This window comes from Myxocyprinus asiaticus, chromosome 48 (assembly GCF_019703515.2).
Source record: "Myxocyprinus asiaticus isolate MX2 ecotype Aquarium Trade chromosome 48, UBuf_Myxa_2, whole genome shotgun sequence".
Taxonomy (NCBI): Eukaryota; Metazoa; Chordata; class Actinopteri; order Cypriniformes; family Catostomidae; genus Myxocyprinus; species Myxocyprinus asiaticus.
In genome coordinates, this window is record NC_059391.1 from 18,186,376 (window position 1) to 18,330,554 (window position 144,179).

The window sequence follows — 144,179 nt, forward strand, 5'->3', positions numbered from 1 at the left end:
CCCCCAGGAATAAGGTGGATAAAATTTAATTTCAGCCATGTTTTTTAACATTTAAAAGTGTCTAAAGCAATAGGCGATGATTGTAAACTTTTTATCTTTCACTCATGTCCTCCTCGGTAGTGTTGAACCCTGAATGAAATGTTTGAGACCCACTTTTCTAGCTAGTATATAAGCATGAACACTTGAACAAGGAATATTTATGTCTTTGTACTAATTTACTGTGTAGATAATACAGTGAACTATAATGTATACAGTGTAATCAGGCTTTGTACAAAGTATTTTGTCCAGGAGGGTCAAGGATTGTCATGACATCTAAAGACACACACACACACACACACACACAAACACAAATAGAGAGTAAGATCTAATTAAACAAAATTTATTCTAAGAAATGTACAGTATAGAAAATACTTCTATTTCCAAAATAATTTGTCAGTCAGGTAAGAACGGTATATAAAAATGAACATTAATGAACAATTGGGGGGGGGGGGGGGTCACGACAACAACACAGGTTTATATTAGAAATTTACAAAATGAAAGAGCAAATAAATATGTTTCACATTTAACCAACTAGTTGCTTAACTAGTGCAGACAGAATAGTTGACAGCAGAGATGTTTGAAGAGTGGATTTCAAGAGGTACATTTTACCCACCAATGACTACATGAAAACAGAGAAAATAAGAATAGAAAATAAAAACACATCTCCACACAATCTTGCAGTCCATTACAACTAAATGATCTCTTTACATTTGAACAGCTGAAAATGACAATATTTACAAGACCATTACTAAAATTATAGAAATTCACTGGTGAGCAAAGACAGATTTACACAAAAAAGGTGGACAGCATTCATGATTCATACATATGTAACATTAAATGTGTACATGAAAAACTATTTACTGTTAAAATATCACAGCCAGACATGATACACTATCACAGGTTTCTGGGACAATGCATCACAAATATCAGACAAATCCTTTGTACAAGATGTACAACCTGTTTTCCGCTGACTTCAGTTTGGATCCTACGCAACTCTAAATGAGAGCAACAACGTGAACATCAATTGTCACATATTTCAAACTAGGACACTGCTTTAATTTCAGTGATGGTGGTGAAACGCCCAAACATTCAAAATGTGGAATGCAGATGTTTTATGTTCAAACTTGGCACTGAAAAATTAATGACCGTTTGTTTGGTTTAACAAGTGGACATATTAAGGCTTCAGAGTACAAACACATAAGCAAGTGACAAAATGAGACTGGTGTCTCAGCAGAATAGAAATGGCCGTTTCCCAAACCAGGATGTGCGTTTTTAAACTATCCAATGAAAGTAGGGAATCTGTGTGTAGTAATCAGTGGGCATTTCCAAACCAGGATGGGTTTTTTCCACTGTCCAATGAACGTAGGGAATCTCTATGTAGTAGGCGCAATGAGTAAAGTAGTTGTAAAATGCCCATCCCGGTTTGAAAATGCCCACTGATTGGGATACGCCCATTTCTGTTCCACAGAGACCTACACTTCGAAAACAATTCTTCGTGTGTGTCCAAGAAGGGAATGGAGAATGTGCCGAATTCTGGCTTTATGAGGTAGATTTTCTTGCTGCCATTTGAATAGCTTGGTTTTTTTTATGGTTTGTTGAGATGAGCCAAGAGTGTAATCCACATTACATATTCAAAATAATAACATTTTAGTGCAGGACAACAGTAATAGGACCTATGAAAATTAATTAAAAACTCAATTTTCAAGTCAGCTCTCCTCATATAAAATGCATTTAAAAAAAATAACCAGATGAATTTAAAGAACAGTGTGACAAATGCTATTAACCACAACAACAGCTTGCTATGTTCCTGTTACTTGCATTTGTTAAAAAAAAACAAAAAAAAAAAAACACTCATCTGTGTACAGTTAAGATCATTCACTGGCTTAAGATGAATTGAGGTTATCACAGTTCCAGTGACATTTAATTCATATTTTTCACTGAATATTCATTTTACAATACCCGTATTAAAACCACTGCACCCTGAGGACATATTCAGTACACTGAATTAAAAGAGGAAGTATTCATGTAAAATATGAGCACACTGACATTTTTACCATTTGATAAAAGGAGCTACAGTGGTGCTTTTACAAGAGAACATCTAGTCAGTTTATGGCTAATTTGTGCTCTCTCATCATTATTAGTATTGCAACTCTAGTTGGTTGTCTTTTGTGACAGTATCTATTTCAATTCCAGTATGTGAAAACAAAACATTTTAAGATGACCAATAAAGAATGGCATCAGATGACAAACAATAAACCGGCTTTCAAGGAAACCATGTTAAGGAATGCCAAAAAATGCCAAAGATTGACCAGTTGCCTGTGTAGAGGTGAAAAATTACCACCCCAGTGTTTAAAACCTGATTCATTTTCATTCTGTGCATATATAAACTAGCAGGACACATCAATAAGAGACAACCAGACACACATTAGATAAAGAGACAACTTAAGAAAACATTGTAGAATTTAGTCTCGCACAAAGAAGCACACATCTATTTTTAGTCCAAGGCCACTAATTCCAGTATGAAAGACTATTCCTAGTGCATAACAAATAGAGCAGCCAGGTTCTCTGCCAGTCTATGTAAATCAAAGACAATCTTCAAGTTGGTGCGTCGTTAAAAGGATACATAACACCAGAACTTAAGTGGATAATGTGTTTTAGTTGACGTGAACACCACCTCATAAAAACACTCCAGGTGTGGTGTTTCCCAGTGGAGCAGAATATCCATCTTTTATTCCTTGTGTTGCATTACCTAAAATCATTCACAGAACATTCAACATGTACATAAAGGCAACTGAGCCTAGTTTGTCCATGGAGCTTGGAAAGAGGTCCAGAAGTATCAGTACCTTTTTTATTACACCTGAGTTTAACTTTGAGAAGGAACACCAACTGCTAAATGCCATCACTCTTCTCGTTAGCAACATCCAGTTTCTTTACTCCTTTAACTACCCATGCGAAGAAGCCTCTGAGATGTTATTCCTACAGAGAATGAGGTGAAAAACACATTCCAAAAGAAAAATGCAAGCTGCAGACCAGTATTTGTGTGTATAAACAGTATTTCAGCACTAAAGAGAGGACACAATTCACATTCACAGCTTTTCCTTTATCAATGGTCCAGCTCGTTGAGCATATCTCCTGGCACTGGGAGATGTTCCTTTCCCTTCTCATTGTAAATGACTGCCTAATGCAGGTTGGGTTACCAGTGTCCCAAAAAAATGTATCTCATTTGAAGGTAACACTATAACAGAAGGCTGTCTGAGGAGTGAGACACCAATTGGTGTTACAAGTTGCATTTTCAACAATCTTCCTAATTTCTGTCATTGTGTTCTCCATCTCCATGTATATTCCAGGTTGTAAAAGTGTTGTAGAAGGTATTCATTTTTCATGAGTTGCCACTGCAATCTCACCTTTCATACTCCTTGTTTATTGCCTGGGCCATTGGGAGATGCTGTTCCCAATATCTGCTGCCTATCAGACAAGAACAAAGTTACTACAGGTGAGAAATATTGATGTGAAAGCATTAGTCATATGTAAATAAATCTGTAAGTGAAGTCGATTTTTTTGATCAATTATTTGATCATTTGGTATTTGCATACTTCTATTGGAATTGTATATTGATAAGATATTTGTTCAACTCTATCTGTCAGCTCCTTATCATGAGGACTGAGAGGTAAATGACCTCTTACCCAGTGCAAAGTAACTGTTCTCCAACCACTGCTCTTTGTGGAACGAACATTCCCTGGAAGTGTCCTGCAACATTTGAATGCCTGTATATAGCCATGCGAGTTTGGCTTGGGGAGAAAGGTAGGTGTTGGGGCCTCTGTAAGGCTTCCATCAAATGTGGATGAGGATGCTGTTGGGCAAATTGTCTGCTGGGAAATTGGTGGCTGGAATATGACCCACCTGCCATCATATGGGATGTAGGTGAACCACCTTGCTGCATGCTGTAATGCATGGCACGAGGGCCATAAGAGAAATTGGGGTGTGGCTGAGCTGAAATACGATGTCGGGCTGCAGCATTGTGGCTGTCCAGGTCCAAGATCTCTTTCGGGCTGTCGGAGTGTTCAGAAGGTTCTTCAGTTCTTGCCTGCTTGGCAGGGCTGCCATCCTCCCTGCTTTCCAAAGCACTGCTATGAGACCCATCAGGTAAAGAACTCGGTGACATTAAGCTCCCACTAGATCCATCCGAGCCCTTAGGAGACATGGTGTTTTTCTTCTGCCGGCCATTAAAACTGCCAACTAATGGTGATGGGTAAGAATTGGGCATCATTGGGTGTTGAGGCTGGTATGGATGTCTAGGCCACTCCTCAGTGGGAAATCCAGGTCTGCCGTGTCTGTGCGGCTGATAGAACTGCTGCTGCTGGTACTGAGGATACATGCTCGGGTGGCTCTGAGGATGCTGTGTTGTCATGCGATACTGGTATGGAACAGCTTGCTGCTGATAAGCAGGACAATGTGCAGGATTATGATGAGGGCTATTTGTCTTTGATGGAGGTCCCTGGTTTGGGTAAGGTTGGTGGTTTGAGGGGTGTAATTGTCTACCTATATGTGGGCCAAAGTGTTGATGTGTTGGCTGATTTACATTGTATTGAGCCATGGTGGTGCTCTCTGGACCCTGAGAGTGTGTTGGACATGCCTGATTGTGAAGTGGTGCTGGACCCTGCCTTCCCAGCTGGGTTTGTTTTTCTGGACTGAAGGGCTGTTGCTTGTAAAGTCCATTGGCACAGTCAGTCCTCAGTTTAGGATTGCTGGCATCTTGGGAAACTGTGCTCCCATCTGATACTATCCTACTGGTAGGCTCACAAGGCCTTTGGTCTGCCTGATCAGCCGGAGAGGGCTGAGCGAGTGGATGAGATACAGGATGGCTGGGAGGTAGAGAGCTGAGGGTTGCAGGCTGATGAACACCATGCTGTCCCCCCTGAAGTGCAATCTGTGGCATTCCATGGAGAGCTCCTGGCTGTGGGCCTTTGACAGATCCATTGTGTGGTATTTGCTGTGAGCCATTTTGAGGGTATTGATGAGATACATTTTGTGACATTTGTTGAGGAAGATTCTGCAGCATGTGTGGAGGAACATTCTGGGATTGCCTTTGAGAGCCATTCCCAGTAAATTGTGGTGGAACATTTTGATGGATTTGTTGAGAGGAATGCTGAGGCATTGCATATGGAGTTTTCTGGGGCATCTGCTGAGGACCATTTGGGGAAAATTTTGAAGAATCCTCCACAGACATATGCTGCTGGGGTACTAGTTGGGTAGCATTTTGTAAATTGGGTTGGTCACTGTTGTGAGGTGTTTCTAGATTTAGTCGATCGTGTATGTCTTCATTCTGATTTGAACATTCTTTGCTTGTAGTAGAAACTGATGCTGGAGATTTCCCCAGTGACGTTTGTCTCTGTGTTGAGCTACGCCAGTCTGGCACAGTTGGGTTTTGCAGAGAGTTATCAGGCTGCTCTGATTTTTCTGTTTGATTAGGACAAAAGTGACTGTCTGCCTCAGTCAGATTAGAATTCTCTCCAGGCAACTGATTTTCACCAGATTTTGTACTTGAACCTGTCAGGATATAAAATGGTGTTAAAATGTGCTTAAATCATTCAGGAGACACCCATCAAACATTCAATCTCTCATAGAAAGCAATTAGTGAAATCACAAAAATATGGCATGGATAGCCACTCCTACCTTTGGGGGATAAGAGTGTGTGCTGGCTGTCTGCTCCACCATCTCTAGAAGGTCCGACACCATCTCTAGAAGGTCTGAAGAGGTGGTTTCCAGAAGACAGTGCCATTGTACCTCCACTTTGTAGAGTGGGCTGGAAGTTGCCAACGCTTTGGTATGATGAGGCAGAGAGTTGCTGGAGGGCAATCATCTCGGGACTATCAATCATAGATGCCAAAATTGGCCTGGAGTCCTGAGGGGCCCCTGGTGGTCTTTGACCAATGAGACCGTGAGAGTTAATAGAGGGCATTCTATATGGACCATTTGCTATTGCATAACCACCACTGTGTGGAGGACAGATCATGCTGTGATTGTATGGATGCTGGCTTGTCGTACTCTGTTCTTGTATCATTGGTCCACCAGGTGTCTGCTGTCCTTGATGGTTCATGGGTGGCCAAATACTGGGCATGTTCATGCCATGGGGGCCATAAGGAGGGTAGGAACTATGCACTGGGACACCTGGCCTAGGGTACCTGTTCCCCACAGTTTGCATGGGCTGTCCTTCTGAATGCTGGTGTGAAGGGTACATATTGCCCTCAGGTGGAGGGGCACAGAGACCTCCAGGCTGAAAGGCCACTGGCCTTGGGCCCAGGGAAGGGCCATGAGTGGGTCCAGGATAGGAAGGTTGGTGATGTGGAGGTTGAAGTGGCCTTACATCAGTTCCTACTGGGTATCTGGGACTAAGATGTGGACCACTTAAATGGGAATTCTTATGAAGACAAAAGATATATAAAACATTATGAATAAACTTCAAGGTGAATGAATGGACAGTATTTTCAAAACTAATACTGCTGGATAAAGGAAAACATACCTGCATGCTGTAGTGAGGCATGTGCTGAGGTCCATGGTCCTCTGATGGCCTGGACATGAGGGGTCGCAGTCCAGGGTATGGATACTGAGGGTCAATCATCATATGTTGGGCATACATTCCTGGTCCCGGAGGACCTGCAGGCCGATGAAACTATGGGAAAAAAAGAGTACATTTCTTTTGGAGTAATGGCAATAACACGTGCACAGGGAGAATACTATAATAATAGTTATCAAAACTACTATTTTCTGCTGTAAACAATAAACAAGTTTACAGTGTGGTCTAACCTGTTGAGCAGGATGTAACGTGCCAGGCTGTTGCTGTACTGGATGGATATTATGGAGATGTGAGGGACCACTGATGTAGTTGAAGGGAGGGGGTTGTTGAGGGAAATTGGGTTTGTCTTGCTGCTGACTGTTTCCCTTACCACTGTTGGAAGATTTGCGTTTTTGAACCTGCTCTGTGGCTTTGATCAAGCTCTCAGGTCCAGACTGTCTGTGACTCTTACTCTTTTTCTTTTCCTTGCGATCACGGTCCTCACTGCTCACATGAAACTCCTCATCTGTATCACCATCCTCAGAGGGGAAGTGCTTCAGTAAGGCTCGGCCAAAGCAGCGTTCCAAGGACTCAGCCATTATTGTGTATTCTGAGGAGACAAACTGACAGGTATGAGAGAAACACACACACACACACACACACACACACACACAACTCCCCATGCAGAGCAAGCACAACGACCAGGTCACAGAACCACAGTTGACCTCTGACCCAGCCACCCCCAGGGGAGTGCATTCTGATGGATGGATGGTTCCAGAGAGGGGACCTATGGGGCAGGAATGTCTCTGTGGCACTGCAGGACCTGGTGCACTGGAGGACAGCTCAATCACTCTATTAATCAATGTCAGAGCCCCTCCACATACCTCCATTACTAAACATGTCTTGCTTTGCTTATCACACACAAACTTTTAACATTACTACACATTCCTTCATTTTGATGAATACATAATTTTTTTTTTTTTTTTTTTTAAAGAAGTTCACTTCTGCTTAAAAGCCAATAATTTGGGTATAAATGGATTGATGTCATATTTACCACTCTCTTCTCCATTGTATTCCAGACAATTCTCAAACATTAGCTTTACATCAGCCACAAATTCCTCCTTGGCAACATACTCTCCATCATTCAGCTTTCTCTCAATCGTGGACAGGTCCATTGGAGTCTGACAAAACATTTTACAAATCTTATTGAAATATTCTTAAATGGGCCAACACATTTCTTTAAAACAGCTTTAATGCCAACCTGTATGATTTCGTGATAGTTGGGTGCATAAGACTCATCAACAGGCTCCATGAAGGGCCAGGCATCTTTGTGAGCTTTGAGAGCCTCCAACACTGAAGACAAATTAATTTTACATTAACTTAGTGAAACTGCTACAGATGTTTAATGAGGAAACACACCCTGTAGTTTGACCACAACACAACCAACACTGTCCAAACTTACCTTTGTAGAGAGCAGTGTAATCGTCATCCATGTCATAGCTACAATGGGAAAGAAAAATTAGTATACAGCATACAGAATATTCATAAGTAAGAGTAATTAGCAAGTAAAATTAGTTATTTAAAAGTTAGTTCTTTATTTTAAATTAGTTATTAGTAATTTAAAGTGATGTAATTGTTTTAACAAAGACATACTGTATATCTAATCAGGGTATCTAATACTGAGATTGTAGGTTAAAACAAAGTCCTTACAACTCCTTAGTACGGCGTGCTCGGCGAATGGGTGAGTGGGTCTCCAGATTCAGCAGCTCGGTGGGAAGCTCTTTTCCTTGGGAGAGCAACCAGGCCTTCTCCTCTCGCTGCTTCCTTCTACGTGCACGTTCTGAACATATAAACACAACATTCACAACACAAAGCTATGCTCACTTTGCACTTCTTTTTACCATTAATAGGACACCTGTTACTTAGTTGGCAAACAATATATAGTAGTAAAGGGAACGATTCATCCCTCAACTTGAGACGGTACATTTGATCAAAGGGCACAGCCAAGATAAAGGGGAGAAGGGTTTTATGTTCTAACATTAAAAGCCCTGAGTGGCACACCTGCTGGGAGGATTAAAGGGGTTGGAAGGAAGAAACCACTGGAGAGAACTGCAGGCTCGATCTTCATCCATAATACATTAATGTGGATAGGCGCATCAGCAGCAGCACAATCAACAGTTAATTAACATTCTGACAGAGGATATCAGAGTTGGGAGTGAGGCTGATAGTTTCCTCTAGCTAAATTCTTTGGGTGATTAAAGCAGCCTTAGGTTTAAATCATGCTGACTTCAAAACTGCCATGTTGAGATAAGACCACAGAATGTGCTCTAGCGTCAGTATGTTTTATCACGCTTGTGGGGAAACTTTGAGCTTACGAGTCTGAGACAGTACTAAGGTAGTCTTGTGCAAAAGTGAGTGAGTGAAGAGTGCCTCACCCTCTACAGCTTTGACTTTCTCTTGTTCCTCTCTCTCCTGTTCTTCCTGAAGCAGTCTCTCTTCTTCTCTCCATTGTTCAGCGAGCAAGGCTTCCCTTTCCAGGTCCTCCTCTGTCTGCTTCTGCTCCATCTTGCTTGTGGCCCAAGTCTGCTGACATATATACAGGTTGCGTTAACGGAAAATTTTTAGAATTAAAAACAAATTATTTCCATAATTTTAACATATACAAAAATAAGGTATCTGGTCTATTGCATTCATTATGGTATAGTTCACCCAAAAATTTAATTGAGCACAACCTCTGTAGATATTTTAAACTATGGCATTACATTATACAGTAAATACAAACAAAAAACGAAATACTTTGGCACATTTAAAAACCTCACCCCATCCTCTTTGCTGCTGTGTTGTTCAGTATGGTTGTAGTTGCTGCATTCTGCAGACGGATTCAGTAGCTTCTGCATCATTTCTTTCTCCTGGGGAAAAATAATCATGTCACTTGTGGTTACATACATATGTGGGTGTTAGGTCGGTCACTCGGGGGACATCTGCCCCTCCCCTGTATGCCCTTTGTTTAGCAGGAGGCTAAAAGGGTCATCGCAAATACAAACAGCCAAAGGGAGCCCTATGGTGCCCATGGTGACCGAGGCTCATCAAAATCAAACCATTTGAATGAACAGCAACCCCCTTCCCCCTTATCTCAGTATATGCAGGACTTTATGCTTTCTGCATTACACCACAACACTTAATCCCATGGCAGAAGATGGATTGCCGCTAGTATCACCAAATAAGAGGTCAAAAAACCTGCAAAGCTGCAGACCGTCAATCAACATGCTCCAGCTCGCCTCAAGGTGAGAGTCTGGCACATGTCGACGGCTAGATGGATTGTCTCTGACAGGGCTGTGAGAGTGTGCATGTGTGAGTGAGAGAGTGGGGGTTTGATATGAGGCGGCAATTGTCAACGTTAAAACCTGCAGCATCAAGGTTATGAAAGACTAAGTATTTGGGTGCAATGAATCACTTCCAACATCATGCAACTTCACATATTTTCCTAAGCTGTAGTTAGAAGAACTGATGCCAGACATACATTTTTACAGTGAGGGTATGTAATGGTGATTGTTGGTAGCAGGGTAGCTATGGCAACGAGACACTCTAATAGGTCTTGATTAGCCACAGAAATGGCATGTCAGCACTGCAGCAAACTGCGCATTCCAGCATGCATCATGACACAACAGGTTTTTCACTGAGACAAAAGATCAGGTATCGAATTCCTCAATAACTCAAAAATCAAAATAACCTTAAACACTTCTTAAAACATCTTTATGCATTAGAAATCCAATGCAAAATATTCTAAAGCAGCTGCCATTGCCCCCAAGAACACTGGACCCTGCAGGGTTTTCGAAAATAAAAATAAAAAAATAAATAAAAATAACTTAAGTACCAACCAGTCATGAATTGTGCTCAAGCAGTGGTATTGCATTACACAAAAATTATCTACTGTAAGAATGAAGGGAAAGTTCAAATCTTTACAAAATTTGATTACTAAGTAAAACTGTACTGGTAATTTGAAAACATCCTAATTACTGACAAGTTTCAAACAAATGTTTATCTGAAACAAGTCTTTGTTTTGTAATCATTTTGCCGGAGATGGCTACTGAGATAATAATCTCCAATCACATGCAAATTCAGATAAGACCGAGTGAAGAGTCTCACCTTGTATTCAATCATGTTACTGATCTCAGGCAGGAAGTTTTGAGTGATGATGCGGTGTAGGTGCCGGTCACGAGGGGATATTTTGTCCTTAATACTCTCTGCAAGACTGGTCCATTGCTCCTCGGTGTTACACAACAGAGACCAGGCCCCACGCTTCCGCTCTGGCAATACATAAACCAAATAGTTTACTAACAGATCAATGGTATGACATTCACAGCTGTTGTTGAGAATTTACGTTCTAAAATCTGCTAAAGGATGGAAAAGTGCCACGAAAATTAAAATACAAATTGTAACAACACACAAAGTATCCAGCTAACACTACATTTATTGGTTGGATTAAGTTACTATATAGACACCCTGTATCAGCAGTACAAACAAACTGATTAATTTCAGATTATTTTACTCTGAATAGGGGCACCCGGCAGGGTTGCTCTCTTTCCCATTATTGTTTTGTCTTGTCCTGGAAGCATTAGCAGCCGCGATAAGAAAAGAGGATGATTTTCCAGGGGTGACTGCAGGAGGTGTGGCACATAAGTGGCACTTCTAGATCTATGCCTTGCCTCCACAGAATTATTAATTCCTTCTCCAAGTTCTCAGGATACAAAGTCAATTGGTCTAAATCCAAAGCTTTGGCTCTGACAGCATACTGTCCAGTAGTGGCTTTCCAGTCGGGTGCTTTCCAGTGGCCCAAACAGGGCATTAAATATTTAGGTATTTTATTTCCACCAAATTTGTCTGACTTAAGAGTTAATTTTGACCCTCTAATAAAAAGATTTTCGAGCGATGTGGACAGGTGGCCGTCACTACATTTATCGATGACTGGGAAGGTCAATGTAATTAAAATGAATTGTATTCCAAAATTCAACTACCTGCTACAGTCACTCCCTATAGATATCCCCCTCTCTTATTTTAAGCAATTTGAAAGTATAGCGAAGTCCTACATTTGGAATGGTAAGCGTTCCAGATTACACTTCAACAAATTACATAGGCCGATTGACAAAGGTGGACTAGGCCTACCCAAGATTTTGTTTTATTATTATGCTTTTGGTCTCAGACATTTGGCTCATTGGTCACTTCCACCTGAAAGGGCCCCTCCTTGGTTTTGTATTGAACAAGAAGTTCTTGCCCCTATTTCGCCATTGCAAGGCCTGTCTATCAAATTAACCGGTGAAATTAAGTTACACCCAGTCATCTCGCATTTGAACTCAGTATGGACAAAAAGTGTCCAGAATGTTTAATTCGGACATTTATTTGAATGCTGCTTCGAGCATATGGTTGAACCCAAAATTATGTATTGATAAGTCCCCTTTCTGCTGGTCAGAGTGGATTGTCAGGGGGGTTGCTGCACTCGGTGATCTATACGAGAACGGAGTGTTGAGATCCTATGATAATTTGACTCAACATTTGGGGATTCCCAGATCTCAGTTTTTTAGGTATTTACAGTTGCGCCACCTGCTCTGTACAATTTAAGATTTTGCATCGATTTTATTGGACCCCCTCTAGAATGTATAGGCTTGGTCTTAAAGACACACCCACCGGCTGGAGATGCCAATCGGAAGACGGGGACACATCCCATGTTTTCTGGGGATGTGTTAGGATACAAGAGTTTTGGTTGAAAGTACAGAGATTCGAATGCGAAGTGGTCAACACACAGTTTTCGTTTTGCCCCAGACTGTGTGTTTTGGGGGATGTAGCGGTCCTGCATGTGGGTGATAAATACGTGGAGAGTTGGGTCCTGACAGGCGTGATAATTGGCAGGCGGTTAATTCTCAAGGGATGAAGTCGTCTGATGTGCCCTCGTTTCGTGAGTGGTGCGTTGAGCTGGGTAGGGTGGCGGCGGTTGAGGAGATGGTGTACAGAAGGCTGGATATTTTCATTAGGAAGTGGGGTGGTTATCTAGCCTTTTTGGAGGGTTCTCGGGGAGGGGAAGTGGAGAGGAATTAGAGTTTTTAAAAAAAAAATATATATATTTTTTTTTTCTATGTCTAAATATTTCCTGTTTTATTGTCTATTGTGTGCCTTTGTCAGCTGACTCCCGATTACTAGAATGCTTGTTTGTGTCGGGTGGGGTGGAGGGATTATTGCTCGGGGAGGAAAAAAAAAAGTTTTGATTTCATGTGGTTTGAGGTTGTATTTTCTATTATGTCTGTGTGATTTGCTGCATAAATCAATAAAAATTTATAAAATAAATAAATAAAAAAGTATCCAGCTAACACTGTGTCAAATGCTAACCTGTAGCTCCAGCTTATGTTTCCAGGCATGGAAGCTAGCATTTCATGTCCAGTTATGCCATGAAAGCTCTGCTTTTCATGCTTTTGCTTAAAGAGTGTTTTATGCACATTGCAGCTGATGTGCATTACAGTCGCCTCAGGCACAGTAGGTCACATATGATGCAGAATGAAATGAAGGAAAAATGGTTCTGTGGCAGCTTTACATCTTTACACCCAAAAAATATAATAGAATTGTCTCAGCAAAGCTTACCATGTGACTCTTCCAGAACAGGTTTAGATTCTTCAATTCTTTCCTCCTCTGCCTTCATGCTCTCCTCCTCCATCTCCTCCTCCCTAAAACAAACAAGATCAATGAAGCAAACAAATTAAACCCTTGCCTTTTTAAATAAATCATCTGCACAGTGCCAAACTATCGCTATTAAATTTGTGTATTTTGTAATCTAGTTCCAAATTTGTAAAACAGTATTATGTACAATTCAATTAATGGATGTTTGAAGAGCTCTTACATTGGAAGTGTATCCTCAAGCTTCTTCTTTGGTGGCCTCCCTCTTCTTTTCTTCTCAGGCACTTTGTCATGAGTCTCACTGTGAAAATGGTATGCATGAATTGAGATACACTAGTTACTCACAATTTCTGTCATACATTTAAGTTTTTCTAACCATGTGGCATTGCAGCCTCTTGTGACTATCTATACCTGTATTGGGGAGACACTGGTTTGACTGGCTCCTCTTTGTACAGCCGCGTACCATAAAAGTACCAGTAGAGGGCTCCAGCCCCATCTTGGCCCAGAGGCTCAACACGCAAACTGTCTGCATCCAGGCCCTGCAAACCCAGGATCTCTTTTAGACCAAAACCCTTTTGATCACTTCTATGAAACAGATTTTGCAAGCATTTGTTTAGGCTCACCGCATGGTGAGCCTAAAACAAATGTTTGCAAAATCTGTTTCTTAAATGATGCTCATAAACAAGGTTGCTACCTTGAGTCGGTCAAAGACATCAGCAGCATCAAGACGATAGTCACAGAGTCTGTGTAAGAGCTCCACCTGTGTGCGGGGCGGTAGCTCCTCAAATGTGTGCTCATTCAGTGGGTTGGGCTTGCCTTCCTCCAGTACCCAACGGTAATTGATAATATCTTCCAGGTAACTGCTAAAGGACTGAATCCTGAAAGGATAAAAAAAAAATACTTTAACTGAACTTTGTGTGCATGCCACTGCGTGTTATTTTGCTTTAGTTATTTCCATTCAAAACCACACGTAACCAGCAAAATGTAAAACTCCAGTTTTTAGCACTGAGTTTGATTGATGGACAAGTACACGTCCAATGTGGTTACATGCATTTTCTACCATATTCGAGGTGGATCTCAAAATGTTTTGGACCCCATTTACTCTGGTCTTTGGTGTCATCCTGTTTCAAACAGAATGCCCAATGCAAATTTTAATACCAGACATAAATGGGGCCCATGAAATAATGCAATACTGAATGTAAAGCAGCACTGATTTGGAACTTAAAGACTTAGTTCACCCAAAATTGAAAATTCTCTCATCATTTACTCACCCTCTTGCCATCTCAAACTCATGACTTTCTTCTGGGGATTACAAATTAAGATATTTTATAATCCAGTACGACCCGATTTGGGTGAGTAACAGAGCAAAATTTAAGTCAGGTGCTTGGAAGTGTGAACAAGCTTCTCTCATGAATGTTGAGAGAACCGCCGACATCAAGATTTATAGTGAATAGAACTTCAATTTTGGTCCATTTTCACACAAAGCGATTGTATTGGATTAACTTTTTGCTTCTTCTTTTTTGAGATTAAAACTTTTGGGACCCAATTGAAAAAACACCTCTTACATCCTTCAAAATATCTTTGCTTGTGTTTGTGTTCCACAGAAGAATGTAATTCATAAAAGTTTGAGACAGCATGTGGATGAGTAAATAAGATGAGAATTAATTTATGGTAAACTTTTTCTCTAAAATTGTTTGTCAAGACCTGTGACAGCAGGAAGTGATTCTACAAAATCTTACACTAGTCAAATATGAGAGGTCAAGAACCATTAAGTATACTGCAATCTGTATTATATAATTCAGTTTATTTGTCAAAAAGCAGACAAGTTAGGGCCTTACAGGAACACCCTCATCCTTTTAATTTATTATAATTCACTAATCAATTATTCATATGATTTAAATTCTGCTTAGAAAGCGCTGTGTGTTTTTGTGATGATAGTGCCTAAACAAATATTAGTTCCGGGTGGGGTCAATTTGATCAACCCAAAACCCAGTTCCTGTATCAAGGTACAGGGCAAGGGTGAGCCTTGGGACAACAACAGTGAAGATAGAGTAGAAAGGAGGCTTATCTTAAGAAAGCAGAATGATTTCTCTCTCACAGCTGCAGCCCCCCTGCCATTCCATCCTTCTCTTTCTCCCCCCCCCCCCCCCTCTCTCTCTCTCTCTCTCTCTCATCCGTAACACTCCCTCCCCCATTCTGCTGGGGTGTTTAGCACATGTAGAATGAAAAGGGCACTTCTGTGAAAGGCCAGTGCCATGTGGCCTCCCCCTGGATGCCAGTTGCTGTCGAATTCAATAAAACCCAGTGTCCAGTTAACAGGCAGCCTGAGTGCACAAATGGAATCATTCCTGCCTATCTAGTCATCGACATGGCTCCTTTTTGCTGCTGATGAGGCACTGCTACTGGACTGAGCTCCCTTTAGGGCCCAGTCATTCATCATAGCACTGACTCACACAATAACTCGCACACTTTACTGGAAAGGGGGCCAATGGTTCCTTGACCCACTACTGCTGCAGGTAACTTAGCTCCATAACTATAGCGCTACTATTGGCAACTGGTCACATAATGTTGAATAAACGGAATCTGAGTCAGACACAGGATGTGGGTTGGGCAATAGCATGTACACACTTTAACACAATGGTTCTCAACCAATCAATCAAAGATTTTTGTGCAAATGTATCCATCACTTGGTAGAAGCAAAACTAGGCAATGCCAACAAAGACATCCCCTCGAAAATCTTGTACAAAATCTCTGTAAAATTAAATACTACCCAGATTACACTGAAGCTGTCATGTTTTTATGTTAAATTTATTTCTGGTATCCCAGCTTAATATGCAGAGTCAACTGCAAGTAAGGCATTAGTAGGTTGATTTCACTAATAAGTATAACATTGGCTCTGCAGTACTATCAGAACATTCCTCCGTTTCCCACAGCAACTTTGATGTGAGTTTAGGTGAGACTATCTGTTGGTAAATCCAATGGAAGACGGAGTGAGTTTTCTGGAATTTGTTTGAACAATGTTTATTTTTGCGATTCCATTTAGTGATGCTAGTGGTACAGAAATTACACACAAGCAGAAGCAAAACCAGTTGAGAACCACAGTTCGAACATTGTTCAAGATTCTTCAAGAGCACAGATGAGGGCTGTGAAAACACCCAAAGCATCCCCAAAAACATTCACAGTTGGAACGGCTTGAAAACAAAAAACAATGAAAGATGATTATGAGCAGGGTAACTTACGTGATGTCGCTGCGTTGGTAACATCCTTGCAGCAGCAAGCAGAGGAGGTCTGAGAGGAAGTCTTGGTCTTGTTTCAGTAGTGCTTGCTCAAGTTCCTAAAAAACAGTGAACAGCAGGGAAAAAAGGTTAGCCATTAAATCAGTGTTGAGTTTAACTAGCGGCTGCTTTTATGAACTTCCAATTTAATGTCCTAGCGTGACATATTTACACAGTTCTCTCACTCATGAGAAAACATCCTGGCTAACAAACGGCACATTGCATGTGGCTCTCGTGGTAGTAACATAGATTTATGAATTTCACATGTTAGTTTGACATTTCAGTGAAACGATATAACCTTCTGTTTCAGAACTTTTTAGGTAACTAGAGCTAAACGTATTGGACAGGAGTGCAATAACAAAGTGTTTGACTAACTTATAAGGTTGGCATTAGGCATTATGACAGAAACCAGAGACAGACAAATTGTTGTCATAAGGAACTGCCTGTAGAGCAGTGGTACTCAACCTTAGCCAGTTCAGGAGCCAAACTGACAAACTTTGTTTGCAAGAACAAACAAGCTTTGAATAAGCGCTAAATGTTCGGTGCTTGGCTTCTTGGGGTCATTGTAAATTTGATCTTTTAAACTAAGATTGCACCGCTACAAAGCACACATTTGCACTTTAACACACCATTTGACAAGGATATCCTCATATCTCTGTTTTATTTCCTCACTTGCATGCTAATGAAAATTAGCCTAAGGTCAATTATGATTGGTTGGTTTGTCAGAAGCTCTAAGAGGCACGTCACAGTGACTTGCAATCAGGGGTTAACTTTGGGTGGAATGGCTCGGAACGGTGTTCTGGCACCTCCGATTCAGACTCCGATTTTGTGATCAATTCCGCACAGCATGATATGCAAATATTCTGTGATCTGTGCTGTGTTGTAGGCTGTCGGCTCAATACCCACATGGGACAATCCATGAATGAACACCACTATGCACTTGGACAAAACCCTAGGTTTCACCAAGAGGATTTTCCCCTGTATTGTGTGTACTGTAAGTTGCTTTGGATACAAGTGTCAAAAAATCTTAATGACAATTCAGTAAATTTGCAGTTAGACAGCTAAATGGACATTAAAAACATTAGGTAAACCCTGACCAATACAGTAAGCAATAAATAACTGTCAAGATGGATTAACATGGGCATACTAAAGACCCGAGTATACTTCGGTTGTCCGTGTTACTGATCGCTCCGCACACAGTATGTGTGACATAAATTTTTTATTAGCCAGTCCATGTGTCTTAACGACGCACCGGCCAGATTTTCTCGACTCACGGACGTGGTCATCGTCTGTGCACATCATCGGCACATGCGCTGGCTATTGACTCTACTAAAAGAGTATCACAAAGAAATTGTAGTGGGCATGTGTCAAACACGTTCATATTGGTTTGCGGTCAGAAGAGTATACTCACAAAGGCAACGTGGTCTACCAGGTGCGAGCCAATCCAGAACACGCAAAAACAAAGTATACCTGAGCCTTGAGAGTACAAAACCAAGATTTTGGAAACGTTTAGCATTATAAGAACAATTGCCTTACTGGGCAGTTGGTTGTGGAGTAAAATCCTTGGTAGCGACACTCAAGAGCAAACAAAGTAGGGCTGCACCTAACAATTATTTTTTTAATCAATTAATCTAACGATTCTTTTTCCGGTTAGTCGATTAATCTTACGACTAATTTGCCGATTATTCTAAAGATTTTTTATAATTATTACTTGATTAATATAACAATTAACCCAAAATAAATATAAAAACTTGTCTCATTAATATTTCAATATTTTATTAAATCATCTTCTCTTAAACACAAACAAATGTACAAGAAAGTGTGCACTGCAGGGCATTATTCTGCAACAAAAAACAGTGTTACTATGAATGCAAACTTTAATACAGTGAAAAAGACACAATTAGCATAACATAAAAATATATATAAATAAATAAAAATTTCCAACATTCTTTTGAATGTCAATGTACTAAAATAAAATATTTGATGCCATGAGTGTACCTTCATTTACTATTACTATTATTTTGGATGGCCATGGAAAATGAAGCAATGTGATAATTTTACCTGCTCGCAAAAAGTAGTCCATTAATTTAGCTGATGAACTTTTACCTTTTGCTGACCCTTTATGCTTCGCAGAGCTAATGTGTGCTTCTAAATCACTTGCACCTTTATTAGCAACTGACACATAAGTGCCAGCTTTACATGTCATACATTCTGCTTCCCACGGATCTCGACCTGGACGAAAACATGGGAATTTTTTTGCAAATCTTCTGTAAATTTGCACTTTCGTTTGGACATTGTTTCCACTCAGCTGTCATTTGCTGCTGCTGTCAAGCAACTGTTTGATGCCGAACACAACAGCACTTCGCATGTTCGCGGAGAGATTGACAGGCAGGAACTTGGCCAATAACTGCTGCAAGCCTCTTATAATTGACCAATTGGTGTGCGAGAAGGCGGGACTTACAAAGAAGGGTTAAAGCAATGCAAATACGCGTGCACACACAATGAAGTAATAGACCAGATGCACATCATAATGCAACTAAAGCCGCAAGCCGTTTCTAAATTTAGAAATCCCGCCCGTACGCTTTTTTTAAGGTCCGAAAAAGAGGACACGTATGGTCACCCTACGTTAGCAGTGGTGCAGAAATTACTTTTAACATGGGGGCGATGAGGAAACATTTAGAAAATCAATTTAAAGTGACTACTACTAACAGAAACACGTGTTGTAATACTAATATGTCATGCTTGGGTGGGGACAAAAAGTAAACAGGACTTACGGTGCTGCCTTGCTGCCGTCTTGACGAAGCGTTCTGGGATGCTTTCGCTTCAAGTGTTCGTTCATGGCGGTTGTACTGCTGTGATAAGCCTTTTTCAATTTGCATAGCTTACTCAGCACCACATTGTTGGGTCTCTGGCTAAAATACTCCCACGCTTTAGATGACCGTGGGTGAGTTTTTTTTTAGCTGCAGCTTGTTCTTCGGGGGAATCCATACTTAAACCGGGCACTGCTATTTTAATTACTCCACTGCAACGCGCCGACGCATGTTATGCAAATCGACGTATTTCCGTAATCGATGACGTCGATTACGTCGATGAATCGTCCCAGCCCTAAAACAAAGACATTCTCCGTGTTCTCAGTTAAGCTTCTATCAACAAGATGGAACTGAGGTCCAAGTTTAACCTTGACCCCCTTATTCCCCAATTGTATAGGAGCTATTGGGGGTTTATCAAGCGGCAGTAAGTGGGACTGCAAACTCCAGCATACTGAAAGGACCTAAAAGAAGCTAAGTGACAGCATGAGCCCAAAGTTACAGCTAGCAAAAGCCTACTTCCTTCACTGACCCAGCACAACCCAACCCAGCATGCACTACTCTCTCCTCAGAATGCCAATGCCATTCGAACAAAGACGGAAGGCGAGACCAAGAGAGCAGATGTGTAAATGACCAGTGCTCCATCACCCGTCCATTTTCCTTGATGCCTCATCACAAGAGCTTAGCGACTTAGCACCCTAGTTGCTTTCTTTTGCAAGGCCTCAGCTAGCGGCTCAGTCCCTCAGGCAACAGGGAACACTTTTCAGTTCGAGTATAAAACATCCTCCCCCTTTCCCCATCCAGAGCAGAGTGACACTACAAAATGAACTCAAGGGCAATAGAGGCAGCCCAGTCATTCATTGTGAGATTCACTCAAGCTACAGATTGCTGCTTCTCTCTAGAGAAATGGTGGAGAGAACAGGGTCACAAAGGGTCAGCTCACACACCTCCTGGCTGTGGAGAGGCACGGAAACCAGGAGCCTAGTGTCAGCAGGAGGAAAAGTGAGAGCTTGAAAAACAGGATGAGACACGTTTGTGTTTAAGGTGAAAAAAACAAAAAAAAATATCCTTATTTGGTTTTCTTACTGAGAAAAGTTGGTGGTTATGCTTAACATGCTGAATTCATTATGTATTTGGGCTGACTGAAATTAACAATCTAAAAGCTATTGATTTACCCATCCCGATACTCAATAGTCTAAGGAATCTGTGAAACACCTTAATGAAGATGACAGTTGGTACTGGCCAGGAAGTCCAGAGATGACTGGTCAGGTTATGAAATGAATCCACTGTAACAAAATGGGTTATGGTCTGGACAAATTTGGTAACTCTTAAAGGGATAGTTCACCCAAAAATTAAAATTCTCTCATCATTTACTCACCTTCATGATATCCCAGGTGTGTATGACTTTCTTTCTACAGCAGAACACATTTGAAGAAAAACAGAAAAATATCTTAGCTCAGTAGTTCCTTAAAATGCAAGTGGATGATGATCCGACATTTGAAGCTCAGTCAGCATAAACGTCATCCATACGACTCCAGCGGTTAAAGCGTTACGATCACTTTTGGTGTGAAAAAGATCAATATTTAAGTACTTTTTAACTATAAACCATCACTTTCAATGTGTGTGTATATATATATATATATATATATATATATATATATATACATACACATCCATATACACACACACACACACACAGTTGTGCTCAAAAGTTTGCATACCCTGGCAGAAACTGTGAAAATTTGGCATTAATTTTGAAAATATGAATGATCATGCAAAAAAAACATTTGTATTTAAGCATAGTGATCATATGAAGCCATATATTATCACATAGTTGTTTGGCTCCTTTTTAAATCATAATGGTAACAGAAATCACCCAAATGGCCCTGATCAAAAGTTTACATACCCTTGAATGTTTGGCCTTGTTACAGGCTGCTCTGGAAAAAGACGGTGTGGTTGTTTCAAGGAGCACAATATGACAATACTTGAACAAAAATGAGCTGCATGGTCGAGTTGCCAGAAAGAAGCCAATGCCACAAAAAAGCCTGGTTACAATATGCCCGACAACACCTTGACACGCCTCACAGCTTCTGGCACACTGTAATTTGGAGTGACATGACCAAAATAGAGCTTTATGGTCACAACCATAAGCGCTATGTTTGGAGAGGGGTCAACAAGTATTGTGCTCTTTGAAACAACCACACCGTCTTTTTCCACAGCAGCCTGTATTTCTCTTGAGGTTACCTGTGGGTTTTTCTTTGTATCCCGAACAATTCTTCTGGCAGTTGTGGCTGAAATCTTTCTTGGTCTACCTGACCTTGGCTTGGTATCAAGAGATCCCTGAATTTTCCACTTCTTAAGTGATCAAACAGTACTGACTGGCATTTTGAAGGCTTTGGATATCTTTTTATATCCTTTTCCATCTTTATAAACTTCCATTACCTTGTTACGCAAGTCTTTTGACAGTTCTTTTCTGCTCCCCATGGCTCATTATCTAGCCAGTTCAGTGCATCCACGTGAGAGCTAACAAACTCATTGACTATTTATACACAGGCACTAACTGCATTTTAAAAAGCCACAGGTGTGGGAAATTAACCTTTAATTGCCATTTAAACCTGTGTGTGTCTGTAACAAGGCCAAACATTCAAGGGTATGTAAACTTTTGATCAGGGCCATTTGGGTGATTTCTGTTATCATTATGATTTAAAAAGGAGCCAAACAACTATGTGATGATAAATAGCTTCATATGATCATTATCCTTTCTACTCCTTAATTATTTTTTTTTGCATGAACAGTCATATTTTCAAAATCAATGCCAAAATGTCTCAATTTCTGCCAAGGTATGCAAACTTTTGAGCACAACTGTGTGTGTGTGTGTGTGTGTGTGTGTGTGTGTATATATATACACTATATTGCCAAAAGTATTCGCTCACCCATCCAAATAATTGAATTCAGGTGTTCCAATCACTTTCATGGGCACAGGTGTATAAAATGAAGCACCTAGGCATGCAGACTGCTTCTACAAACATTTGTAAAAGAATGGGCCGCTCTCAGGAGCTCAGTGAATTCCAGCGTGGTACTGTGATAGGATGCCACCTGTGCAACAAGTCCAGTCGTGAAATTTCCTCGCTACTAAATATTCCACAGTCAACTGTCAGTGGTATTATAACAAAGTGGAAGCGATTGGGAATGACAGCAACTCAGCCACGAAGTGGTAGGCCACGTAAAATGACAGAGCGGGGTCAGCGGATGCTGAGGCGCATAGTGCACAGAGGTCGCCAACTTTCTGCAGAGTCAATCGCTACAGACCTCCAAAGTTCATGTGGCCTTCAGATTAGCTCAAGAACAGTGTGTAGAGAGCTTCATGGAATGGGTTTCCATGGCCGAGCAGCTGCATCCAAGCCATACATCACCAAGTGCAATGCAAAGCGTCGGATGCAGTGGTGTAAAGCACGCCGCCACTGCACTCTAGAGCAGTGGAGACGTGTTCTCTGGAGTGACGAATCACGCTTCTCCATCTGGCAATCTGATGGACGAGTCTGGGTTTGGCGGTTGCCAGGAGAACAGTACTTGTCTGACTGCATTGTGCCAACTGTGAAGTTTGGTGGAGGGGGGATTATGGTGTGGGGTTGTTTTTCAGGAGCTGGGCTTGGCCCCTTAGTTCCAATGAAAGGAACTCTGAATGCTTCAGCATACCAAGAGATTTTGGACAATTCCATGCTCCCAACTTTGTGGAAACAGTTTGGGGATGGCCCCTTCCTGTTCCAACATGACTGCACACCAGTGCACGAAGCAAGGTCCATAAAGACATGGATGAGTGAGTTTGGTGTGGAAGAACTTGACTGGCCTGCACAGAGTCCTGACCTCAACCCGACAGAGCACCTTTGGGTTGAATTAGAGCGAAGACTGCGAACCAGGCCTTCTCGTCCAACATTAGTGTCTGACCTCACAAATGCGCTTCTGGAAGAATGGTCAAAAATTCCCATAAACACACTCCTAAACCTTGTGGAAAGCCTTCCCAGAAGAGTTGAAGCTGTTATAGCTGCAAAGGGTGGGCCGACATCATATTAAACCCTATGGATTAAGAATGGGATGTCACTTAAGTTCATATGCGTCTAAAGGCAGATGAGCGAATACTTTTGGCAATATAGTGTATATATATACACACAGGTGCATCTCAATAAATTAGAATGTCGTGGAAAAGTTCATTTATTTCAGTAATTAAACTCAAATTGTGAAACTCGTGTATTAAATAAATTCAGTGCACACAGACTGAAGTAGTTTAAGTCTTTGGTTCTTTTAATTGTGATGATTTTGGCTCACATTTAACAAAAACCCACCAATTCACTATCTCAAAAAATTAGAATATGGTGACATGCCAATCAGCTAATCAACTCAAAACACCTGCAAAGGTTTCCTGAGCCTTCAAAATGGTCTCTCAGTTTGGTTCACTAGGCTACACAATCTGCTGATCTGACAGTTGTCCAGAAGACAATCATTGACACCCTTCACAAGGAGGGTAAGCCACAAACATTCATTGCCAAAGAAGCTGGCTGTTCACAGAGTGCTGTATCCAAGCATGTTAACAGAAAGTTGAGTGGAAGGAAAAAGTGTGGAAGAAAAAGATGCACAACCAACCGAGAGAACCGCAGCCTTATGAGGATTGTCAAGCAAAATCGATTCAAGAATTTGGGTGAACTTCGCAAGGAATGGACTGAGGCTGGGGTCAAGGCATCAAGAGCCACCACACATGGACGTGTCAAAGAATTTGGCTACAGTTGTCGTATTCCTCTTGTTAAGCCACTCCTGAACCACAGACAACGTCAGAGGCGTCTTACCTGGGCTAAGGAGAAGAAGAACTGGACTGTTGCCCAGTGGTCCAAAGTCCTCTTTTCAGATGAGGGCAAGTTTTGTATTTCATTTGGAAACCAAGGTCCTAGAGTCTGGAGGAAGGGTGGAGAAGCTCATAGCCCAAGTTGCTTGAAGTCCAGTGTTAAGTTTCCACAGTCTGTGATGATTTGGGGTGCAATGTCAACTGCTGGTGTTGGTCCATTGTGTTTTTTGAAAACCAAAGTCACTGCACCCTTTTACCAAGATATTTTGGAGCACTTCATGCTTCCTTCTGCTGACCAGCTTTTTAAAGATGCTGATTTCATTTTCCAGCAGGATTTGGCACCTGCCCACACTGCCAAAAGCACCAAAAGTTGGTTAAATTACCATGGTGTTGGTGTGCTTGACTGGCCAGCAAACTCACCAGACCTGAACCCCATAGAGAATCTATGGGGTTTTGTCAAGAGGAAAATGAGAAACAAGAGACCAAAAAATGCAGATGAGCTGAAGGCCACTGTCAAAGAAACCTGGGCTTCCATACCACCTCAGCAGTGCCACAAACTGATCACCTCCATGCCATGCCGAATTGAGGCATTAATTAAAGCAAAAAGGAGCCCCTACCAAGTATTGAGTACATATACAGTAAATGAACATACTTTCCAGAAGGCCAACAATTCACTAAAAAATTTTTTTTATTGGTCTTATGATGTATTCTAATTTTTTGAGATAGTGAATTGGTGGGTTTTTGTTAAATGTGAGCCAAAATCATCACAATTAAAAGAACCAAAGCCTTAAACTACTTCAGTCTGTGTACACTGAATTTAATACACGAGTTTCACAATTTGAGTTGAATTACTGAAATAAATGAACTTTTCCATGACATTCTAATTTATTGAGATGCACCTGTGTATATATATATATATATATATATATGTATATACACACACACACACGGAGGTGGAAAGTAACAAATTACAACTACTCTCATTACAGTACTTGAGTACATTTTTAATTTTTAATTTAATTCTAATTTTTCTACTTTAAGCATAAATAATAGTACTTTTACTTGAGTTGATTGAAAATGAAGTAATCAACTTCGCTACAGTTATTTTTCACCACAATTACAAAGTACAAAAAAAAATACAAAATATTTCAGAATTTTTGGGAAGAAGAAAGTTAAGCGCTAAATCTATTTATAAACTAAAACATTATGTGTGCAACATGATGGAAGCCCGCAGGGCACAGCATCATCAGAATCAGAATGAGCTTTATGCCAAGTGTTCTCACATATACAAGGAATTTGTTTTGGTGATAGGAGAAACAAGTGCACACAGAACATTACAGTGAGACACAGAATATAAAACAAGGTAAGAGTATAAATAATAGCACATGTAACAGAATGGTGTATATCCATGTGCAAGTGATAATATATGTGCAAGGTAGGGGTATGTTCAGTATTGAATTAAATATGTGAATTTACATATCTACATGAGATATGCATTTACATTATTGCATATGGGGGAGTCCTGAGGCAGTTAAATTGTTCATGAGGAAAATGGCCCGAGGGTAAAAACTGTTCTTGTGCCTGGATGTTCTGGTGCTCAGTGCTCTGTAGCGCCGGCCAGAGAGCAACAGTTCAAACAGGGAGTGGGCAGGGTGTGTGGGGTCCAGAGTGATTCTACCTGTACGTTTCCTCACTCTGGAGATGTACAGGTCTTGGAGGGTGGGCAGGGGGGGCACCAATAATCCTTTCAGCAGTCCTGACTGTCTGTTGTAGTTTCCTTCTGTCTGTTTTGGTGGCTGAACCAAACCAGACAGTTACAGATGTACACAGGACAGACTCAATGACAGCCGAGTAGAACTGTGTCAGCAGCTCCTGTGGCAGGTTGAACTTCCTCAACTGGCGAAGGAAGTAAAACCTCTGCCAAGCCTTCTTCACAATGGAGTCTATGTCGGTGTCCCACTTCAGGTCCTGAGAGATGGTAGAGCCTCCATTGCTGCCACAGTACTCTTCAGGAGGATGGTGGTGGGACAGGGCAAACAAATCTCCACTGTTATGAGTGTATTCAGCTCAAGGTTGTTGTGACCTCACCAGACAGCCAGCTGATTAACCTCCCGTCTATATGCAGACTCATCACCATCGCGGACGAGGCAGATGAATGTGGTGTCATCTGCTAACTTCAGGAGCTTGACAGTGGGGTCTTTTGCAGTGCAGTCATTCATGTATAGGGAGAAGAGCAGTGGAGAGAGAACACATCCCTGAGGAGCACCAGTGCTAATAGTGAGGGTCACAGATGTGAGTTTCCCCAGTCTAACTAGCTGCTGCCAATCTGTCAGAAAGCTGGCGATCCATCGACAGATTGGGGTGAGCACGGAGAGCTGGGTCAGTTTGGTTGAGAGAAGATCAGGCATGATGGTATTGAAGGCTGAACTGAAGTCCACAAATAAGATCCTTGCATAAGTCCCAGGTCTGTCGAGGTGTTGCAGGATATAATGCAGTCCCATATAAAAAAAATAAAATTCTGTTGCACTTTATTCTGTTTTGAATACTATTATGATGCTAGTGATACTTTGTAATACAGCACTTTTCATACCACTGTCTCCCAAGATGATTCGCTTATGTTCTCCTCTTTTGTAAGTCGCTTTGGATAAAAGCGTCTGCCAAATGAATAAATGTAAATGTAAATATTGACAGCATCATCCACAGACCTGTTTGCTTGGTAAGCAAACTGAAGGGGGTCCAGCAGGGGTCCAGTAATGTCCTTCAGGTAAGCCAAAACCAGTCTCTCAAACGACTTCATGACCACAGACTTGAGAGCGACAGGTCTGTAGTCATTAAGTCCTGTGATTTTGTTTTTTTTTGGGGACCGAAATGATGGTGAAGCGTTTGAAGCAGCAGGGAACTTCACACTGCTTCAGTGATCTATTGAAGATCTGTCTGAAGATGGGGGACAGTTGGTCAGTGCAGACTTTCAGACAGGCAGGTGAAACACTGTCTGGTCCTGAAGCTTTCCTAGTCTTTTGTTTCCAAAAGACCTGGCACACATCCTCCTCACAGGTCATAAGTGCAGGTTGAGTATCAGGCGGGGGGAGGAGGGGGGTTCAAGGAGGTGTTGGTGTGTGTGTGAAGTGAAGATCAGAGCGGGGTGGGTTGTGAGACTGGGCTTTTCAAACCTGCAGTAAAACACATTCAGTTCATCAGCCATTAATTGACTCGCTACAGAGCGAGGGGAGTTGACTTGTATTTGACTTGTATTTGGTGATGCTTTTTAGGCCTTTCCACACAGATGCAGGATCTTTGGCTGAAAACTGTTTTTTCAGCTTTTCAGAGTAGCTTCTTTTAGCTACTCTGATTTCCTTAGTAAGTGTGTTCCCGGCCTGGTTGTACAATGTTTCATCCCCACTTCTGTAAGCATCCTCTTTGGCATGACTAAGCTGTCTGAGTTTTCCTGTAAACCATGGTTTATCGTTATTGAATGATAAAAATGTCCCAGTAGGGATGCACATATCCTCACAGAAACTGATATATGACATCACAGAAACTGATATATGACATCACAGTATCTGTGAGCTCGTCCAGGTCTGTGGCTGCAGCCTCAAAAACACTCCAATCAGTGCAGTCAAAACAGGCTTGTAGTTCCAGCTCTGCTTCATTGGTCCATCTTTTTACAGTCCTTACTACAGGCTTAGCTGATTTTAATTTCTGCTTGTAGATCGGGAGAAGATTAATCAGACAATGATCAGAGAGTCCTTTGTTAACAATTTTAATTGATTCCATTCACAAGACAGATAAACAACAAAATCGGAATCAGTTATATAAATTAAACCCCTCCCCCCGAACATCCCCCCCAACCGACACAAACACGCACTACAATGGTCACTTAGAATTCTAACTTTTTTTTTTTTTTTTTACAAAAAAAAAAATTACAAATACTTTCAAAAAACAAGAATGCACATCCACAAACTAAAAATCCCTCTCCACTGTGCCTCACCGAGAACCCTCCAAAAAAGCCAAATATCCACAATGATCAGAGAGTCCTAAAGCTGCACATGGGACAGAGCGATATGCATCCTTTACAGTGGTGTAGCATTAGTCCAATATATTTCTTTCTCTGGTGGGGCATGTGATGTGTTGTTTGTATTTTGGCAGTTCACGGGTGAGGTTAGATTTATTAAAATCTCCCAGAATAATGATAAGAGAGTCCAGGTGTTGTTGCTCCGTGTCTTTGATGTGATCAGCCAGCTGTTGCAACACTGCGTTCATGCATGCTTGTGGCGGGATATAAACACTCACCAGAATAAACTAGGAAAACTCGCATGGTGAGTAGAAAGGCATACAGTTGATGAAGAGCGCTTCTAAATTAGGACAGCACATTTTCTTCAATGCTGTTACATTTGTACACCAACTTTCGTTGATGTAAAAGCATGTTCCACCACCTCTCGTTTTCCCCGATAACTCCACGATGCGATCCGCTCTGAACATCCAGCAGATGTAACGCGCTGTCTGGGATGGCTTCACTCAGCCAGGTTTCCATGAAGCACAGAGCAGCGGAGTTAGAAAAGTCCTTATTTGTTTGAGTGAGCAGAATCAGTTCGTCTGTTTTGTTGGTGAGGGAGCGGACATTCGCCAGATGAATACTCAGCAGCAGAGTCCTAAAGCCGTGTTGACGAAGCTTCACAAGCGCACCAGCTTGCTTCCCTCGCATGCGTCTTTTGGATCGCTTGTAGACTAAGATGTCTAATAAAACGTCTGAATAATTAAACACCGGCAAAAAATTATCAGGTATGCTCTGCTAAATATTCAGCAGATCATCCCTGGTGAAACTGATCAGGAAAGAGTGACAAAAAACATGACAAACAAACAAAAGTAACAAAAACACTAGAGAGCTCCACACCGAAGCAGCCATCTGCGGCGCCATCTTTTTTTCATGAGCACAGCAGCTTGCATAAACTGCCGCCGGTGTCCTCTCTTCTCTAGCTTCAAGACTTTCTCCCGTCACGATAAAAGAACTGTAATACTGTGATTTTCTGCTTATTTCATTTTATTCTGGAAAGGATCCATACATTTAGGTACAAGGGAACCATCTGAACACGTTTAACCACTGATCAAACTTCACTTGTTTTTAAGGTACGCAATTTTTTTTAACTGTGTCAAACATTAAAACAATGTAGTTTGACATGTATATATATATATATATATATATATATATATATATATATATATATATATATATATATATACACACACACACACATACATACATACACATATGCACACACAGTATTTTTTATACATTTACAGTACAGTGTGTGTGTGTGTGATATATATATATATATATATATATATATATATATATATATATCTATCACACACACTCACACACACACTCACACACACACTCACACACACACTCACACACACACTCACACACACACTCACACACACACTCACACACACTCGCGCGCGAGAGGATATTCACGAGAGGATGGAGTTCAAGCGGTCTCTTGTGTGACGTAATCTCACATTCTCCACTCGGTTGAGACATCCAGGATAAGCACACAAATGCACCATTGTGAGTAAAGAAACAGATAAATACAGATCTAAACCAAAACAAACCAAGCTACTGTACAGTGTTCCTCCTCCTCACTTGTAAACAGCGATGCTCTTCCAGCTGTGATGCAAGTGCATCTGTTCTCGCTTGTTTCAAATGCCAATGCGATTACACGTCACATGCACGTACCGCTGCTGCTGATGATAAATGATTTAGAGTTTACAAAAGTACTTAAATATTTATCTTTTTTGCACCAAAAGCAACCGTGCCGCTTTAAAAGACATTAAATTAACAGCTAGACTCATATGGATGACGTTTATGCTGACTGTCTGTGATTGTTGGAGCATTTCACTTGCATTTTCAGGACCTACTGAACGAAGATATTTTTCAGTTTTTCTTCAAATGTGTTCTGGTGAAGAAAGAAAGTCATACACACCTGGGATATCATGAGGAGAGTAAATAGAGAATTTTCATTTTTGGGTGAACTATCCCTTTAAAAATTCATTAGGAAAGTAATTTCACGCTGCTGCTCAAAAGCTGTTGCACTCGCTTCCTGCTTGACCGACACTCACGCGAGTTGCGCCACAGCTGGACCTTCTTTCTGAGCTTACCAACATGATGTAAACATGCAAGGACGAATGTTTTATGTCTGTGATTTCGCACTAAATCCGTCCTGACAGCTCTAAATAAAAATCATTATTGTAGGCTTACCTTAGTGAATCAGAGTAAGACAAGGACAGGGTTTTGCACATGGATTTATGTACTCACTCAATTATAAACTTTTGTTAATTGTAACCAAAGAAATCTTATGTGGTGCAGCTTTAATGTCACATCTACTTGCATCCATCTTTTCACAACTCACACAGAGTGTTTGGGGTCGTCAGAAATGTCCAGGATCGGCTACGAGTGATGGGCCCTTCCACACGTCCCTTAGATCCTGTGTTAACCTCACAAAACCTCCTGCTCTCTTGACAGTTAGTGGGCCAGAATGGGCACATCTATCCGTGCAGCCTCAACTTTGATCACACTTCAAACCTGAGGCCGGCTGTGGGGGATTAACACAAGCCCACTCCGCTTTTGAAGATACATTCAGCAGCTCAGATGCCAGAGAGGGGGATTTAATGTAATGTATGTCCTTTCCTTCACAGAACCAAAGTCTGGCTAAACAGATCCCCAAAGATCTCGGATCTCAATCTTCTTTTCTAACCAGCCAGCCAAACAGGTATGGTAGTTGTACAGTTGCTATAAAAAGATGATAGACAGATGGGCAAGAATCCAAAATGATAGCATGTGATGTCATTTTCAGGCAAGTCAATGGGCAAGACTTTAATGAAAGACTGGCAGTAATGCTGGCATCCTTATTCAGAGGTCTCGATTAGGGTGATTTGTTTTGATTTTATTCATCAATTCGAATTAACGTTTTGACAAATTTATTTTAAAAACGAGAAATTAAGATTTTGTATAAAAATATTAGCAAACGGTATATGTTGTCAATCCACAAAGGCTGAATAAGAAAGAGAAATGTCATAGTGCTTGGCTTGTACTCAGCTACACATGGGTGCACTCCAAATCAAAGTAACATAGGTTCACAACATGGAGACTGATATAAAAGCCTGTGCTGTGTTGAATGCTATAGACCTTTTTCACACGGGTTTTGTAACGCGGAAGTAAATGATTGCAGGGTAAACTTTGACAGCGGTGAATAGGAGTGAATGGGAAACCACAGCAAAATAAAATAGCTGCAAGCAGCGATGACGGGCCCAAGCACCATGGGTCCATTTCCAACCTGTGGCTTTTGGAAAACAATGCAAGGTGGACACATACATTTGGCATTTGACATTATTCAAAATAATTTTGAAGCAATTTGGGTAAATATAAGAGGACTATGTTAATGCCTGTTGTAAGAGCCACACTTCCTGCTGCCATGTGGTGGCGCTTTCACCATTAATGCCTCGCCATGGCAACACCGTTCGATATATCAAAAATATGTTCACAGTTTAGCATCTTCAATGTCTTGGCATAATGTTGTCTAAATGTGGTGACAGTCTCATGAAACCCCTAGGAGGAGTATTTAAAAGTTCAGAGACTGCAATATTAAAAAAATCCAAAATGGATGACTTCCTGTTGGAAGGAGCTAATAACTATAATTATGAAAGTTGTCTGGCTTGATGAGAACTACACATGTACCAAAATGTGTAATGTGAATGTGAAAATGGGGGTGCTACAGAGGCCCCCCTACACACCCATGCATGAACTTTTGCCCAGCCCTAATGGCCAACAACTTTGATGTGTGTGCAAATTTTCATGAAATTTTAAGCATGCCAAGTGCCTCAAAAACACCCAAATATAGGAAGAAAGTAATAATAACAATTAATGTGTTGCCATTGTCTAATAGTCGTTTGATCTAATTTAACGTAACATGAGATCATATGAAACGCTAATGATGATGCGTGAGAGCAGCACTGCAGTTCACACCTGACTGAGGAGAGGAAGAAAGAACAGCTCACAGTCCAGATGCACTCTAAACTTTCCAAACAGCTTCAGGTGATGTAGATCACAAAGTATGAGGGAATAATACAAAAATACAAAACTAAATACAGAAGCACTCCCGTTGTGAAATACATCGGAGCCAGAGCTGCCGTTCTACTGAAGCAAAACTTGCGTGTTAGAGCGTCTTTAAAGGAAACCTCTCACTGTTATATCTTTAATGCATCCTTTATTAAAGTTCAAATAATAAGGAAGCAGTTCATGTAAATAACTACTAACTCTGAAACTCGCATTTCTCTATGTGGTCAGCACCTCTTCTATGAGTTGCGCGAAGTGTCCCGATCTAAAGGGGAGACAGATTGAAACTGCACCCGGCTGAGGAGAATTCCAATCGAAAGTGATCATCCCTATGCCCTACTCACTACGAAAGACAGAGCTCTTGATGTGGGCACTCTGAAGGGAGTGCCCACACCAAGTGCCCCCCCCCCCCCATTACAAGCAGTGTTGGGTAACATTACATTTAAGGAGGCCCTATTATGCTTTTTGGGATTTTACCTTTCCTTTAGTGTGTAACATAGCTCTTTGTGCATGTAAATAGTCTGCAAAGTTACAAAGCACAAAGTCCATGCAAAAGGGAGTTATATTTTCTCCCACAGACAAGGGCTACTTAGGCCTGCCCTCAAACAAACGTAGTTATAGCCGAGGCCATGATGAGTTTGGTTAGTGTTGTCGCCATGTGGAGAAGATGCTGTTTTCTTCACTGCAAAAGCAAAACCTCTTTGTTTGGACTTCCAAAAGGCAGACGAATTGAAGTATCAGTGGTTAAAATGTATTTTTACCAATATTCCTCAGCAGTACAACTAGGGCTGCCCCGGACCAAAGATTTTCCCAGACGACTAGTAGACGTTAGTTTAAGCCATTAGTTGACTAGTTTACTTAAATATATATGTTGGGGGGGCATCAGAAAATGGTTTCAGGGCTGAGAACGGCACCGTTCGAAAGTTTGGGGTCACTTGCCTGAAAAGTTTCTCATGATCTTAAAAACCTTTTGATCTGAAGGTGTATGCTCAAATGTTTGAAATTAGTTTTGTAGACAAAAATATAATTGTGATAAATTGCGCCAGAGCATGTCAGGGGAGGTACGGAGATTAAAGATAATTTCACCGAGTAAATTCAAAAGATACATAAATACAGTAAAAATGTATCGTGAAGATAAATTAAATTATTGGCATAATGGACCATAGTCCAACTTAATAGACTGTAGCTCTATGGTGTCATAATATTGTTAATGTTGAGAGCACAACATGCATATACTGCGAAAGAGCATCCATGTACCGGTTGCGCCAGAGTGAACAACTCTCACTCAAAACGGAACGTGTGCTCTCAAATAAACTATGCTGCTCTATGACATTCATAAATCTATTATAAATCATGAATCTGCCTCTGTTCATTCATATTCTGCTTCTGCAGACATGTTATATCAAGGGAGAAATGATACCGGAGTTTGATTAATCAATTTTTTTTTTAGGAAATGCAGCATAATACATGGTTAAATTCGTATTCGTAAATTCGTAGAATGATAGGCTATTATGCTTGCTGACGATGTAAGTGATGTGAGCAAATAAAACAGTCAATAAAACATCTGTTGCGACTGACATCTTCCATCAACTCTGCACAAGTTTATCTAGGGTACAGAAAATCTGAAAATATGCGGAATATAATCACTTGTCCATTATTATGAGTTTAACATATCGGGTTGACGTGACAAACTGCAGTTTCACACAGAGATTGAGATTGGCTCATGTGCTGCGAGTTTATCACAGATATAGGCTAAAAACAGTTAGGCTAAGTATAATCCCATTGTCATGAGGACAAACAGGTATTTTTAATTAAAAGAAATAATGCAGAATATGGTTTCATATTATTAATAGAAACATTTATAGCTGTTAAGCAAACATCAGTGTATAACGCATTGCCAAATGAGTGTGTCAGACTGAATTAAAGGTTATTGATCATCATTGGTGAATTACAAGGGGGGCGTGGTCTTACTGTCCAAGACTATGAAAACCCATGTTTTAGGCCAAGTTTAAAATTGATCTCTATCAATTAATGCATGTGCACCCATGCACTCGCATTCTCCATGAGATGGCACTCACACAAAAGGAAAAGATATTCATCAGTGTTTCCCGTTAATTACCTAGACTGTGTTGTCCCGCCACAGTTTCATAATGAACCAGAAATATTTTTATACTTCTCATAATAACATAAAAGATCTCTAATGTTGTGTTTTGCACTGTTGCTTCGGCAAAGCATCTCTCACTCCCAGTCATTCAGCACCCCCCGTATACACACATGCTCACACACACACACACACGCACTGGAACCAATTATCTAATGTTAACGTTATTACCAGCAGTTCTGACAATGTAACCATTAGGGCTGTCAATTGGGCAAAGAAACTAAATTCAAATTTTTATCTTAATTTTTCTAAATTCAAATTAAATTCAAATTTTAAAGTCAGCTGATTTTTTTAAATTGACGTTATTTCCTTAGTCCACAAAAGGGTGCACTGAATACATATAACCATACAGCACCGTGTTATATTACTGCAAAGAACATTCCTGGCTGTTAAACATTCCATTTTAAACTAAAGTGCATAAAATAAAAAAATAAAAAAAGTTTTAGTCGGTTCATATTCTTAAATTTTAAGTCAAAAGTAAAATGAGGGGGGAAACGCTTCAATAGGCAGTTCTGTGTTGTTACCATGGTGTTACACTTGCACTGGAGCCACAGTATATACTACCACAGACTAGTTGAACTTCATAATAACAGTGATATACCACAGTGTATTTCATTAATTACAGCTGTATGTAGGGTAAAATTATTCCAAGATAGCAGTGGTATTTGGCTGAACTCGGTGGTAAAGCGGCTCATGATCCCTGGTCAGGGGCTTTTCAAACAGATGGAACACAACAGAAAGGAACAGAACGCGAGGATCTCGAGACACACATTTCCAACTTGAACTCCTTTACAGACAAACCCATTGCTTAATTGAAATGCTGAAAAGAGAGCAAGACGCAAAAACCAAAGACCTCCACCTACTGTTAGGGGCTGTTCACACTGAACGCTTTTGCAACCATCAAGTTTACCATTGTTTTTGTATCTAAACGCGCTAGACGAACGTCTTTGTTTCGCTTTGTTTTTGTTTATTCAGCATCTCATGCAGGAGCACTGTTTTTTAGATGGCGTGTCAAGTTGAAAAGAACTTTAAAATGTGTCTCAAGACACCTGGTTTCTGTTAAACTGTATTTTGTTGCACTTCATCTAGCCTTTTTTAGCGCAAGAATGCAATCGGTCTGAAGTCATCGCCAGTGCTTGGCACACATCCAAAATTTGAATGCACAGTTTTAGCATTCGAATGTGCGTATTTTTTATTAAATTCGATGAATATTTGAATTTTGAATTTTAATTTGACAGCCCTAGTAACTATTTTCAGCATCTGAGGAGCAAGTTCAACACAAGTAACCACTTTTGCTTCATTTCTTTAATGACTCACAGGGCTCGATATTAATGCTTGTCCGCTTGTCTGGGACAAGTAGGATTTTTGAAGGGGCAAGTGAAAGAGTTTTACTTGCCGGACCGGACAAGCAGACTGATTAAAACGTCAATAACGAAAAAATAAACCAGCTATATTTGTGATAGCCTAGGCCTGGGTCACTTATTAGAAAGTTCATTTTCTTATTCTGCTGTTGAAAGTAATCAAGAGCACATCATTTTATAATTCGCTAGTGATCTAGTAACAGCTGCGCCCTGTTTGATTGACAGGTGGCATGTTTGTGTGTGCTGAACATGCGTGTGTTCAGAAAATGCTTGCACTAATGCGCACCTTAATGGTCAAATACATTTCAAAATTCTGCCAAAATGCCCGTCTTGGTGAGGTATTCATGTAAACACAATGAGTTATGTCTAAAGTGAATGGAGAAAAAAAGCAGATTTGTATTAAAATATCGGACTTGTAAGTATAAATGTAAGCTAATAGACCTGCTGCTGTCTAGTGTGTCATAATAATCAAACAACCATAACAAGAAAACGAGAAAACACTCAACTGCTCTTGACTGAGTAACTTTAGTAGCTTTAAAAAGTATTAATGTATTATAATTATACAGTAAAGACCAGTAGTAGTTTGTTGCATTTCATTCTGAATGTTTCCTTGAATACTTGATAGCCTACTGCTGTTAAAAACTTTTAAATCTGTTAAAAAAAAGCACTGAATTTTCTTAATTTGTATTTTTTGTTCTATTATTTTTAATCTATTTCTATTCATTGCTGTTTTTTATTGTTATTTTATTACTGACTGTTTACTAGTCTTAATTAATAACTTGAAACCATTCTTCCATAATTAACATATTTGTTAGTGTTATTATTTGTTGTGGTATTGAAGCTGGTATTGAGAATTGTCAGATTTCACTACCGACTGCTGAAATTTTGGTATTGTGATCATGTATAGACTTTATTGTACATGGTAGATCTTGCTGCAATAACATGATGAAAAAGTGTATCTCTTTCCATAGAATTATAAGCATCCCTGCTGTTAATGGTGGCGATGGATGTTTTTCCTTTATTTGACTATTATTTGTAATATAATTATATGACAATAGCCCTACCCAGTGCAGTTTACATTTCTGTCACAGAGAATTGAGTTGATTGCATAGGTACACTATTAGGTTGGGCATCGGTCATAATTTTAGAAAAATATACAACAAACTTTGACATGTTACTTGAACTTGTAACTTAAATGTCCTTTTTTCTCTCTGGACAAGTAACGTTTTTACTCGGACAAGTGAATGACCAATTTACTTGTCGGAGGACAAGCACATGGCAATGCTTAATGTCGAACCTTGGCTCCAACGTATGCTCTAGTCGATTTTGTGTTTTCACCATTGTGAACTGCGTTAATCTCTGTCTCATTTACCATGCTTTTGTTTGTGTGACTTTTTTGCCATGTCATAACCATTTATATCTATACAACCAATGTGTTTATAATTAAATTACTACTAGAGCACAAAATTGTTTACAAGAGCAAAGTTCTTCATAGATCTAGCCTCTAAATTTTGCTCTCAAAATGCACAAGACTGATGCATTTAACTTTAAAATGTACAACATTTTAGTGGTCGACTGATATATTGCAGAGGCCGGTAAATCGGACGATATTCTGACTTTTTTAATTATCGCATCAGCTATTACATTTTCCCGTTTGGCCGATTTGTTTCTTGAGGGTGCCGAAAATCGCCTGCTTGCATATGAAGTGACTGAGACATGTAAACAACCAGTCACGGTTATTTTTATTGTTACGTGCCATCGCGTTACTAGAATAATAGACCGGTGTGCAACACGGTCCGCAAATCAGAGTCAGACGCGTTTGAGCTCATAATGTTAAAGTGCTCACCTGTTTCATTCTCCCTCTCTCTCCTCAACAATTGAACTTGTAACTTTTAACTATCTTGTCTAATGATAAAAAGGCAAATATCAATAAAACTAATATCATGTAATTCACAAACCTCATAAAAAAAGTGTTTTCTTCCCGTTGAGCACTCATCTAATATATTCCTCTGAAGCGTGGAATAAAATCAGCCAGAATCAAAACTTCAGGATCAGAATCAAAAGTTCATTCACAAATTCACAAATCATGACAGTCAGTCCATGACAATCCAAGCAGGCGATCCAGGCCGTTTAAACTGTCAGGTGATTGCGGACCGTGCTGGATCCGCACAAGCCCGTGAGTGCAACTTCCAAGTAAATGTCTTGTACAAATGGTTTGATTCTGTATTTTTTGAGAAATTGCGATTGCTAATGTGGACATGCCATCCATGGTTGCTGGACTACTGTGTGTACTTACTAAATTTTGATGAATAAACAGAAATCAGAAGAAACTACTATCTACCATTTAAAATACAATATTATTTTTTAGATTCTTTTTTACCAAGTTAAAGTTTTGTGTGAAACTGAGTAAATATAGTGCTAAATAATTCCAATTTTATGCTTATGTTATTTACTATATTAAATTGCGTGATTTATAAGCATTATATCGGCCATACTGCTCTCTGGATATTAGCAATTAAAAAACCCAAATCTGTCAACCACTAGTTGATATCTGACACACTGAAGAAGATCCGTGAAGTTCTCTGGCTTGTGTATGTATCCACTTTTTTATTTTCAGACTGGACGGTTATTTCCTTTTAAAGCCGCTTGTAACCGGCACAGTTTAAACACTTGTTTTAGAGCAGTGGTTGACTGACAGGTGAGGGATGGTGCTTGACTGATGTCCTGGATGTATTCAGGATGGATTAGCGTTTACACCTCAAATGCGATGCGTTTTTTGTGATCCAAACCCAAAACGTTTTAGACCCCGTTTAGACCTGTATTTAGCGCTGACCACGTGATCGGATCATGAGATGCATCTTAATACCAGGTGTAAACAGGGTCTATGATTCAGTTAGCTAGCTGTGTGTATAACTTTTCTGAACTATGATCCGATCGTCTAGCTGTAGAACATAAGCTAAATATTGAAAATGACTCAAATGTTCTGGCTCTGTTGTTGTTTGTAGTATGTATATTGTGTTTGTTATATTGTTTGATTTGCTTGTTTTGTTTGCATGCACATATGTTTGTGTAAATCATTTTAGACATTTCTCAAAAGTACTATTCATGTTTTTTGTGTAAAACTTTAATTAGCTAAAACTGACTGAGCGCATCTTTAAGTCCTCTGACAACACTTTCACACTTCAAATCAAATCACACTTAGAACAGAATGTAACATTCTAGAAAAGTACAGTTAGTTGCACAGGAGTATCAACTGTTTAGTTGCATGATCACCAGTCGAATTTTGGATGGGGTCAAAAGGGGGGGAAGCTTAAAAAGACTAAAACTGGGCCACCTGTTTCAATGTCAGGGTTATGTGCAACAGGTGGCCATGGATGGGTGGCCAGACACATCCTGAGTTTTGGATCACTGCATAGGTCATTGAGCAGTTATCATTAACTCCCGGAAACCAAGTTTCCTCACAACGGCCTCCTCAACAACCTTACATGTGTCTTACATAGCTTCCAGCTTGGTGTTCTTGTTGCCATCTTGAAAAGGATGTTGGCCAGTACCATTGGGTGCAACAATGTGCATATGCATGGACCATTAACAAAGGACTGGTTTGCCAGGGAAAGTCAAGCAAAACTGAAGATAGTGGCTTGCTACAAGAAAGTTCAGACATTATGTTTAGAGATGCCCCGACACAATTTTTTTGAGAACGAGTACCGATACTCCATTTTTGGTACTCGTTGATACCAAGTCCGATACATGTTTTTTTTTTTTTTTACTCAATATCAACAGTTTATTTCAATTTTATCATCAAAATGTTGTTTAAATAAATGAATTAATTGAAACTTTAATCAAATGAAAATGTAATTTATTGTCAACATATTTTATTATTTTTTATCAAATGAAGTGATTATACACAGAACTTCACAGCACAGTCCAAAATGCACAATCCAAAATACAATATTAGTTATATTTTGTCAAATAAAGTGCTGCATAACAGAGCATCAAAATGTTAGATACTGCTCAAGCATAATACAATTACTACTGATTTACTTTCATTATTAGTAGTAGTAGTATTACAGTAAATATTACATAACTTTACAGTAGTGATATTTTTGTCCTAATTTTTTTGCTATAAATTTAGCTTTTATTTTGACAGAGCTTTTATTTTTAAGTGTTTCTGAGTTGTTTTGACCAAGGAGCTCTAATGTTATGATGGCAGCTTCCCAATCTGGAAAAGCTGGTTGCTATGTGACTCAAAGCGATTACTAAACTGCAACAGGCTGCTATTTAATTAAATAAGTATGTACTTTGTATGCTACAACATGAATTTGCATTCTGATTACTGTCATCTGCTACAAATTGAGCACGTGATGCCCATGATGGTGTTTTCCCTGTATGAGCCACGGAGGAGCTTTAAAAGATATGAACAGCCGGCGTCAGCACAACAGTCTCCACACATTCACAAGCGCTCTCATTTGAATTACATGCAAACTATATATTTTTATATTACCAGTATCGGTACATCTCTAATTATAATATACAAAACTGAGAGCAGCCCAAAAACAAATACATAAATAAGTAAATAAATTCACACTAAAAATCAAATCCTCATTGACTCAACTGAAAGTTAACCAATGGATGCTTGTACAACTAAGTTTACAGCTTTCATCAACAACTACAAACCTAACTGCACCACAATACTGCTCAGTACTTGACTGGCAACATGAGGTTGACTGAATATTGCACAGCATTATTTGCTGGTTATGAAAGTGTGCCTTGGGAAAATAAAGTCAGTTAGGTGAAACTCTCATATCTGAGACTTATTTATAAACTCATATTTAAAAAAAAGGATCAGGTAGTTTACAAACAAATATGTACTTTCAGTATGTAGAAAAGCCTTCAGCAAGTTAAAATAGCACATTTTAAAGAGCACCTATTATGGTTTTTCAAATATTACCTTTCATGTAGTGTGTTATATAGCTGTTTGTGAAATGTAAAAAAGTCTGCAAAGTTTCAAAAATGAAAGTGCATGAAATATGGTGTTATTGACACCCCCAAAAAAAAAGAACAGATTCTGAACACCTGTAACGAGTTGTAATAATTCCAGACTTACTTCCTGTACTACTCTACGTAATTTGGTAACAAAAAACCCGCCTCTGGTCTTCATTGGCTGCTCGCGAACAGCTTTGACCTGCCCTCAAATACTACACTAAGCAGTAGACCAATCACAACAGACTGGGACATCTGACCAATCAGAGCAGAGTAGGCTCTCTGAAACGAGGAGTTTAGAATGAATCCTTTAGAACGGATTATTGAACGAGTCGCTTTTGACACTGAGGAAAAAAAGGTAATGCTGCAATTTAAATTATGAGCAAATTAAAGTGTTTTTTGACCTTGGATGCATGTAACTCTATTGTATGAGACCTTTAAAACAAAATTAAGCATGTTTAAAAACCATAATAGGTGCTCTTTAAACATGCATGCACACAAGAACCTGGAAACATTACAATTAGCATAACAGACAAAACAACCATGGCTTTTCTCCAAACAACTGTTCTAAAGAGTGGATGAGTGGGTCTAGCTGGGTCATTGTTTCAAACTGCTCTGCTAGCCTCTCAAAGCAGACCAACACCCCCCACCACCACCACTCCATTTTAAAATACACACACTCCAACACGTACACACACTCTCGCCGCCGCCGCTGTAGGATGAGATCCCGTATGTCTCTTGCACAGACTGCATACAGCCTCCCCCCACTCTTCTGCAAGGCTGTGGGGTGACAGTTCCCCTGGAGCCCCCATCAATGCCACCCCCACCTACTCAGCTGTCTGCTGGGAGAGAGTTGCAATCCCTGATGATACACTAAACAGCAGATTTTCCATCATGCTTTTACAAACTCCCAGCAGGTTCTTGCATCATGATAACAGGAGCAAACAACCTCATCTCGCTCAGAGGAACACCTGGCAGTCACACTCTAAACTAAACAGGTTAACATTATCACGACAAAGTAGGATCACAATGGAGCTTGAGCAAAATTCAGCTTCAATTTCATTCCAGACAACCCACAAACAAGCAACTCCCTTCAGAGAGTCGTGTGTGGAAAGGCAGCCCCACACTGGAGACAGACACTGGGAGCCATAGGGCACTGCAACAATGGAGCTGGCTGAAACAAACACCACAGGGCACAAGCCCTACAAACCCCCCTTTCCCCATGTGGAACCATCTGATACTTTTCCTTCTGCCCTCACCTGTCAATCCAGAGCTGGGGGAGGGGAGTTAGTTGTCACAATTTGTATGGATATGGTGGTTAAGAAAGACATGGGAAGTATCAAGTGTGCAATTACAGTTGAAGTCAGAAGTTTACCTTAGCCAAATACATTAAAACTAAGTTTTTCACAATTCCTGACATTTAATCGTAGAAAACAATCCCCGTCTTAGTTCAGTTAGGATCACTATTTTATTTTAAAAATGAGAAATGTCAGAATAATAGTAGAGAGAATGATTTATTTCAGCTTTTATTTCTTTCATCACATTTCCAGTGGGTCAGAAGTTTACATACACATTGTTAATATTTGGTAGCATTGCCTTTAAATTGTTTAACTTGGGTCAAACATTTTGGGTAGCCTTCCAAAAGCTTCTCACAATAAGTTGCTGGAATTTCAGCCCATTCTTCCAGACAGAACTGGTGTAACGGAGTCAGGTTTGTAGGCCTTATTGCTCGCACACACCTTTTCAGTTCTGCCCACAAATGTTCTATCGGACTGAGGTCAGGGCTTTGTGATGGTCACTCCAATACTCCAAGCCATTTTGCCACAACTTTGGAAGTATGATTGGGGTCATTGCCCATTTGGAAGACCCATTCCAGCTTTAACTTCCTGGTTTATGTCTTGAGATGTTACTTCAATATATCCACATAATTTTCCTTCTTCATAATGCCATCTATTTTGTGAAGTGCACCAGTCCCTCCTGCAGCACAGCACCCCCACAACATGATGCTGCCACCCCCATGCTTCAGGGTTGGGATGGTGTGCTTCGGCTTGCAAGACTCACCCTTTTTCCTCCAAACATAACGATGGGCTTTTTCATGGCAGTTTTGTAGCAGTGGCTTCTTCGTTGCTGAGCAGCCTTTCAGATTATGTCGATATAGAACTCGTTTTACTGTGGATATAGATACTCATCTACCCATTTCTTTTGGTCCTTTGCTGTTGTTCTGGGATTGATTTGCACTTTTCACACCAAACTACGTTCATCTCTAGGACACAGAATGCGTCTCCTTCCTGAGCGATATGATGGCTGCGTGGTCACATGGTGTTTATACTTGCATACTATTGTTTGTACAGATGAACGTTGTACCTTCAGGCGTTTGGAAATTGCTCCCAATGATAAACCAGACTTGTGGAGGTCTTGGATTATTTCTTTTGATTTTCCCACGATGTCAAGCAAAGAGGCGCTGAGTTTGAAGGTAGGCCTTAAAATACATCCACAGGTACACCTCCTATCAGAAGCTAATTGTCTAAAGGTTTGACATAATTTTCTGGAATTCTCCAAGCTGCTTAAAGGCACAGTTAACTTAGTGTATGTAAACTTCTGGCCCACTGGAATTGTGATAGTCAATTAAAAGTGAAACAATCTGTCTGTTAACAATTGTTGGAAAAATTAAACAACTGGCCAAAACTATAGTTTGCTAATATTAAATCTGTGAAGTGGTTAAAAAATTAGTTTTAATGACTTCAACCTAATTGTATGTAAACTTCTGACTTCAACTATATTCATGTGATATAAGACTGGTTTATGCATCGCGGAGAAAGTAATGTCATCACGGGTTTTGACATGCCCCCACAAGGCTCCGTATCGTGCAGTGGTGTACATGCCGATTTTTGTAACCTTGCACATAGCACAAGCACAGTAGTGAGCAATAGCTTTTATTTGAATCAAAAAAGTCTCAGAAAACTGGACAAAAAGATAAAGGTACAAGACTGTACTTAATGTCTTGAGGGACTGAACTACAGTCCTATTAACCCTCTGTGGTCTGAGGGTGTTTGGGCCCTGGAGAAGTTTTGACATGCCTTGACATTTGTGCTTTTTTCAGTTGCTTAAAAAATATTAATGGCTAAAATCTGATAACACTGTATTCAGCACAAACTGGGCTACAATAATATGTGAGCAACATGTATGTACATGTTTGTATTTTTGAGAAAATAACGTTTATGCTGAAATAAGGCCATATAACACATACTAAACATTTGTTCACAAGACTTTTGATAACTGGATCTTGTAGCCTAGAGTTTTTGCTATAAAATGATGTAAAAACCATCCTGATCACTCATTCATACAAAACAATATAGTCATTTAACTTTTGTAAGACACTTTTAGTGTTAGAAAGGCCATATGCGAGGAGGCGTGGATGATCATGAATATTGATGTGATTCACACCTGAGGAGACAAAGACCCCTCCCCTGAGAATGAATGTTTGTAGCTTATTCACAAAATCAAGTTCAAGTTAAAAGTAATCTGACTATACATTTTCTTTACATAAAGACTTTACTTAAAAACTTTAGACCTACACTAACATTTAAAAGTTTTAGATCTGTAAGATTTTTTTTGATGTTTTTAAAATATGTCTCTTCTGCTCACCAAGGCTGCATTTATCTGATCCAAAACACAACAAAAATAGTGATATTGTGAAATATTTTTACAATTTAAAATAACTTTTCTATTTGAATATATTGTAAAATGCAATTTATTCCTGTGATCAAAGCTGAATTTTCAGTATCATTGCTGCAGTCTTCAGTGTCACATGATCCTTCAGAAATCATTCTAATATGCTGATTTTCTAATATGGGCATATTTACAGCACATTTTACACATTTACACCCGAACAGATATTTGCAAGCACAAGCTTCGTTGATCATAATGAGGCAATATAAACACTACTTAAAATATAATCTAAACATTCATACTATTTTTATATCATATATCATATTTATATCATAAAGCATACAATTTAAATACCTTCTTTAGCCGAAACAACATTTAAATGTAACTACAACTTGCCTATTAGGACATATTTCAATACTTTGAATACTGGCTGGCAAGTCTGGAAATAGTCCAACTAGTAAAATATGTACATGTTTATATAAATAGCATGTCAACTAATGTAAGTAAAGACTTACTCATCTGAAATTGTAACCTCGGCTGGATCAAGACGCTCTTCAAAATGCAAACGTTCACTGGAGTCCCGCTCTTCTGAGGAAAATGTAAACTCTTCTTCACTATCCAGGAGCTTCCTCACCTGTGTAGCGTGCCATCTTCCAAATGCGCAGGAAAGTGAATGAATCAGATGATGTACTTCATGTTTTTTAAGGCATTGTTGGGGGCGTTTACCATTTGCACAGATCGTCTCAGTACATTAACGTATGAATAGCACGCTCTGCTGGTGGGTGTGATCACATTAGCAATAATTAGCTGAGCCAGGAGAAACTGTACATCACTTTATTTCATACAGATTCCATTGCAGGAGAATATTTGTTTTAAATTTGAATTGTTTTATTTAAAAGTAGACATTTTAAGCTTTAAGTTTCACGTTTGTCTGATAAGAATTTGTGGAGTTTCAGTTCATTTTTGTGACGTGTTTCAGAAAGATGCTCAAGGAGACAGATGGCTGAAAGCGCACCCTGTTTATTTTCTTTATTTTACAAAAGCACAAGGTTTTGTTATTGTGAGTGTACACAAAAGTAGACCCTTTATAGTCTCTAATTATGTCTTACACTTATCTGTATGCCCAAATATTATAATAAACAATATATTCGAATTTAATATCAAAATATTCAAATTTATACAAATAAATAGATAGCTTCAGGACTACATTGTGTCATTTCGCAGCACATCATAGGAGTGGGCGGACTCTGCAGAGGTTGTTTGCTGTGACTCTCTGATTGGTGGATAATTTCCCTTCAGGACTATTCACCAGGAATTCCACTATTAAACATGATTTTTTTTTAAACATGAAGTTGCGTAAAAAAAAAAAAAAAAAAAAAAAAAAACAACACACACTTATGGCTTCAACAGAACCACATGCCATTGATTAACCACCTCTGAGCTCACAGTAGGTCTGTCTTTAAAGGTTTATAAATTATCATTAAAAATCAATCTATCGACAAAATGAATTTTACTTACTTCCAGAACCTGACAGTGGTGCTCTTAGCAAGCAACACTCATCAATGAAAAGGGATACTGTTTTTCAATGTGTGAAAGTCTTTTCCCGTCTGGTTGGCTAGAGTTGATCAGGCATGGGTTAAAGAGTAAATATCTTTGGTATGAAGGTGGGTGAGAGGGATTCTTTGAGGCACAGCATCTGGGGTCTGAAACAAGGCCTGCTTACCCATCAAAAATCCATTTTCCACATCTTAATCTGATTTTCACAACAAGAGTCTGTCCTCGGCTCCCACTCCAACAGGCCCCATTGAGTTTAAATCTCCTTTTGCAATCATGTGGCGCAAGTCCCTGAAGAAAAGGACCCCTAGACGAACTGCAGCACCCAGTTACGACCATTTCTGGGGGAGACGCAAAGTAAGAGGCACCATCTGTGATTTAGTCATGCTCATGCCAGGGGCCAATGATGGAGCAGCGGTGTACAAGTATGAATGTGAATGAGGTTCTATTTAATGTTGGCAGAACACACAACCTTTGGCTGGGTGGAGGGGACAGTGGAGGACAGAGAGTAATGGACACTTGTACCCCAATGAAAGGTTAGACAAGAAAGGTGAAAGGGAGGAGTTTGGCATGAGACACTGGGAGAAGATTGAGGAAATTTGCAGCCATGTAAACTATTATGGATAAGTCAAACAGCTGTCAGGGGAACATGTGAACATACTACACCAGACCTTCACAGCCTGACAAAAGCTTAACGAGCTCTCTCACAATGGTCACAATGATCTCTGATAGAGATATGTGTTAATTAGGAGTGCATCAGTAGTCAGAATTATAAACTTGTTCAGGCAAGATTGTCATTAGAAAAGGAATAGAAAAGCAACAAGCAAAGTCATTAAAGGAATCAGGTTGTGAGATGATCTAATGAAGAGTCAAGTAGACAGACAGACAAGCTAAGCCACTTTTCCACAATCGGGCCAAACGGTTCTGAGCATGGTGAGGAACGGTACTAGTAGCATTTCCACTTGAGCAGCTCAGTACTGCACGATTACAAACCATTTTCCACCCAGATTTTTCAGAATGGCTTTAGTACGTGGTGACTCACAATTGTCAATTTGCCAACAGCAAGGTAACTAATTTGTTTCTAGGTAGCTGGCAAAGTTCACTATGGTGAGGTTAATAAAATTTAATCAAAAATAGTGTATGTTTGGTGTATCTTCATAATTTTAAGATGATGGCTTATTAGTATAGTACACAATTTTTCTACATGCCTTTTTCTTCAAGAAGACAGCTTAGATTAAGCTAGATGGCTAATTAAATCTCATATTATATAACTCATAATATTTTGTCAATTAATGTCCTTCTTAGCTAGTCTGGGAAGTTTTACCCTTCTATGTGATCATGTACGTTGGCATGCACAACCCCACAGCAAATGATAGTAAACCTCTCACCATCTTTTTGCAACATGGGACTGTCTTACCTGTGCTTTAGAAAAAAGCATCCTAAAAACTGGAATATGTCATCATTCTCCATAGCGCACTCACTCCAATGTTTACCATTCTACGCCATCGCCAACTGATGTATTTGTTATGTACATTCAAGCACCACAGTGGAAAAAGAAACCTTAACTGTGCCAACTGGCCTGGTCGGCATGGTTTCGAAATGAGAACAGTTCCGCCTGATGGTGGAAAACCGGCGACAGACAAACAGATAGATGGACAGACAGACAGATATGATTTTAAAATTATTTATCAAAAGAGTTAATCTCATGTAATTCAGAGGGAATTGGGCCCAAAGAAGGTTGAGCTTTTAACTAAATTAAAGAGTACTTGTGATAGCCTTTTCTTTAAAAAGACATGATTAAATTAAGAGTAATCCATAATGAGGTTGTCTTTCTGCCCACATTGCTGACTTTGCCTAATAAACCTAATCAATTCAGACTTCAAAAAAACTAAATTAGGTTCCACTCTCATCTTCTGCTGAGGCAAAGGCTTGGACATCAAAAGACCACAGATCAATTCTCAACCCACTCTCAAGAAACCATCAAACAGATAATGAAGACATAAAAACAGACAAGCAACAAAACACCAGCTTTCATCCTCTGTGTGGAGTCAGCAGGCTTAGCCCTCTGGCTGTGTTTGTGTATGGGAGTTGGGAGGGGGACATCCTGAAGGACTCTCTCGTCAGCTCTCTTATCTCCTGGAGGCTGTGGGATTTCAGGGCTTGTTTCAAAGCCATACTACCAGGAAATTAAGCGTGCTTCACACAAAGAGCAGGGAGAGAGCCCAAGCAAGTTAGGACTCTTCCTGTCAAGCCCCTCTATCATCTAGGGCAAGGATACAGAGAGCAACTGTTAAGCGTAACCAATGAACAATGTGCAAGGAGCCGTTTTGTCAGCTTGCCAAGAAGAACCTCCATTGTCAGTACCCAGAACGGATCCTAGAAAGAAAAGGAGTTGGCCAACACCTTAAACTTCATACTGGATCATTGCATTTGTAATATCCACTGTGTTCCATGAACAAAGCTTGTGCTCCGAGTGCGACAATCATGAGCAAATTTAATTCTACTTTTACATTTCTTTTCAGTCCTGAACATTTTATGACAAAACAACAAGATTCTTACATTCTTTACTTTTTTCCACACCTAGTTTTTAAATTGTATTAAAAAAAATTATCTTAGTTCAGGGCACAATCCCAGTTCATAGAAAATGTAACTTCTGAACACTCTCTAACGATGACTTTAACAGGTGAAACTGGATGTCTTCCTGACAAAAATCGGGTGTACTAGAATGTCAAAGCTGTAGAAGCAAGTTAAGCTACTGAATTAGACAAATGACCATACGGTCACCTTACGGGGTAAACTTTCTCATTCGCAAAAGACATTGTATCCTCTTACTGCAGGATTTGTGTGCTATTTACTGAACAGCTATTTACCTGCTTTTAGGCACAGCCCTGAATGAAGCCCACATAACACATAAGACCTGAAAACTGGTTAATTAAAAGAAAATGTCAGCTTTAAGCTGATGCGTCACTAAAATTAGGTTCTTCTGTTAGCTAAATAGCTGCTAAATCTGCTTTGCCGACATTTCCATCTATTTGTGTAGTTTATCTTTTACGTTGATGAAAATTTCTGATTACAAGAAATACAAAAGAACCTTTATTTTGGACGCAAGTAAGAAAACATGCTCAGGAAAACGTATACTTTTGTGTAAGGTAGGTAGGTAATTAAAAGTTTAATGCCATGTCAGCAACTAAAGGCCTGTTCACACCAAATCTGTGACTTTGTGAGACAAACCTCCAACAGAAGGTCTAGTCACACAGAGTCCGTAAAAAAATTAAACTACAATTATTTCAACCCCGTCCAGTAGGCGGTGCTGTAGCAGTTCTACTGCCAATGCCAGATGCATATACTTAATGCTGTTAAAGCATTTATTTACCTAATTCAGCATAATGGTTTCATTATGTTCTTTCGATGGTGTTGATGCACTATGACTGATGATGTTTGAGGAGTATATAATCTGTTTTTTTTATGCGAGTGAGTATGAATAAAGAGCACTGTTGGATATTTATTTGCACATGTATTTTGCTATGAGTATATTACAGACAGACACCTCAAACCAGCTTCTCTTTTTATAATGACTGGATTAATGCTTGGATAACAGAACACAAGGTATAGTGATATAAATACACATGGAATAATGTACATTAAGAAAAACAGGTATATTATAAAATATGATGCATAATATAAAAACAATATTAAAGAACACCCTGGCTCTTTGTCTTTTCTTTAAAATTATTGCAATACTTTGTTATATTACACTTGCAATAAAAACAGCATTGTGGTTCTGCAATTCATTTGTCTACAGTAAAAATAGAATGCAAAGAGTCTTTTTCTGGGATTATATTTTGATCTTAATGCAAACGAATTGCCGAAGCCATGAGAATATAACAGGCACAGTGTACATATTAAATAAATGTACATTAAAAGAACAAAAACATTAGCAGAATTTCAAAAACAGAACAGGTTTATGTTCAGTACAAAGGGCTCATGAACTGCAACTATTTATTTTAAAATAGGCCTATATACTTTTCGGGGTGTGTATCAGCTGCACATCCAATGCCGGTGTTTGCCATTTAATTAGCGCCACCAACGTGCTGGATTGAGCAGCTGCAGCGACTGACAAAAAGCTCTTATCTCATTGGTCAGTCAGTTTCTTTGCAGTCTGAAAAGAAAATAAAATCTTACATTGTGTAAAAAAAAAAAATAATAAAACCTTCCGATTATTGGCAGATGATTTGTCAGCCCCAATGTGAATAGCACCATAGGAATGCATTGTTACTAGGGCTGGTCGATACATCGAATACCCACGATATAATCGTGATGATTTTGCTGATGTAAAATTTAACAATATTGTGAATATCAAATTGATTTTAATGAGCCTTTTATTTTGCCATTAAGTTTCATAAAGTATGAAAGCCTGGAAGTGCCATTTACAAAAGAATGAAGAAATAAATTATCAATCTATTAAATTGAAAATAAAAATGTGAATAAACCAATTTATAAATGGACAAATATACACATTTAAATGTGAATAAACCAACTTAAAAATGGAAATATATACACATTTAAATGTTTAATTAATTCATGTTTTAAAATGTACTTATATTTAGCAATAAAGCAGCACATTAATAAGCCATTTTTAAATGCACCTTTTAAATGGCGTTTTAAAAATAATTTGCCAATTGCTTTTTATTATTTGACTTTTCTTTTTCTTTTATCATTTGTAAATCCATACCAGTTGAAGCCCAGGAGTGCCAATTAAAAAAGAATGAAGAAATATATTACCACTGTTTCGTTTCACGCAAATCTAGCAGTGAAGGGGTAAAACACTTGATGGTTATAGTTTTCTTCTCTCAGAAAATGTCTGGCCTATATCTTGGACATTTTACCTCAAACATCTTTGACATGTTAATTGCCATTATCTGTGTCAATTAAATAATTAAATAATCGATTAAGGTACAATTAAAATGTAAATTCATTCAAAATTCTAATTGTTAAATCCATAAGACCCAGCCTACAATTGTAAAAGAGCAATGTGATAAAAGAATGTGTACATTGTGTATTTACTGTGTATATAGCTCCTGTCAGTCAATAAACATCTTTCTGAAGATGAGCACGACAAAAGTTTAAGCACAAACTTTATTTGTGACATTATAAACAAATATACACAGCAGGTTGGTGTGGAGAAAATTATATACACATATATATTTACTTTCATTTGAAAGAGACAGTTTCATAATACACAACATTAGTTTAAACACTACCATTTGTTCCACAAAAGTGTGCTCGCTTTCCTTCTCTGCATCATCAGCTGACCGTCATTCCGACAGTCCGCCTTTTCCCTATCATACACAGGCAATTAATTTATCAAAAAGAAAATATTTAAAGATGATCATAGTGTTTATGAATGTGATATAACTGAAAAGGGATGTGTGTTTTCTTCAGTATAAGTTCTGGAAAGTCCATCGGCTTTCTCCAGCTACTTGAGCCATTGCCCTTGCTCACCTCTGTCACGTGTTTCAGTTCGGGGCACAGGTCGGGAGGCTGGTTCTGTTCACAGCATCACGATTACCAGCTCCGATCTGGACACATATCACTGCGCACACTCAAGCAGGGCCGCGTTCAGCATTTCACAACAACACTGAACGAGCCACCATTAACTTCTGATATGTTTCGCATCCGTTTCTTATATGCAGATCCAATAATATCACATAAACTGCTTGTACCGTCGTCCAATGACAGGCCATCTTACATCCTCTTCGAGTGGCACGTTTGTTACTCGATTCTCAATTGGTTAAAGAAAAGGAAAAGCAAAATGAAAAAGAAAAGCCACTGGCAAATGGATGAGGAAAACCAGTTGGCAAATGACTTATGAAAAGCAATTGCCAAATGCTTTTTAAAATGCCATTTAAAAGGTGCATTTAAAAATGGCTTATTAATGTGCTGTTTTATTGCTAAATATAAGTACATTTTAAAACATGAATTTAAATGTGTCTATTTATTTGTCCATTTATAAATTGGTTTATTTACATTTTTATTTTCAAATTAATAGATTGACCATTTAATTCTTCATTCTTTTGTAAATGGCACTTCTGGGCTTCCATAATAAAGTGCATCAGTAGACTAATTTCACAATCCTTCAGGGCTATATAATTAATCAAAATAACATCAAAATGAAGATATGATCATATGTGATTAACTGCCAAAGGCTGCGATTAAAGACAGATAAACATGGTCTGTGTGCGCTTTCAGAATGAAATGCGCTGATCAGTGCACACGCGGGTGCGGCGGGGCTCATGGGCTAGTGCTTTTAGCGCAGTTCACCTGCATTGTGAAATATTGCAGGTCACAGCATTCGTGCAATTCCAAACATTAGTGACCGCTATTAAGTTATTATTATTACAAATCTACAAACGCGGAACAGTAAATGAGAGTTTGACACCGGTTCATAAGATTAAAAAACGAACGAACATTCGAACCGACTTGGTGTGAACAGGCCTTTCGTCTTGGTGAAAGCACATCAAACTAAATGTAAACTCCTCAAAGTCTATGCCAAAAGCTGCAACAATTCCTAATGAACATAATGAACATCTTTGAGTTCACACAACAAATTAATTTATAATTAACGTAAAATTGCTAATTTCTTAAGGGGATGAAAATTCAGTCATCGTTTAGGCCAGATCCACACCAATCCGTTTTCGTTTGAAACCTCAGTTTTCAGTTTCCAAACATCATTGTTTTTAAAAGTATGCGGTAATGGAGAGTGCATTCAACCGCTCTGTTTTCAGGGGTGGAAAAAGCCGTTCCAGTGTGGATGAGAGGCGTAAACGTAGCTAAATCAATGCATTTTCAAATGAAAATGTATTAGTGTGGATATGGCCTTACTCACCCTCATGCTGTTCCAAACCCATACGACTTTCTTCAGGGGAAAACAAAAGGAGAGTTTAAGCACAATGTTAGAGACCTTGTGTTAGTCCCTATTCACTTTATGCAAAAAGACATCATCAACATTTTTCAAAATATCTCCTGTTGAGTTCCATGGAAGAATGTCAAGAGTTTGGAAAAACCATAGGACTTTTCACACTGCGCTTAACCCTGGGTTATCTTCATTCTAAACCCCACTATTAACCCTGGGTAAAGTGTTGTTTCACACTTGTAATTTCTAAAGGGGTTTAGAAAGCAAGGTTAGCACCGCATTTGCAGGGTTAACCCCCTATTGTGGTGCCAGAGGTATACAGTGTGAAACGAAGCAGTGTTTGAATGTTTTAGAAAGATGTTTAGCAACCTTCAGTGCTTACCTCATTAAATATTCATACACTGTATAATCGTGGAAACTTTCATGCGCTGTTTACGTTCTCGTAAAGTTCTTGTTCCTTAGACTTAGAACTTAAGTCCTAATGTAATGCTCAAGATTGCTCAAAGTTCCACTTTTAGGGTCAATTTATAATGGGAAGGGTTCAAGTCACAGTCTTAATTTTTTTAGGGGGTACCTAGGTAAGAACAGTGTGCATGCAGAACATTTCAGATTTGAGACTTCTCTTATTTATTTCAATTTTTTATGGGGGCGAGAAAGTGTTTTTTTTTTATTTTTTTTAATTCCCCTCACTTTTGGGTTGAATATCTCTGGTGGGGACCAGACAGGAACCTGAAATTTTCACAGAAAAGTCCTCTATAAAAGCATTCTGCTGTAAAAATTTTTGAGTCTGAGATTCCACTGGTTACAGAGCTAGGGCTAGTAGAAATCCAGGGAAAAGCCTACTTTATTAATGCATTTTGAGAAATGAACAGTTTTACATGTTTTATTAGAAGCTGTGAGATTTCCTCACTCAGTCTCTCTGAAATTTTGTGGGAGCGTCCTGTGACGGTAGTCAATTCGGCAGGTGTCAGTTTTCTGAAAACATTATTCATGGGAACCAACACTTTGCCCTCAGTAGACATTTTAAATGATGTTCTTGGTCCAGGTAGATGGAAGAATTTAACAAAAACATCAGTTTCCATGCTGATGTCCTCAAACAATGGTGTGTCTTTAACAGCCAGAGAAACAGAGAATTCATCCCTATAGGGAGAACAACAGTGATCATATCTGCTCTGTCAGTCATAACCCACAGCTTAAAGGTGATGTTATCAGGAAATGTGTCATCATTGTCTGACTCTTCAAGCATCTGCAGTAAGGCCTCTATACCTGGACACTGGTCACACTTGTTGAGCATGCAGTCATAACCATTTATGTCACAGACTAGAAGTTCCAGCAGGTCCTTTTAGTCTACTTTTAGCTTTGCCGACTCAACCATCAGCTTGATGTTCTGATGTTGTGTGCACACACAGACAGTGTGAGTTCCAGGTGCTCCTGCCAGCACACACCATTTTGGCCTCAGTTCACAAAATGTTTTTAACTCTGGGTGCTGCTTTTTAAACTCCACATACAGTTCGTTAAGGTTACATAAAACAAAATACTTTTGTTTATGAACTTTTTGAAGAACTCTGTGATAGATCATGCTTCACTGTCACCAATATCAATAGTAGTAACATTTTAGGCCTCATTGAAAAGCATAAGCTATTGTATGTCAATCATAAACATAATTACTGTAAAATACTGTTCATTCTTATTATTTGTTATGCTTATATTACATCTGTTCATTTCTCAAAATGCATGAATAAAGTAGGCTTTTTTCCCAGATTTCTACTAGCCCTAGATCTGCAACCAGTAGAATCTCAAACTCAATACTCAGAATTCTAAAATAGAGAATTTCTGTGAAAATTTCAGGTTCCTATCTTGTCCCCCTCCAGAGATTTTCAACCCGAAAGTGAGGGGAATTTTTATTGCACTCTCACCCCCACGGAAAAAATAAATAAATAAAGAGAAGTCTCAAACCTGAAATGTTCTGCATGCACACTATTCTTACCTAGGTACCCCTAAAAAAATTAATACTGAAACTCGAACCCTTCCCATTATAAATTGACCCTAAAAATGGAAATTTGAGCAATCTTGAGCATTACATTAGGACTTAAGTTCTACGTCTAAGGAACAAAAATGTGCAACATGTTTATATATACCTTATAATGTGCTCTAGAGATCAGTTTTTGTTCCAAGGAGCTAGGACCATCCTGAGCCGAGCTATTGAGGTTTCCGTAAATGGCTGTCTTGCCAAAATTCATTGTGTGCCATGACACAAAGAAGACCGTCATGGTGAAACCAAGTAAAATAAAAATCTGGTGGTTTTACAAATACCAATACATAGAGGTAATCACTCAAAACAAAATGTAAAAATTAAAAATGGTCAAGCAACCTGTACAGGGCTCGACATTAAGCATTGTCATGTGCTTGTCCTCCGGAGAAGTAAATTGGTCATTCACTTATCCGAGTAAAAAAAAAAAGACATTTAAGTTACAAGCTCAAGTAATATGTCAAATTTTGTTGTATATTTTTCTAAAATTATGACCGATGCCCAACCTAATAGTGTACCTATGCAATCAACTCAATTCTCTGTGACAGAAATGTAAACTGCACTGGGTAGGGCTATTGTCATATAATTATATTACAAATAATAGTCAAATAAAGGAAAAACCTCCATCGCCACCATTAACAGCAGGGATGCTTATAATTCTATGGAAAGAGATACACTTTTTCATCATGTTATTGCAGCAAGATCTACCATGTACAATAAAGTCTATACATGATCACAATACCAAAATTTCAGCAGTCGGTAGTGAAATCTGACAATTCTCAATACCAGCTTCAATACCACAACAAATAATAACACTAACAAATATGTTAATTATGGAAGAATGGTTTCAAGTTATTAATCAAGACTAGTAAACAGTCAGTAATAAAATAACAATAAAAAACAGCAATGAATAGAAATAGATTAAAAATTCAGTGCTTTTTTAACAGCTTTAAAAGTTTTTAACAGCAGTAGGCTATCAAGTATTCAAGGAAACATTCAGAATGAAATGCAACAAACTACTACTGGTCTTTACTGTATAATTATAATACATTAATACTTTTTAAAGCTACTAAAGTTACTCAGTCAAGAGCAGTTGAGTGTTTTCTCATTTTCTTGTTATGGTTGTTTGATTATTTTTTATTTTTTTAGGATTTTTCCCCTTTTTCTCCCAATTTGTAATGCCCAGTTCCCAATGCGCTCTAAGTCCTCGAGGTTGCATAGTGATTTGCCTCAGTCCGGGTGGCGGAGAGCAAATCCCAGTTGCCTCCGCGTCTGAGACAGTCAACCCGCGCATCTTATCACGTGGCTTGTTGAGCGCGTTGCCACGGAGACATAGCGCGTGTAGAGGCTTCACGCCATCCACCGCAGCATCCGCGCTTAATTCACCATGCACCCCACCGAGAACAAACCACATTATAGCGACCACGAGGAGGTTACCCCATGTGACTCTACCCTCCCTAGCAACCGGGCCAATTTGGTTGCTTAGGAGACCTGGCTGGAGTCACTCAGCACGCCCTGGGATTCGAACTAGCGAACTCCAGGGTTGGTAGCCAGCGTATTTTACCACTGAGCTACCCAGGCCCCTATGGTTGTTTGATTATTATAATGACACACTAGACAGCAGCAGGTCTATTAGCTTACATTTATACTGATAAGTCCGACATTTTAATACAGATCCACTTTTTATGTTCACTTTAGACACAACTCATTGTGTTTACATGAATATCTCACTAAGACGGGCATTTTGGTGGAATTTTTACATTTATTAGGATCATTCATCTGCGCATTATCGCAAGCATTTTCGGAACACACGCATGTTCAGCACAAACACATGTGCCACCTGTCAATCAAACAGGGTGCAGCTGTTACTAGATCACTAGCAAATTATAAAATGATGTACTCTGGATCACTTTCAACAGCAGAATAAGAATATGAACTTTCAAATAAGTGACCCAGGCCTAGGCTATCACAAATAAAGCTGGTTATTTTTTTGTTACTGATGTTTTAATCAGTCTGCTTGTCCAGTCAGGCAAGAAAAAATTATCTTTCACTTGCCCCTTCAAAAATTCCACTTGTCGTGGAAAAGCATTAATGTCGATCCCTGCTGTATTGAACCACTTGAGATGGACTGACCCAGGAGTCCATTTACCCAGGGTTTAGAATAACCCAGGGTTTACGATTTCAAGTGTGAAAAGCCCTAATGAGGGTGAGTAAATTATGAAAAATTTTCATTTTAGGCATTCACTTTCATTGTATGGAAAAAAAAAAAAAAAAAGATAATTATCAACAACCTTTAAAATATCTTCTCATGTTCAGAGGCTGTCACACTAGACTTAGTTTGCACACGCAAAATTACTTTGGAAAGCGCAACGGACAGGCTATGATGTTATGTTTGAAGGCTTCTAGTAATAAATGCCAAATAACAAATAACTTTATATTTAAAATGTTAAAATATACCATCTACTCACGTTCCTGCAACAAAAACACATAGCTTTAAAAGTTGTATTCTTTGTATTGAGACAAGAGGTCAGCGTGCTTACGTCCCATTTATGCGTAGCTGCAAAGTTACCAGGGTACTCTCAGTGGAGCTGAGAGCTTTTGTGTTGAATGACCTTGGATATCTACACAGAATGCAATTAGGATGCAAGGGTGTATCGTGAAACACTCTATGACTTGTTCCTGACAAAGACTGCCATCCTCTCAATGTAAATCCATTGACACTGCATTGACACATGCCACCTGTAATCTGCGATTGCCGCATTAAAAAAGATTACCAAACTGCACACATACGAAACGTCTGAAGGGTGCTTGGTTTGAAAGAGCATTGCGACACCAACGAAAAACAATGTGACAGAAAAACATATTTTTGCCAACTTGCATCCCTAAGGTCATAACAATCTGTCTTTTCGTCTAACTGACCCAATCTTCTTATTGATCACGCGAGTTATAACTTTTTTGGAAGGCAGCACGAGGCGACCATCACTTCAAACTCCTCCTGCAATAACAAAGCCACTAGCCGGCACGTTTCACACACGTGGGGGTCGAGATGAACCGAGGCTACTGATGCTGCCTTGTGTTTCTCTCTCTCTCTATTGAAGAACAACATGTATTTGAAGCCAAATCCAAACAACTTTACACAACATGTGTTTTTTTCCTAATGTAATTTGGGAGATTTAAATATATGTTTAGTAAAACCTCACAATGAAAGAGGGCGCTCAATTAGTACTCAATTATTTGTTTAACATGTTCTGGGCAAGGACGATGTCAAAGAGAAATTATTTATTTGATGAATCAAAGCCACCATCATTGTAAATGGGCTTCATCAACTACATAAACAAGGCAAACAACAGGGAACAATGACCAACTTGGAGCCACCCTGTGATCCAACAATAAACTTGGAACTCCACAATCATGCATTTGGGTTATCGTGTTCATAACAAAGACTGCAAAACAAGTCCAGCTGATCTAGTCTATCAAAGAACTGGGAACGTTTATGAGTAAATCTCATTCGCCGTTTTAAAGTCTAAAAATTAAAGCATGAGACCAGGTCTTACGAGAATGAATAAGTGACTCTAAATTCATAACAACGAAAGGCAAAATATTGTTCAGTAAAGATCAATGCAGCGGACATTAGATTTACTTCAGCAGTTTCAGTTTCTTTTATTGTAACAATGTGCTGAACTTAACCCTCAGAGACTCAGTCATTGACATTGCTGATGTATTTTCTTTTTTCCTGCTTGAAAGGTATTTTAGGAAGCCACTGGATATTAAAAATGTTGATTTTTGTAAGCGCATGTTGTTTTAGGGGTGAATTTCGTGCGACTTCAGCAAACAATGGCAGTCAGTGGGGAAATCCTTTTTCTTGGGAGTAAATTGTTTGCGACTTAAGCAAGCTGTGACATTCGACATGCCATTTCCCCCAACAAAATGGTTGTTGTGATACAGTTCAGAGTGTCAGCTACTATAATGAGAAGGTTTTTTTATGTTCTCCCCAGTTTGGAATGCCCAATTCCCAATGCGCTCTAAGTCCTCATGGTGGCATAGTGACTCGCCTCAATCCGGGTGGCAGAGGACGAATCTCAGTTGCCTCCGCGTCTGAGACCGTCAATCCGCGCATTTTATCACATGGCTTGTTGAGCGTTACCGCAGAGACATACCCGCTTGGAGTGTGGAGGCTTCACCTTATTCTCTGCAGCATCCACGCACAACTCACCACGCGCCCCACCAAGAGCGAGAACCACAAGGAGGTTACCCCATGTGACTCTACCCTACCTAGCAACCGGGCCAATTGGTTGCTTAGGAAGCCTGACTGGAGTCACTCAGCAGGCCCTGAATTCAAACTCGTGACTCCAGGGGTGGTAGTCAGTTTCTTTACTCGCTGAGCTACCCAGGCCCCCTAATGATAAGTTTTTTTTAACCGTTTTAATAAAACAAACGTTTCAACTTTACTACGCAGGATCTCTGAGGCGATTCAGACATGGTGAAACAAAGTTGCCAGATGCAATAAATTTGTTCCCAATGGTCTATCATTGAACTCACCAGCCAGCCAGGCAATTTTAAACAAATATAAAAATAATAAAAAAATAAAATAAAAAAAGACTAAAACATTTCTTTTTCCTCAGATAAACGCAATTTTAAAAGTAAATATCACAGACACAGCAGTCCATAAGTTCAGTGTTTTGGTTAGCCGTCTGGTTGAGCGGTCACTCGTAAGCCGTTTAGTTCTGCTATTACACAAAGACCAAACCTAAATAGCCAACTTTACCCCATTAATATCATGATCAGAGATTCAGTGGCTCGGACTTACGTCCCATTAACTCACAAATAGAGACTGAATGGTTGAAGTGAGCGACTATCTGGCGAACATGGAAGTTAAATGACTGAAACAGGAACATGGTCAACTTGAGTTTGTTTGTTTGTTTTCAGGCGTTGAATTGACTTGGAAGGGGAAATCACCAATGAACGCGACGGAAAAGGAAACTGAGGTGTAAGTTCATTCATGGAGGATAAATTACCTCTATTTCAAAGTCTGGCAAATTGAACGCCGTCCTGAAGAGAGAGCAGAAGTGCGCTATGGCGGGGACTTCCCACCAAGACTGGATCTCCTCCACAGAAGTTATATATCCCTGGGACATGTTTATGTCATCCAACGAGCGTCTCACATAAGAAAGTGTGGTTTAGACGAAGCCATTCGGAATTTTCCTCACATGGGACTTGTTTAACTGAACAACAAAACTTGTTGTCCTCGCGACGCAGTAGCCATTGCGACCCGTAGAGTTCTTCAGTCTGTTTCAATCCGCATTTCACTGGAGGAGAACAGATGGGCTGGACGCTACCATCTCGAGCGGGGGAGGGATTTACGCACCCCAAAACAAACTAAAATCACAATCGTGCCTCTCGTAAAATCGTCTCAGTCAATATTATTTGCAAGATAAATAATGTTAATAACTTGTTGACCTGTACTGCTCCCCGAGAGTAAAGAATATAGAAGTTTCTCAGTCTCTGTTGTCAACTGTCGTACCTCCACTCAGAGTGGTATCTTCATTTAAAGGGAACGCTCACACATTTGAATATTCGTTGAAATGGAAGTAGCTCTGTTGTGTTTGCATACAGGAGAATCCCTTGATCTGGTTATGCACGACAGATAGGATCCCCTGGATACTAATACATTACATTAGCATTCTTTGGTTAAAGTGTAACTTACTGAGTATTTTTTCTAACTTTAATTACTTTTTATTATTTTGATTACTTCATTGCAGCAGTAGGTATTTCAACTCGTCATATGCGATGATGCTATAAAGTCGATGTTTATTAGTTCTTTGACAGTTATCAGTTGTTTTTTGCCCCCAAAAGTTGCCTGGAACTGTAATTTTAATTAGCTAAAATGTATTTGTTTCTAAAATGTGTTGTTGGTAGTCAGCCTTATCAACGCAATGATTTAAACCCTCAGAATAAATGTGCATATATAATATTTAAATTCTAATAGTAGGGCGATATGAGGTTTTAAGACCTTTTTGACCTTTTTTGTGGTTTGAATAACAAATTGGGCTCCAATCTAAGTATCTTGCTCCCCCTATTGACATGTAGGGATAAAGCACACTGTATGTGATGCTTCATGAGGCATGTGGTTCCCCTATAATCACAGTTGACATTTAAAGGGGAAACATCCCTTCAGTTATTTAGAAAAGTGGTCTATCAGTAATACAGGCTTCATCCGAAAACAGGAAAATGCTGCCTTCGGAGGCAGTATAAGGAGGTAGGATGAAAATAAGGTGCTTTTGAAAATGTTCGGAGACCAGTTTCCCTAAGAGTTCAATTCATTTAAAATCTTGAATGTTTGGTTACATACTTGTTGCAGGTCATGTTGTCAAACTCGCAGGCCTTCTCTGTGAGAATTAGGACTTAAAATTTGAGCAGAAAATTTGGCAAATACATAGATAAGTATTTTTCTTTTTTTGGTAAATTAAAACAAGTTTTCATAAATGTGTAAAGCAAGAGAAGCTGTAAGTTACTTTTATTTACATACTGTGCATAGTTCACATACTTTAAGTAAATTATGTGTTTTGGTTATGAGTTATCAATATGTGTTGTTTTGCCCCATTATGACCAATAATCATCATCAGTAATCATTTATCTAATTGCCTTAAAGGAATAGTTCACTCAAACATGAAAATTCTCTCATCATTTATTTACTCACCCTCATGCCTCAGATTATGACTTTCTTTCTTCTGCTGAACGCAAACAAAGAGTTTTTGAAGAATACTTCAGCTCTGTAGGTCCATACAATGCAAGTAAATGGTGACCAAAACTTTGAAGCTCAAAAATCAAATAAAGGCAGCATAAAAGTAACAGAAAAGACTCCAGTGGTTTAATTCATGTCTTCAGAAGCGATATGATAGGTGTGGGTGAGAAACGGATCAATATTTAAGTCCTTTTTTATTATCAAATCTCCACCTTCACATTCTTCTTCTTGTGTTTTGGCAGTTCACATTCTTCATGCATATCGCCACCTACTGGGCAGGGAGGAGAATTTATATTTTAAAAAGGACTTAAATGTTGATGTTTTTTACCCACACTAATCATATCGCTTCTGAAGATTTGGATTTAACCACTGGAGTCGTATGGATTACTTCTGTGCTGCTTTTATGTGCATTTTTGAGCTTCAAAATTTTGGTACCCGAATGGTACAACTTGCATTGTGAGGACCTACATAGCTGAAATATTCTTCTAAAAATCTTTGTTTGTGTTCAGCAGAAGAAAGTAATACATATTTGGGGTAGCATGAGGGCGAGTAAATGGGTGAACTATCCCATTAATAGCTATGTAATTTACTAGTTTTAGAAATGTCCTTGTGGATGTATCATAAGTAATTTGATTTAAGTTAATATGGGTCGATTTGTCTTACCTTTCTCAGTTTGTTATTAACACTGTTATATAACAATGTTAATAACATCATCTAAAATGTTGTGATTTGGGAATTGTGTAATGCTATGGACATGTTTGTGCTGTGTGTATATGTGTGAATGTGTGCTGAGTTTCATTAGTGGAAAGTTGTGCCTTCACTTTCTATGTCACTGGGAGTCGCCACAAAGGGGAGGGACTTAGGAACCAAGGAACAATGCTTGTGTTTGTGCAACGGCCCCTGAGTGGCTAAGCGACTGGCTCTGTCGGATCTCTTGACTATAGCTGCACACATTGTCAGCATGCATAGGGGGAAGTGGACAGCTCGATCCGACTGGTTAATGCACTGACAGAGGTAAGAATATCATAATCGTTCTTTCAAATAGAGTTCCAAAATTGTGTAATGGTCAAATGTGCGGGGTTGTGTGAGGGGGGGATCTGTTTGGGGTGGTTGTGGAAAGTCTTAGTCAGGATAGGAAGTGCTTTTGGATGGGGAGGAAGGGGGCACATCTCACTTGTCTGTGTTTTTGCAGTGGAGGGGTATGAATAGAGCAGGACTGAAAGAAAGCAGGCATGCTCAGAATGCCAGTGGGCTCCAGAAAAGACAGAGAGAGAGGAAGAAAAAGCGACAAAGAAAAGAGAGGATGTGATTATGCTGGATGAAAAGATATAGAAGGGTAAAAGGGAGAATAGTTAATGGAAACATAAATGACAGAAAGGAAAAGTAACTAATTTTACCCAAAAGTGAGGTTTACAAAAGGTGAAGGAGAAGAGAACAAGAAAACAAGAAAAGAAGTGACAAAAATGAAAAATACTATCGAAATGAGTTTTGAAAACCTGCCATTTTACCTGCAACCTGCAATAATAGGTAGGTGAAGTATAACTTCAAGCTGTGTGATGCAGTGTGACATGCTATAAATCATCTAAAATTATTCCAAACTAATTTTCCTCTTCTTCTGTAATGATTATACATGCAGTTTTATGTTCTCATATTAATTGAGAGACAACATGGAATATTTGTGCTTTTAAAAATTCATTTGTCACAATGCAGGACCATTTCAAACAAACTATTGAAGGCCAAAAGTTTATTTAAAATTGTGGGAAAATGTAAAAGAAATGCTGACCATTTACAGGACATAAGATATACACTTTCCTTTATACTTGTGTACATTTTAACCTCAGATCTTGATGTTAACTAAAATACTTTTAAAAATAGTACAGTAAATGAACATGTCATTGTCTATCAACCAAAGAAAGTTTATTCTGCTTTACTCTAGTCTACTGTAGTCTACTCTGCTCTTGAAAACCAAAAGTGCAGCACTGATATATACAGAAAAAAAAACAAAAAAAAAAAACAGCAAGTTTTGAAGGAAGTGTGAGAGATTTGGTCAAGCTGTAAATGTTCATGTTTAATTCTTTTTAACAAGTGAGTTTGTTGATACCCTGTTGAAACACAGGAGATCATGCTGATAAGCCCTTCGCCTGTTAGCATTCATCTTTAGGTTAATTCATGATGTCACAACCTCATTAGCTGCAAGATTAGAGAGACTTTAGGGAAGATGTTCTCTGTATGTTTGTGCACTCTAGAAATGCGCTATTCAGAAATGAAAACCATTCATTTCTGTTAATTGTGGAGAATGTGACGTAAAGATATGTTGCACAATATTTTGGAAAGTGATCATTCTGTAACCATAGATAGAATTGTCTTAAATGTCATGCCCTTACTTTAAAAATATATTTTGTCTTTCTTGTTTCTTGCTTAATAGCAAGTTACAGGGTGATTCATTTTTACCAAAGAGTGGCTGTTCTCACAGAAAGCAATTGTGTAAAGGCTGGCACACTGTGCCAGGAGGCTGGCCGAGTGGGCCCTCAAAGGTTTGTGTTGAAACCTTTGCAGCTTAGAGAAAAGAATTGGAGAAAATCAGTTAAAGTGTGGCCAAGATGGCCGAGCAGAAAGTCAGGTAAATCTACAACTTCTCTCATATTTCATTTGGTAAATAATAACTTAATCTTAGTTTAATGAGCAGATGTAGGATCCATCTAAGCGATTATTTTGACATATGAGCCTGCATGTGGTTTTGTCTGGTTTTGATTTGTCTGTTTGTGTGGATGGGTGGATTTGCTTGTGCTTGCATGTTTGTTTCCTGGTGTTCACAGCCTCCCTGCTAAGCTGATTAACGGGGGTGTGGCTGGACTAGTGGGCGTGACCTGCGTCTTTCCCATTGATCTCGCCAAGACCCGCCTCCAGAATCAGCAGGGTTCCCGTGTCTATATTGGAATGTAAGTACAACGTCTTCATGAAGTCCTGTACATTACAATGACGCTTATCTCTCATACCCTGAACTTTGTTTTGGTGTCTACTACTGGTGTTATGGAATCAGATAGTTTGAAAATATGGCAAAATTTGTCTTTCAATTTTAGGAGGCCTGTTTGCATACTGTCATTTTATAGTCTTTGATTAGCTGTTAGAGTCACAGTTGTCACACAACAGTACTCAACATGTAGTGCTTTATATTGCATGTGTGAGAGAAGAAAAATTACACCTGGTATGCAAGCATGGACATCTTTTATTTTAATGAATCTGTGTACTTGGTTTTGTGCCTCTGATTGTTCAGTGCACAAGTTTAGGGAGACAACAGAACACGGTAACCCATACAGAAATTGTATATATGGACATATGAATAAAGATATACAATTATAGTTGTGAAATAATACTGTACATTATGGTGCTGTATATGATTATTATTATAATATATATATATTTTTTTTATTTTTTTTTGGAATGGTATGGAGAAAATATTCCTACTCCCTGAAAGATATTAATAAGTGTTCTTAAATCAAATCTCTGTGACAGCACTAGACTGTGCAAACAGAAGACAAAAATGTGTCCGTGAGCAGTGGACAGTCATCAGTTGAGGGTGCTATTTTGTTACTGTTGTGTTTGACGGCCCTGAGAAGATGCACAGCTGCTCGGTGGCAGTCTCAATAATAGTACAACCATATCTTTGGTTTTGGAAAGAGGGGCATGTCTATTTCAACAGGACAGTTTGGTGGATGTTCCAGAATGGCTAAAATAACTTATAGCACCTTTAAAGGAATATTCCGGGTTCAGTACAAGTTAAGCTCAATTGACATAATTTGTGGCATAATGTTGATTGGCACAACAATAAATTTTGACTTGCCCCTCGTTTTCTTTAAAAAAGCAAAAATCTTGGTCACAGTGAGGCACTAACAATGGAAGTTAATGGGGGCCAATTTTTTTAACTTTAAAATACTTACTGTTACAAAAGAAAAGCCAGAAGTGGTAAACAATATGCGTGTCAACATGATTTTTGAGTGATCAAATTGCTTAACCTTTTTTGTGTAAAGTTATAGCCAAGTTATATACGATGAAATGTCAAAAAACCCTTAACTCCAAAAATGACTGTAAAATTATGATTAAAACAAATTTACAGCTCAAATAATAAATTTTACTGAAGAATTCATGTAAGCGTTTTTATAAAATTATAAGATTCACATTTCTGCCTTTAAACCCTCCAAAAATTGGCCACATTCACTTCCACTGTAAGTGCCTCACTGTAACCTAGTTTTTTTCTTTTCTTTTCTTTTTTTAATGAAAATGGGGGGCAAGTCGAAATACATTTTTGTGGTAATCAACATTATGCCACAAATGCTGTTGTTTGAGCTTAACTTGGATTGAACCCGGAATATTCCTTTAAGACATTCAGTATATGTACATATTCAAATTTCACTATTATTTGGGATAATATATGTTGCATATGTAGTATTTTGCAAAATATTTTGCATATACTGTATGTATATTATTTTTTTAATGTTTTATATGGGTGAAAACCATATATGAACATACATACTGTATTATATACTGTATGTGTTTACATACATTCCCATATATCAGATTTCTGTATGGGGAAATAACAATGTGTTATAATTTCAGCATCTTAAAAAAAACAACTGCATATAAAATTTCACTAGAAGCAGGGGATTTATGAGGAAGACATGTGTAAGTGTTTTACTCTGGGCGGAGGACTTTGTCTGGTGAAAATTATTGCCTTGGATTTTCCTGCATGACTCAGATGATGCAAAACAACTCGAGTCACGTGCCACTCCATGTTTGATCTGGAAAAAAAGATTATTTACACTCCCAAATGTTTTTCAAGAACCCCTTTTTAAGTAGTTAGCTCGGATAACTTAATGCATGGGTAGAGGACGTCGTTACGACCAGAACAATACGGATCGACCTGAACCAGAAACCTTGGATTAACAGCGATGTTCGCGCGGCACTTGATGTGCGGACCTCCGCTTTTAATTCCGGGAATGCGGAGGAGCATAAACAAGCCAGTTATGCCCTCCGAAAAACTATCAGAGCAGCAAAACGCCATTACAGGAACGAGATTGAAGGACAGTTTAACACCACCAACTCTAGAAGCATGTGGCAGGGAATTAACATTATCACGGACTTTAAAGGGTATAAAAACTTCGCCGTGAACACCGCTGCCTCTCTCCCGGATGAGCTAAATACTTTTTATGCTCGTTTTGAGGGAATTAACACCGCCCTCGTGGAGAGAGCTCTCGCAGCCGAAGCTACAGAGGTTAGTTCACTCTCCGTCTCTGTAGCGGATGTAACCCGATCCTTCCGACGGGTGAATATCCGCAAAGCCGCGGGTCCAGACGGCATTCTGGGCCAAGTCATCAGAGAGTGTGCAAACCAACTGGCTGGTGTTTTTACGGACATTTTCAACCTTTCCCGCTCTTTGTCTGTAGTCCCCACATGCTTTATAACGTCCACCATTGTGCCTGTTCCAAAGCAATCCAAAATAACTTGCTTAAATGACTGGCATCCTGTTGCTCTGACCCCCATCATCAGCAAATGCTTTGCGAGACTAATCAGAGATTACATCTGCTCTGCCTCCCTCACTAGGCCCATTGCAGTTTGCTTACAACCGCTCCACTGATGATGCCATTGCATCTACACTACACACTGCTCTCTCCCACCTGGAAAAAAGAACACTTATGTGAGAATGTTGTTTGTAGACTACAGCTCAGCATTCAACACCATAGTGCCCTCCAAGCTTGATGAGAAACTCCGGGCTCTGGGCTTAAACAGCTCGCTGTGTAGCTGGATCCTGGACTTCCTGTCAAGCAGATGCCAGGTGGTTAGAATGGGCAGCAACATCTCCTCATCACTGACACTCAACACTGGAGCCCCGCAGGGCTGTGTTCTCAGCTCACTCTTGTATTCCCTGTACACACATGACTGTGTGGCAACACACAGCTCCAATGCCATCATTAAGTTTGCTGATGATACGACGGTGGTAGGTCTGATCACTGACAATGATGAAACAGCCTACAGAGAGGAGGTGCACAATCTGACATACTGGTGTCAGGAGCACAACCTCTCCCTCAACGTCAGTAAGACAAAGGAGCTTGTGGTGGACTTCAGGAGAAGAGACAGAGAACACAGTCCCATCACCATCAATGGAGCATCAGTGGAGAGAGTCAGCAGCTTCAAGTTCCTGGGTATCCACATCACTGAGGAACTAACATTGTCCATCCACACTGAAGCCGTTGTGAAGAAGGCTCATCAGCACCTCTTCTTCCTGAGACGGCTGAGGAAGTTTGGAATGAACCGCCACATCCTCACACGGTTCTACACCTGCACTGTAGAGAGCATCCTGACTGGCTGCATCTCCGCCTGGTCCGGCAATAGCACCGCCCACAACCGCAAAGCACTGCAAAGGGTGGTGTGAACTGCCAGACACATCATCGGAGGTGAGCTTCCCTCCCTCCAGGACATATATACCAGTCGGTGTGTGAAAAAAGCTCGGAGGATCATCAGAGACTCCAGCCACCCGAGCCATGGGCTGTTCTCACTGCTACCATCAGGCAGGCGGTATCGCAGCATCAGGACCAGCACCAGCCAATTTCATGATAGCTTCTTCCCCCAAGCAATCAGACTTTTGAGCTCTTGATCTCCCACGATCAAAATACATCAGCACTGCACTTTATTACTCTTATATCTCACACCAGACTGTCATAAATTATATTATTATTATACTATATTCTCTCTTAACAACACACTGGCAACTTACTATCAACCGACAGCCTGAATATCAATACAGTACAATACAACCTACTGTACATTCTATATATACTACATATACTTTTTTATTGTATAATGTGTATTCTATATTGTGTGTATTGTATACTGTACATTGTATGTTATTATTTGTATATTGTGTTTTGTATAATTATGTGTATATTAAATTTTAAATTGTGTTTAAATCTGATGTTCATAGTAAATTGGTATATGTCTCATCACCGTCACGACTACTCTGTTGCTCGGAACTGCACCCAGGAATTTCACACACTATTGCACTTGTGTATATGGTTGTGTGACAATAAAAGTGATTTGATTTTGATTTTTGATGTGTGATATATTGATGTGAGGAGAAGTATACTTTTTATTTGTTATGTGTTTTTGTTATGTGTGTGCAACTGATTTATTTCTTTGTACACTTATACAAAGAAACACTTTATACATATATGTAACAGGCACAGCAAATACCCAAGTGCTTTGTGGGAAAGAGTCCTACATTTTTTCAACCATACTCACTTATCCAAGAATTCTTTGTAAAAGTCTGCTTAGGGGTTTGGGAAACACAGTCATCTGAGAATAGAAAGCAGTAAAACACAGTTTATATCTGTTTTTTTTTTTTTTTTTTTTTAAGAGATTTTCCACTTTTTATTTTGGTTGGTTTATTCCAGTTACAAAGAATAATATTAAAGGGATAGTTCATGCAAATACAAAGCCTGTCATCATTTACTCACCCTCATGTCATTCCAAACCTTAACGACATTCTTTATTCAATGGAACACGAGGAGATTATTATTATTATTATGCTCTTTTTTCATACAATGAAATTGGATGGGAACTAGGACCCTAACATTCTGCCTAAACTCTCCTTTTGTGTTCCACAGAAGAAAGAAAGTCATAGGGGTTTGGAACACATGAGGATGAATAAATGATGACAGAATTTTCATTTTTGTGTGAGAAATGCCTTGAAAGCAAGAAATAACTTTAAAACTACCTTGCTTGAAGGATGTGTTTTTATTGAGATGAGAACATTCCATTGACAGTTGCATACAACAGACTCAGATCATTGTGTTCAGTTAATGATATTGGACATGTCTGTTTTTTATTTATTTATTTTTATTCTTTATTTTTTTGAAGGCTTGATTGTTTGGCAAAGACAATAAAAATGGAGGGCTACTTTGGGATGTATCGAGGTATGATGTTTCCTTTCCTTTTAGCTATTAGAAACTTGTTGTGACATAAACTAATAATTTTGTGTAATTAAAGGAACAGTTCACCCAAAAATAAATCTTCTCTCATCATTTACTCACACTCATGCCATCCCAGATGTCTATTACTTTCTTTCTTCTACTGAACACAAAGATTTTTTAGAAGATCTCAGCTCTACAATACAAGTGAATGGTGGCCAGATCTTTGAAGCTCCAAAAGCACATAAAGTCAGCATAAAAATAATCCATACGACTCCAGTTGTTAAATCTATATCTTCAGAAATTATATGATAGGTGTGGGTGAGAAACAGATCAATGTTTAAGTCCTTTTTTTACTATCAGTCTCCACATTCACTTTCACATTCTTTTTGTGTTTTTGTCGATTCACATTATTTGTGCATATCGCCACCTACTGGGTAGGGAGGATAATTTATTGTAAAAAAAGGACTTAAATATTGATCTGTTTCTCACACACCCCTATCATATAGTTTTTGAAGATATAGATTTAACCACTGGAGTCAAATGGATTACTTTTATGTGGCCTTTTATGTTCTTTTTGGAGCTTCAATATTTTGGTACCCATTCACATGCATTGTGTGGTCCTACAAAGCTGAAATATTCTTCTAAAAATCATACTTTGTGTTTAGCAAAAGAAAGAAAGTCATACACCTCTGGGATGGCATGAGGGTGAGTAAATGATTAGAGATTTTTCATTTTTGGGTGAACTATCCCTTTAATTAGAATTCTAAATTTAAGTTCAAGAAGAGCACATTCATCTAATCTCATAATCACCACTAGAGTATATAAAGCCTTGCTTACCTCTCTCCAGCCGGCATCCCTCCTACACCCCATCTAAAACTTTATTTTAAATTGTCTTAAAATACATTAATGTCCATTAATCCATTAACTTGTATTATCTCTCTTCATGTAGTCCAGGGGTGAACGAGTTAAGTCTCGTGCTCGAGACCCTCTATTGCGGACAGCTATTCAAACCAGTTTAACCATTTTCCGTTATCTCTAGATTATATGAAAACACAAACTATTAAATTGTTCATGTCAACAAACCTATTTATACTATATTACTTCATATTTTCTTACTCATTTTGTTTTAATTATTTCTGATGAGTTCAATGTTAGCCTTAATTTTCAAATATTTTTAAGTGTTTTATGTTTGTAAGATTGGTTGTGCTCGTGTTTGCATGGTCAGAATTTCATGACTGACCTTTTATTGATCATGTACTTACTGATCATATCTTTTTACAGGTGCTGCCGTGAATCTTACACTCGTCACTCCAGAGAAAGCAATCAAACTGGCTGCCAACGACGTCTTCAGGCAGAAGCTCTCCAAAGATGGGTAACCAACATTTTTACCATTTATACAAGCAACTTCTATACTGTTTAAAGAGATAGTTCACCCAAAAATGAAACTTATGTCAACATTTACTCACCCTCACGTTGTTCCAAGTCCCTATGATTTTCTTTCTTCCATGGAACACAAAAGAAGATGTTAGACAGAATGTTATGGACTGACAGCATCAGTCAGAGTTCACTTATTGAAAAAATATGCAATGAAAGTAAATGGCGACTGAGACGGTCATTCTGCCTTGCATCTCCATGGAAGAAAGATAGTCAGACAGTTTTGGAAGAACATGAGGGTGAGTAAATGATGACAGTATTTGACTATCCCTTTAAATGCTGTATTTACCAGCAAGAAAACCTTTTCTGTAAACTTCTCCTCCACAAAGGCATTTAGGACGCCAGCGACTTTTTCGACTAAATATTTCCTTGATTAATCAATTCAATAATGCCCTTCAATAGACCAATAACTGGTGTTTCTTGATTTTATTCCACATGATCTTATCTACCCCAACTGCGCATAGAAAATTAGCTCTGTGGGGAGAAATCCTTGCGGGCTGTGGGGCTGGAACCTGTCAGGTGGTAGTCACCACCCCCATGGAAATGCTAAAAATACAACTTCAGGATGCTGGCAGGTTGGGTAAGTGTGTTTATTATGCTGCCCTGAGTGTCATCCAGGGTATGTAGGTCTTAATTGGGAAGCCTAAATAAGTACAAAGGTTAGCCAGATGTAATAGAGGCTGTTTTGGTATAAGAAACAAACAATGATGTGTCACTAATGCCGTGCCTTCAGTTTTTGTTTAACAATGTGCGACAGAACATGGTCCATGTTGTTCCAAACCCTTATGACTTTTTTCTTCCATGGAACACGAAAGGAGATGTCAGGCAGAACGTCTGCATCAGTCACTGTTCACTTTGACTGTATTAAAAAAAAAAAAAAAGATGCAATGGAAGTGAATGGTGACTGAGGCTAACTTTCTACCTATTAATGTCTCCTTTTGTGTTCCACAGAAAAAAAGAAAGTCAAACAGGTTTGGAAAAACATGAGGGTGAGTAAATGATGACAGAATTTTCATTTTTGGGTAAACTATCCTTGTAAAACATTCACGCTTACTGAATGGGTGGCATGTTCTCCAATACCAGTTCATGGAACCAGTCTTTATATGCTTTCTTACTAAATTCACTAGTTCACTACAAGATGAAATAAAAGCTAATAATGACTGAATATTGCCCAAATGATTTGAAAATGGTCTGTTTTTGTCTTTACAAGCTGCTCAGCGGACTGTCACTGCCTCTGCCTCTGCCTCTGCCACTTGTCCGACCGCCTCACTAGTTGCCTCTCAGGCAGCCCAACCAGGCACCAATTCCCCACCTCGACCATCAGCGACCCGTATCACTCTGGATCTTCTTAAATCCCAAGGCCTCAGAGGTCTTTATAAGGGGGCGGGAGCTACACTGATGAGGTACAACACAATTGCCCTTATAACTCATGCAGATCAGGAGTGTAATGGAATATTTTAGAACTTTAATATTTAATTAAGTTATTTTAAGTTTTTTGATGGAAAAGGATAATCCAAAAAGAATAAAAGGATAGTCCAAAAATGTAAAGATTGTGTCACCATTTAATCACCCACATTAATAACATTTTGAAAAACATTGACACTGCTCTTTTTTTCCATAAAATGACAGCTTATTCCCACACTTTATTACCAATAAATTTCTAAGACTTTTCCATGACCTTTCCAAGCGTTTGTGATTGCTGGATACAGATTTTTAAAAATCATTTTGATTCAGACCAATTTGCTAACAAATCATTTAGTCCTATTTGTGACTGATTAATTGCACAGAACTGACTCAAAAAGTAAAAAACAATTCACTGACCAATCGAATATCACTATGGCTTGAGATAAAGTTTTACACTACAGAAGATCAATATATAGCTCATGAAATATTTTAGAGCAGAATATATATATATATATATATACAGGTGCATCTCAATAAATTAGAATGTCGTGGAAAAGTTCATTTATTTCAGTAATTCAACTCAAATTGTGAAACTCGTGTATTAAATAAATTCAATGCACACAGACTGAAGTAGTTTAAGTCTTTGGTTCTTTTAATTGTGATGATTTTGGCTCACATTTAACAAAAACCCACCAATTCACTATCTCTAAAAATTAGAATACATCATAAGACCAATAAAAATAACATTTTTAGTGAATTGTTGGCCTTCTGGAAAGTATGTTCATTTACTGTATATGTACTCAATACTTGGTAGGGGCTCATTTTGCTTTAATTACTGCCTCAATTCGGCGTGGCTTGGAGGTGATCAGTTTGTGGCACTGCTGAGGTGGTATGGAAGCCCAGGTTTCTTTGACAGTGGCCTTCAGCTCATCTGCATTTTTTGGTCTCTTGTTTCTCATTTTCCTCTTGACAATACCCCATAGATTCTCTATGGGGTTCAGGTCTGGTGAGTTTACTGGCCAGTCAAGCACACCAACACCATGGTCATTTAACCAACTTTTGGTGCTTTTGGCAGTGTGGGCAGGTGCCAAATCCTGCTGGAAAATGAAATCAGCATCTTTAAAAAGCTGGTCAGCAGAAGGAAGCATGAAGTGCTCCAAAATATCTTGGTAAACGGGTGCAGTGACTTTGGTTTTCAAAAAACACAATGGACCAACACCAGCAGATGACATTGCACCTCAAATCATCACAGACTGTGGAAACTTAACACTGGACTTCAAGCAACTTGGGCTATGAGCTTCTCCACCCTTCCTCCAGACTCTAGGACCTTGGTTTCCAAATGAAATACAAAACTTGCTCTCATCTGAAAAGAGGACTTTGGAACACTGGGCAACAGTCCAGTTCTTCTTCTCCTTAGCCCAGGTAAGACGCCTCTGACGTTGTCTGTGGTTCAGGAGTGGCTTAACAAGAGGAATATGACAACTGTAGCCAAATTCCTTGACATGTCTGTTTGTGGTGGCTCTTGATGCCTTGACCCCAGCCTCAGTCCATTCCTTGTGAAGTTCACCCAAATTCTTGAATCGATTTTGCTTGACAATCATAAGGCTGCGGTTCTCTTGGTTGGTTGTGCATCTTTTTCTTCCACACTTTTTCCTTCCACTCAACTTTCTGTTAACATGCTTGGATACAGCACTCTGTGAACAGCCAGCTTCTTTGGCAATGAATGTTTGTGGCTTACCCTCCTTATAAAGGGTGTCAATGATTGTCTTCTGGACAACTGTCAGATCAGCAGTCTTCCCCATGATTGTGTAGCCTAGTGAACCAAACTGAGAGACCATTTTGAAGGCTCAGGAAACCTTTGCAGGTGTTTTGAGTTGATTAGCTGATTGGCATGTCACCATATTCTAATTTTTTGAGATAGTGAATTGGTGGGTTTTTGTTAAATGTGAGCCAAAATCATCACAATTAAAAGAACCAAAGACTTAAACTACTTCAGTCTGTGTGCACTGAATTTATTTAATACACGAGTTTCACAATTTGAGTTGAATTACTGAAATAAATGAACTTTTCCACGACATTCTAATTTATTGAGATGCACCTGTATATACAGTATACATATAAATTGTCTGTTTCTGATCAATGGCTCACTACAGTCGATATACCACTGAAATATATCATGTTTCTACATTCACAGCAGGGTTGGGGGGAAATTAATTTAAGAATAAGCTCCCTTTCAATTCACAGGATGTTGGGACTGGAATTTGAATTGGAAGGACAGGAGGAAATTTTCTGAATTGATATTCAAAGACATTCAACAAAATGGATAAGAACAGATGACTTCTTAGGTAAACTATTAAAGTGCTACATGTTGTTTGGCTCTATTTTGGGGGTAAATAAGGGCATTCCAGGAAATTAAATGCTTCATCCATGAAAATGAAAGGTAGTTTATTAAATATAATGAAATATATGTGCCTTTCTTTAATCCATGGATCATTAAAAGGAGATGTTAGGCAGTATGTTTGTCTCAGTCACCATTCACTTTCATGGCATCTTCCGTGACTTAGGCTGTCATTCTGCCTAATGTCTTCTTTTGTGTTCCATGGAAAAAAGAAAGTCACATAGGTTTGGAACATGGTGAGGGTGAGTAAATGATGAACTACTGAAAAAAAAAAAATTCTGTATACATATTATTAAAAACTACTCTTAAAGCTTATGGAGTTCTTTAAATGTCATTCTATATAAATTTTTTAAATGAAACTTTTACCCCTTAAATTCAAATTATAGTTTTGCAATCCTTTTTGTTACCTCAATTCACATTCAGGAATTTAAAAGGCATTCTTAATTTGATTCTGAATGGCACACAACCCTGATTCTCATTCATCATTAAGAGACAAAAACTAATCAAACACAGCAATCAATCATGATTTATCAATAATGTCCTGCAGCTATGTCTATTCTACTGCATGACTGTGGCTCCATGTCTATTTTCCATTCAGGGACGTTCCCTTCTCCATTATCTACTTCCCACTGTTCGCCAAACTCAACGCGGTGGGCCGGACTGAGGATCGCCATAGCAACCCCCAGAAGCAGGCCCCCTTCCTGCAGTCTTTCGTGGCTGGCTGCATGGCCGGATCAGTGGCTGCAGTAGCTGTCACTCCCCTGGACGGTGAGATGCAGGCAAGAGAGGAGTAGAAGAACACAATATGCTCTCTCTTCTTTTGTTAGTAGAAAAAGCTGTCCGAGCCGGTTAAAATCTGCCCTAATCCTGCTTCAACAGTACTGAGAAAATGTTGGGTGAGGACAGTTAGTTAAAGAAATTGTTCACCCAAAAATGAAATTCTTTAAACATTTCAAACCCGTATTACTTTTATTTTTCCATGGAACACAAAAGGAGATGTTTGGCAGAATGTAAAGGACTGACAGCCTCAGTCACAATTCAATTCCATTGCCGTTTTTTCCATACAATGAAAGTGCATGGTGACTGAGGCCATCAGTACCTAACATTCTATCTAACATCTGCTTGTTTGTTCCACAGAAAAAAAGAAAGTTATGGCTTGTAAAGTTCAAAGCAGGTCACGTTATACCTACACCTGTTACTACAGTACATAGTTTTAGAAGGCAAAAAGTGTCAAAGTGTCTTGTAGTGATATTTGTTATTTTCAGTCATAAAGACCCGTCTGCAGACCTTACAGAAGGGAGAGGGAGAGGACTCTTATAGAGGCATCATTGACTGCACACAGTAAGAATTTTCTTTGTATTGAATTCTTATTATGTTATACCTGAAGTTTGAAACTCTGTGAAGTTTGCATTAAGATAAAACTTCTAGATATCCCTTACAAAAAGTAATGTGGCAGTAAAATAGTAAAGAGATGGCATCGTGGTTCTTTGATATATACGTACCATGGTAGTTAATGATTACCATAGTCATATACCATGGTATTTATATGGTACTACAAGGTACTTCATAGAATACCACAGTACTAAAGGTTTTACTTTTTTTTTTTTTTTTTTTGTGGGTGATATGACAGATAATCCGTTGTTGACCAAATACCAATCAAATACTTCTGTCACATACTATACTCCATTTTAGACTATTTTAAACATCAGATTCTTTTATAATTATTATGCATGCAGCTTTTATGACCTTTGAACTTATTTTGATTAAGAGATTACATGGAATATTTCTACTTGAAAAATTAATTTGTCACATCACAGTACACAGTAAAATTTAACCTTAAATCTTGATGTTGATAAAAATGTTTATGGACATAAATGTATATAAATGTATAGTATGTGAAAGTTTGAAAACATGCATCTGCCCTTTCACAGGCGCATTTTAAAGCGAGAGGGACCAGCCGCATTTCTCAAAGGAGCGACGTGTCGAGCATTGGTCATCGCTCCACTCTTCGGCATCGCCCAGGCCGTATACTTCTTGGGTATTGGTGAGCATGTGCTGGGGTTGCTGGGATAGCAGCAGGTGATGTCACCTCAATCATCAAAACACACTGTACTGTTTCTACAAAACGTACAAAAGGCGAGGGAGAAAGATGAGAAGAAAGGAAGGGAAAATAAGAGAAAAGATGTGGAAAGTAAAAAGAAAAGAAGGTCCCAGATTTCATTTGAGATGTAAATAAAAGGTAAAAATGGAGTGAAATTAATTTACCCAACCAATGGAAGTTCAAACACTTTGGGAGAAACAAGGAGGGTTGTTTAATGCTAACATACATTAAGACCCGGTATTGTAAACTAACCATGTTTAAGTATCTAAAAGCTGTAAACAGGGTTCTTTAGGTAAGACAGGGTCCTGTTATGACCAGTCTGGCAGGGTTTTTTGTCCACAGAGTTGAATTATATTATTTTGTAATGATTCTGGACTTTTATTTGTTTTTGAAGTGTGTAATTTTTTCGATGTTAATGCCAGTTTAATATGCAGACAACTTTAAGTAAGCCATTTGTAGGTTGATTGCATGAAAAGTGTCAACACTGCAAGCTTTGTGGCGCTTTCAAAGCATTGCTCTGTTTGTTTGAGCATCCTGACCAGCCAGACACAGCAACATTGGCTCAACCAATGGTGTGAGTTTAGGGCGGAGCTACCTGTTCTGTCCGACCAATGGCAGACTGGGGAAGGTTCTAATTGAAAAACATCATTATTCTTGCAAGAGAGCAACAGTCTTGTTCCGGAAGTAAAAATACCAGTCATTTTTCTCCGTAGGGGAATTTATTTAAAAAAATAACTAATAAACCTTTATTAATAAACTAAAGACAGTGAGCACTGAGGTTGGTAATCAGTGGTATATGCTTGCTGCTGAAGCTATCAGTCTGTATTATTTCAAGTAAAAAAAAAAAAATAAAAAAAAAAAAAAACGTTTTAAATAGCTTAATTCCAGTTGAAGAAGTACACTACCCATGACCCTGAAAATCCACCAATCGGAGAGTCATGACAAACAAACCACGGCACAAGAGCTATGCAGTGACTGCCCACTGCATGATGCAGTGTGGATGACGCAACCGTCTCCCTACACAATATATTTGTATATTAACTTTAAATCTATATCTTTATAGTTTTCCATAATTTTTAATTCGATAATATAATTCACGATGCCTCATAGGATTGCATTTCATTACCTCATAAAAGACATTAAAGCTATGTTCAGGCTGTCAATCCAAATCCAGTTTTTTTTTTGTGTGTGTATCTGATCAGAATCCGATCTTCATGATTGACTGCCTGCACTGTATATTGCAATTGATCAGAAGCGATTTGTGTGTCCAGTGGCTATCTTCAATTTCTGGCATATCTGCATTGGTTACTATAGCAATGTTGTTGCGTAAGTATGCAAAAAATCAATATGGAGGGAAATGGAATAGAGATGTTAGCCAATACCATGGCAATGTGTAGCTGCTGTGCTGGATTTCGCCTTAGGAGGCAGTGACAGAGATGGAGGAGGCTGGCATATGGCACTTTATTTCATGCTGTCGTCTCCGCCGGTATCATAGTTCAAAGCAATGTGTGGTCCAGAATCAGACAAACCCAAGTAGGCATAGCTGCAGGCCAGAGATCTCCAAATGGGGGTGGAACTTCCAAAAAGGGGGCGTGATTTCTCTAGAAAAGGGGTGTGGTTACTCCAAAAGGGGGTTGCGCCAACTCCAAAATGGGGCAACACCTTCACAGAAGGTTGGGGTTAGGGAATGGGTTAGGTAAGGGGCTCGCTATATCTTTGCTGGCGATTTGGAGCTCCCGCCCCTTTTTGGAGCAATGCCTGCAGCTACAACCTTCTCGACAGACTAGCATTGACTGGTGTACTCGTCTGGTTGACACCTTTGATGAAACGATGTGGCTGTCGAACTTCAGAATACGCTTAATCTATTAATAATATTCTCTGCTAGACCTACACTCCGCTACCACACTGCTTATTTCTGTCACCACTGCCAGCATGTTTCCTGCAACAATGTGTGACATATAACATGTCTTTACGTAGCATGAAAAAGTGACATACGGCAAAAAGCCACTTGAGATCTGATGAGAGTGGTCAGACTGAATCGGAATTCCAGAAATTTGATTTGAATAGGATTTCAAACCACATATGAACGTAGCTGGAAACAGATTCGTAAAAATCATATTTCATGTGATTTGTTTTGCCGTTCAAACTGGCTAAATTTGATCAGATTCCAATCAGACGTGTACAAAAATCAGATTTGGACTGACAGCTTGAACATAGCCAAACAGTTGCTGGGTTTCCATCCAAAATGTTTCACATTTTTTAAGCACATTTCTAAAAATTCGACTTAAGAAAATCTGAATTGTTGCACGTTTCCATCCACTACGTAATGCGCATTATCACGAGGGAGCCGCCTCGTCATGATGCAGCAGCTAAATGATCTCTCCCTGCTTTGGGGACAGTTTTATTTGCAAGATTGGAGCAAGTATCTCAATTTATTAAATGCATCCACGAGACATCGCAGAATTAGTGTAATATCTGATATAATGTGGGCTGAAATAGCTGCGATGCCCACACACCTCCGGTCTTCGCATACCTGAGAGAGCCCAGTCTCAAAACTGTTCTGGCGGACTGTGAGGACCCACTTTATCGACCAGCTGTGGTTAAAACACATCAGAATGAAGAGCGCTATGTTCAAAGAATTGAGTGCCAAGGTCGGACCTTTCGGTGGGCTAGTCACATCAAGCTAACGTACACTCATAACACATGCATGAATGGTCAAAACACGTCATCGTTTTGCGAATAAGCCATTAATGTGCATTTTAACTAATGTGAAACTCTAGAAAATCCACCTCCTCCTAGCGCATTAAATTTTAAGCGAATTTAGAAAGTGTATTCGCATATCAAGTGTTTCCAGTCAGGATTTCTTATGCACAATTTAAAAACTTAGTGTCTACACTGGACGCGAGCGTTGCGTTACGTCAAATGTAATAGAACCCCATCATAATCAATGATGCTGTCTACATTGGAAGTGTCCGTTGCGGCCCGTCCGTCTTGCCGACATTAAACGGGTGTCCCGTTCCATTTTGCGCTGCACGTGCTGGCACTACTACACAAATTAAATGGTTTAGAATGTTTGTGTCGATGCGTCCAGTGTAGACAGCCTCAAGTCAGCGTGTTGCGTTGCGTTGCGTCAATGAATGAGCCTGGTGTAGACAAGGTGTTAGTTCACAGTCTTGTGCATTTTGCCTTTTTGTCCGATTTTTTAATAATTTTTTGCTTCAAATTAAAATTTGTAATGTTATAGTTCACCTGAAAGCTGGTTGGTTTGGTGGAGGATTTTATGTAATATCTAAGGATAAAATGGATGGGATATGAAAAAGTGGGCGGATACTGTTGTGCTTAATTCTGTTTGGTTATGCTAGTAGCACAGAAATTATATACTTATATACTAACTTTAAAATCCAAGATTACAATAAGTTTTAAACTAAGATGATTCATGATTAAAATAGTGATACATTTAGTGATCAAGGTTAAGGTGTATGTAGGTGGCAGAAAGGAGATTTGAATCAATATGCAGATTGTTCTGAACCTTTAAGGATGAATAAGGATTTATGGATGAATCACACCCATTAAAAAAGCCAAAAAAAAAAAAAAAGAAAAGAAAAAAGATAATCATTGGCCTGCTTTCCTAATCTGTGTAATCTGGTTGCTACTTTAATCCTTGTCTCCCTGCAAATCTCAGCACATTTGAAGAGACTGCTGGGCTTTGCTGTCGAGGCCCTGTCTTCCTGTCATGTACCTTTGAGGAGCAATATGATATGTCTTGTAGGCAATATAATGTCATCATTATGGGCTTATTTTTTTAATGCTTCTATAAAAAAATATTTTAGAGTGCATAATAAATTTAATGCAATAAAGCCTTATCCTTGCCACGAAAGTCTTTCACTGAAAATGTAACAAAAAGGACCAGTGGCTTTTAAAATAAAACCATTTTTCTTTTTTTTTCTTTGTTTGCTTTTATGTAGATAATTGATTGTATAGGAATTAATAGTGCCCTCTACTTTTTTTTGTTTTTGTTTTTTTTGTTGTTGATGTCTTCTCATTCTGTAGTAAAGGGCACAGTGTGATCTGTCAGAATTAGACTGTTCTCACTATGCCGAGAAAAGCTGAGATCTTGAATAGAGACCAAAATAAATCTTAAATGCACTTCTATGAAAAGATAAGATGGAAAAGAGAGAAAAGTGTGATGCTTTTAATTGCACTAATTTGTATTCATGAACATTTCAAAATAAAAGACCTTGCAAATTCGTCAATCAGAAAGCTTGGAGGTGCAATCATTTTGCATGTTTGGGATTGCTGATGTGTCTTTGGAGGGCAGGGTTTTGGAGAAAGCACATGTGGTTGAAAAAATAGAGGTGTTTTAAGGAATTAATAATTTACTCACTCTCATGCCACACTAGATGTGTGATGTTCTTCTGAAGAACACAAATTAAGATATTTAGAAGAATATCTTAGCTCTGTAGGTCCATACCATGCAAGTGAATGGTGACCAAAACTTTAAAGCTCCAAAAAGCACATAAAGGCATTATAAAAGTTTTCAATATGACTTTGGTGTTGAAATCCATGTCTTAAGAAGTGATATGATAGGTGTGTGTGTTAGAAACAGATCAATATTTAAGTACTTTTTTTACTATAAATCTCCACATTTACCAGCCCTGGCCAGTAGGAAGCAATATGCACAAAGAATGTGAATCGCTGAAAACAAAAGAAAAACCATATGGAAGTGGAGATTTATAGTAAAAAAGGACTTAAATATTGATTTGTTTCCACCCACACTTATCATATCACTTCTTAAGACATGGATTTAATCACTGGAGTCATAGGGATTACTTTTATGCTGCTTTCATATGCTTTTTGAAGCTTCAAAGTTCTTGTTACCATTCACTTGCATTGTATGGACTTACAGAGAATACTAGCTTACTACTACTGAATACTACTCAGTATACACTGTATGCTCCTTACTTTATTATATTAAGGTGAACATCAGTAGTATTCTACATAGATGTCACATGACCTCATACTGTGCTTCTTGGATGGTTATTTTTAAATAACCTTTTTCTGAAAAATGCCCTACATTTTGGCACTTCAATCAAATGAGCCATAATAGAAATTATTATAGAGTACACATTTTCTCTGAATTACTTCTGGGTCATTCCTCACACTAGATATGAAAGGGATTCCGTGCAGTGTGCTATTTTGTATACTACACATTTAGTCAAATATACTGTATATAGTATGTCATTTGGGTGTTCCATGCATGAAGAAAATTGCAACAGTATGCATACTAAATACAGTATGCGTACTGCAGTAAGATGTCAATATGCTATTCCATAGCATACAGTATATCTGGTAGGAGTCAGCAAAACAGCTAACATTGATTACAACATTTTTAATAGTACCAGGAAAGCATCATCACAACATTTGCCTCCTCCTTTGTTGTTTTTAAGTTTAATGAGCCTTCATATTCATATACTACAGTTTACCGAGTACTTGTGGACAGCAAAAAGAAGTCTTTAAATTTCAACTATGCAGTTCACACAGACTACAAATCTGTTCTTTGAAAAGCTTTTGTATTTGAAAGTTTTGTAAAAGAAACATAGTCTGGAGTATTTTTTTTTTGGGGGGGGGGGGGGGGGGGGGGGGGATTTTTCCCCTTTTTCTCCCAATTTGGAGGCTTCACGCAATCCACCGCGGCATCCATCCGCGCTCAATTCACCATGCGCCCCACCGAGAACAAACCACATTATAGCAACCACGAGGAGGTTACCCCATGTGACTCTACCCTCCCTAGCAACCAGGCCAATTTGGTTGCTTAGGAGACCTGGCTGGAGTCACTCAGCACGCCCTGGGATTCGAACTAGCGAACTAGCGAACTCCAGGGGTGGAGTAATTTGATCATGCAAAACATTTGTCTCTGCAACTCAGTTGATTTAAATTTGCACCTCATATGCTAGAACTCCACAAGAGGGAAGCATTTTTAATTTTTGAATTATTTCTTGTTATAAAGCCATCTGTACATTTTCACAGTTTGTGACTGCTTTCAGCATTTACGGATATCCATTTGAACTTTCATGCTCACAGAAATGCTTCAAAATATAAATAAAATATATTTGATTTTTTTCTCTGCAGCATAATGCAACACACAACAGGAAACAAATAATGCATTCAGAGATGTATGTACCTACAGATAATCAGCATCCCTATATTTAAGACACTGAATAAAGATTTCCTTAGGAAAACCTGTTAGACTGCTAGCTTAGCGAACAACATTCAGAAGACAATGAGACAATGTAAATTCCTGAGTGCTTTTTGGTCTTTGTGCAGACAGTTTGAGATTCAGGGATTTTAGGGCAAGTTTCCTTGCATGATATCCAGTTTCCCACCAGGTTACACAATCTTTGAATGAGAAGCATAAAATAAAAAACACTCAAAGGAGAGATACATGAGTAGACATGATAAGCCTTTCTTTGGGCTTTTTTCAGAAAGAAAAAAAAAAAAAAAAGCCCAAAAAAGGCTTATCGTGTCTACTCATATATCTCTCCTTTTCCAAAAAGAACAGTTTTCCTCTTCAGAAAATCCACAAAGTAAAACAGCTCCTTTGAATTCCACCGTTCTTTCAAATGCATCTTGGTAACAACACAGTCCATTAGTTCGTAAACTTGTGGTTTTGGTTACCACCAAACAAAGCCACTCTGATCTCAGGCATCATCTGTGAAAGGAGAAGGACAAAGAACATGAAGACTTCAATTCAGCAAAGAGTTCAGAACAATAAGCTTCATTACAGTATAAATATCCTGAAAGAATGAAGAGGAATGGAAGGGCCAGTTTGCATTTATTATACTAGTGTTCACTTTTCTCCTGTGTTGTTCTGTTCCACAAAGTAAATGGATCACAGAAGTACATTATGCATCACAGTTCTATTCTTCTCCCTGGGTTTCATTCACTAACTGTGAGTACAACCAAACAGAAATTGTGATTCATCAAAACATGATTTATTAATACATCATTTTAAAAAAAAAAAACCCACTTGTACACTATTAGTGAATTGAACCCACTATCCTACCTGATGCGCTAGAGGGTCTAATCTACTCTCCGGTGTGTTGGACACCTTGATTTTGCCATCAGCTTTACAGACCTCAACACCTCCTGAACTGAACTTTGCATGAATGCCCTCAGTGTCTAAACACGGTATATTAACAAAGAAATCCCCAAATCACATCATCATACCTTAATCATGTCATCACAGGCTTTAAGGACCTCCAGTCGTTCATCAAATTAGACATCTGATTGTGGATTTAAATGGAGACATCAATGAATACAATGATCACTTTTTCATGCTACGTAAAGACATGTTATATGTCACACATTGTTGCAGGAAACATGCTGGCAGTGGTGACAGAAATAAGCAGTGTGGTAGCGGAGTGTAGGTCTAGCAGAGAATATTATTAATAGATTACGTGTATTCTGAAGTTCGACAGCCACATCGTTTCATCAAAGGTGTCAACCAGACGAGTACACCAGTCACTGCTAGTCTGTCGAGAAGTGCTTCCAACGACATTTTCTTCTGTTGTTCAAACTGTTTCTCTTTCTTCTCATAGTACTCCATTATTTTTAACCTTTGAGTCTGTACCAGTAGTCCCTTTTCAATATTAAACTCTTCTTCTGCCTACAAGTCACAACACACGATTTAATGCAGATTTGTGGTTTACAAGATCCTAATGAGTGATATAAACGCCTAGAAAAATCCAGACCAGGTTCATGATAGTGTGATCATTTGACTTCAGCACAGGCTAAACACTGAATTCAAACATTACCTTTGCATCAATTTCCTCTGCCTTCTCATTGGCCTCCTGCTCGATAAAGGCCATCATGTGTTTGATCTGGAGAGAGACACAGGACATTATTATGTTCAATGACATTTTGAGAAAATGAGAGCTTGTTAGTGTAGCACTGATTTGATCCCAATCATTCTAATTTAGATGACTGATAACACATAACTCATACAAGTATTCAATGACAATAGCTAGGTTCAGAATGTAATACTAGCTTGCTTATTACTGTACATAATATACTGTTTACTACTACTATTGTTTTAAAAATAGCTAGTGAAACAATCATTAATCCACAGTTATTGTTTCAAACTTTAGTATGCTACACTTTTGTCAGATAACCTCAATATGTTGCATGCTGAGTGCTGCCCAGTTATCAACATGGAAATAAAGAGTTAATTCGCATTTTTTATTCAGTTTTGTGTAAAGATGTCTTAACTTTTGGCAGACAGATCAAATGAGTACAGTAAATAGATAATAAAAAATAAACCATGGCTGCAATTATTTCCCAGTTCATCACATTTGAAAAGAAAGGCCAAGCTGAGCACAATGCATTATGCAATACAGTATTCTGTGCATTGTTATATACTACACATTTTGGCAAATAAAGGAGGTCATCCAGGTACTCTTTGCAAACAGTAAATGTGCATACTGTGCCAAAGCCAATAGCCAATCTCAAAGAGTTACTGTATGTGTACTGTTTTGGTTACTCTGATAATGATTCCTGGACAGTTATATAGCAAGATGATTTTGTTGTGTTAACTAACAGAAGGCAGAAAGAGCAAATCAAGGTGAGTGAACATAAAGGAATTTTCCAGGTTCAGTACAAGTTATGCTTAATCAGCAGCATTTGTGGCATAATGCTGATTACCACAAAAATGTATTTTGTCTCATCCCTTCTTATATATATATATATATATATATATATATATATATATATATATATAAAATATTGGTCAACGCCCCCGCTGTCTTCCAGGGGCTCGTAAATGACATGTTTAGAGACATGGTTGATCGTTTTGTGTTTGTCTGTTTTGATGATATTCTGATCTTCTCCCAGAATATCCAGGACCATGTTCAGCACGTCATGTAGGTGCTTCAGCGACTGCTAGAGAATCGGCTGTTTGTCAAGGCGGAGATGTGCGCTTTTCATGCGCAGGCGGTTCCGTTCCTGGGGTTCATCGTTTCGTCCGAGGGATTGTGCATGGACCCGGCTAAGGTTAGAGGACATCTCTGATTGGCCAACACCAGATTCTCGCAAGGCATTGCAGAGGTTTCTGAGGTTCGCTCATTTTTACCGGAGGTTTATTAGGAATTACAGCCAACTCGCCGCACCTCTGACAGATCTCACCTCCACACGCACTGACTTTTGTTGGTCCCCGCGAGCTGAGGCCGCATTTTATAAATTAAAGGAATGGTTTTCTACCGCACCCATCCTCGTAACTCCCGACCCTGCAAATCAGTTCGTGGTGGAGGTGGATGCGTCTGAGGTTGGTGTCGGAGTGGTCCTGTCGCAGCACTCTTCCTCAGATGGAAAGATGCCTCCGTGTGCCTTTTTTCACACCGCTTAACACCAGCTGAATGGAATTACGACATCGGCAATCAAGAATTATTGGCTGTCCGGTTGGCCTTGGGCAAGTGGCATCACTGGTTAGAGGGTTCGCGGATACCTTTCATGGTCTGGATAGATCATAAGAACCTAGAATACATTCGTAGCACTAAACGCCTCAACTCTATAGACAGGAGTACTATTGGGCGCTGGGCACTATTTTCGTATCGCCCGGGCTCTAAAAACGTCAAGCCCGACTTCTTGTCTCAAATGTTTTGAGGTCAAGACCTCCACTGTCCCACTGGATACCATTATATCTGCCACTCGTGTGGTGGGCATGGTATCCTGGGAGGTGGAGGCCAAAGTCTGTGCTGCGTTACGAAACACCGCGCTGCCGCTATGTGGCCAGAGGGCCAGTTATTTGTTCTGCGATCTGTTCGGATGCATGTCCTACAGTGGGGTCACTCAACCAATGTCACTGGCCATCATTAGCGTAGGATGTACGTCGATTTGTAGCCGCTTGCCCTGTTTGTGTGACTAATAAAATGTCCTGTGAACCCCCAGCAGGGCTCCTCCAACTGCTGTCTGTCCCTTCGAGACCCTGATCAAACATAGCCATGGATTTCTTAACTGGTCTCGCCCCCCCCCCATGGTGACACAGTCATTTTGACTGTTCTCGAAGGCGGCTCATTTCATTCCACTCCCCAAATTACCTTCAGTGAGGGAGACAGTGGTAGCCTCCCGGTCGATGTGGTTTCTGACAGAGGCTCCCAATTTGTGTCACGTTTTTGGGCAGAATTTGGTCGACAGCTGGGGCTACGGTGAGTTTGTCCTCTGGGTTTCACCCCCAGACAAATGGGCAGGTGGAGCGGGCGAATCAGGAGCTGGAAAAGGCCCTGTGCTGTGTGGCCTCCCGTAATCCGTCTTCTTGGAGCGATCATTTAGTTTGGGTCGAGTACGCCCACAACTCCTTGCAGTTGTCGTCTACGGGGTTATCACCCTTCTGGTGCAGCCTCGGTTATCAGCCGCCTCTGTTCCCACACAAGAACCCAATGTACAGGTTCCGTCTGCCCACACCTTTATACCATTAATAGGTCGGTGGACCGTACTGTCATGGCTAAGGTGAGTTTGCTGGTTTGTTTTGTATGTTTTGTTATTTTTTCTCACTCATGTCTCGCAGGTGCGGCCGGCATGCATGATCGGCGTTTCCATGGGAACATTGATTGTTCCTGGGGGAACGCTGATCATGCCACTGATTAGCGTGCCGAGCAACACCTGTTTTCCTCTAATTCACTCCCTTCTTAAGCCCTTCATGTTCTCAGTACATTTGCTAGATTGTTGTTAGATGTGAAGTAACTAACCTTACTCTCTCTGCCTAGTTGCTTCTGTCTCGTGTATCTGTTGATTGCCCGCGTGTCAGATGTGTGGTTGCCTTCCAGTTTGCTGCATGTCAGCTGGGTTTCCACAGAGGTGACTTTTACTGGGGGGTACGATAGCCTGTACTGTACCTATTAAATTCCTGTGGCACATCTGTTTCCAAGGAGGTAACCGTATTCAGGGTTGAGGGACCAAATGTAGTAATTTAAAGGGTTAGTTCACCCAAAAATGGAAATTCTGCTGTCATATACTCTACCTAATCAACCAATGAAAAACCCATATTGGTCAACCACTAATCTAAATATTGGGAGGAAATGTCTGTTACACTAGTTCTTACTATAGATCAAACACGAACATAGGATTCATGCAGATTGTTAATTATATTATGTGTTCCTTTAGCTGGATTTCTGGACCCATGCCATCTCTACTGAACATCTCTACTCTTGACATCTGTGTGCCTCACGCCAGTCTGTATGCTGTTAAAGACTTCCTCAGGGCAAACAATGTCCCTTTCAGTGTCATGATAAACATTGTGCAGGTGAAAACCATGGAGCCACATTTAAAGCAAACTGTAAATACAGATTAAAACACACACTGAAATTATTTGAATGTCCAGAACTTGTTAACATCAGTTGTTGGTGATGGAACTAGAATTATATATTAAGATGTAGGGAGTTTCAAACTTAAATTTTAACTCAGAACACATTTATTTTTACAAGTTTAGTAAAACTACAACTTTATTATAAAAAATAGCTTGAAGCAGCCTAAGGTGGTTAACTTGTCTCCAAGATGATTAGGCCGGTTTGTTTAGGCCCTTTTCAGGTGTTCAGACTGGGAGAACTGCTGGTTGACCAGCTTAACCACCTAAACACCAGCTTGGCAGGCTGGGAGACCACCTAATCCAGCTTAAACCAGATAAGACCAGCAAACCACCTCAGGCTGGTTCATGCTGATTTTAAGCAAGGAAAGAGTTGATAATAGAATTGTCTTTGTCTACCCTTACTTCACCCCTTTACCAGCTTAACACCAGTTTGGTCAGGCTGGGAGACCAGCTAAGACCAGCAAACAAACTTAGACTGGAGCAGCAAGGAGCAATTGCACAATGTAATGGTAAATAACATGGAAATTTTCTTGTGTCTCAGGATCTTTTACAAAAGGAGAAAGCAGAGATGGTGAGTAATGTAGGGATGGAACGCAGTACCAAGAGCTTCAACTTTGGTGTCTATCACACCCTGGATGAAGTGCTTCCGCTGTACATGAATATCAAGTATACACACAAACTCATGCACAACCATATGCAAGACATTATATCATGCATTTCCAAGCTGGAAAATATATGAATATTTAACTGCTTTAGATTTACAGTTTTATGGACACTCATGTTACAAGTCACCCTAACCTGGTCTCCAAAGTGCAGATTGGTAACTCTTATGAGAACCGTCCCATGTATGTCCTGAAGGTAAAGTCTAATGTAACAGATAATATGATTATAAATGCAGATTACAAATTAAGATCTATGTGCTAGTGTATGCTTTTTCATCTGTTTACATTGATTCTAGTTCAGCACCGGTGGTGTAAATTGACCAGCAGTTTGGGTTGATGCTGGAGGGTTCATGCCAGGGAGTGGGTTAGCCAAGCTTCTGCGGTATGGATTGCCAACAAGGTGAGTAAGAAGAATGGATTAAAGTCTACATAACATTAAAAAAATTATTCTAACACTCATTCTGACCTTATGAAATAATATTTTTGACTCACTAGATTGCTACAGACTATGGTGTCGATGCTTCTGTTTCCTCTATTTTGGGTCAAATGGATATCTACTTGATGATTTTGACCAACCCTGATGGATATATTTTCACTCACACCAGTGTAAGTGATTTACTGTTGGAAGTATTTGCTTAAGGGATAGTTCAGCCAAAAACGAAAATTAGAAGCATTTCAAATGACATTTCTTTTTGTCTTAAATTCAGAACCGTATGTGGCGTAAGACTCGTTCTGTGAACTCTGGTTCCTTCTGCCGTGGTGTTGACCCCAACAGGAATTGGATGCTGGCTTTGTGGTATGTAGATATTGTCATTCTCTCTCGTTAAAATATTACAACTTAGCAATGCTATTTTCATTTCTTATATGACTATGCACATTTGCTTCCAGGTCCTGGAGCCAGCAAGGATCCCTGTTCTGACCCCTACCGCAGTCCCTATGCCAACTCTGAGATCGAAGTGAAAAATGTTGTGGACCTCATCAAGAACCATGGCAACTTCAAATCCTTCATCTCCATCCACGCTTACTTCCAACTCTTAAAGTATCCGTACGGTTACACTTGCACAGACATTCCTGACCAGTCCGAGCTTGTAAGACAATCCACATCCATACACCTCTAAAGCATTTTCATGCTCAGGTTTGTCCTAAATAATCTCACAATCACATTTATTTTGGTGTATTGTAGCATGCCGTGGGCACATCTGCAGTCAATGCTCTCAGCTCCCTGTATAACACCAGATATCAAGTTGGCAGCATCTGCAAGATTATCTGTAAGTAGATTGCATAGGCCACTTTATGGAGACATTTAACTGTATTTGAACAGCTTACACAGCTTATGTTTTCTCATTATCAATGATGACCTGTTTAATTTCAGACCAAACAAGCGGAGGAAGCATCGACTGGTCCTACAACATCGGCATCCAATATTCTTTGCTTTTGAGTTGCGTGATACTGGCCTCTATGGTTTCCTTTTGCCTGCCAATCAGATCATTCCCACTGCAGAGGAGACCTGGCTCGCTCTCAAAAACATTATGGAATATGTTTGTGATCATCCTTATTGAAAGAAATGTGCAAATGTAATGTACTGAAGCTTCAGTAAAGGTCTCACACTGTATTTGTTTGTTTCATGTATCTTACTAAAGTGATCTGTTTCATGACATGTATAATTATTGCAATATTCCAAATTCCTATTCAGTAATTTCCCATATTACATGATTGATATTTTTCATAAACATGGCAGAATTTACATGCATTTCTTTGTCTCCAAAGTGTTCAAACTATGCTGTAAAATGTATATGTATTTATAGCTATTATTGATATTATAAATTAAATATGAATGAATGTTTTGGTCCCCAGTATGTTAAAAGAATGTATATTATTTAATTTATTATTATTGTATATTATTCTATAAACATGTACAGTACTGTGCAAAAGAGTACTTTTTACAAAAACATTTATCTTAAGATAGTTATGTATATCTTCAGCTTTAGTGTGTCAATAGGAAATATAAATTTTAGACTCCCAAACATTACTTTTGTAAATAGAATAGATTACAACAGAAGAACAGGGAGCACTGCAACAGATAGCACGGCCCCCACAGACCCCCTACTGAATATCGAGTCAGTCAGGGATTACATGAAGAGATAGAAGCAATTGAGACAGACTAAACAGAAGAACTGTGGCAAATTCTCCAAGAAGCAGATGTTTCCAAGGTGTCCAGGTGTACCTAGGAGAATTGTTGGACTTTGCATGACATTAATTGATTGGCATTATTTTTGAAGACATCCTTACTATGTAACATTTTTCACCAGTGCCTAAAACTTTTGCACAGTACTTTATATTTTTATTTGTATTATTTATTATTATTATTTGTATTATTTATAACTATTATTTAAAATATTTAATACAGTATTTAAATTACATATATATATATATATATATATATATATATATATATATATATATATATATATATATATATATAGTATTTAAATTATACATGTAGTATAACAACATCATTATAAGTTAGATTATTTTAAGTTATAAAAATTAGCAACTGTTTTTATTATTATTTTAGATAATATATATTTTTTATATAAATAATACATTTTCTGTCAGAAATAAATTTCAAAAAACCCTATAGTGTACTATTATTTTTAAAAATCTGAGGTGATTTGGTAAACAATCAGTCGCGAGGCAGTTTTCCCGCCTTCACTCAAATAATTTTTCTGTCAGTCACTTTCTTCAAGCATTCGCGTATATTCCAGTCTCAAATGAAACATGGGTTTCTTGAAACAATTAGACGTAGAAAACTTCAAATCCTGGCGAGGAAAGCAAACTATCGGGCCATTTAAAAGATTTAATTGCATTATTGGCACTAATGGATCAGGTGAGTTCAAAATTATGCTAATTTGGGTGGCTAGTTTTCCAAAATTGTTATTAGCTTTGCTAGCTCAAACTTAATCGAATGAACGATCAAATCGTACTGTTAATTTCGCCAAACAACTTGTCATCGCTAGTCTATTACTTAGGTATTACGTGTGTTGTCAGTTTCTATCTTCTGTCTATCTTCGAAGGCAAGTCTAATGTCATGGATGCTCTCGGATTTGTGATGGGAGAGAGAGCGGTAAATCTCCGCGTCAAACATACCAGAGATCTCATTCATGGTGCTCACATCGGAATACCTGTGTCCACCTCTGCCAGTGTTACTATGATTTATTGTGTTGACAACAATGAGGAAATTATCTTTAGTAGAACCATCTCAGGTGGGTGTGACTGATCTCTCAAAATAGAAACAATATGATTTAATAAAATGGCCCCAAAGGGTATCTGGACACTTAATCATGTATTTTATAGCATAGATATCAAACCAACAAAACATCAAGTAGCATCTGCAGACATCCTTTCCTCAGAACTAATTTTCACTTTTTGAGACTTTTTTTTGTTTTTTTTGTTGCAGTTACTTTTTACATTTGCACTTGACAAAATATGGACAAGTGGAACTAAGTTTAACAATCCGAAAGTGTCCAAATGCTTTTGTCTTCATTTTGAGCATTATATTTATTTATTTATTTATCATTTAAAGCCTAAAAAAACCTGTTGATGTAAAATCTTATGCACTGAACTCTAATGCAGTGAAATTTTAAAGTGTGGTTTAAATGTCCAAATACTTATTGGAGGCACTGTATGAATTGATATGAATAGATATGATATAATCTGACTGTTTTCTGTTGGTATTGTTCACTTTTACAGGGGATTCATCTGAATATCGTGTGAATGGTAAACAGCTCACTTTGGCGAAGTACACCGGAGAGCTGGAGAAGATTGGCATTGTGGTGAAAGCAAAGAATTGTCTGGTGTATCAGGTAGTTTTTAGATTTCCTGTTGGTGTCAGTGATGAAAGAATCAACAAATACAAAACGCATCTAAATAACTGCAATTAATGAAAAAGAACAGAGGCATATATTGAGGAGTTTTATCCAAAAGTAACCCAAACTAAAGCACATCAGCCTTGAAGGATGAAGTATTAGTTATCAGCCTTTCTGATTCATTGTTATTATTACGAATTGACTTGCCAGGGTGCTGTGGAGTCTATTACCATGATGAATCCCAAAGAGCGGACAAAGATGTTTGAACGTATCAGCAACTCTCGAGAGCTGAGCGATGAGTATGATGCCAAGCTGGCCGCCTTGCTGAAAGCCAAAGAGGACACCCAGTTCCACTTTAACAGGAAGAAGGCAGCTACAGCTGAGAAGAAGCAAGTTTTTAGAGATAAGACTGAGGTATTATACTGTTATAAAATGCTATCTGCCATTTGATCATATGTATTAGAAGAACAGATGTTCCAATCAACATCTCCGTGAGAATACATGTCAGCATGATGTATTTGTCTCCATCTTGTTAGGCAGAAAAGTATCAGGCGCTGGTGGATGAGCTCAGAGAACGCAAACTCCAGCTAATACTCTTTCAGCTGTTCCACAATGAGAAAGCCATTGAAACACAGTCAGATACACTGAGGGAGAAACAAGAGGCTGCAGCTCAGCAGAAGAGCAACCTGGACATCTGGGAACAAACCGTTAAGACTCAGAAGAAAGAACACGGTCGTCTGAACCGAGAGCTTCAGCAGCTGGAGAAGGAGATCAGGTGAGATTCATACAGTCTCTGCCACTGCAAAAATCAGGTGGGAATACTTTACAGGCCTCCCACAGTCATGGGAAAACATGGAAATATCAGGACATTTTTTCCAGACCTGGAAAAGTCATGAAAATTAATAGAATGTTAAACAAATATAAAAAGTCTAGACTTTCTATACTTAATATACAGTTTTGTAGTTTCTGTATGCTTTATTAAAATATTTGCTCGAAAACCATAGTGAGCAGCCAACCAACTTGTGAGCAAATGTTTTTTTTTTTAACAAACCTTTGAACTGATTCACAAGTTGATCTGATTGATTCACTAGCGAAAAGGTCTGAATCGAAATTACTATCAAAAATCCTTTTCTGGTTATGCATTCTATTTTAATGCATTTACTTTTTAAGTAAAGAAACCTTAATGTACAAAATTATTTTCTTTTTAAATTGCAATTGTCCATGTTCCAGATCCCAGGAGCAGATTCTCAATCAGCAGAGACCTCAGTACATCAAAGCTAAAGTGAACACCTCCCACCATGAGCATAAAGTGGAGGAGGCCAGCCGAATGCTTCAGAAGAACCAGAAGGAGCATGCCAAGAAGGAGCAGGAGTTGGAGGAGCTGAAGAGTGAGTTAGTTGAGCTGAAGAAAGCCTGGAGGGCCTGTGAGAGACAGATGAAGGAGGACGAGGCTCAAAGAGGAGCTAGAGTGCAGCTAGAGGAGGCTCAGGTGAAACACAGAGAGTAATATAGTGTTTGATGGCAATAAGGTACAAGATATTGTGAATATAGTCACAACTGAAGGGCATTGTTAGGTACGATGCAAAGCAGAGTGCCTGCAACCCTTTTCAGCCGTGACTGTATTCACAATATGGCACGACCTTGAATAAAAATGTTAAGGACAAAACTTTTTCAAAATGCTGTTTTTTTTTTAAGTAAAATCATTAAATGCCATCCATCCTTCCGCTTGAAGAAATAGTCCCTGTCCCTGACAGGCAACGGCACGTTTTTGAGTTGCGTGATACTGGCCTCTATGGTGTCCTTTTACCAATCAGATCATTCCCACTGCAGAGGAGACCAACGGCACGTTTGCTTTGAGTAACGCACTTCAGCTGATGGAGCTCAAATAAAGCCAGAGACGAGGAACTGCGTTCTCGTGTGTTGTAATTTATTTAGGAACACAATAAATAATATTCCATCTATAAACTAGCAATTCAGTTGGCATCCAGGCATCCACACACACACATATATATATATATATATATATATATATATATATATATATATATATATATATATATTTATATTCCAGCATGAGAAAAAAAAAACCGTCATTGAGTTCAACCGAATTGGATCGTGGCATAGCATGTATCCACCTAAAAAAGCATAATTTTTGTCATTAACAATTTTATTGATTCCAAAAATAAAACATACAAACACAACATAAAAAATGGAATCAAATATTCACATTATCACCCCCCCACCCCTCAAACATGCAGTACTGTGGTCACCAACAATTAGATCATCAAAATAAAATAAAATAAAAACAAAAAATACATAAAAAAAAAAAACAAGATATACATTCAAACAAAATCAATAAAACACATACCCAACTAAACTACAAATCCCTCTCCACAGCATTCCCAGAAAACCATCCAAAAAAGCCAAATACCCCCCCCCCACTTCCTGACGAACAAATCCCATTTCCCCAGCCTTCTAAAAAACATCTCCTCAAACGCCGCTACCTCGCCCATTTCCCTGTACCATTCCCTAAACGAGGGTGCCCCAGCCGACTTCCATCCCCTGAGGATGATTTTTTTTTTTACCAATCATGACTCTGGCTAGGACCCAACTTTTTAAATAACTGTCCCCAATGTTCAGAGTCATCCCATCACCCAGGATACAGAGTCTGGGGCTAAATGAAAGTTCAGTGTTCAACACCTCATTCATAAAGTTTTGAACCCTCTACCAAAATTCTTGGATCTTTACACATCCCCAAAATACATGTATTGTGTCCCCATCTTCTGATTGGCACCGCCAGCAGGTGGGTGTGTCTTTAAGACCCAAGCTATACAATCTAGAGGGTGTCCAGTAGAACCGATGCAAAATCTTAAATTGCATCAGATGGACCCTTGCATCTCTAGATGCAGACTTGATGCTTTTTAGGATCCTGGCCCACACTCCCTCCTCTAATACCAGATTTAAATCCTTCTCCCATAATCTCTTGAGAGAAGACGAAGCTCTATCCCCAAGACTCTGAATCTACAGGGAGTAATACACTGATGCTTCATGACCTTTCCCAAAAGCAGTAATCACCATTTCCAGAGTATCTGCCGCTTTAGGGGGGTGTACACTGCTCCCAAAAATAGTACAGAGCAAGAGGCACAGCTGTAAATACCTAAAGTAAAACGTTGAACCAAATTATCAAAAGATCTCAGTAATCCACTCTCATATAGGTCACAGAGTGTAGTAACCCCCCTCCCAATCCACTCTGACCAACAGAAAGGGGACTTATTAATGTGTAATTTAGGGTTCAGGCATATGCTTGAGGCAATACTTAAATAAATGTCCGAATTAAACACTCTGGACACTTTCGTCCAAACTAGGTGCAGATGCGAGATAGCGGGGTGTGACTTAACTTCTCCGATTAGTTTGATCGAAAGGCTTTGCAATGGCGAAATAGGGGCAAGAACTTCCTGTTCAATATAGAACCAGGGAGGGGCTCTCTCTGGTGGGAGCGACCAATGGGCCAAATGTCTGAGACCGAACGCATAATAATAAAACAAAATCTTGGGTAGGCCTAGCCCACCTTTTTCAATCGGCCTATGTAACCTGGGATGCTTACAATTCCATATGAAGGACTTCGCTATGCTATCAAATTGTTTGAAATAAGAGAGGGGGACATCTACAGGGAGAGACTGCAGCAGGTAGTTAAATTTTGGAATACAATTCATTTTAAAAACATTAACCTTCCCAATCATCGATAAATTTAATGAAGCCCACCTGCCCACATCACTCGAAAACCTTTTTATTAAAGGCTCAAAATTAACTCTGACTAAATCACATAAATTTGCTGGAATAAAATGCCCAAATACTTAATGCCTTATATGGGCCACTGGAAGGTGCCCGGCTGAAAAGCCGTTACTGGGCAGTAAGCAGTCAGAGCTAAAGCTTCGGATTTAGACCAATTAACTCTGTATCCCAAAAATGTAGAAAAGGAATTGATAATTCTGTGGAGGCAAGGCATAGATCTAGTGGGGTCGGAGATGAATAATAAAATATCATCTGCGTAAAGCAAAAGCTTATGCATCACTCCTCCTGCCATCACCCCTGGAAAAACAGCCTCTTTTCTTATCGTGGCTGCTAATGTTTCCAGGGCAAGACAGAACAATAATGGGGAAAGAGGGCAACCCTGCCGGGTGCCCCTATCCAGAGTAAAATAATCTGAAATTAATCCATTTGTTTGTACCGCCGCTTCCGGGTGTTAAAGTAACTTAACCCATCCAATAAAAGTATTCCCGAACCCATACATTTCCAAAATCTTAAAAAAGCATGATTAACTAAATAATAAACAGACAGTAACATACCTGAAACACAAAAATTAAATAATATTCCGTCTGTACATTAGCAACTCAGTGGGCACCCACACATACCTCTACTTATCTCCCAGCACAAGAAGAGCCTTTGCTGAAGGAGGGGAGTGGCCTCACAACAACTAAAGGTGAATAACCAACACAGGCTATTCATGAAATTTCCAGCAGGGGTCACACAGACTTCATTAAATAAATAATAAAACTTTTGTTTTGGTGAAAGACATAATAAATTAAACAGCAAACTTTTAACCCTGTTACAAGTGACAAAAAACTGCTAAGCATTGTGCGCTGTGGAGTGATACAAATAGCAGCTGAGTGAAGAGGTCACGGCTGTGTTTTATTGTGAATGAAACACTGCTATTGACCAATCATCTGCATTCAGTACTGGAAATATCCATTTTGTAATCTCTATTTAAAAACAATATGAAATGACGCACAACGCATTTAACTTTTGGAAATTTAAAGGGATAGTTCAAAAAATGAAAATTCTCTCATCATTTACTCACCCTCATGCCATCCCAGATGTGTATGACTTTCTTTCATCTGCTGAACACAAATGAAGATTTTTAGAAGAATATTTCCACTCTGTAGGTCCTTACAATGCAAGTGAATAGGTACCAAAATTTAGAAGCTCCAAAAAGCACATAAAGGCAGCATAAAAATAATCCATAAGATTCCAGTGGTTAAATATATATCTTCAGAAGCAATATAATAGGTGTGGGTGAGAAACAGAACAATATTTAAGTCCTTTTTTACTATAAATTTTCCTCCCTGCCCTGTAGGTGGTGATATGTGTAAAGAATGCTAATCGCCAAAAACAAAAGAAGAATGTGAAAGTGAAAGTGGAGATTGATAGTAAAAAAGGACTAAAATATTGATCTGTTTCTCACCCACACTTATCATATAGTTTATGAAGATATGGATTTAACCACTAGAGTTGTATGAATTACTTTAGTGCTGCCCTTATGTGCTTTTTGGAGCTTCAAAGTTCTGGCCAACATTCACTTGCATTGTATGGACCTACAAAGCTGAAATATTCTTCTAAAAACCTTTATTTGTGTTCAACAGCAGAAAGAAAGTCACACATCTAGTATGAGTAAATTATTTCACTTTAGAAATTTTAAATTTTCTTTTCTTTTTTGCGAACTATCCCTTTAAGTGAAACGCGATACTCAGTAGGAAATAATGTAGGAATGAACTTGAATAAATCCATCAGGATTTGATTGGGTTGTGAAAAGTGGGCTATGGTATTATTGGTCAATATTATTTTCCTCTGCCCACATGGCCTTGGTTACATCAGCAAAAAAGAAAAGGTGAAAGTTATTACATTTTGTTCAGGGTGCATATGGTCATGGAAAACCTGTAAAAATCTGACATCTTTTAAATTGTGATTTCCAGGCCTGGAAAGTCATGGAAATTCCCTTAGTGAATATAAGTTTTTCTATGCCCAGCTGTAAATTACCATAAAATAATAATTAAAAAAATCACAAACACATGGAAAAGTTATGGAAATATCATGGAAAAGTCAACTGGTCAAAAGATGTGGGAACCCTGTTAGATAAAAGATTATGAATTGTATTTATTTATTTTTGTAGAAAAACATCCAGTTGTGAACAATAAGACCAGGGACATTTGTTAAGTAAAAAGGGTCAACTTTGATTTTATGATGACTATATTATACAAAACACTGTTTGTACTGGTGTAGATGGAGCGGTATAAGGAACTCAAAGAGCTGGCGAGGAAAAAGGGGGCTGTTTTAAGCCAGAACGCAGAGAAGCTGCACTGGGACGTGAAGGCCGACTGCGAGAAGCTTCAGTTTGACCTCAGGAGGAAGACTGAGATACAGGTGGGTTAATGTCTGTGAGTGAAACAGAAGGCAGCTGCCCAGCAATTTTGTTTTGCTGTATTTAGAGATAGCCAAGCAAATATTTAAAGACTACAGCTCTTGTTTGCAGATGAATATTAAACAAGCTCAAGGTCAGCTGGAAGATTTCATCAAAAGGGCAGAAAAGCTGGAAGAGTATGCCAACACTTCTAAGTATGTCACACTCTTTCATCCTCTCTATTCTGTGTTATATATATTGCCTCTTATTTCTAACAAAAACTCTGAATCAGTGATTTGTATCAGTGAAATCGTTTGAGTGTGTATTCTTTTTCACATATATATTAATTTTTATATTCTTATTAAAAACTTATTTCTGAAACGGGTTTGTTCACCCAAAAATAAAACTTTTATCATTGTTTACTCACCCTCATGGTGTTTGAAACCCGTATGACTTTCTTTCTTCCGTGGAACACAAGAGAGTAGAAATTTTAAAGAAGGTTGACGCTGCTCTTATATATGAAAGTGAAAGGTGACTGAGGCTAACATTCTTTTGTGTTCCACAGAGTAAAGAAAGACATACAGGTTTGGAACAGCACAAATTGGGTGAACTATCCCTTTAATATTCCAGGGGCAGGATTGTCATCTTTAACTGATTAACTTCTATCAGCAGAGTTTTGTTAAGAGTTTGTTATTCGTGTTTACTGCAGAAAAGCCCTGGAGGAGCATCAAGAGCAGGAGGAGCATCTAGCGGAAGAGCTGGAGAGAGGCAGGGTGCGATCGGAGGAGGTGAACAAGGAGCTTGCGCAGGTGCTGACCGAGCTTCAGAATGCTCGTTTGGACAGCCAGGAGAACCGACGGCAGCAAAAACGAGATGAAGTCCTGGAAAGCCTCAGGAGACTTTACCCTGATATGGTGGTACTGTAACACTAATTTTACACAGCCCACTAATGCCAGTAGGACAGATTAGACCTTATTATCTGTTATTTGTTATTTGTCAATGGATTGATTATTAGTATTTCAACACAAAATGGAAACAAATGTCAGTTTTAATAGAATTATGTCAAAATATCAGAATATTTCCCTTCACTAATGCAAAGTTTGATAGTACTATACCTTTAGTAGCTCTATGATCAAGTTTATACAGTGGCTATGTACGGAATAGCATACTAACATACTATTATTTCTGTATCTGCAGTATATTGTATGTATGTATACCGTGAACAGTATGCATACAAACTGTCACATTTTCTGTCTGCTTAAAATACCTGGATGACCTACTACATTTGCTAAACTGTGTAGTATACAACAAAGCACACTGCAGAATACTACATCCTACAATGCAATGCGCTTGACTTGGTCTTCCATTTCCAATGTGATGAATGGGTAATATTAGCATGGATTTTTAACATAATATAATAATTTTTTTTAGACTCATTATTTGATCAGATTGACAAAAGTAAATACATTTGACACATATTTAATTAAAAACACTAAATAACCGTTTTATTTCCAGCTGGACATCATGATGACAACAATGTTGTATATTACTGTTTGAATCGTTTATTGTGAAATAATGCATAATTTTTTGCTTACTATTTAAAAAAATAGTAGGCAGTATGCAGTGTGAAGTATTCAGTATGGATTATGGTAATGTTCCATTTTGAACATAACCAGTGTTTCATGTTTGATGAGCATGTGCTATACATTTTATGACCAGTAGAGGGAAACACAATGGAATTGTCTGCTAAAGAGTGCAACAGTTGGGTTCCGGAAGTAAAAATCGCATTTGTTTTTTCTAGAGATCGACCGATATTGATTTTTTAAACCGATATGATAACGATTATTTGTGTGTTTACATATCTGATAACAGATATGCAGAACCAATTTTTTTTATTAATTTAATTTATTTTTTATTTCATCTTTATTTTACAGAGAAAATATTCAACAGAGAACAAATTAGCAAAAATGTTATATTACAATAATAATACCATGTTTTTTTTGTAATAAATACTAGGGATGGGCATTTTGGTCATTTTGTACTCAGACTAATTACTCGTTGAGTAGTTGAGGGGCAATGACATGTACATAACTGTATATATAATAACATGTCTGACAAACATCTTTAGCTGCTGAATTGCATCTTTTTGTTCCAGAGTATCGTCTATTTATTTTTATAGGCTGTTATAAAATAATCTGTTACAAAATGCACAAAATATTGCATAATCAAAATATAATGCATCATATTTTGTCATTATGTGAAGATTCACTGCCCAACTCAATGAAAGAATGGGCACAACGTGCATCTGTCTTTTCTTCCTTCAGGTTACCATAGTAATCTTAATAAGCACGCACCAGTTTTTTTAGCAACTGAATCGTCTATTTTCAAATCGCTTTCAGTTTTTCAGTTTTGAAATACAATTGTAAAAATGTCACGGCGGCTGAGTGTGAAAAGTTTCTTCAAACGGCCAAATAGTTGTGATGTTGTTGATAAAAGAGGTGAAAAAAGAGGCGCTGATGCAGATGCGGTGGAGGATGAAGGACAAACAACAGACAACATTTATCAATCATAATATTGCACCAGCTGTGCGTAATTTCTCACGTAAGTTGGGACGTAAAGTTCACACTAAGGGCTTAGTAACTACAAGTTAGTTTGTAACTAAGTCAGTGCTTAATTTGGTTGCACCACCTGTTCTTAAGGCAAGATTTAACTAGTAAGTAGTGATGGGTTGTTTGTGAACACATTCGTTCTGACTGTCTGCTCAGACTAACAGCCTCACCTGTTGTTCCTGTCGATGCACTTTGTTTATATACATTAAAAAGTTATACTTTAAATGCAAATGCAAACCAATGCATTTTTAAATACATTGTGGTTAAGGTAGAGTATGATTTCATTTAATAATTTCATTAGAATTGTTTTAACACCAATCATAGTCAAACTATCGCAAACTTTTATCGTTTGACTTGAAAAAAAAAAGAGCCGTTTGTGAGCTAAAGAGCCGGCTCTTTTTGGTGAGCTGAGCCGAAGGAGCTGGCTCACTGAAAAGAGCCGGAATGCCCATCACTACTAGTAGGTCATAAGCTCTCTGTAAAGTAATGCGTAGTCACATAATATGACGTTTACCTGTACTGAGCCAATAAACAGCCTACAAATTTGTACACAGAAGTGTTAAAAAGCTGTGAATTTCAGTTTATCTCGCTACGGTTGATGTTCAAACCTTGTTTGTTCACGTAACTGTCAGCTGTGATAAATTATGTCCCCATTAAAATACGATACGTAATAAAAGTAGATTTGATAAATAGTAGATTTGCTCTGTGTAAATAACAATATATAGGAATTGTATCTAAAATAAATAAGGGGTGATAAATAAATACTAATACAACAGGCTGGAAAAATAGACATTTATTCAGTTTAATATCCTATATATATTTTGAATGTGTTGAAACTTGACACTGGGTGACACATCCTGAAAACTGCACCGTTTGAACGGTTTCATGCTGAAGAGCCACTTAAGTTTTTTTTTTTCTCTCTCGTAAATGTAAACATCATAATGTATGTCGAAAGGATTGATGCCTGTCACGCAAAACATGAGCTCATTGATGTCATAAAATATAATTCTCCTTTTTTATTCCATCCGTTACTCCTGCCGTAAATATTTAGTTTATACGTAGGATTACGTCCTACCTAAATTGAATGGTGCAACGCTCAAATATTTAGTAGTGCGTAAATTGTGACTTAGTGCCCATTTACACCACAACTAGGCTAAGTTTTAACTTAAGCATAGCTGGTGCAACCGGCCCCTGATGCAGAAGGAGCGCATGCTGCGGGATTTCCTCCCAGTGAAGCAAGTGCTTGCAGGATTGGGAAATCCCACATTCAGAGAGTCCTGCAAACTTTTGATTGCTTCTCTGCATCAGTCTCCCTTGATGCGTTTGATTACGCACCCAGTTTAAGTCGATGCGGACCAAGAGGAAGGTTTGAGTTGTCGAATTGAGTTTTGTTCAGTTCATTTGTTACATGTTTTGTTCATATTTTAATCGTATTTGTTTTTTGTAATATTGCATTGTTCATATGTCGTGTTTTAGTGGCCTCCGCTGTCACTGCGGGAGAAAAAAACACATTCATCTGCTTCGTGTGGTGTCTGTTGTTCATCTGTTCTCTTCATAAATAAACGCATTATCTGCTATATGCTCGTCCTGCAAGTTCATGATTAAAAATGAAAATGTGAATGAAAATAAAAGCTATTAAATGACTTATTATCATTAAAATATGAAAATTAAAATGACAGGTAATAATAGATTGTGACGGAATTTTTACGACCCTGTCCGTCAAAATGACGGAAGATGAGAAAGTCTAACACAACCACTGCACACGCCTGTTGTGTGTGTGTGTGTGTCCAAGTGTTCACTCCTGTGGGAAAGCCGAAATGCTCCGTATTATTGTTTCTGTGATAATTCATAAAGCGTTCCATTCAACTTGGAGTGTCGAAATTTCCACCTTTCAACTGGGGAAAGTGCAACGAATTACACTTTACAGTGCATCTGGGAAGTATTCACAGCGCTTCACTTTTTCCACATTTTGTTATGTTACAGCCCTATTCCAAAATGGATTAAATTCATTTTTTTCCTCAAAATTCTACAAACAATACCCCATAATGACAACGTGAAAGAAGTTTGTTTGAAATCTTTGCAAATTTATTAAAAAGAAAAAAGAAAAAAAATCACATGTACATAAGTATTCACAGCCTTTGCTCAATACTTTGTTGAAGCACCTTTGGCACCAATTACAGCCTCAAGTCTTTTTGAGTATGATGCTACAAGCTTGGCACACCTATTTTTGGGCAGTTTCTCCCATTCTTCATTGCAGGACCTCTCAAGCTCCATCAGGTTGGATGGAGAGCATTGGTGCACAGCGATTTTCAGATCTCTCCAGAGATGTTCAATCGGGTTGAAGTCTGGGCTCTGGCTGGGCCACTCAAGGACATTCACAGAGTTGTCCCGGAGCCACTCCTTTGTTATCTTGGCTGTGTGCTTAGGGTCGTTGTCCTGTTGGAAGATGAACCTTCGCCCCAGTCTGAGGTCCGGAGCGCTCTGGAGCAGGTTTTCATCAAGGATGTCTCTGTACATTGCTGCATTCATCTTTCCCTCGATCCTGACTAGTCTCCCAGTTCCTGCCGCTGAAAAACATCCCCACAGCATGATGCTGCCACCACCATGCTTCACTGTAGGGATGGTATTGGCCAGGTGATGAGCGGTGCCTGGTTTCCTCCAGACTCCAGGCTTTTGGCAAACTCCAGGCGGGCTGTCATGTGCCTCTTACTGAGGAGTGGCTTCTGTCTGGCCACTCTACCATACAGGCCTGATTGGTGGAGTGCTGCAGAGATGGTTGTTCTTCTGGAAGGTTCTCCTCTCTCCACAGAGAAACGCTGGAGCTCTGTCAGAGTGACCATCGGGTTCTTGGTCACCTCCCTGACTAAGGCCCTTCTCCCCGATCGCTCAGTTTGGCCGGGCGGCCAGCTCTAGGAAGAGTCCTGGTGGTTCCAAACTTCTTCCATTTACGGATGATGGAGGCCACTGTGTTCATTGGGACCTTCAATGCTGCAGAAATTTTTCTGTACCCTTCCCCAGATCTGTGCCTCGATACAATCCTGTCTCGGAGGTCTACAGACAATTCCTTGGACTTCATGGCTTGGTTTGTGCTCTGACATGCACTGTTAAATGTGGGACCTTATATAGACAGGTGTGTGCCTTTCCAAATCATGTCCAATCAACTGAATTTACCACAGGTGGACTCCAATCAAGTTGTAGAAACATCTCAAGGATGATCAGTGGAAACAGGATGCACCTGAGCTCAATTTTGAGTGTCATGGTAAAGGCTGTGAATACTTATGTACATGTGATTTCTTTTTTTTTTCATTTTTTATTTTTAATAAATTTGCAAAGATTTCAAACACACTTCTTTCACGTTGTCATTATGGGGTATTGTTTGTAGAATTTTGAGAAAAATTATGAATTTAATCCATTTTGGAATAAGGCTGTAACATAAAAAAATGTGGAAAAAGTGAAGCGCTGTGAATATTTTCCAGATGCACTGTATGTCGGGCTTTTAACATGGAAACTGATGCAGAAATCTTCAACTCCCATTTTGTCAAGATGCAGGTGTGTTACGTCACGCAGGGCAGGGAGGTTTTCAGTCAGTAACAAACATTCACTTTTATTGAATAATATCCATTAACGAGTCAAAGTTCTTACATTAAATGATAATAAAACGTGTTTAGCAAATGTTTTGCAGAGACAGGAATTCAAAACACGGTTAATTACACTCTCTTTTGATGATCGTAACGATAGCATTGCAGCGTCGTATATCAGTTTGGTTGCTATGAGGCGTCTCTGACAATCAACGTACCCCTCACAACGTAATCAATCTCAAAATTTAAAATAAGCTCCCTCTTTGACACGTTTGTATTTAGTTGTCAGGTAATTGTCACTGAATTTCGAATTAAGTGAAAAGTCACATCATGCGTGATCACCATCGATCATCGTTTTCATGATCGTTCATTGCAGCCACGTCTGAGTACTCGAGTACTCGTGCCTATCCCTAATAATTACAATAACAATAATAATAATAGGCAAAGTAAATTGACAACGTCTGATTTCAAACGGAGAACATAAATAAACAACAAGGGAGCCATTGCATTAATGCAATCTTCTATTTTAAGCTAGGCCTACAGTTTAAAGTTTTAGGTGTTATTTAATAGGATAATGGCAAATAGTTTGGAGATGGTGCGCATATAAGTATATATTCTCAGGAAAGTGAAAAACAATAAATACATTGTTGTGTTTACGGAGTCCATCCTATATGGCATCAGAATTATTAATAATGTTTCATCGGTCTCTAGATTGTAGCAGCTGCCTCACGAAACACCTGCTGCTGACAGAGCTGACTTTTTTTTTTTACAGTGAGAAGCACCTATCTTGCAGCAAATGACACACAAATCTCATCAATGCTCTCATTGTCATTCGACACAAAGCTATTTTAGACACGTTTATTGTGACACGAGTACTTTGCCCCATAAATGTCTATGCGTTTATGCAAAACTTTTAATCGAACAGTGTCGTGGAGATAATTAATTTCCACAGAGCTGTAATCGTGAAGATGATGATTCATAGCGAAATAAAGTTTAGTAGTAAATGCTTATATAATTTAGGGAATTTTAAACAAGAGTCCATGGCGCACTGTGAAAGACACCTTCACCCTCAAACCACTTATATATTTTTATATATCAGAATATTTCGCAATAAATGTAAATTATATTGTTTCCAAAAATCAATAGTTTTATATATTTCCATTGTTTTATATTTGGTTACGGCATTTGCCATGCTTCATGGGATTGTAGTCCGTGCCCTTGTGAAAGATGGACAGTAAACAGTCTTGTACCTTTGTCATTTTGTTCAATTTTTAAATACTTTTGTGCTTCAAAACAAAGTTTTTAATGTTGTGATTCACCTCACAGCTGGTTGGTTTGGTTCATGGCTTTCAACTGTTTAATGACAGATTTTATGAAAAGTCTATGGAAGAAATGAATGGGGAAAATACTTCCAGAACCGAGATGGCTGAAAAAGTGGGCAGGCGCTGTTGCACTCTATTGAGAATTTGTTTTACTCTTTTCAGTATGGCCGTCTAGTTGACTTGTGCCAGCCAATCCACAAGAAATTTCAGCTCGCCGTCACCAAGGTGTTTGGCAAGAACATGAACGCTATTGTTGTGACGACTGCCAAAGTGGCTCAGGACTGCATCAGATTTCTAAAAGAAGAGAGAGCTGAACCAGAGACATTTCTCCCTATTGACTATATAGATGTGAGTAAAATAACACTGCTTGCCAAATATAATTTTTTAATGCTTTATTTAATTTTCCATTCTGAATTTAATTTAGAGAGCTTGAACTGCTTGATGCTTGGGCTTATTTGATACTGCTATATGGTAGCCACTCTGGAGATGAAAAATATTGATATATCAGTAGTGTTTCCTACAGAATTCTGTTTTTGCAGTGAGGGTAGAATTGTTCTTAACCTTACTCTAAACAGAACAATGCTGTGGTGCAGTGCCACTAAGTGCAGTGCCACTCCATATGGTTAGAATAACCAAGGGAAAGACAGAAGATTCATCTAGTATAGCTTCTTATCAAATGTCACCTAAATTAATAATTCAGGACTTTATAACTTGTTCCTTGCCTGTAAATGCATCAGGTGCGCCCCCTGAACGAGCGTCTAAGGGAAGTGCGTGCAGCCAAGATGATGGTTGATGTGGTGAAATGTGCTCAGAACTCCCCTCAGCTAAAGAGGGTGGTGCAGTATGTGTGCGGGAACTCCCTGGTTTGTGAGACTCTGAGAGAAGCCAGACACATCGCCTTTGACGGCCCAGAACGCCTTCAGGTGAGTGCACACACCTGTATGCCATAAGATCATCGCTTTCGACCAATGATGTTGAGCAGAATGCTTATGTGTACAAGGTTTTTCATTGTAAACTTTTTTGCCTTTTGTTATATGTAAATACTGTATGTCTTGGCTGGGCAGACGGTGGCTCTTGACGGAACCTTGTTCCGCAAGTCTGGGGTGATCTCAGGGGGCTCTGGTGACCTGCGCAGTAAAGCTCGGCGCTGGGAGGAGAAAGAAATGAACAAACTAAGGGAGCAGAAGGAGCAGTTGGCATCTGAGCTGCGTGTAAGTGTCACAGAGTGCTAATAGATATTCAGTGACCCTGAAAAAGTATTTGGACACTAAAATCCACACTTAAAAAATTTATGAATAAGTGCATTAAATAACAAAATATCAAATCAAGTGGCATTCATTTTAAAGAAAGAAAGCACAAACACACTTTAAAAAAACATTCAAAACCATAACAAAAAGAAGTTTGGCTTGTTAGGTTTTAAATTCTAAAACAATAGATACTATGTATTGTCCAAAATCAAGACAAAAGTATTAGCATATTTACCTTTTTTTTTTTAAGTGTGTAAAGTTAAAGAAATCTGTCAGTCAGAACATATTGAATTTCTAATACAAAGTTATGTGGAGCAGGATTTTGGACCAATAAAAGATTTCAACCCGGGCAGGGCTACCCAGACTGAAGCGTCAAAATGAGAATCTGAGTGACTATTTAAATTTCATTTGTGGCGTCTATGTATTTAAACGTGTTCAGCGGGAGGTGCTGATGTAAACACGGAGATGGTGCGCAACAGCTAAATGCATCTGTGTTGCGCATGGTCATAGAGTAACAACGTTCCTGGTGCTGTTTTGAAGATATCTTCTTGAGCATCAATGAATGTTTGCACCTTTTGTAATAGTTGTGTATGAGTCCCTCAGTTGTCATCAGTGTCAAAAGCTGGATGCCAATATTATAGTCACTGTTGGGAATATCTCAAATGTGCAGAAGATGCTGGGAAACCAAATAATACATTAGTTGGGGGATTTTTCTTAAGAAAAGTGGGCAGCTTCACTGCTCAGGATAAAGCATGGACTCATGAACAATTATTACACCAACAGTATTTGATCATCGAGAAAGCAACAAACCATATTAAGAACCAATGAAATGTAAACTTTTGAACAGTGTCATTTGTGTAAATTCAGTTACTATTTTGTCTTGTGGAATATACAGCATGTGAGTATCTGTTATGTCAAATAGCTTCTTCAGGGCAGTACAAAATAAGAACAAAATGCAATTTTTATGATACCTCTTATAAAAATAAAATAAAAAAAAAGATAATGCATCTCCCATTATTATTATATAATATTACTAGCTAATCTAGGACAAGAGATTTGGATTGAAGAATCAGAGGGAGGTTCTTATAACAAGAGAATCCTTGTTGAGCTTCTAGTTTTTATGACCAAAATGTATTTCAATAAATTCTTGTTTTTACATGTTTGATGGAGATTGCTTGTATTTTATTCCAGAGCTTTGAGATTATTTTTTTTGGGTGTTGTTTAAATGCTGTTCAAGTGAAACAAAAGTCTTGGACAGTAAGCCCCCCCCCAATGCAAGTGCATTATTATTTATGTTTCATTTAAATCAGCATACATCTGTAATATAGGCACATTTATGGTTCGTGTTACATCCGTAAAACCTTAAATAACAGTCCAAAGTCCAAGCTTTTAAATGACACCTATTTTAAAATGAGAAGCTTTTAATGAATTCTCAAGCAGTTCCAGGTTGAAGGATGAAAATTTAAAACCTTTTTTTTTTATTATTTATTAAATATTGGTTATCTGTATCAGCCACAATGAGGTGTGAGTTATCAGTTATCGATGTCGGCCAATAAATTCCATATTGGTGCATCCCTAGTTACCAGCCAAATGGCGAGTTGATTACTCAAACTCCGGTATCTTTTCTCCCTTGATAACACACAGAGGCAGACTATTTGTATGAATGAACAAAGTCAGAGCTTAATGGCTTTTAAATAGATTTGCAAGTTCATATGACACGTTTTGAGCGTGCACACTCTCTCTGAGCGAGAGCAGGGAGATTTCATAGAGCAGCGTATATTTGAGAGCATGTGTCCAGATTTGAGCGAGAGCCAAGGACGTCCGTGTGCGAGTGGAGAGATTTGCACTTGCGCAACCGGTACAGGGATGCGCTCTTGCATGATATGCATGTGTTCACAACATTAACAGCATTTTAATAGTATTATAACACCATAGAGCTACGGTTTATTAAACTGGATTATGGTCGATTAAGCCTATAATTTAAATTTATCTTCACAATACATTTTTATAGTATTTATGTATGTTTTGATTTCACTTGGTGAATTTATCATCAATCTCCGCACATCCCCTGACATGCTCTGGCGCTCCACTGGGGAGGCTCACCTCCCAGTTTGAAAACTATGGTAGTAGAGGAAAATAGCTGATATAATGGGTCTGATCAGAAGGTTATTTCCACATTCTGGTGGTTGGGAGCAGAGTTATTCAAGCCTTAAGATACTTTTTGTAAGATTAGTTAAAAAGTAATGGAGATCTATTGGAAGTTGCATTTTTAAACTTTGAAGTGTTGCTATAAATATAACTCTTCATGTGCTCCCTAGACATTTATATTTAGAGAACAAATTGACGTATTGTGTTCCCTTAAATTTATTCCTTACATTTTCTTTAGTTGTTCTTAAAAAGGTCTTTAAAATTTTTTAAATTTAGCTTCATAAAACCTGCAGAAACCCTAAGTATGTATGTATGTATATATCTGTAGAACCTGATAAAGCTGAAACGTAAGGAGGCGGAACTTAAGCAGATCAGGGCTCAGTCTCAGGGCATCCAGACTCGCCTCAAATACTCCAACTCAGAACTGGACTCCATACGCAAGAAGAACATCCCAGCTTGTCAGGCTGCAAGTCTCAAACACTGTTTCTCTGTCTTTCTCACTCTTTTTAATATCAATCCTTTACATTTAAACAATTCTTACTCTTATGTAAGCTATAACTTAGTGTATGTGTGTGTGTGTGTGTGTGTGTGTGTGTGTGTGTGTGTGTGTGTGAACTACAGGAGATTTCCAAACTCGGAAGTGAGCTTTCTAACCTTGAAGCTCAGATTGAGATACAGACTGAGAGTGTTGATCTAAAGGACAATGAGATGAAGGCTGTCAGAGAAAAAATCCATCAGGTCATTTGATTTTCAGTGTAACATTTTCGCTTAAGAGTAAAAAAATTAATGGTGATTTCTTTAGAAATGTCATAATTAATAATAATGAATAAATAAATAATGATTTTATATATACTGTGCAAAAGTCTTATACATATATATATAGACTGTCCAGGTGTACCTAGGAGAATTGGTGCTGTTTTGAAGGCAAAAGTTGTCACACCAAATATTGATTTAGCTTTTTTTATGTTTACTGGACTTTGTATGACATTAATTGATAAGTGAAAATTATTTATGGCATTATTTTTGGAAGACTTTCCTCACTATGCAACATTTATGTGCCTAAAACGTTTGCACAGTACTGTATACAGTATATACTGTGTGTGTATATATATATATATATATATATATATATATATATATATATATATATATATATATATATATATATATATTATATATATATATATATATATATATATATATATATATATATATATATATATATACACATACAGTTTGTATATATTATCTCATTGAAAATATATATAATTATTCTTTCTGAGTGCAGTCTCAGTCGATTTTTTAAAATCCTCATCCAGTAATCTTAAACAACTGGAAAAGTCATGAAAATTAATAAGTCAAAAGGGGAACCACATTGTTCCCTGTACCTTTAATATAATTTGTTTTTTCTTTGGTGGATTGATCTCGCCTGCAGATAGAGGATGTTGTGTTTGCTGACTTCTGTGCAGAGATCGGTGTTGCAAACATCCGTGAGTACGAGCAGGATTATCTCAGACTGCAACAGGAGCTTGAGAAGAAGCGGTGAGACCTGCTCAAATGTAACCTACTCATATTAACAATCATACTATAATCTTCAATACCAGGAACTAACTCTACAAACTGACAATAGCAAATTAACTTAATTGCATTTGTACAATATGTAGGGGATTATATACAGTCAACTGGTTATTATAGCAAAATAAACCCCAACAGGGTGATCAGGAAGAATCAGGGTTTTGTGTCATCCTGAAGCACTATATATTGCAATAAAAACTGACTGACTTTACATTATCCCACTTATTACAAGACTACTTACCAAATATATAAATAAATAGACATCAAATATTGACTTAAACTGAAATTATTGCATTATGTTAGACCGCACAATGCTATGAGAGAAATTTGCACAGTGTAGGAAATTGTCACATATACAATTTAGTTCAGTAAAAAAAAGAAAAAAAAAAGAATTTGACGAGAGATTGACATGATTGACCAATAAGAATCTATTATTCCAGAGAGCAGTGTAATATACCATGAAATATACTGTAAACTAAATCTAGCTAATTAAATATAAAACTGAATGTTCAGCCTGCAGTTTGAGTCCCAGCGTACCCGTCTCAGTACCCAGCAGGAGTATGAGCAGGCCCAACTGGAGAAACATGTCAAACAGATGAAAAAGATTGAAGAGACCATCCAAAAAGAGGAGAACATCATTCTCAGCCTGAAAGAGGCAAACTGACTCACTCCACTTTAATTTACAACAGAATCTACAGCTTGTGCATCCTGGTTATTTTGAGTGATGTCGCTCCAAACCTGTATGACTTTCTTCTGTGGAACGCAAAAGGAGGTATCATGCAGAATGTTAGCCTCAGTCACCATTTGCTTTAATTGTGTGGAAAAAAAATGAAAGTGAATGGTGACTGAAACTAACACACTGCCTTAAATCTCATTTTGTGTTCCACGGAAGACAGAAGTCATATGGGTTTGGAATGACATTAGGGAGAGTAAATGGACCATTCTCCACTTCTCCACCAGGAGGAGGACAGACTTATGATAGCTGTGGAGGAAACTCAGTCTAAACTCATGGAACTGAACAACGAGCTAGCTAGAAAGACAACTTTAGTCAATGATGCAAAGGCTGGCGTTGACAAGAACGTTAAAGGCCTCCAGGAGAGAAACAGGTGTGTCTCAGAACATGATACAAGGTTCCCACATCCATGGAAAACCTGGAAATATGAGGAAATTTTTAAAATGTTAAGTCATGGGAATGTATACAATCTCAAAAGTCATTGAAATGTCTTTAATGAATATACATTTTTGCTCTGCTTTAATATATGATATCGACTGGATATTGCTTTGTGTAGAGCAAAACTTGCTTGCAATAAGCTGATGTCTGACTTGTGAGTGAATTGTTTATTTGAGTCTGTTTTATTTCAATGAATTAGTCACACTGGCTCTTAAATTGGCCTGGATGATTCATTAGAGAATCAGTCTGAATTTGAATGATTTATAAAAATTCTTATTCATTAATCAGAAACTAAGCAAAAGTCATGGAAATTCATTGGTCAAAAAGTGTAGGAACCCTGATGTTAATTAATAGTTGGTCTGAAAAATTATGCTTAAAAACATTCAACGTTTCACAAAACTAAGCAGCCTTTATACATTTTATATATTCATTGACTCTTTCTGCAGGACGCTGGTGAAGTTTCAGAAGGAAATGATCAGTGTAGAGACGGCCCTAGAACAGCTGAGACTGTGCAAACACAACATGCTGCTGGGCTGTAAGATACAGGTTCTACCATTGAGACTGCTGTCAGGAGCACTGGATGACATCAGTGACATACAGGTGTAGACAGAGAAGAAGGCAGCACAGATTGTTCCCTTAAAACTGAAGTGTGAAGCTGAAATTTCTGCGCCACTTGCATCGCCAAGTGTAATTGCAAAAATAATCACTGTTCCAAATAGATTCCCTAATATTCCCCCCATCTTCTATTGGCCTACGGTGGGCCTTCTACATGCTTTTGGTGAGCCAATGCTGCTTTGTCTGACTAGATGGGCTGTTCTACAGAGTAGTAATGTTTTGATATCACCACAGAGCCAATGTGTTACACTTTTAGGTGAAATCAACCCACAAATGGCTTATTTAGTTTTCTTCTCATATTTATCCGTGATACAACAGAGAATTTTATAATTGTAAAAATGATATCAGATTTAAAGTTAGCTGTGTTGCTTACTTCCGGCAGACTTTGCCAGACTTTGATTGTATAGATATAGAAAATTGTGTTCTTTTGATAACTAATCTTTGCTGTAACTATCCCAACTGCAGCTGGACTCTGAATCTCAAAGCATCAGCACACTGGACATTTATGAAAGAGAAGCACAAATAGTGTTTGATTATTCAGGACTGGACAGGGGCCTAAAGGTAAAACAATTGTTACAGCAGTCTCACTTAGAGCAAACAATACTTATCTGCAGTTCATTTTACAACATTAGTTATGTTAGTGGAAGTGACTGGTATTTGTAACAGGGAAGTTCTACTTTATTTATATGTGCATAGGTCTTGACTGAAGAGAGTGAAGTGGAGGCAGAGTTAGAGAAACTCAAAGAAGGTGTCTCCTCTCTGGAGTGTATGATCACGGTTTCTAGAGCTCCTAACTTGAAAGCATTAGAAAAGATGAGAGAGGTGAAAGCCAGCTTCCGTGAAGTCATGGATGGTACAGGACAAATACACACACTCATAGTTTGTATACCCCTAAACTACCCATTTTTGCAGTTTTTAATTTTAATTAAGAATATTTTTCTGTTATTTGCAAATATAGCAAAACCAAAGCTACGCTCATGTTTACTAAACTATATACTGCAAATGGGGAGTCACTATACAGACTTCTCTTAAACTAATTTTAAAACTAAAGACTATTTCTAACCTTAAAAGAAGAAATACTTCTCCTTTTGAGGACATGACCAGAAGGAGGTTTTATCCAATTAAGCTAACATTTTTGAACAGTTTTGTCCCTAAAGTATTGTTAGTTTACAAACACACTCATTATCATCTATATCAGCTTACACTTTCTCAATTTTTTATAATTTCCATTTATTTCACCCTCATTTGTTTTAATGGTTTTTCTGTGTATTCTGTCATTCTTAGTCACTTAAAACATTCCAATAATCTTGTCTGTGTGTTATTACCCCTCCATACTCTGTGGATCAGCATTTGAGACTAGCACACACACTACTAAGAAATGCAGTCAGGCATTTGAACAGGTGAAGGCCAAACGTTTTCATCTGTTCAACCAATGTTTTGAACATGTGTCTGTCATCATCGACCAGATCTACAAAAAACTCTGCAGGAACATTAGCGCACAGGTCAGGCTTACTGTAGGGTTCCTTTCATTCTTAAAGGGATTGTTCACCCAAAAAAGAAAATTCTCCCTCATGTTGTTGAACCTGTCAAACTTTCTTTCTTTTGTAAAACAAAAGGAGATGTAAGGCAGAATGTTAGCCTCAGCCACCACTCACTTTTATTGGATCTTTTTTCCATACAGTGAAAGTGAATGGTGACTGAGGCTGTCATTCCCAAACATTCGGCCTAACATCTCATTTTATGTCCCACGGAAGAAAGAAAGTTATACATACAACATGAGGATGAGGAAAGGGTGACAGAATTAAAATTTTTGGGTGAACTATACCCTTTAATCCCTTGCTCATTCATTCACTTATTTACTCACTCTTACACTCAATCATTCAATCGCTCACTTAGTGACGCTTATATTCACTCACACAATCAATCACTTAATCATTCACTCACTAAATTGGTTTTATTGTTGTATGAACAATCAACACACATCTAGGCCATCCTCAGTGCTGAGAATCCAAATGAGCCCTACCTGGACGGCATCAATTATAACTGTGTGGCTCCTGGTAAACGATTCATGGCTATGGATAATTTGTCGGGAGGAGAAAAGTCCATTGCTGCTCTCGCTCTGGTCTTTGCCATTCACAGGTGAAAAAATTCAACATTAACCCATAAACAGACTTACTGTAAAGACATATCTTAGTAGGGCTGGATGATATGCAAGGAATATGTTCACGATATTTTTATTAAAAAAAATTGCGATATCCAGTTACATCATCAACCCCCCTGCCCTCACTGCCGATGGTGTATGTAATATTTTTGCTTTATTGATTTTGCTTTCAAAATTAAATGCATTTATTAAAAGAAAGAAATGAAATATTCGTATTTAACCACCTCTCATTGCTATCACACAAGTATCCGTCTACAACAACAGGTGGAATATTACTTACACAAATTATGATCTAAAGAAAATGATAAATGTAAACATAATAGTAATGATAACTGAAATATAAATACATTTTAGGTTCGAGGTGTTTTTGTATTATTTTACAGTATTATTTGTTAATCTGCAGATTTGAGTTCACATTGCATGTTCTTCTGTGGAAATAAAGCAAACTTAACTCTGAGCACCTCTTGAAAATGTCTTAGGTCATTTGCAGTGTTCTCATAGATGGCACTATTCTTGCAAACTGTTTTCAGATGACTGAAATAGAGAAGATAGAGTGAGAACTCTTTACATTCGCGTGTTCCACGAGACAGGCTCGCGTTGCACACCTCTGAACAAACAGCTAATCAGACGCACATTGAAAGCTTTTCTGTCGTCTGTTCTTAAAAATATAATAAAGTGGGTTTCTTCAAGCAGGTGTCTTTGTGTCTAACATTATTTCTTTTCATGTGTCACTCTGAGACATCTTGCAGGTCACCGCCACAGAGCAAAATAACCCGCCATTGCGCATGAAAGTCGAGACTCGTGGGTGCTAATTTCCAACCCTGGGCTACTAATTAATGTACAGTATTTGGCTTCCCAACTCCATGGTTTTGTCATTTTCCGGTATTGTCAAGCATCGTCTGTCAGTGAGCATCGATGTTGGCATAGGGATATTTGTCAAATATCGTTGACATTTGATTACACCGTCCTATTGCCCAGCCCTTACTGTAAATACAGATGTTATCGATGTGAGAGGAGAATCAATGTATAATCAAAGTAACAACAAAAGACTGAAGTAATGTGTAGATTCAAGAAGAGTAGCTGTATTATTTTGTTTCATCTTAGCTTTCGACCTGCCCCATTCTTTGTGCTTGATGAGGTGGACGCTGCCCTGGACAACACAAACATTGGCAAGGTACACTGTGAAAAGTGGTAAAAAGCAATTGTTACCTCAAGGATTTATTTCTACTTGATCTAAGCCTTAAAAATGACTTTCGTTGTTGTAACCTAATGTTGTCAGGTTGAGTCGGTCATTTAAAATATTTTTGACTTGAATAAAATATTTTGAGTTAGATGTTACCACACAAAGCACATTTTAGGTTACCTGAAAAGGCCTGTTTTTATCTGTGTAAGACCAGCCTCACCACCTCAGTGCCCCTCAACCAGGGTAAAAAAAATAAATTATGTGCTCAGGGCAAACAGGCCACCTAAAAGAATCAAAATACCCCAAAAAATGTCAATGTGGGTGGCAAGAAAATGTTTGCATGATTGCGTAGTTCATCTGTATATTTATTTGTAACATCTGATAAATTATGTTCAATGCATAGGTATACATACTGTATAATATGTAATATAAATCAAATTATTCATATTGAGAATTTGTATTAATGAAGTGATTACATTAGATTAAATAATGAATTGATCAAATGAAGTATTTGACATAAAAAGATGATATAATGCATAAAAAAATGAATGTCCTTATAAAGGTTATAAAATGTCATTTAAAATCAAATCCAGGAGGCAAATATTGCCCCTTAATGGAAAAGTTAATTTCTGATACTGCTTTCAACCACGTGCTGTTCTGACATTCTCTTTAAGCATGTAAGGAGATACTTGTCCGTTTTCATGCAGGTTACGGGATTTTTCCGGGAGATGTCCAGAGAGAGCAGCCAGATCATTGTTATCTCTCTGAAAGAGGAGTTCTACTCACGGGCAGATGCTCTCCTTGGGGTTTACTCAATGGTACACACATACACACACTCTTACCAAGCGAAATTTTAAAGTCTTTCAAATTTTGGAGGCCTTTTAATCCATTTGTCCAGATCTTCCCTCATTATCTTTATATGCCCTTCCTCACAGTTTGATGAATGCATGTTCAGCCATCTTCTCACCCTGGACTTAACTCCTTACCCACTGAACGAAGAAAATGGCACAGATCGAGAGAAGGAGATATTATAATGTTCATTCAAAATGTTCATTATTGAAAAAAACAATATTGTTTTATTATGTAACTTAACTACCTAAAGAGCGATTTTAATAGTTATTAAAAGAGTTTTAAAAGCTACATTCTGTTTTATTGACATTACATTGACATTTTAATGTGTTTTTAAAGAGGCTGTTCTTAGACAAAACTTTGAATGTGTTTTGTGTCAAGCATAAGTTTTTTGTGTTATTGTTAAATATGCCAATTGTTTAATGTTTGCTCTTGTTGAATATTAAAAGCAGTTTAATCCATTCATTTGTTCTTTCCATTTGTGAATTGTTTATTTGTTCTGTTCTTAAACTTCGTTGAACTTCACTGTCTTCATTAGTAGTTGTGTGAACTGTGACCTGTTTCTCACTAGGGTGAGAAATCATCAGTACATTCTCTCACTTCTCTTTACCCTCCCTTCCTCTCTCATCTTCTCAGTCTATTTATTTCTGCTGTTCCCAAAATATAAGCTTTTCTCAGCATCTCCGATGGCGTCCTACACAGTGGTCATTGTCCCTCTCAGGAGCAGTCGTAACAGTCTGGATGCCCTGCGTTTATTCCTCTGGGTTAGTGTCACAATGTTTTTCTGGATTTGCTTTTATAATTTATTGTGTTTGCTTATAATGTTTTGTGAGCCTGTTATTTCAGTCAACAAGTTTGTTGTGAATCAATTAAACGGGTCAAACTGAGGTGACTATATATATATACACTGTATTGTATTTTACTGTATTTTTATTTGTATTTTTTTATTTCTGTCAATTTCTGTTCACTTTTGGTTGCTCGAACATCTATATTTGCCTCATTTTAAGTTTTTAAACTTTACTGTAGATTGTGCAATTAGATTGAAACTTTAAAAATGGAAAATAAAAAAATCACTTTTAAAGTTGTAAAGTGCTAAAAGTCTATTCTCATACTCGTACACGTCAGTTATCACAGTACAACACTACATTCCTGTTCAGTTTGGTTCACAACTACTTAACAAAGACAGCAATCTATTTTTATTTTGTTTGCCCAGCGCAGTGGTCAAAATGATCTTTGGGGCAGTTTTGGAAATCAGCAGTAAAACACGATTATTCAAGCACCCTAGATTGCAGTACAGTCAAATCAACATTTTTAAGAAAACAATAGGAATTTACATTTATTACAATGCATTTTTACAGAGAATTACGTTTATGGTTTTATTTGCAGGTACAGAAACTGAAGGACTTGGAAAGGGAAAAAGACATACTGTGGATGGGATTACAAGCTTTGGAGCAGGTGCAAGAGAGGTTATGTTCTCACCTGGAAGAAAACAACATTTCATCAGAACTGCAGGACAATTTCAAAAATGGAGAGCTGAGAAAAGTGAGTTGTGCATGTGAATTCACACGTATGTATACTAGCACATACTTTTATTCACTATGGTTTCCCTTCCCATGTTGCGGGAGTTCCCAAACACCCCCACCCTGTTGTTGGCTCAGATCCACAGATTGAACATGTCACTGAGGAACCTAATATGTGAATCCAGGAGACCCATCGACCCTGTTCAAAGCAGGCCTCCAACAGAAGGTTAATCAAAGCCATTAACATAATGCATACTGTATTTGAATACAAGCATTATAGAATAACTTTAAGCCACTTCATTTGTAACTTTTAAATGATTGGCAGAATTAGTGAATTAGTTTAATAAAAGCATTTTACTTTCATTATCAGGCACTGAAAGACATCAACCCTCGCCTCCCTGTTCAGAAGGCAGTGTTTGTTTTTGATGAAATATTTTGCTTTGATGTCATGTACCGCATTTGTATTTATTTTATTTTATTTTTATTTTTTTTGGAGCTTGCAGGATTCATTTCTAAATAACTGAGTGTATTTTAATAGTTAAACACTTGTGCCATAGAGAAAGTTGACCTGATTTGTACATTTAAAGCAATAAATGTTTAAAAGCATGTCAAAAATGTGCTTTTACATAAAAAAATTTAATAAAAAAAAACTAAGTGTGTCAGTGAACTAATCCAGTACCAAGACTCATAATTAGGGATGGGCCGATGTATTGGCTGCCGACTGAATCTGACAATTATTGACCAAGTTAGAACCATCTGTATATTGGTTATAAGCAAGAAAACACCAATATGAAACACTAATGTTTTATTTATAATTAATCAGTAACGCACTTACTCAAAATCCAGAAATAATAATAGCCATAATATTTAGTTGGCACTACTAAGAACATGTAATGTTAAATTTGTATTCTTTCTTGAATGCAGAATAAACTGCCATAAACAGACATAACAGTTGTGAAAGTGGCAGTTACCTGTACCTATGGGCTACATGATGAGGAAACCATCCAAAATGCTTTGAAACCAGAAGACTTCGGCATGAAATCCATTAATGCAAAATAAACTTTTTCCATTTCAATAATCAAGTTATCATATTTAGTTATTCTTTTGTATCTTTTTTAGTTTTTAATCTTTTATTTATCTTTCATTGTGGCTCTCTTAAAAATGTTGGCCTGTCATGTCTTCAACAGATCCAATCCATATTCAGTGGAGATTATTTATTGTTAGAACAGGTAAAAAACCTGTTTGTATATTTTTAAAGCATAATACCAAAGCAAAACAGTGATCTGATGACAAAATAAGGTAAGTGGCAAAATATACTGTATGTATTGGTATCAACCTATTGTTTTTTTTTGTTTTTTGTTTTTTAATTGGTATCGGACAAAAAATTTAATATCGGTGCATCTCTGTTCATAATATGCCACTCCCAACTCACTCCTGTACACATTTACTGTACTCTCATTTGTATCTGGCATTAGGAGTCAGTTTGGTAAGATAGAAATTGTGTTAAAGTAAATTATTTCATTCTAATGTAAATTGACCTGTATGTGTATTGGTTATAAATGTTATATAAATAAAAAAAATAAAAAAGCCATATAATCTAAACAACCTAAAAAAAAAAAATAGATCACTCAAGAGGCTGATAAACACATCCTATGTGCCTCCCCAGCACAGACCTAACTCTCTAACCCCTTCAGCCCTGAAATTTTTTTTTTTACCCAGCTGATATTTACTCTTCTCCAGTATAGAAATGAGTCTGAAAAAAAAAACTTTTTTGTCAACTCATGTTTTTATTAGATTTGTTTAATGTCCATTACAATGGACGCCATGACTAAACAAACGTAAAATGTCAAGAAGTCTTCAGGAGGAATCCTTATGCTTTTATTGCAGTACTCATAAATGTGAATTAATCTTAAAGATTTTGAAGAGGACATAGTGATGAACAGTAACTATAGAATGTACAAAAGTTTATAAAACTTGTATGATGAGATAAAGTCTCAAAAAACTTGGGAGATTTTTTAATTTTTTAAAATGTCTCTGTATGTGTGTACATAATTATGTCTGTGTGTATGACTTAGTGTATATGTCTCTGCACACTTGTGTGTATACTGTATATGACTGTGTTCTGTGTGCTCTCTGTGAATGCACAGAGAGACTGTGTGTGCACATGTGCAGGTGTGTTTGTGTGTACTTGCTGGTTGATTTTTGTTGGAGCTTCAAAGTATCACTGTGTGCATTGTACAGTATATATTTTTCATTTTCGATGAGCTTCCTTGAAGCAATTTCGGTGTGGTACAAAGCACAGATGAATGTTGCACTTGTCCTGTGCAGTGTAGCCTCTTGCACTTGGTGGCCTCTTTCTTTTCATCATAGTTCCGCATGTGGTCCACCATGTCAAAATGCTCTTCAGGTAGGGGCCTTGTGTCCTGAACTTGTCTGTAACCCATGGACTGGCTCAGGAGACATGCTGGGTCTTCTGCGTTTTGCTGCCACTGGCTTTTGCACTCTCACCAGACATTGGGCCACATTCATTTTGAAATGGAGGAGATCCAAGATATCTTTTCTTGGGATCTTCGCCCTCTCAGCATCCATTCTGTACTCAGATCAGCTGTTGATTACAGCGAGGTCAAAGGCATGTGTCCATACAGATCGCCCTTGACCTACGTGAGTTTAGTGCCTTAGGATGGCAATTAAAAAAGAATGACTTTTTGAATATACTGTACAGTGATATATACGACTTGTTAGACACAATATTCCACACAGTGTGCTTGGGTTGTATGCAGCACTTTTTGGGTAGATATACTGTAGCAGGTCCTCTTGGTATTCTATGCATAATGAAAAGTTGCATACTGCTTCCTGGTAGGAATAGTATGTAGTATGGTAGTATGTTAGAACACTACCATAGTCTAACTGCACAAAACCCAGTTGTGCAACATTTAAAAAACTAAGATTTACAAGTAGAAAATTGTTGTCATTTCAGGGAAGAGATGAATGGGGACAGTTTTGGAACAGTTTTTTTCCTTCTGTACAGTGCTGTTGTTGGTCTCAATTTTTGTGTGAAGGAAATCCTCTGAAAGAACTGGAAATATCCTGAGGTTCATGAGGAAGCTGTAGCTTGGCACAGATAGGAGTGTTTTTGTTTGAACTTTGACAGCATTTGAAAGACAACTAGGAGGTGTTGTACAGTTAGCTTTAACTTCTATATCTATTTCCATAATGTATTTTAGGTTCACTATAGTTCTCTGCCTTCTTGACTTCAATATTCTTTAAAACTTTTAACATTTAGCTTTTCCCATAAGAAAAACACATGTATTTTCTCACTTTTGTTCTCTGCATTTTTGTTTTGAAACCAAACTGAGTGTGTTAGTTTTGCACTGAATACGATCAATTCAGAATATTATTTGTCTATATAGAAAGGTTTTTTCCAACCCATCGCACCCTAATGGGGGACCGTCCTGAAGCTATTGAAGGCCAGACTATTGAGTTCTCACTGCATATGCCTGATATAATCCCCAGATTGGATATGTACAAGGTAATGAACTGTATTGTGCATGTCAAATTGATTTAAATTTGACAATATGAACGTTAAAGTATAGATTTTAATGGATCGGTTGACTTTGAAGTTGTTTGAGCTTTTCCAAACAAAAAAAAATACTGTGGTGGTACCATGGTGTAATGATTATATCAGATGGTAATACCATGGTACTTGGTATTGAATGATTACCAAATTTATATTAAATGGTATTCACATGGTACACCAAGGTACTTAAAAGAAAACCATGGTGCTATTTAAAAAAAGACATGGTATTGCCTTGCTACCTTGTCCAAAAAGCCACATTAGTACCATGGTACTTTTTGGCACTTTTTTGTTAGTGGTAACAACAGATGTCCTTGTTGTTGTATTTGGTTATAAACTGATATCAATGAAATCTGCATGTAATTTCACTGGTTCTATGTCAATAGTTCCAGTTTTTCAGTTCTATATAGCCTAAACACAAATGCAGTCTCAAGAGGGCAGTAAAGTGCCAAATAATTATTTTAGTCATTTGTTGTCACAGTTGTGTGTTTACCCTTGATATTCAGCCTGTTTATGTCCAAAATGGGACTATATGATAACTTATGGTTTGTTTCCACTTAGGGATGTCCTATATTACTGCTGTACTCCTGATGATCCTCTTTGAAGAAGAGGCTTTCTGGGCTCTGGTGGCTCTGTTAGAGAAGCCCAAGTATCTTTCAGAGCTCTTTGATTCCACTCTGAAGAAGTGAGACCTTCCTTCATCTGTACTGAATATTACTAACATAGTTAAAGTTGTAGTTAAGATCTAAAATAATATAAGATCATGTCCAAAAAGGCACAAAAATAATGATTTTAAATACTAATGAATGATTTAAAGTTCTTGTTTCTCTGACTTCAAATAGACCTGGTTTAACCACTTTTTTGGGATTCAGCACCAGGGATTGGTGTTTCACCAGCTCCTTAAGCACAGAAAACCTCTGCTTTTCCAGCACATGGTGAGAATTAGGACCTAACACTCTTTGTAATGAAAAACAAAGCTGTTTTGGACACAACTACACATCATTTATTACTATTAAAATTTTAGATTAACAGTAAAGTCATGAAAACTATGAAATTACACAAATAGAAGGATGATAGTTATGTCGTGACCAGAAATTTTAAATAAATCAAACCACTTCTATCCAGCTCATTTATATATTAAAAAAGAAATACAGTATCATTTTATTTTTATAAAGAAATGCATATTTGCACAATTTGTATTTTTTCTACAAAACAGTTTGACAGTTGAACAGTTTTCAAATATTTAATTCATCCAAAAATGAAAATTCTCTCATCATTTACTCACCCTCATGCCATTCCAGATGTATATGACTTTCTTTCTTCAACAGAACGCAAACAAATATTTTAAGAAGAATATTTCTGCTCTGTAGGTCCATACAATGCAATTGAATGGTGATCAGACCTTTGTAGCTCAAAAATCACATAAAGGAAACATAGACGTAATCCATTTGACTCCAGTGGTTAAATCCATATCTTCAGAAGCGATATGATAGGTGGGTGAGAAACAGATCAATATTTAAGTCCTTTTTACTCTAAATCTAAACAAATTCATACACATCTGGGATGGCATGAGGGTGAGTAAATGATGAGTGAATTTTCATTTTTATGTGAACTATCCTTTTAAGCATAAGCCTTTAGATCAAAAGCTAATTGAATTGTAGTGTAAATGTAATGACATTGCTGTCCAGGTCTATATGATGTTGCTTATTGTACAATAGAACATGTCTTCCATTAAATTACAAACATTAACTTGAGAGCTTTTTTCACAAATTGCCCCACCGCCAGCTTCTGTTCTCCTCTCACATTTCAGACAGGACCAGCATTTTAGTAGAGCCAACACACTTCCATAACAGCAGAACTATCTCCTACCTTTGCCCTGCCTCTGAAACTAAGACTTAAAACCTGGCTTTGACCTCAACTCTGATCAGAAAAATGACAGGACATAAAAATGAGCATAAAAACAAAGTGGTTTAAATGTCTCCATCATCCAGGGTTTATGTACGTAGATCACAGCCTTTCTCCTAATAACCCTCTCACATTTAAAGGCCTTCACAGGTTTGTCACTGTGTCTTAGAGGGCTTTCATATGAGCTCTTCTGTTTTTTAAGCTATGGCTGTCCGCCCCCTCAGTACAGATCTGAAGCATTTGTGCTGCTTGGTGAACTCTTAAGGGATTCCTTCCTGCTGTGTGTTGACTCAGCGCAACTGATAGAAAAGTTGAGCTGTAAGAGAGCTGACACACCAGAAAGCACAAGAAGGCTTAAAACGCACAGTAAGGGATGATGCCATTACCTTACACAGAGGACAAAGTGCAGTGACATACCGGAAAACTTGCCTAAACATACCTGCAGCTTTTTTCCATACAATGAGAGTGAATGCTGACTCAGGCTAACATTCTACTTGACATCTCCTTCTGTGTTCCACAGAAGAAAGAAAGTCATACATGTTTGGAATAACACCGGGTTAGTAAATTTTAACAGACTTTTCATTTTTGGGTAAACAGTCACTTTAGGACATGTGCCAACAACAAATGTCATGATATACACTACCAGTCAAAAGTTTTGAAACACTTGACTGAAATGTTTCTCATAATCTTAAAAATCTTTTGATCTGAAGACGTATGCTTAAATGTTTGAAATTAGTTTTGTAGACAAAAATATAATTGTGCCACCATATTCATTTATTTCATTACAAAACTAAAATGTAATTAAAAAAAAAATCAAGTTTTTTAAATTGATGACTAGGACCAAATAATAAAGAAAAGCAGCCAATAAGTGCCCAACATAGATGGGAACTCCTTCAATACTGTTTAAAAAGCATCCCAGGGTGATACCTCAAGAAGTTGGTTGAGAAAATGTCAAGAGTACATGTCTGCAAATTCTAGGCAAAGGGTGACTACTTTGAAGATGCTAAAATATAACATAGTTTTGATTTATTTTGGATTTTGTTTAGTCACAACATAATTCCCATAGTTCCATTTATGTTATTCCATAGTTTTGATGACTTTACTATTATTCTAAAATGTGAAAAAAACAAAAAAACAAATGAGTGTTTCAAAACTTACGACCGGTAGAGTTGCTAGCATTGATTTGTCAGGACACACAATGACATTATACTGCTAGTTGAAAAATAACATGGACATGAATATGTGCTTAATTGGCATGAAAATAATGTCACAATGCAAAAAATCATAACGGTCCCAAAAATTAAGCTTTGTATGCCAAATATAATTTCTTTTTTAATATTTTTTCTTTGGATTTTGGGGGAAATATGACCTGGACTTATTTGATATGCTCAATTTTTTACATTTTTAGATGGTGTGACTGGTCACAAGTTTTATGATTTTGCTTTTTGCAATACACTTAAAGGAATGTTACGAGTTTTCCGGGTTCAATACAAGTTGAGCTAAATCAACAGAATTTGTGGCATAATATTGATTACAACAAAAATGTATTTCGACTCATCGCTCCTTTTCTTAAAAAAATAAATAAAAATCTTGGTTCCAGTGAAGCACTTACAATGGAAGTTAATGGGGGCCAAATTTTGAACATTAAAATACTCACTTTTTCCAAAAGTATAGCCACAAGACATAATGGGTATGTGTGTAAACATGATTTTAGTGTGATAAAATCACTTACTAACCTTTTCTGTGTAAAGTTATAGCCAATTTTACAACTTTGTTTCTATGATGATGTAATGTCAACAAACCCTAAAACGAAATTACAATTTAACCTGTTGCTGTGCTGGGCGGCCTTGTGTTTTCAATTGTTTACATTTAGCATATGTGTTTAGTATCACTTTATTAAGTAATCTGTACAACCAATATACCATTTAAAAGATCTAAGGCTGCAGATTCCTTCCAATGAAAGCATTGGTCAATCTAAATGACTTTCAGATGATGATTTCTTATTTTGTGTAAAGAGTGCACAATAGACAACAAAACAACAAAGCAGGAAGTCTGTACCTTTTTTGTTATAGCAGTGTAGATTTTGATCCAGCAATGATGACATCCATCTGTTTTGACTGCAGTAGTCCATTACACGATATCCATAGTAAATCTTTGCCCAAAAACTTGTATAAAAATCCATAGAATTTACATTGTTTACATCATGAAATCCAGTAAACACAATGACGTCATCCTTTTTATTCCACAAACTATGCACGTCTAACGTGCCCTTCGATAAAACAAACCATATAAATGCATTTAGTAGAGTGTTTGGAACAGAAGTATTGCACCCCTGGTGTTTTCTGCCATCTTTAACCTCTTAACATCCGGCCTGTTTTTGTGCATGAGTTTGAAAATGACGTACCCAAAGTAAAACTCTTCCAGTTCTTGAACCTTGTTTGAAAGTAGACACTTAGACATTTTTGATTAAGAGTAAAAATGTACCATTGTAGTATAAAACATTAGTTAGAGCTATTTAAATATTTAATGACCGCAAATATTATTTATAAAATACATTTTATATATGCAAGACTATGTGCAGTGCCCCAAAAACATACAAATCCACATGTCTGATGAAGGTCTGACACAATTTTGAAGTTGATATGACTAAAAACCTTTGTTCCATAATGATTTATGTAAGTGTACTTCCAAAAAAAAAAGGCCACTTGGAGGCGCCAATAGACCACTTGTATTAACTCCGTAAACCAATTATAAAAGTTGTTCAAAACACAAAATTTGTTTATATTTCAATGTAAAAAATAACACAAACCAAAATATACATGAAGATATTATTTTTTTCTATTATGGAATATATTTCTAATGCATTTCATATATTTATGCATTTTTTAAACAATGTGAAAAGAACATTGCAGTTTGAAATGTTGCAATGGAAATAAACTTTTACTTACAATTAAGATGCTTCTGTTCATTTTTCCCTGCATACAAATGCAAATTGACTTAGTCATTTTTGGGAGCTTTTGCTCTGCCGTTCACCCAGGGTCTTTAGCCACTGCCTCAAGCCGAGGGGTGCCACCCTCCTCAGCTTCAGTCACCATCACTGAGGGTTTGGAGGAACCGCTGATCCCGACTTCAGTTTCACTCAAACTGAGCCTCACTCTCCCCGGCTTCGATCACCGTCAGTGAAGCCTGGAGCACATCTGCTACCAATGCAAACTGAACGAAAAGCAGTGGAAAAAATCAATGTATTGGAAGCACGTGTGCTCCAGGTTCTAACTCACAATGAGCGAAGCCGGGGAGGGTGGCCCATCTCGGCTTGAATGACATGCATGAGCCCCCTGGATCTGCAGTTGAACAGGGGGTTTGATGAAAAAATGCAGCTGGTAGCGCATGTTCTCCAGACCCTCAGTGATGGTGACTGAAGCCGAGGAGTGTGTATCAGATCATGGGTCCAAAAGCCAAGTTCTTTGTCGACAGTACGGTAGTTACGAGCTGTAACTGCACACCGTGCGTAAAAGTGCAAAACCCACACAAACACAGTCCACGGTTTTCCACTCTGAACCTTCGCGAATCGGCATCAGGGATATATCAGGGATACATACAACCCTCATATCATCGTTTTCATCTTTTATTAGCTACACGACCCATCAGTCAAAAATGATCTAGCTTTTCATTGGCCAGCTTTATCCAGAGACAAATATGGACGACGCAAATCTTTACGTCACTCGTGTCGACTGTCCTGTTTGGCTATTTTTAATGACTACCCAATCACAACTGCACAGAACATTTTGAGGGAGGGCTCATTTTGTTCGTAAGAGCCTTTCAAATATCATGTTTGGGTCTTTTGCTACTGAAACACTACACAGAGTGCAAGATTTCGCAGAGAATGGAATTGAATGATAACTTGTGTTGAATAAATAAAACCTGAACAAAGACAGATTGATCAATATTTCTTCATATTTGTACATTTTTGGACTAAAATCTCTAATGGATTTTATTTATTGGACTCTTGTAATGAAAAGCATACTGAAGTTTACATGATTTTGCTCATCTGTGTTTGACTGGTTGACAATAAAGGTCAGAACTTCCGGTTTCATTTTCCGTGTTTTGAATTTTACTCCTGACACTTTTAATAAAATCTTATTGTTGTATCTTTGCGATCATCAAAATCTCTTTAAAATATCAAATCTTGAGACCCAGATCTTTAAAATTATATATTGGATGTCAATATTAGTTTACAATTTCACAGTTTAAACATGCATGAAACATAAATTAAATGTAAATAAATACTCAAGTGGGTCATTTTTGACCCACCCGTCGCTAAGATGTTAAGAAAGATTAGTTCAAAAGTAACGACCATTAATTGACTTATGAGAAAAAAGCAAACTAATTTTAGCAGTGACCCTGATTTAAAGCATCAAAACTAAAAAAGAAACCATCACACTTTTCTTTATCAGGCAGAGAAGGGAACTTTACTGAGAATAAACTAAATATGTGTCATCACTCTTATGATGTTCTTATTATGTCATGTTATATTTCCCCAGTTAGAATTGCTCCTTGTCTCCCCTATATGGCAATTTAACTGAAATTACCCTTTTTTATCTATTATCTTTTCGTTACTCTGTTGTTTGTACTTTCTGTAAGGCTGCAGGCTGTGTTTCGCACGGGCCTCACCATCGTCCTGCTACAGGAATCTCGTATCATGAACATGACCGAAGAGGCCACAGTACTGTCTGTTCTGCTGCGAGTGCCTGTAGACATGTGAGTGTTCTAACTTGTGTTGCACTGACAGTCATTAAAACAGAAACCAGTAAATACTCTTTAATAAGTATTTATAGAGCGTGATGTAATTGTTCATTAATATGTTTGCAAACACTACTTTTTGAGTCTGAAATAATGAGTCAATATAGTTGTTGCATTTTCTATTTTAATATCAGCTGTATTCAGAGATAGTAATGCTTTAATAGAAGCATAATATTTCCAACAGAAAAATAATAGAGATGCACTAGAATAGAAATTTAGCGGATACCAAAATTTGGAAAACCAATAGTTATTTTAACCCTAGAAATAATAGAAAGGTACCTGTAAAAATGAATTAATTGGTATTTTTCAACACATTAGAACCCACATAATACATTTCCATGTTTTTTTCCCCCCCTAAAATATTGCTTTTATTTTTCACTTTTAGATAAGACTTTTAGCCTTTTTACTTTTAGATAAAGATTGTGAGTTGATGCCAGGCTTCATATACAAAGTCACATGTCTTCACTATTTGCAGGGACCTCCTTTTCAATATTTTTTACAAGAATTTGACAGACTCACTCATTGCTTCTCTCCCCAGCCTCTTACTGTAAATGTTTGTTTCCCGCAAGATACAAAAACGTTTTTATGGTCATTGTTAAAGGTGATAACCAATATCATGGTTGAGAATCAAAAGTTTATGTAGGGTTTAAACTATAACTACTACTATATAAAATTTTATGCTGTATGTGAAATTATACATCAAAATGTAATGTAGCAAAGATTGCTTTAAAAGTTTAATATTGAAAACAGTTCAAAAGTGTTAGATCAGAAAGGTCTGATACTTACAAAAATAGCAGAAAGCCCTGATATTATCTCTCTCTAATGCTGCCTAATAAGGTGAGTGATTATAATTTTAAAAAACCAAAAAGGTATTACATTTTTATACAATTTTATATTAAGTTAATGTAAAATAAAATAAAATAGAATAAAATAAAATACAATTTTATAGTAATATAGAATTAATAAAACTCTTTGCTAATTAAAAAAGCCTGTTAGGTTTCTACTTTCATGTAGACTTAAACTTCAAACAGACATGGGCAGCATTTACTTCATAGAAGATATGTTTTTGTTGATTTCACATTCACCATGGCAACATGGCCATGGCACTACAAGGCAGTGGCCCAAGATGCCTTCATTATTATGGCAGAACTCTCAGCTGTCACCAGCTATAGAGGACACAAATTGCCAAAGACACAAGAAGCCACCCTGTATTGTTAAGTTGGTTACTTGTTTCTATTGCCTCCATTGCTTCAGTAAGTGTGTGGTGTTATGGCAACAGTGCCATGCCACTCTTAAAACCCTTGTTATGTGATCTTAACTTCCTTTAAATGCATATGTTCACCTTTGCATATAAATCCTCCATTAATATTATAAAGTGATATTTGTGTTGGCCTATTAAAAGATGTTCATGCCCATGCAGTGCCAATTGCACTTTGTCAGGCACTTTACAGGATTATAAGGGTAAATTAAGCCATTTGCAGTTTTCAAAGGGATATTTGGCATTGACATGCAGATGGCAGTCAACACAAAGCTACTTCATATCAGGCTGGTTCACGTTGCTCGACTGGCACGATGTCAGTGCCAGCAAGGTCAAGCCTAAATGCTCCCCTCTGATTCAGACTAACAGAGTTTTGCCCGACTTTGAATAGGTCTCCTTGCTTAAGAGGCCAAAGAGGGAAGAAAGAAAGAGGGGAAAATGAAGAAATAAGCAGGTTTGCCTTAAAAGTCCATGCAGAAAGACCAGCTTAAACCACCCTAAGATGGTTTGCTGGTTTAAGCTTGTTTAACTGGTCTCCGAGCCTGACCGATATGGTTTTCAGCTGGTCGACCAGCTGACAAGTGCCCAAAACCCCTCAAAAGCCATTAAAATAGACTACCATAGGCTAAAGATTTAAGGTTTAATATGTTTTTTTTTCCAGCAGGGATGACAAGACTCCCAGCCTGACCATCTGACAAGTGCCCAAAACCTCTTTAAAACCATTCATATAGACCAGCCTAAGCAGTGAAAACAAGCCTGGTGGCCAGTTAAGACCATTAGAGACAACCTAATGCTTGTTTAAGCTTTTTTTTTTCAGCAGAGATGACAGACTCCAGCCTGACCAGCTGACAAGTGCCCAGACACCCTCTAACACCATCAAACAAGACTAGTGTGAGCAGTGAAAACCAGCCTGGTGGCCAGTTAAGACCAGCAAAACACCTTAGGCTGGTTTAAGCTGTTTTTTTCAAGGCGGACGAGATGACAAGTGCTCAGAAACTAGGCGCCAAAAGCTGGACGTCCGTTGCACAGGGTTTCCCAGCCTGTGTTGGAGGCATCCGTCGTGACCACTTTGTGTCTGGTCACTTGGCTAAGTGCCATGCCCGTCTGATAAAACATGGGCGTTTTCAAAATGGTTAACATGGCAGTGTGATAGCACAAGACGTTAGTGACCGTGCCGCCATGAATGATGAGGCAGTCTGAGCCAGTATCGAATAGATACTGCAGTAGTCCCAGCAGGGTGACCGCTGCTGCGGAGGCCATAAGGCCCAGGGACCGTTGAAAAAGCTTTAACAGAAAAGCATTCCCGAGTTTGAAAATGTTTAAGCATCGAAGAATGGACTGAATGCGTTCTTCTGTCAGGCGTGGCAGCATAGTTAAAGAGTTGAGATTCACTGCTAGGAATGTGATCTGATGACTGGGCGTCAGCACACACTTCGAGTAGTTGACCAAACGCTCCAAATGTGTGAGCATCAGGTTTTTTCCTGTTTTGCAACCACTGACTGCAAAGAGCAACCAGTCGTCAAGGTAATTCAGAACATGAACAACGCTCAGCCTTAACGGAGCGAGCGCCTCATCGACATACTTCGTGAATGTGTGTGGAGCTAGGGACAAGTCGAAGGACAGAAATTTGAACTTGTAAGCAGTCCCCTCGAAGTGGGGGACTGGAATGGCCTGTGGAGAGGGGCAAAGTGAAAGTAAGCGTCTTTCAGGTCGATTGACACAAACCAGTCCATAGGACGTATGTGGGCCAACATCTGCTTCTGAGTAACCATATTGAATGGAAAATTTGCACGTGTCCGGTTCAAGCATCTCAAATCCAGAATGGGACGTAATCTGCGCCATTTTTAGCAACTAGGAAATAGTGGCTGTAAAACCCGCTCTAAGCATCACCTGCCGATATCGTCTCTGTCGCATCTTTAGCAAGGAAACTTAATACCTCTGAGCAGAAAACCAATGCGCCCCGCACGTTCACGGTGGAGGGAATAATGCAGTTGAAACGAGGCATGAGGAATTGGAAAAGAGCTCCTTTTTCGGGGCACGTTGCCTTATTGGAACGTGACACTCTTTTGGCCTGGAGCCAGCAACAGGATAAACACAAACAATGCTGCAAACTTCTCATTGATCCTGGCATCCGACGGGTGTTATGGCGTTGAAATTAAGTGACCACCTCGCAAACTGCTGCACGTGGCACAACCTCGTTCCCGGCTCGCGACAACAGGGTAAGCGAGATGGCTATTAGGTGAAATGGAGGTATCTAAAATCTCTGTGTTGCGACATTGGCAGTCTCCTGGCATGCTACAAACAATAGTAAAATAGGCCAGACCGACCTGCATTACGGACTAAATGACATACTGCATTCCCGGCTCCCAACAGCAGGGGGACACGGGAAGCATGTTAAATGGGCAGCACCAGGCAACAGCGCCAGAGATCTGAACTTTCACTGAACAGGGAGAACGTCAAGTCATAATAAACTGTTCGTGCAGCCCAGGAGAGAATGGCACTGGTAGCGAAACTCGGAGGCATGTCAACACACAGAACACCATTCACCTAATTTATTTTTTTAAGGCTCAGGCAAGAAACATCGCAGGCTCAGAAGCCACTTTGTCCCATTTTCCTGCCTGTGGGGGAAATTATGGTAAACGTCTCACCTGAGCGCGTACAGCACATGTCTCACTAATAAAGCCCAGCGACAAAGTATCCCTGATATAAACATCATCGTGAACGATTGCAGCTTGCCGGACTGAGCCATTAGTCACTACGGAAACAGGCGAGGCTGCTGGAAATGGAGAAGAGGAGAAACGCAGGCCCAAGCTGGTGATAATCACCAACAAATTCTCCAAGCTCAGTATGTCGTCTTCACTAGATATAGGGAGGAGAGGGGACCAGTGTCAGCTTCCTCAGAAGCAATCCAAGAGCGAAGCGCTTTGAGAATCATACACTCGCAATGAACGCAATCAATGTCAGTGAGCACTGTGTGCCTGACAGTGATAAATGTAAGCAATACAACACCCCTTTCATCTGCACTGTGCGCAGATCATCACTGCCATACTGGACAGGTGAAGCCGCTGTACATAGAAGAAAGGAGAAACAAGAAACAAGCCGTAGAAATAATCCGCTCGCTGTGAAGCAGTGAAACGGCGAAGAGGGCTGTTCTTTGATGCAGAGGAGGAGAATAAAATCCATGCACTGTCATCAAAACTGCGAAGTGTCGATAAGCTGTGATCACCGGAGCACCACAGGTAGCAGACAAAAAAGCAACCTACCCGCTGTGAGGATGTGCAAATCTTGACGGATATCCAGAAGAAAACTCCAGCTGACGTGCAGAGTACAAAGAGAGATATTGCTATCCTGAAGGAGAAAATTCTGACAAGATAGCGCTGTGTGCCACCGTATATACACACCTGATGATGCACGAGAAGGAGGCGGAGCACAAAGTGCTCTCTGGCAATTAAAATTGCCATGATTTTTAAGAGTTTCAGAGATAGGTTACACCTGCTGAGATAACTCCATAGCGTCAGCAAATAACGCAGTGTGGAAATGACCGACTTGAAAGGGAACCAGCTTGGTGGCCAGTTAAGACCAGCAGAGACCACCATATGCTGGATTAAGCTGTTTCTTCAGCTGGGATGACAGACTCCCAGCCTGAACCATCTGACAAGTGCCCAGAACTATTTTAAGACCATCAAACTAGACCAGCCTAAGAAATAAAAACAAGCCTGGTGGTCAGTTAAGACCAGCAAACCACTTGTTTTTTTTTTAGCAGGCATAAGGGTTTCTCCTGCCTGATGAGCTGACAAGTGCCCAAAACCACTTTAAAAGCATCAATCTAGATCAGCCTGAGTAGTGAAAAACAACCTGTATTATCCAGCTAGATGACAGACCCCGAAAAGTCCTGTTCTCTTTGTTCACTCTTACGTCTTTAAAATCCCATTTCTTTGGCTTGTGTCAAGTCGTGGTTATGTAATCTTTAAATCAGGGAGACTCTGTTGACATCACAGATAGATGGCCCTTTGGTATCCACAGTGATGTGGCTGTCCATCACTTGTCGCCAGAGACTGTGTGCACAATATTAGTCCTTCATAAAAGGACCAGGGTGTCCTTGCATTGTTTTACAAGTCACACCCCCACCTCCCATTCAGTGTTTTTGATGTGTTGCCCGTCGCAAAGCCTTGACAGATCGTTTGTTTGCCATCTTTCACTGACAAGGCCACTTGCAGGCACCCCCACCGCTCATGTATTTCTCACATCACTTGTATAACACTCGCTGTGATATTAAGCACAAGCACGGCTAACCTCTGCTAGGGGGAGGGTTTTCACAAGGGCTAACCCTTAGAAAAGAAGATTGTCCTTTTTTCTTGTCAGATATCTGCCTTTTTCATTGGTTGTTTGTTGTCTGGTGTTTGATTCAAAGGTCTTCAATTTTAGCAGAAAAGCAGAGACACTGGTCTTCAAAGGTGGAACTTCTCACACCTTTCATTGTCTTTAATTTGGATGAGACACGGTTCTCCCAGCCAATAGCAGGAATGGAAAGAAATGGAGCAGAACATTTTTAAAAGTTGAGCTTGTACCACTCTTAAAACGAGGTGCACAGTGCCAGAAACTCATGAAAATGGTCAAAGACATCTAGTGCATATCTACATAGACCAACAATTAAGAATAGCACAGATGGGTGCAAAAATGCATCCAGAGCGTGTTTATACTAAAAACAGCAAGGCTCAGGATAGGGGTGTCCTTTTAAGAGTTATAACTTGACTTGTCTTTAAAAGCGGTGCAATATGCATGATAATGGTCAAAGCAATTAGTCTATTGCATGTTTATTTAGAAAAACATTCATAAATAGTCCAGATGGTTACAAGAAGGTGTCCTGTGTAAGTCCCCTTTGGTGTAAAGAAGGCCAATCTGTCTTGTTTTCTCCTCTTCACCTTTCTGTCTGTGCACTAGTGGGCGGGCCAAGAATGCGATGATGTAAAAGTAGGCATTTATGTCTTGCTGTAGATGCAGTCATGTGCTGATGTATTCATCTGCATGACATCACAAAGTAGGGAAAATACAAACAAGCCATTTTTGCAGCTTGGTTTAAATAAATGCTCTTTTTGTACTGAAGAAGTTTTGAGTTCTGAAACTTACAGTTTTTTTTTTTTTTTTTATAGTACAATGAACTATTACATGTCAAAAGTTCAACGAAAAAATTGTCATGAACCCTAAAAGATTTTGAAGCAATAGATTTTTAATAACTGTTTGTCACATGTCAGATTTGCTAATTCCCGAACTTGATAATATGCGTCTTCATTTTAAAGTCATTGTGTAAACAAAACTGACATTATTTACATTCTCCGTAAATGTTCTTGGTCATATAGTGCACAATTCATGTGCTTGTTTTTCAAATAAAGAGTTTGTCTTGGTAATCTTAAAAATGTAATAACTTGCTCCGCCTCTGAAACAACTTTCCTTTTCATCTGACATCACCTAGGCCATGCAAGCTATTGCTTAATGTTAACCAATAGCCAACTAGCTATGCCGGCATTGTTTTAGACTACTGCTATAGGTAAAACAGCCTTTCTAAAATGCTGTCAACAGTAAACGCAGTATTGCTGATGAACCTGAATTATAGTTAACCAGCATTAAATAAAACTGCTTAAAATGCAGTTAAGGTTATGGCAATAATATCAAAATTATGACAGTTTAAAAAAATAAACAGGAAATTTTCTTTCTTATTAAATATTTGGTTTCACTCTGAAATACATCACATTACAGAACTTTCTTGATGAATGATCCTTTAGAAATGTTATAAAACAATTAAATTATCATCTCTTTCAAATTCTTTCTTATTGCTAAATTAATTAAAGTGTTCAGTCATAACTAGGCCTGCAAGGAATCTGTGCTGCCCATTTCCACAGAATTAAAAACCGTAGTTCACAAAGTTCAACAAACTTCCACCGTTTAATTATAATTTATGAAAAAATTGTGCCAATTCTGCGTTGGCCTTGATTTAAGTCATTTCTTGTTATATACACAAAATTGGTCAAAGTAAATGTTCGCTTCCAACTTTGTGTGCACGTTCAGCTCTCAACATTGTGTCCTGATCCCAGCACTGTGGAACACTGAAGTTCAGGAATGGGAAATCAACTGCATTAGCAGCCTGGTTTTGGAGGAGAACAACGGCGGACAGGACACAGGTAAACACATCCCCACACTCCCACTAAAAATGTCCGAGCATGCAAGGACAGCTTACAACATTTTGGTCCATTTCAACAATGAACACTTGTTCTCCAAGCCCAGGCCCAACCAAATATGTGCAGACATTCCAGCCTCCCTTACATAAGACCTGCTCTTTGTCCCACTTGTTTGTTTAGTGTACATATGAGCCCACATTCATTACAGTATATTGTCTCATACGCCTCAGTGGTCTACTGTGCTGTAATCAAGATGCTGAGTTCAGGACTAAAGGTCAAGTGTAATGGGCTGACAGAGACACCCAAGAGGTGGTGACTCAATCTCTCTGGTCATAAGCAGCCCCTAGGGGACCAATGACAGAGACACTTTTGATTGGATGAGCCCGTAAGTGGCGGCTTTATGGAAACAAAATGTCAGCCATGCTCAAGTTATACTCGGGGGACGACATAGTGCCGAATGTACAAAGCGCACTCTTTAAGTGTGCTCAGGCTGGTTGCCATCTTTGAGATCAGTAACAACAGGCCAAAGCGAACAGACCTTGTGTACAAAGGGGGTTTTCGGTGTTTTTCCACAGTAGTGGTTTATATAAGCCCTAGTCATTTGTACTTTTCAAAAATGTGTTTGCCTGGTTGATAGTTGTTCCGTTATATATGATTGTTTGAGTATTGTATTTGTGAACTTATTTTCTTCAGTCAGTATATTTACATGCACTTTAAAAGTTCAGTTACTGTCAGACTAAAACATCTTATCGTCTTTTTAAAATGTCATGGAAACGCTTTGGTTCGACAGTAATAGGAAATCGGACTAACAAAACTAGATAATGTGATTGTTGCTTGGCTTCCTCCAGCATGTATACATGTTAATCGGACCAGAATTAGCCTTGCCATTGTGCATGTGCTCTGAAAGACAGATGTGACACACAATGTGTCTTGAACCCTGAAGTCAACACAACACAAACAAGGTTTTAAAGGAGCGTACATTTTTGGATGAATGAGGAAACAGCATTCATGTTGGTGCAGATGAAGAAGCGAAACATTCTTTAATAGATGGACTGACGAAAAACGAGGAACAGTAACTTAAAAAAAAAAAAAAATGGGCAAAAAGCTTGAAGATTTGGCATTACGTTAAAGGTCAACCAGAAAACGTCTACGTCACATCCTCAGCTGACGTCCTTCCTTAAAATATTCAATTACGCGGTGTCATGCATACTTGGACAGAGAGATGAAGACTGTAGCTCAACTATGCAAAAACCTGCTGTAGCTCGATTGTAACTGCGCATGTAAACACAAGTAAACATGTAAATTGAGTGTTTTAGATTGCTTTCACACTAGCTTTTGGTGCAGACCCAAGTCATTTTGTATGTTTGATATTTTCGTAACTCAGGTGTGCACTAGCAAACCGTACCTGAGTCCGCTCGAAAACACCTGGTCTGGGGTACGGTTCATGTGAACTCTGGAAAGGTTCACAGTTTGTATGAAAGCAATCCATCCCAAATTGTATAATTTGTAATATGCTCCTGTCACTCTTATCATAATATAATGCATTTCTTATAGTTGCTTGTCTCCACGTAAATTGCTTTCTCAGAGCTCGCATTTTTTACATCTCTTGCAATGCATCCACAGAAGAAAAACGCAAGTGCTTTTCTGTGCGTGAAAAGTTTTGGTGGTAAATCCAAAGGCACAAAGATGTTAATAAAATAGATGGACATCTTCTAATAGATTAGTATTTTTCTCATGGGTTACATTTTTTTATTTGATGAACTTTCTATTAAGGTATCTTTTCCTAAAGTATGTATATTGGGAATTTTATAAAATGCATAATATTAAATAGCTGTTTTCTCTTTATTCTCCTTTCTACATCAGTCTTTTTTTTAAAAAGTGTTCCCCTTTCTGGCCAGTACTGTGTGAGCTGATCAATTCTTTTTTCACATAACCAACCCTCCCTTGAGACGGGAACTTACATCACAACACTTTTATGCTCTACCTTACCCTCAGGGCTGCACTCTGTGAATTTTCAGTGAAAAAATCCTCAACCATATACTCTTCATGTCCGCTCACACTGGGATCATCAAGTTTCTCTGTTTACTTGCAGTTCCCTGACATTTCTTTTAATGTCGCTTTTAGTGTCCTCATTCACAGCTTCTGATTTATTTAAAGGGATAGTTCTCACAAAAATGAAAGCATTGTCATTATTTTCTCAACCTCTTTTTACAATTTTTTTTTAAATTTACTGTAGCTCTAACACAATTTGGACAGAATGCCATCTGTTGAGCACTTCTCTCTGGCGGCCGTGACTCATTGGCTTTTAACGCTGGAGAAATGCCCTGAGGCTGCGTGTGCGTGCCAGGGCTGTTTTTTTGGGGGGCCCTGGTGTAAAACTAATTGAAAGGCTCAGCAGTGAGGTTTTTTTCGTGTGAATCTGTCATCCAAAGCTCTGTGAGTCATTGTGAGTCATACACAGGGCTGTCAGCCCTCTCTGGCCCCCATTTAACAAGTTAATGAGAACTGACTCATAGAGGCTTCACTCACTGCACCTGAGCTTCTTGGTAAAACACCTGGATGTCAGGAAACCACCAAAAGACCACAGCTGACTTAATGTTGACAGAAGAGTTTTTTAGTGGTCTGTATTGTATCTTTAAATAGGTTATATTGTAGTTTTGGGATTGTTTCTCTTTTTTTTCTGGGTTTATCACACCTGTCTTGGATTTAATACCTGCCTTAAGGTATTGGACGTTGGTTTTAACAAGTAAGGGGTATGACTTCATTAAAACGTATTCTCTGATTTTTAATAAACGAAGAGAGATAGAGGGAATTTATTTAGAAATCAAACATTGCATAAGGAATTCTGCAGCTGTTTAATTGATGGTACTTTCCTGAATATGGTACAAAATATGACCATTTAAAATAAGAAAAAAATAATAATATTTTTTTTTTAGCAAATGGTTAGTTTAAAGAGGTATTTCAAATGTTTTTAATCATTAACATCAGGAGGTAAAATCATATGGGTTATTTTATTGAGTTGTATTGTTTTCCGAAAAATAAACATTACAATTAATTTATTTTTTCCTGAATTAATAAATTAGTTTGGGACCAAATGTTGGATTGTAACTTAAATTTCTCACAAATTAAAGAAAGCATTTGTTTGATTACTTTTCTTACCAGAAATTGAGTGACAGGGTTAAATGATTCAGCTTGTCAAATGTTGTCAGCAGAAAATGGAATGAGGTTATTTACCTCATTAATTCAGCTCTAAAACTTTGATTTATAAAAAATGGAAAGTCATGTGTTCTCTATAAATACTGTTGTTGTTTTTGTCCTATTAGTTAAAGAATATGTAACAGATGATGACTACACTCAAAGAAAGCATTTAAATGGCTTTTCCTCTTGTTTCAGTCATAACATTGGTTGTTCTTTACTGCAGATCTCCCTTAACGTTTAGAGAAACTTAAATCTGGATCCGCATTTGAAACTCATTTAAGTTAAGCTTAGAAGAACAGATCATTTTGTCATTGCATATATATTGCGGTCTATAAAACACAGATGATTGCTGTGTAGGCTCCCATGGGGAAATGAGCCAGAAAAAGCTTCAGTGTTTGTTGCATAGAGAGCAGGATTGTATTTTGCTTGTGAGCACGTTGGCAAAATCCAGAGGTCTGCTGCTATCTCAGCGCTACAGAACCATTGAGCTGCTACGTGTCTTTCTCTTTCTCCATTCCTGCTGCAATGACTCAGCTGCTTTGTGCAGGTTAAAGTGCCCCAACACTTGTCCAGTTACATTGGTGAAGCGATCCCCTGCATTATGATCCATTCGGTTGTATTCTGTCTAGCTGTATTTGACAGGAAGAACACTTCCTGTGTGTACACCCCATATTCCTGTCCATGTAGAGTGTTTAGCGCTGACTATGTTTACATGCACTGTATAAGCGTCATACTCTTTGCTCCTGTATGTGTTTTTCCCACTGTACTCCCAGATATGTTGTATTCTTTCCACTTTTTTTACTTGTTGCAGGGTTTTTCCTGGGTCAAAAATGGTCTTCGGTAGTGGCTGACGTACATGTTCTTCACAATGCAGTTTTTTTTTTAATGATTACAATTAATAGGCAGTTCATGTTTGTAATGAATATGATTTATTTTTGATCATCTGAGCATCTAGAAACTTCTGTATTCAACAGAGTTTTTTGTACTACAAAGTGCTGTGGGAAATCAAACTAACCTAACACCTTATTTCTTGAGGTTTGTTATGCCCCATGTTATCGAGGAAAGCCCAGATTAATCACGCATGTGATCCGCTCTACGCTATCCTGTTACCGGAGCTCACGAGGGAAGGTGCAGCTGCGTGCTCCAGTACACAGTTGTAAGATAGAGAAGAGCGCATAACTTGCGCGAGAGATTCTCTGTGGATCACGCAACACGCACGAAATCTGTCTTCAATCACCCCGCACATCCGCGTACCACATGGGAAGCATATTTAGCGCTTATAAAGTGCCTAAAGCAAGATGAATATCATAACATTTTCAATGCAGGAAAAACCCTGTGTTGTTCTCATCCTATGATGTTTGTTATCCAGTCTGATCAACGCACATGCACACTCTTCAAAAACCTGTAAGAAAGCAGTGTTGTATAAAGTATCCATTCATCATACTTAAGTGAAAGTAAAGATACCTTCATATAAAACTGACTCAAGTAAAAGTTAAAGTAGCTCAAGAGAAAAATACTTAAGTAAAAATATTAAAGTAACTGATTTTAAATGTACTTAAGTATCAAAAGTACAAGCAAATCACATAAATTACAGAACAGCTAATTAAACCCATGGCAACTTATTTGATTGGCAGTAATAATCATTTACTCTCATGCCATCCCAAATGTGTATGACTTTTTCACTTCTGTTGAACACAAACAAAGATTTTAAGAAGAATATCTCAGCTCTGTAGGTCCAAACAATGCAAGTGAATGGTGACCAGAACTTTGAAGCTCCAAAAAGGAGATAAAGGCAACATTAAAGTAATCCATAAGATTCCAGTTGTTTAATCAATGTATTCTGAAGCGATCCAGTTGCTTTAGGGTGAGAACAGACTAAAATATAACTCCTTTTTCACTGTATATGTTGCCATTGCAGTCTTCTGGCACAATCATGATTTCAAGCTCGATTTCACTTCCTAGTGCTTGACACATGTGCAGAGCACTAGATGGCACTATAGGAAGTGAAATCGAGCTTTAAATCATGATCGCCAAGGAGACTGCTGTCAAGATGTACAGTGAAAAAGGAGTTATATTTTGGTCTGTTCTCACCCGAAAACGACTGGATTGCTTCAGAAGACATTGATTAAACCACTGGAGTCTTATGGATTACTTTTATGCACCCTTAATTTGTTTTACAGAGTATCAAATGTCTGGCCACCATTCACTTACATTGCAAAGAACTACAGAACAGAGATATTCTTCTAAAAAAAACAAAGAATGTCATACATATCTGGTATGGGATGAGGGTGAGAACATTATGAGAGAATTATCAGCACTCAAGTCACATCAGAATGATCATATTTCTGAGATGAATGTACATGAACACCACCACAAAGTCTTAAATCCAGTGAGATTTTCTTGGAGTACCGATTTTCTGAGATGGGGGAATGTCAATTTATGAAGCATGGCAAGAATCAAGCAAACTGGTGACTGTGCAGTTTAGATTGAATGTATTTTTTGTCCTATTGATGAAGAATAAAGCTTGCAAGAAAATAAGAATAATTTAGCTAGTTTATATGAGGTGACAGGCTTGTGCAACAAAATAGCATTTCCCATCAGTACATGTAGCCACACAAGAATGATCAAATAAGATACATAATACCCAGAACATCTTAGTTTATAAAATAAATATTGATGGACATTTTTATGAGTGCTGGTAATTATTCATACATATCGCACCTTGGTTAAATGTAAAAGGTAAACGCATTTGATTGACTTAATATGAACAGGTCTCCTGGAAACACGGGAGACTGATTGCACATAACTTCATCATTATTTCACAGCTTTCATAATGTTAAAGCCTAAACCTATCAAATTAATTCATCAAAAAACAAATATAAACTTACATGAGCAGTTTCTTGTCTTCCTCAGTGGATACAGACGACGGAACACACGTTATCTAGCATGCTCTTTGATTTTGATTCAGATTCGTGATTCGCAAAACAAATCATTCAGAACACGTTTTAAATCTTTTTGATCGGTTCAAAGGAACCAGATGTAAAAGATTAGACCCAGATGGTTCTTTCATGAATCAGACATCACTATCTCCGATCTGCATGCATTTTTGCACATACAGCTATGCTATTTTTTGCAGTGTCCAGTCGCAAAAGTAACAAAAAGATCTGGAGAAATTTATTGGAGTAAAAGTATCAATTTTCTCTTCAAAATGTAGTGAAGTAAAAGTCCAAAGAAATATTTATACCCAAGTAAAGTACAAATATTGAAAAACTGTACTTAAGTACAATAACGAAGTTTGTACTTCGTTACTATACACCTCTGTAAGAAAGCTGCTTATGTGTTTACATGGCCACATAAGCCGTATACTTCGGTGTATTTAACCACTTTCACTTAATCCCTAAAATGGCATCAGGAAAATGGCGTTCTTGTTTACATAACATTTCAGAACGTGGCTTTCTGAACAACCCTTCAATAAACCAAAGTGGTCAATGTCACTTCCCTGACTTATGCCTTGATTTACTAAAGGTTTGCCTGTATAAAAACATGCATGAATAAAAACATGCATGCAAAACATGCAAACTTAATAGCATATACTGATCTATCAACATATTAACGAAGTAGTACAAGTACACATCCTCAAAAGTTGCCATTGCCTTTGAAATGGTACGTGTTGCTTGATCCTTTTACTCAACATCCTAAAAATGCTGACTGAAACAGCCATCAGAACCCATTTATGCTGTATTTTAGCACTGAAATCTACTTTTCTGGTCACCTTGAAGAGACCGTGTGCCTTGCCAAACAAAATCGTCAGCAATTTCCACTATAATCCTGTAAAATGAGCTGATTAAGTCAGCCCTTCATAACGTTTGACTGTTATATCCTTGAGTGCGTTCTGCTGAAGGGTGATATTTTCTGTAACCTGAGCGTTCCCTCCGGACTGGCTTAATCAAATAACTGCCCAGCGCTTGTTCTGAAGATGCCAAACAGACAATGACCACGCAAGCCTTTCCATTCTGGGCGACACACAGTTGATGACCGCAAAGCGATGGCATCATTGCATTTAGTTAAAGGAGTGCAGGGTGGCTTAGACCTGGGCTTAGCCAGGTCAGAAAGGTGAAATTCTTACTCCCTTCTTGGGCAGAGCCTGTTGGGCCAAAACCTTTGTAAATCCACTAATGACAGAAGATTTCCTGGATCCCCAATAACTGGCCACCCATCTGAAGTTGCCCTTCCATTTTGGGCC

At 38.4% G+C, this 144,179-nt stretch overlaps 3 protein-coding genes and 1 pseudogene across 4 annotated transcripts; 3 read left to right on the forward strand and 1 right to left on the reverse strand.

Moving 5' to 3' along the window:
* Positions 1 to 363: 363 nt before the first annotated feature.
* On the reverse strand, positions 364 to 60,795 carry LOC127437814 (chromatin remodeling regulator CECR2-like). 2 transcript variants are annotated; one of them, XM_051693003.1, is made up of 18 exons: positions 59,964 to 60,795; positions 16,492 to 16,586; positions 13,947 to 14,130; positions 13,664 to 13,791; positions 13,476 to 13,553; positions 13,220 to 13,302; positions 10,739 to 10,899; positions 9,412 to 9,501; positions 9,028 to 9,175; positions 8,303 to 8,432; positions 8,055 to 8,092; positions 7,854 to 7,945; positions 7,647 to 7,773; positions 6,844 to 7,202; positions 6,560 to 6,709; positions 5,713 to 6,457; positions 3,723 to 5,586; positions 364 to 3,500 (listed from the first exon to the last, which is right to left on the reverse strand). In XM_051693003.1, exons 1-18 carry the CDS (start codon positions 60,081 to 60,083, stop codon positions 3,440 to 3,442), a joined length of 4,653 nt encoding a protein of 1,550 aa, XP_051548963.1. In that variant the 5' UTR covers positions 60,084 to 60,795; the 3' UTR covers positions 364 to 3,439. The 2 variants fall into 2 exon arrangements, with proteins under 2 accessions (XP_051548963.1, XP_051548964.1); XM_051693004.1 differs by having other exon boundaries at positions 364 to 3,504; positions 59,964 to 60,794.
* A 1,489-nt stretch (positions 60,796 to 62,284) lies between these two features.
* LOC127437572 (mitochondrial glutamate carrier 1-like) lies at positions 62,285 to 81,244 on the forward strand. Its single transcript, XM_051692577.1, has 10 exons — positions 62,285 to 62,704; positions 64,116 to 64,310; positions 64,507 to 64,629; positions 69,602 to 69,657; positions 70,936 to 71,026; positions 71,553 to 71,668; positions 72,299 to 72,491; positions 75,489 to 75,658; positions 76,156 to 76,231; positions 76,822 to 81,244. Exons 2-10 carry the CDS (start codon positions 64,291 to 64,293, stop codon positions 76,961 to 76,963), a joined length of 987 nt encoding a protein of 328 aa, XP_051548537.1. The 5' UTR covers positions 62,285 to 62,704; positions 64,116 to 64,290; the 3' UTR covers positions 76,964 to 81,244.
* Positions 81,245 to 84,474: 3,230 nt separating this feature from the next.
* LOC127437573 (carboxypeptidase A2-like) lies at positions 84,475 to 91,327 on the forward strand (annotated as a pseudogene).
* A 460-nt stretch (positions 91,328 to 91,787) lies between these two features.
* LOC127437571 (structural maintenance of chromosomes protein 1B-like) lies at positions 91,788 to 117,861 on the forward strand. The gene is made up of 25 exons (XM_051692576.1): positions 91,788 to 91,896; positions 92,084 to 92,272; positions 92,760 to 92,872; positions 93,086 to 93,289; positions 93,412 to 93,650; positions 94,106 to 94,364; positions 98,933 to 99,073; positions 99,183 to 99,265; positions 99,760 to 99,967; positions 106,722 to 106,907; positions 107,297 to 107,482; positions 107,624 to 107,770; positions 110,283 to 110,420; positions 110,576 to 110,692; positions 111,390 to 111,496; positions 112,043 to 112,184; positions 112,490 to 112,635; positions 113,147 to 113,300; positions 113,781 to 113,876; positions 114,012 to 114,168; positions 114,663 to 114,817; positions 115,303 to 115,454; positions 116,581 to 116,650; positions 117,367 to 117,477; positions 117,595 to 117,861. Exons 1-25 carry the CDS (start codon positions 91,788 to 91,790, stop codon positions 117,691 to 117,693), a joined length of 3,708 nt encoding a protein of 1,235 aa, XP_051548536.1. The 3' UTR covers positions 117,694 to 117,861.
* The last annotated feature ends 26,318 nt before the right edge of the window (positions 117,862 to 144,179 follow it).

Coding starts and splice junctions, on each gene's coding strand:
- LOC127437814 (XM_051693003.1), bottom strand. CDS start 60,083: ATGTCCCAGGGATATATAACTTCTGTGGAGGAGATCCAGTCTTGGTGG. Junction 13,554..13,663: donor CCAGTGTCTCCCCAATACAG/GTATAGATAGTC, acceptor CCATTTTCACAG/TGAGACTCATGACAAAGTGC. Junction 3,501..3,722: donor GAACAGTTACTTTGCACTGG/GTAAGAGGTCAT, acceptor TCTGATAGGCAG/CAGATATTGGGAACAGCATC.
- LOC127437572 (XM_051692577.1), top strand. CDS start 64,291: ATGGCCGAGCAGAAAGTCAG. Junction 64,630..69,601: donor TCCCGTGTCTATATTGGAAT/GTAAGTACAACG, acceptor ATTTTTTTGAAG/GCTTGATTGTTTGGCAAAGA. Junction 69,658..70,935: donor CTACTTTGGGATGTATCGAG/GTATGATGTTTC, acceptor ATCTTTTTACAG/GTGCTGCCGTGAATCTTACA.
- LOC127437571 (XM_051692576.1), top strand. CDS start 91,788: ATGGGTTTCTTGAAACAATTAGACGTAGAAAACTTCAAATCCTGGCGA. Junction 107,771..110,282: donor AGTTGGCATCTGAGCTGCGT/GTAAGTGTCACA, acceptor ATATATCTGTAG/AACCTGATAAAGCTGAAACG. Junction 116,651..117,366: donor ACAACACAAACATTGGCAAG/GTACACTGTGAA, acceptor GTTTTCATGCAG/GTTACGGGATTTTTCCGGGA.